The 144,179-nt window shown below is 50.4% G+C and overlaps 1 protein-coding gene across 1 annotated transcript; it reads right to left on the bottom strand.

Moving 5' to 3' along the window:
- Window positions 1-34,546: 34,546 nt before the first annotated feature.
- Window positions 34,547-136,146, bottom strand: EPHA10 (EPH receptor A10). The gene is made up of 17 exons (XM_074976546.1): window positions 135,981-136,146; window positions 120,499-120,563; window positions 117,780-118,449; window positions 82,272-82,427; window positions 80,519-80,860; window positions 63,986-64,110; window positions 59,217-59,379; window positions 56,256-56,364; window positions 53,746-53,801; window positions 49,078-49,203; window positions 46,483-46,668; window positions 41,325-41,386; window positions 40,977-41,180; window positions 37,826-37,975; window positions 36,599-36,792; window positions 35,425-35,589; window positions 34,547-34,661 (listed from the first exon to the last, which is right to left on the bottom strand). Exons 1-17 carry the CDS (start codon window positions 136,069-136,071, stop codon window positions 34,547-34,549), a joined length of 2,979 nt encoding a protein of 992 aa, XP_074832647.1. The 5' UTR covers window positions 136,072-136,146.
- Window positions 136,147-144,179: the final 8,033 nt, after the last annotated feature.

Raw genomic sequence — 144,179 nt, 5'->3', positions numbered from 1 at the left:
TGATGTCCTGGGTCCAACACAGCTACAGGAGCACAAGCAGCATGAAATAGGTTGGTGCCCAGAGGCACCTGCTGGAATGCTGAGCTCCTTGCACCGCACGGCACAAAAGCCTACTGTCCTGGGCATCTGAGCAGGCATGCTTTGTGTTAGCGCCAAGGCTCTGTCACTACAGGGATTGAGCCAGCCCATCCATAGGATGAATGGAGGCAGCCACCCCAGCCAGGCCCTATGCTTTTGGGGGGTCCTGCAGCAGCCTCCCCAGCCCCCTGTGTCTTGGAGAGGATCACCATTTTTCAAGGAGCAGTTGGAGTTTCCAGAAGGCTGGAAGTTGGACTAGAGGTTTCTGCATGCTAGTAAGGGACTAAGAGTAGCTGCTGTACTAGCACTTAAGTTAGCCTAGCTGAGCTGAAATGTGTCTGGCAGATGCCTGTCAGTGCCAGTGCACTCAGAACCCTGCTTCAAAGCCCTGCAGGCTCTTATCCCAGAGTCACTACTGGCCACGATTTCCATAAGTGGAGGGCAAGTTTCTGGAGACGGCAGCATGGAAAGAGTGAGAGTGACTGAATTATTTCTGTCCTCTTGTTTCTTAGCCTTGAGAGGTCACATTGTTAAGCTTTCCTTCCCCACCCGCAGAGCCTGCAAGCTGCTAATCTCACATAACGGCAGGACTCCAGGAGCTCACGCTTTACCAAACATACTAAATATCACACAATTTGTGATCAAATCTTAAAGCGTTGGCATGGCTGGACATTCAGGCTTTAATTCTTACTCTGTTGTAAGGTTGCTAACAAAAGCAATGTCTGTACTGGTAGCTGGTCAGTTAATAGATAAGGCACCTGTAAAAGCCACTCATGCATACATAGCATTGTTCATAGGTTTTCTAGGCCCAATGGGTAATTGATGTTCATTGTGAATGGCTTCCCGTGGCGCTCTTTAGAGTAAAACTTTCACGAATGGCCTCTGAGCTCAGGGCTGGTCGCTCTCCTTTGCATAGTAAATGGTATCTGGAGAGACAAAAGCCCTACACCTCAGAACAACACAGTTGAGCACCAGAATGCGAAGGTGTATTCACTTATACTTATTTGGAAGAGCATGAAACTCAGGGCATCCTTTTCTGAAATTAATTTCAGTCTACTAATCCAAAGTAGAGTCAGTTCCATGCACAGACTCTCTGGACCTACAATCCCTTACAACAGAGTCTAAAGAAATTTAAAAAAAAAAAAAAAAAAAAAGTGCACAGCCATCTATCTTCCTTAGAGTAGCTAGTCCAATCAAACCTTGGAATCTGTCCTGAGAGAGAACTTTTAAAATATAATCCCTGTTTGTTGTGCATTGTTGCAGTTCAGGGTTGTTACACAGCCTGTTGTCATCTTTATGTTCTGTGCCTGCATAATCCTATGGCAACCAGCTGAGAGCAGCTTTCAAGAGAAAAATCAATGTTTACTAGTTATGGGTCAGTCTTCCTTCTAAAGAACAAACCCTGCCAATTTTCTGCTGCTTGATGCCACAGTGAACAGGGAAGCCGATACAGCTCAGACATAATTTGAAATTAACTAGTTTTCTGCGAGGTCATAATTGGAAACATGACAGAGAGCTGAGTGGTATTTGTGACCCTTTTTTGGTCATAGGGTCAGAATTCAGCTATGTAAATAGCTGGGGCAGTGCCATGTCCAGAGCTATGAGACAGATGGAACAAGGAAAGCTACTTTGATCTTAAAATGAGCATGTGTGTCTGCATCTTGCTACTGACGCACAAAGCAGGTGGTTAAGTGGGAGGCAATTTATCATTGTCCAGCAGCACTCCTACAAAAGGTACCATGGGGTGACAGCTAATTACGGCCTTTCTCCAGCCATTGTCAGCTAGCACTGGAGATTATTGGCAGCATCTGCAGGTGTGGCTGTGGGTTTGTGGGGTCACGGCAACAAGTGCAACCGGACAGATTTGAGGAGGAGAGGCTTGGCTCACGGGGATGGCTGAATTCGCCTGGCAAGCAGTAAGGGAGATGGGATGTAACAAAGAAACAGTGAGGCAAACAAGTGCTGCTCTCCTACCTGGTGCCAAAGGAGAGACTGGGGAGCAGGACTGGGCTGTGTCTGGCATTTAAGGAGCCTAGGGAAAGGCCCAGGGAAGGAGAAGAGTACGTAAAGACTGGGAAGGCAGAGAGGACAGGAGCACCTGGGCAGGGACCGTGAGCTAGTTACATGCCCTGAGAAGGGGCTCTATACTGCCGTTCTCACTGGTGAGTGCAGGAGACCAAGTTTGGCAGGGACTCTGAAAAGTAAGCTAGGCACACCTCTATAGAGAGCCCTAGAGCCTGAGCATCCCCCCTAGGTCAGCCCACAGCTCAGGTTGGGCCCAGAGCTGTGACTTGGCCTCAGACCCCATGGGACCCCACACTGCCCTACAGCTCTCACTGGGGCTGGGGAATGTAGGCTAGCCCTGCAGCTCATGCTGGAGCTGCTGCTGCCCTGCCCCACGTTTCCCCTCCCCCAAGGTCTCAGGTTGGGGCCAGGAGCTGGGGGCTGACCTGGATACCCCCTCACACCTGCCCAGGATAGCTGGGAGGAAGCTGGAAGCCATGGCTCAAACTGGTACCTCATCTGAGGATTGGTGGGAGGGGCTAAGAGCTGCAGCCCAAAGCAGTTCCCCAACATGGGGACAGGCGAGGGGAGTGGGGAAACAGCCCAAACCACTACCACTCCCCAAGGACAGGCAGGGGAGCTGGGAGCCACAGCCAGACCCATCTCCCCAAAACAAGGACAGGTGTGGGGGCAGGAGCCATGGCCCAAACTGCCCCCCACCTCCAGGATGGGTATGGGTGGCCTAAATTGCCCCCACCAGCAGGATGGGACCAGGAGCTTAAACAAACCCTTCAGTTACGATAGGGTTAGTGTATAAAAAAAGAGCACACCCCCTGCGAGGGCGTGGATCTTTGTCAGTATCTACCAACTCCCCTTGTACTGACGTGCTACAGTACAGCTAGTACAGGGAACACTAAAACACCCTGCATGGGGAGAGACTGGTACAGATACGTTGTCTCACAGTGGTGCCCTCCACTTTGAAAGGTCAGATATGGTACTCTTAGTTAAGGAGCTGAGCAAAGCAGAGTACGTCTGCTAGTGTCCTCTATAAAATGTCTCACGTTTTCCTTCACCACGGGCCCTGCATTGGACCTCTGTGACCACCCAGCAGCGCTGCCAGAAGATGAACATCTCGCACAGCTAGCCTGTAAACCTCCCCCGCCACATCCTGCGGCACAGGGAAGCAATGGGGCAGGTGGGGAACTCTGCCTCAGATGGAAAGCTTCATTCCCACTGATTGTGACTGGCTGGCCCCAGAGCCTGGGAAGCTGAATTCTGACGGAGCCTGATTGATAGGATCGGCGGAGTCACTTGTCCTCAGTGTTAGTCAGCCGCCTGCTGCTGACTGCAAATGAAGGCACAAGAAATTGGACAGTAATCAATGCCAGATGGAAAATGCAATTGCAAATGCCTTCTGTCTGGAGCAGGCTGTTTGGGAGGAAATCTCGACTTTCAAGCCAGTGAATGCACACGCATGTTCACATCACGCAGTCTCTCTCTCACTGGTGATAACTTATTACAGACAATGCCTCTCTCTGCAGATGCTCACAAGCCAAGAAGCTATTTTCCACATGTCGCAGTGCTTGGCGGCATGCCTGCATGGGCCAGCCTCTGCAGAAATGGGACATCACTAGTCTGGTGAGAAGCTGGACATCTAAAAGGCAATGTTCCCACCTCTTACTTGGGAACTGATGGATCAAATCCTGCCCCAGCAGCTGGTGCAGCAATGCAGACATGTTACAGGCAGCTGCAAGGGAGCAGAATCATGTAACTCTTTATCTCAATGGCAAAGTGTCTTGCAGCAAATCTGGAAGGTTGTTAGCAAAGAGTCTGCACACCCATGTTTGCAGCATTGCTGTAGGTGGTCCAACCCGCAGCTGTGCAGGACCTCATCCGCATCAGCCAGGACAGCAGTAGGGACTGCACCTACCTCAATGATAAGTAGCACATCTCACCCCAATGGGTTCAGCTGTCCAAAGGGGAAATTCTTCCCAACCCCTCTATCTTAGAAGCTGGGTTATGCCCTGACTTGGGAGGGCTTCCTGCCTTTCTGAAACTCTCATCGCTAGCTCCAGCCATTCTTCTTTCTCTACAGCACTGTCCAATCCCTTTCAAAAGCTTGCTGAGCTCAGAGCCTCAGTTATATCTTGTGACAGCAAGTTCCATGGGCTGAGCATGAGTTGTGGCAAAGTGTTTGTTTTCAGGCACCTGAACAATGGGGCTCGTGCACTCTTCTGGGAAAGCCATTCCAGATGCCCACAGGATGGGACCATCATTTCGTCCTATTGGTTCCTGTTCCACATCCTGTCGCTGTCAGGGTTAAAAGCCATTTACAGGCTCTCCCTGGGTTATTTCACAGACGCTTGCTGAGCACATTCAAGGGCATTATAGAGCACACCAAGCGCAGCACAAGCTAGTAAGTACCTGCTCTGCCATCTGCAGCTAAATAGAAAGTGATGTTTGTTCTCTGCTGTTGTTTTCTGGTCTGTTACAGTTCAGAACTTAGCAGGCACCAGTGCAGAAGTCACAGCACGTGGCTACTGTGGAATCACAGAGACAGGGGCATGTATGAGTTTGCATGTGGGTGAACCACTGCCTGGGACATGTCGGAGCCTGCTCGTGCGGCTGAAGCTCTTCTCTTTGCAGAGCCAGTGAAGCTGCTGAAATTTCTGGTAGGTCCTTGGAGCCAGCTCTTTTGACTTTTAATCATAACACTCATGGCATTTGGAACTTTCCTTAAAGGTTCAGCTGCTGGCATCATGTGATCATTTGAGAAACTCAGAGTTCATTTAAACACAAAGCAGGTTCTGGTTGTGGAGAAAATCCTGCGATTGTGACCAATATTACCTCTAATTTTTTCCATATGCAGAATAAATTTTATGTGTGCTGGGGCACACACAGATGCGCACCACCTGTAGAAACCCTTGCTGACAGCTGTGAGTGGCTGTGGGTGTTCTGTTAATCAGCTGAGTGGTACATGAAGCTCTCCTAGGCATTGGCCCAAGCACTCAGTGTAAAGGGAACCTTGCGCCCAAGGGTTCAGACCTGAGCTCCAGCCCACGTGCCCTTGTGAGCAGAGGTTCCTCTCTTTTTTTCCATCTGTGTGTAGAATAAATTTCTGTGCACTGGGGCATGTGCAGATGTGCACCGCCCATAGAGGCGCCTGCTGCCGGCTGCGGGTGCCCTGCTAATCAGCTGGTTGGCACCTGAATCTCTCTGGGGGAGGGGGGGCCACCCAAATGCTCAGCTTACAGGGAACACTGGTTGTGACCCATAACGTCTCCCGTGTTGGAGCACAAATAAAAGCAGTTCACACTTTTTTTTTTTTAACCTCACCATTTTACAGCCACTCTCGTGCTATGGTAGGGGGTGGGGGAGCACCCTGACTTGGAGCTGGGAAGCGTTGGATCAGGCAATGATGAACGGTTTGATTGCTCTCCCATTCCTCTTTAAGTCACACATAACAAATACCTCTGAAATGCAACAGCAGCCTGCTGATCTGCAGCTGGAGCCCATCAGGTTACCCCAGTGTACATGCGACGAGACTGAGCTGCTGGCGTCTGGCTCCATTGGACTCCCATTGGTGTTTAGCTGCCAGCCTCACCCCAGTGTGACGTGCTGTGGCTGTCCTGAGTGTTAGGCGTATGTGCATCAGTGTTGTGCTGTCTCTGTGACAGAAGCAGCACACACCCAGCCTCTGTGTGGGTAGTTGGCTGGTTAAATCCGGCACAATTAGCAGATCTACTCAGCCTGCCCAGAGCAGGGAACATTTGGCAGCTACAGATGGTTCTAAAATCTCCCCAGGCAGCTGCAATATGATACCAAAAAGGCAAATCAAGACTATTAAACAACCTGTGGCACTAACAGACTTTTTAACGCCCACTGTTTATATCCTGTCTCCTTTCTCACCGCACACGGCCTGTCTTCGGTGCGGGGGGGCAGTTTCTTTAGGTCATAAGCACCTGGAGACAGGGAGTGCTTCTCATTCAGAGATCTGTGCTAGCTGAGTGTTTGGGCAGCCGCGCAGGACAGGTTCAGGAGCTGCCCAGGTGATTAGCAGAGCTCCCGCAGCCTGTGTTTCTATTGGTGGTGCATGTGCTGTGGTGCGCATAACAAAAAGTATTCTGCTCATGGGTGGAAAAATTAGAGTCAATGCTGTTCTCATTGTTTGTGTGCAAGGCTGGGTGCAAAGCGGGTGTTCATTGAGACCTTTAGGCCAAAGTATAGGTCAGAACTAATAACACTTGTTTTAGAGGCTTCCCTCAGTTGCGTACTTACAGAGCCACACGCGGCTCCGGAGCTGCAGGTTGCACACCCCTGAAATAGACCATGGAGAATCTGTCTTTCATTCCAGGTTAGAAGCTGCATATTTGAGTCAGAGCAACAGCTCTCTATATGCGGCTAATGTCTCTTGTTCTATTGTAAATCCTAAGTAACATAAGAGTCTGACTCCATACAGTCTTTGACCTCTGTATGTTCTCTCCATTTAGAAGCTTATAAGGGGTTCTGTTGGTTTGAATGGTAAATAACTGTTGCATTCTGAAAGCAATGGGAATTGTCTAGCACGTGGCAGAAGGAACGTCGAAAGTTACAAACCAGGGTGTAACTCTGGAATATTATGGGCCATTGCTTAAAAGTAGGGGAGGGGGCTCAAACTGATAGTCTGGGATAATAATGAAATAAGAACCTTCCCTTGTATCCCATGACAACTTATTTTACTTAAGAGCCTTTGATGAGGGACTGTATCAAAGGCTTTCTGGAAATCTAAGTACACTTTTTCCACTGAATCCCCCTTGTGCACATGCTTACTGACCACCTCAAAGAACTCTAGTACATTAGTAAGGCATGATTTCCCTTTAGAGAAACCATGTTGACTTTTCCCTAATAAGTTATGTTCTTCGAGTGTCCCTGTGGGTGCTCCACAATAGGTGTCGGGCTCGCCCAGCGCTGCAGATCGGAAATCTTCCAGCAGTTTCTCCTGGATCGCATATGCGCCAGTGCGCGCTGCTCCCCTGCTCGCCCACGGCCACGTGCGTGATCCGGTCCCTGCCAGTTCCTTCTCAGCCGCCATCGGCTGCAGACAGAATCCGCTCAGTCTAAGGCCAGAGTCAGATTAGGTAGTGTTTCTACGTGTAAATTGTTGGTTTTTTCGGTTAAAAAAAAAAAAAAAGAAGGCAAAGAGAAGATCAATTATATATACTATATATAAAAAATAAAAAGAGAGAGCGGAGCGGAGAAGAAGAGTGGACGTGAAGGCCAGTAGGCCGCTCGCTGCCCCGCAGGCCAGTGACCGCGATTTGGGTAAAAAGGCACGGATTAAGTGCTAAGTACCCTATTAACAGTAAAGGACTCACCGCAATGGCCTCTTCAGGTTTTAAAAAGTGGGAGTCCTGCCGTGAAGTTATGCCGGCCTCCAATGGGCATAGTGAATGCATCCGCTGCCTGGGGGAATCACATGTTACTCAGAAGTGTTCTCACTGTGCTAAGCTCACAGCCAGGGCCAGGAAAGACAGAGAAATGCATCTTAAAATGCTCTTGTTTGACAAGGCCCTCCAGCCAGACTTGCCGGAGAAGCCTCACCCAGAAGGGCCCTCTGGGTTGCATAAGAGGAAGGCAGCTTCTCTGACCCCCTCAGTGCAGAAACGGAGGAAACTCTCCCCAGCTCGATCCTTGCTGGCGGTTTCAGTGAGCAGGACGAGCGGAGCACACAGCCCCCAGCCGCATACTCAGGCAAGCGGCAGCGCACGTGGCAGAGGCTGAGCCTCCGGGTACACAACAGCCGGCACGCGCGGTGCCTAGAGTGTCGGTGAGGCAAGCGCCAGAACCGGCGGCACCGCCACAGGCGGCACCGGCCCCCGCGGCACCAACAGTGCAGGGCTGCCAGGCACGGAGCCTGCAGGCACCGGAGGAAGTTACCCGTGCGGCACCGCAGCTGAGCGTGCTGAGCGCGGCACCGACAGTGGGGCCGAGATCCCCGGCGTGGGAGGGGGCGGTGCCAGCCCCGCAGGAGAGGGGCAAGGCAAAATCAAAAGCCCGGCACCGCAGCCCATCTCCGGACAGGGCTGTGCTGCTACTAGCAACAAGCCCTCCCCCTGTGCTACACACGCCGCTCAGAAGGCCTGGGTCTCCACCAGCCTATCCAGAACCACCTCCTCCGTTCCTCCAACCAATGTCACCATGGCTTGGGCCACCTTCACCTCTTCTGGGACTGGATCCCCTGGAGTACTATCACAAACCAGTTTCACCTCTATCTGTGTCGTCGCGGAGGTCTCGCTCTCCCAGACGTCGGGGGTACACACCCTGCGAGTGGTCTAGGTCTCCATCCCCGTACCCTTGCCCGTGCTGCCATGGTAGTCCTTATCATGCTGGACACAGACACCCCAGGCCTACGCACAGGGGCAGGTCCCCACCGGCCGTTCAATACCCCCGTGGACACTCCCAATCGGGGACGGAAACACAGTTATCTCAAGGGGAGTTAATTTTAGAACCCCGAGATTTTCCTTCGCAACCCTCCAGCGAGCAAGTGTATCATCGACCGCAGGAGCCTGAGGGTTCGAGGGAGGTTTACCCTAGTGGTTCCTCCTCATCCTCCCCAGATGAGGCCATGGCCCCTGGGGATGTCTCTCCCCCGGATGATGTCAAACAGTTTCAGGAGCTGTTTAAAAGGGTGGCTTTCACACAAGGCATTCAAACGGCAGAGGTGCAGGAGAAACATCACAAACTCCTGAAAAATTTGAGACCCCCGGCTTCATCCAAGATTGCTATTCCGCTGGAGGAAGCCATTCTGGAGTCAGTCACCACCATATGGCAGACTCCGGCCTCCGTTCCGCCTACCAACAAGAGAGCGGATAAGAAGTACTTCATCCCGGCAAAGGGCATGGAGTTCCTCTTCAGTCACCCACAACCAAATTCGTTGGTGGTCGAATCGTCCCAGCAGAGGTCAAAGGTTTCTCTGTGCAAATCGGGGGGATTGGACAAAGATGCTAAGAAGCTAGAGCTGTTTGGCAGGAAAGTATATTCCTCTTCTACCCTGCTATTGAGAATGGCAAACTATGCAGCACACCTAGCGAACCATAATTTTGATAATTACTCCAGGCTTACTTCTCTCATGGATTCACTTCCGGAAGATAAGGAGCCGGTGTTAAAGGCAATTGTGCAAGAGGGCTATGCAGCTTCGAGAACGGGAGTCCAGATTGCCCTGGATGTGGCAGATATGGTGGCACGTTCAACGGCTACAGCAGTGGTCATGCGTAGAGAATCATGGCTCCAGACATCGGGTATCCCGAGGGACCGACAGACGAAGATCGTGGACCTTCCCTTTGACATGCAAAAGCTGTTTGCAGACTCAACCGACTCGGTCCTCCACTCCAGTAAGGACTCGAGAGCTACACTAAGAACCTTGGGTATTTATACTCCTCCATACAGGAAGAAAAAATATTATCTGCAGCAAAGACGCTACCTGTACCAACCACAGCGTGCTCAGTATCAATGGGGCTACGACCAAGGGCGCCATCAACAGCAGCAACAGTACAGAACTCCCAGCCAACGTTCTCAACAAAGCCGTACGCCCTCAGGACAGGCCCAAAGGCAACAAGTTTGACGGGCATGTCGGGGGCTGCACTATCACTACCATTGCTCACTGCCACTCTCATCTCATGTTCCATCACCGCCTCAGACTGTTCCACCCCCAATGGCAAAAGATCACCACAGACAAATGGGTGCTGGAGATCATAGCCACGGGTTACGCGATCCCTTTCCAGTTGCTCCTACCGACGAAGCCTCCCACCAGGCCTCACCTCTGGGACGCTGCCCACGAGGCGAGGCTCAAGCAGGAGGTGGACCACCTTATGTTCATAGGGGCGGTGGAAAGAGTGCCGGAACAATTCCAGGGGAAAGGTTTTTATTCACACTACTTCCTAACAGAGAAGAAAACAGGAGGCTGGAGGCCCATCCTAGATCTTCAGGTCTTCAACCGCTACTTGCACAAGCAACATTTTGGATGATCACAGTCACCTCCATACTCACGGCACTGGACAATGGAGATTGGTTTGCAGCCCTCGACTTACAAGATGCTTACTTTCATATAACGATCCACCCGGCACACAGGGGCTTCCTCCGCTTCATGGTCGGCAAGGAACACTTCCAGTACAGGGTTCTTCCGTTCGGCCTCTCCTCGGCCCCCAGAGTCTTCACCAAAACCCTGGCAGTGGTGTCAGCCTATCTGCACAGACAGGGGGTGTTTATTTTCCCATACCTGGACAACTGCCTACTGAAAGGGGCCTCGAAGGCAGAGGTCCTACGCATGGTACGCGTCACAGCAGACACGTTTTCTTCGCTGGGCCTAGTCATCAACCTTGCGCAGTCAAAGACCGAACCCACGCAAGACATAGAGTTCATAGGGGCACGCGTAAACTCTATCACAGCAAGGGTGTACCTACCCGACGCCCACTTCCGCACCATCAGTTCGCTGGTGCAAGTCATCACATACAGCCCCACGGTGCCGGTCTTAACGTGCTTACAGCTGCTGGGCCACATGGCGGCAGTGACGTTTGTGGTGCAAAATGCCAGATTGCACATGCGAAGCCTGCAGCATTGGCTGGCGAGCGTTTACAAACCGGCATCCCACACTGTCCACAGGGTGGTGTCGCCCACGACAGAGGTGTGCAGATCCCTGGCATGGTGGGAAAACCCCAAGAATCTGCTAGTAGGGGGTGCCCTTTCACCAACCACAAATTTCTATTTTTCTTACTACCGACGCCTCCCACATAGGATGGGGAGTGCACATCGGCGACAAGGTGGCGCAAGTGTTATGGTCCCCTGTGGAACAGACACTGCACATAAACATACTGGAGCTCAGAGCAGTGTTCAACACCTGCAAACACTTTTGAGACTACCTACATGGAAAAGTAGTCGGGATCAATACCGACAATACCTCCACTATGTTTTACATCAATCGACAAGGAGGAGCGCGATCCCGTGCCCTATGTGCGGAAGCAGTCCGACTGTGGAACTGGTGCATCGCCAACAACATAACGTTGAAAGCCTCGTACTTGCCGGGCGCTCACAATGTGAAAGCAGATCAGCTGAGCAGGCGCTTCGCACTCACGCACGAATGGCAGATCCACTCCGATCTGCTCCGGCGCATTTTTCATACATGGGGGTTTCCCCAGATCGATCTGTTTGCCACCCAGCACAACAAGAAGTGTCCCCAGTACTGCTCCAGGGCAGGAGTGGGGCGGGGGTACCTGGGGGATGCATTCATGATTTCATGGAGGGGCCCCCTGCTTTACGCGTTCCCCCCAACAGCGCTTATCCACAAGATCTTGTAGAAAGCCAGAAGGGAGAGAGCTCACATGATACTCATAGTCCCAACGTGGGATTGGCAGCAATGGTTTCCCTTGCTTCTGCGCATGTCGGACCGCCCACCACTCCCTCTACCGGTGGCGCCGGACCTACTCACGCAGGCTCGGGGTCCATAGTGCACCCGCACCCTCAGGGTCTGCGCCTACAAGCTTGACTAATCCATGGCTCAGCTCCCTAGAGAGCACATGTACGGAGGGAGTACAACAAGTCCTGGAATGTAGCCGAAGGACCTCCACCAGGAAGACTTACAAGCAGAAATGGACTTGATTCACAGCCTGGTGTTCCGCCAAGCAGTTAGCTCCCTTTGACGTTCCTATACCGATAATACTAGAATACTTATTGGACCTCAAGAGGGGCGGGCTTTCTTTATCCTCACTAAAAGTCCACCTCGCCGCTATATCAGCCTTTTGGCATACAGAGAAAGGGCCCACGGTATTCGCCCATCCTATTGTTACCAGGTTCTTGAAGGGGCTGGTAAACCTGTACCCCCCTCGGAAACCGCTTCCACCATCGTGGAACTTGGACTTGGTGCTCAGTACGCTAACGGGTCCACCTTTTGAACCATTAGCCACAGTTCCCCTACGTCTCCTTACGATAAAAACAACCTTCCTCCTTGCAATTACATTAGCTCGCAGGGTGAGTGAGCTCGCAGCAGTGATGGCAACGCCGCCCTGCACAGTATTCTCAAAGGAGGCGGTAACCTTACGGCTGCACCCAGCCTTTGTTCCAAAAGTTTCTTCAGAGTTCCATCTTAACGAACCAATAGTTTTACCCTCGTTTTACCCGAAGCCTCACAGCTCCAGCAAGGAGGCACGCCTGCATCTCCTGGATGCGAGGAGGGCGTTGGCCTTCTACATAGACAGAACTAAGTCCTTCCGGAAAACGGACAGGCTCCTCGTGTCTCTCACTCCCAGGTCAAAAGGGGAAGGCCTCTCTTCACAGAGAATTTCAAAGCACATTGTGTCCTGTATAAAAATGTGCTACGAGCTTCGAAAGACCCCTTTGCTGGCCCCGCTTAGGGCTCACTCCACCAGGGCGGTGGTAGCGTCAACAGCCTTCTTCAAGAGCATCGTGTTGAAAGACATCTGTAGAGCGGCGACCTGGTCATCCTACGACACCTTCGCCAAGCATTATGCCCTACATCGGGTATTCCAAGAGGATACCCGTCTGTCGACAGCAGTCCTCTCGGGGGCAAGCTGCACGTAAACCGATTACCCACCTCCTTTCTTGGGTTACTGCTGGCTAGTCACCTATTGTGGAGCACCCACAGGGACACTCGAAGAAGAAAGAGAAGTTACTCACCGTAGTAATGGTGGTTCTTCGAGATGTGTCCCCATGGGTGCTCCACCACCCGCCCATCCTCCCCACTTCGGATCTCTGTCTAGTGTTTTTCAGGAGCATTCGAGGTGGTTGGTCAAGGAACTGGCGGGGACCGGATCGCGCACATGGCCGGGGGCGCACAGGGGAGCGGCGCGCGCCGGCACATGCGCAATCCAGGAGAAACTGATGGAAGATTTCCGATCTGCGGCGCCGGGCGAGCCTGACACCTATTGTGGAGCACCCATGGGGACACATCTTGAAGAACCACCGTTACTACAGTGAGTAACTTCTCTTTCGTCTACGTGTCTGACAATTTTATCCTTAACTATAGTTAAGGCTCACCTCTAGAACTCTTTTTAAATATTGGATTCATGTTAGCTGTCTTCTAGTCAATAGGTACAATTGCATCACTGGAGGCAGTCGTCAAACACAGCATTAAACCTTTGCCAAAATTAAAGGCCTGCCTGAGTTTGCTGGGCTCCGCGTCATGGCAAAGCAGACACTGGCATTGGAAGGGGCTGAGGACAGGGCTTGCAATCTACACGTACGCCGTCTTGCACTCGTGCGGAAGCTTCCAGGTGGTTGTTGCAGGGGTGTGGGAACTACCAGGCCAAGGGGCTGAATCTGATTTGAACAAGCCGTGTACGTCAGGGTGGAGGCTGCAGGATGCGCTGCTGGTGCAGAGGAGAGGGGGTGGTCGGGCTGCGTTGGCTCTGATGGGAAGAGGGGCAGGGGGCGCTAGCAGAGACACCAGCCAGGTGAGAAATGAAGGCTCAGTTTGGTTGCCCAGATGAGGCACGTGCAGTGCTGGGGGCTGCCAGCCTCACTGTGGCGGGATTAATCGTCAGCGTCAGAATAGGGACTATGGGTTGCAGTTATCACAGCTGGTAAAGTTATCCAGGATTAGCTGGAATCCACTTTCCAACAGTTCATTGAGACAATGCCCTATGGGCCGTGCCCCCACAGAGCAGACAGGTTCCCTCAGCCACTTGGCACCATGCAGGAGGCAGGATGGGACAGCTGACAGTAGTAGCTGGGCATGCAAGAGGTCAGTGCTCCGTGCAAGTGGCCCAGCATGCCACAGAGCCTAGCACCTCCCAGCCCTAGGGCGTGAAAGTCGGAGCAGAGGGTGGGGCAATTGTTGACCTAGTAGTAAATGACAGAACAGACAGGCTCTGTTCAGTGTGCGCTAACCTTGGGGGGCGGGGGTCCCTGGGTGCAAGGCCAGGTGTCTCACTGCGAATGATTTACAGTATTGTTTTCTCTTTGATTAGCCAGCTTGCCTCAAAAATAAAGCAGCTCGGCTGCAAAGTGGGGAACGTCAGAGGCAAAGTTTGGTGCTAATAGCCTAAGTTAATTCCTGGTTGTTTGGAGTGGGGCTCATCAGAACTGATGGCTCGCTCTGTATGCCGGCGCGTTGCTCCGCAGACACTTTATCCATCTGGTGCCTGCCATCTGTTCCATGCAGCCTTTCCCTTCGCTTATGTGAGCATTGCAATAAAAGCCCTTCCCCATGCAGATTTGCTGAGGAGAAGAGCCCTGAGTCACCTGCTGTCCAGGTCAGGCTGGGCCCCACCTGAGAGGTAGGGGGACTTCAACAGCAGGCTGTAGTGACTGCTCAAGCTTGGCAGGTGTCCCGTGCTTGCAGTGGGCATGGTGGCGCTGTAATGCACCCACATGCTGTGAAGCCCACGTGGGCCATGGACACAGCACAGGGCCTGGGGCCAGCTCAACACTGTCACCCAGAGGTGTACTTGCATGACTGGGGGTGTTCCAGGAGCAGTGTGCCAGGGGCTCAAGCCCTCTGCATGTCTGCTTGAAAGCATGAGAGTTGTCAGCTCGGAGAAGTGGCAGGCTGGTGCAGTCAGCTCGGGGCACTGACCCAGGAAGGTAGATCATTGCATGTAGCACATTAGTCCAGTGGTTGTACATGGCCCTTTAAGAGCATAAGAACCGCCAGACTGGGTCACACCAAAGGTCCATGTAGCCCCGTATCTTGTCTGCTAATAAAGGCCAATACCAGGTGTCCCAGGAGTGAACAGAACAGGCAGTCATCAAGTGATCTCTCCCCATCACCCATGTCCACCTGCTGACAAATGGAGGTTAGGTCCCTCAATACCTATTAGCCAGGATAGGTAGGGATGGTGTCCCTAGGCTCTATGAATTTTTCTAGCTATTTTTTAGACCCTGTTGAAGTCCTGGTCTTCACAACATCCTCTGGCAAGGAGTTCCACAGGTTGTGCAGTGCATAAAGAAATACTTCCTCTTATCATCCTTCTTCACATGCTTGTTGACCCTCTCAAAGAATTCTAGTGGAGTGGTGAGGCATGATTTCCCTTTACAGAAACCATGTTGACTTTTCCCCAACAAATTATGATCATCTGTGTGTCTGAAAATTCTGTTCTTTACTATAGTTTCAACTAATATGCCTTGTACTGATGTTAGATGGTCTGTAATTGTGAGAATCACCTTTTTAAAGATTGGCATCACGTTAGTTGTCTTCCAGTCACTGGGTACAGAAGCTGATTTGAAGGTTAGGTTCCAAACCGTAGTTAATAGTCCTACAGTTTCACATCTGAGGTCCTTCAGAACTCTTAAGTGAATGCCCGCTGGTGCTGGTGACTTGTGACTGCTAAGTGTATCAGTTTGTTCCAATACCACCTCTAATGGCACCTTAATCTGGGAATGTTCCTCAGATTTGCCACCTAAAAAGAGCGGCTAAAGTTTGGGAATCTCCCTAATATGATCAACTGAAGACAGATACAAAGAATTCAATTACTTTCTCCACAATGACTATATCACCCTCCAGTGCTCCTTCAGCATCGCAGTCATCCAAGGGACCTTTTGGTTGTTTAGGAGGCTTCTTGCTTATGATGCACTTATAGTTTTTGTTTAGTTTAGTTTTTGTTTTGTTTGTTTTTTTACTATCACTCTTTGGCTGTGTCTGCACTACCACCTTCCTTCGAAGGCAGGATGGTAATTAGGGTGTTGGAAGTTTACTAATGAAGTGCTGCCATGCATAGGCAGCACTTCATTAAGCAAATTCCCCCTCGTGGCAACTCGAAAGTTTTAAACTTCAAAGTACCGGCACGTGTCCAGCTGTGGCGCACCCACTGGTACTTCGAAGTGCTGGGGCAACTTCCAAGTCCCCTTACTCTGCAAAATTTTGCAAAATTTTGCAAAATTCTGAGGAGTAAGGGGACTTGGAAGTTGCCCTGGCACTTCAAAGTACCAGCGGGTGCACACCGGCTAGACGCGTCCCAGTACTACAAAGTTTGAAACGTCAAAGTTGCCAAGGGGGGGAATTTGCTTAATGAAGTCCTGCCTATGCACAGCAGCACTTCATTAGTAAACTCCCAACACTCTAATTACCACCCTTCCTTCGAAGTAAGGTGGTAGCGTAGACAAGCCCTTTGAGTTTTTGGCTAGCTGTTCATCATTCTTTTCTGGCCTTCCTAATTCTATTTTTACACTTCATTTGACCAGAATTTATGCTGCTTTCTATTTTCTTCACTAGTAGCTGGCTCACATAAAGGGGTAAAAGCCTACTATAGCTGCATGCTCAAGGTTTCTCTCAAACACACTGCATTCTAGTCCAGCTGATGATCTGAACTCACTGTCTGCTCTCCCAAAAGGTTAGGTCCACGCCCCTGAGCAGGGAGGGTGTTGAGGCCTGGAACTTCAACTCTCAGAGAACAGGCTTCCACTGTGTGATTGCCGCCTTCCCTCCCGCGGCCATGACCTCTTCTTGGGACATGGCAGCAGCGACAGGATTCAGCTGAGCAGAGACTCCCCTAGGCCAGCGATAAGCTGGGAAAGCAAAGGAGAATGAGGAGGGGACCATCTGATACAGAATCCGTGGCCAGGAGCCCTTGGGACGAGAGGAGCTGGCTGCTTGGCCATGTGCCCAGCTCCTGCCCTGGCTCTGCTCTGGGGGCTGGGTGCAAGCAGCCATGGGGAGCTGAGAGCCACAGGCCCACGCCTGTTGGAGATGGAGTCATTAGCTGGGACACAGTCTTGGACACTCCTAGCTCACCGTGCCCCCCTCCCCCCCGGTCTGCTGCATCGCAGGTCTACGGGGGAGCTGTGTAATGCCTGGCAGTGGGCAGGGCTGAGCATACGGGATTAGCTAGAAGGCTGCAGCCCTGCTGCATACCTGGGGTTGCCCCTTGCACAGCCCTTTCTTCCTGTCAGCTTGCACGCCCCTGTGCTCACAGCAGGACTGGCTCCCCAGCGCCCAGGTGGGGCAAGATTGAGTGAGTGGAGTCTGCTGATGCATCGACAATGTCTCCTGTCTCCTGGGACTCTCCAGAGTAGCAGATGTTTTGGTACAACTAAATGTACATCATCAGCACACAAACAAGAGCAGGCGGAGGCGAGGCTGGGGATGGCAGCGGCTCTGTTTAATCAGGTGATTGACGGGGCTTGCAGCCGTTCTGCACCAAAGCTGGAAGGAAAGCGATCTTTGTGCCCTGGTGACATTCCAGCAGAGCAGACTGGAGCCTGGTGCCAGCCCTGGCAAGCGCTGAACTGACAGGGACTCAGGCCAAGGTGCCAGTGAGTGGGACAATGGAGCTGAGCTAAACCCAGCCCTGCAGAGGAAGCATCCGGCTGGGGGCAGGGAAACCTGCCTAGCCCCACACTCAGTAGCCTGCAGCCCCCGAGTGGGTCAGTGTGTCTGTGGCACTCCAGAGGGTGGCACCCCTCTCCATGGGATTGGCGCCCCCAGCCCCACCGTTCTCTCCATTGTGCTGCGGAGATCTTAGAGCTACAGAGCCTCAGCCCCAGCTTCTAATTCCCATGGATGGCAGTGGGCTTCCCTCTGTACCCACAAGGCACTGGGCCTAAGTGACTTGCCAGAGGCCACAAGGTGGGCCCTGCCCTGCAACACTCCTCTCACAGTGTCTGGAAGCCCCTAACTCCTAGCAAATGGGGGCTTAGGGCGGACTCTAGCAGCTGGACAGGATACAGCTGCGGTACTGCTTGGCCTGGCTGTGTTGGAACATGGCTGGTCACTGGGCACAGAACATGCCTGGGAAGGGAGACAGCTCCCAGCTGGGGGTGAGCCTGAGGCTGGCAGATGAGCCTGATGAGGTTTCTCAACTGCTGTTGGAGCCAGGAGCAAGCGCAGAAAGATCCATCCCAGGGCCACCAACCCTGGAAAAAGCCGCTTGAGCCAACTGCCAAGCAGCCTGGTGGCATCAGAATGATTGGGTCAGTGACTGGTCTGAATCCTCGGAAGCAGACAGCAGTGCAGGGGACAGGCTACCAGGTTCCTTCCTGGTGCCTCCTCAGACAAGCTTGTCCTGTGACTGGCCCAGACAGCTCAAGGAGACCTCTGGGAGAGGAGATGGGGCAGGGCAGACCCTGTCAGCCAGGCAGGCGAATTAGAGATGTCACAGACCCTGCCTGACCCCACCCAGGTGGAAAGGGCCAGCAGCGAGAGAGGGGCAGAGGCCAGGGCCTGTCTCTGTGCGGGAATCTGGAGTCAGAACCAAACTAGGGAATGACCTGGCCACCTTATCCTGCAAGCAGCAATGCCACCAGTATGGTGTTTGTCCTGGCTGCAGAGCCCAGCTGCATGAACACTACAGGTCAGCCACCGAAGTGCCACCCTCTACTTCCGATGCCCAAACCTATCCAGAACCTCCACGGCCATTTTCCAGTGTGACAGTTTAGGCTGGGACGTTTGCAGTGACCTGATTTAGCTCTGCACAGAAGAGAGCTGCATATCAGTGGGGCTGCATCTGACATCTGTTGAGAAACAAATCGCCTCATGGTCATGGCAGCTGCTGGACAATTAATTATACACAGACATCCAGGACACTTCTCATCCTGAAGACACTATTAAGGTCTCCACTGGAGATGCGGCCTCCTGCTACCAGACTCCTAGCCTTCAAATGCCCTAATAACAGCGACCTGCCCAAGCTGCGTGCTTTTGCTGCAGTCTGGGCTAGCACATTTTGACAGCATGTGATGTGACATTTGACACATCACATTTCCATGCAAGACAAGGCAGCAGTTTAATATATTACTCTGCTTTGTACAGCAGCATGATGTGTCACAACCGCTGAAAACAAATTAAATAGCCAAGATCCACCCTCGTCTAACCAGGCACCGGAATTAATACATCTTAAAGATGAAAATGTGACTGGTCTTTGGAAACCCTTTGGTCTTTGCAGACAGATGCAGCAGTTCTTCTGGTACTTTCAAAAATAAGACCTGGAAATAACCAGCTGAGACGTAACGCTGAGGGCCTGGCCCTAGGGCAGACATTAAATTCCCCTCACACATCTGAACAGAGATTGGAAACGCTGATGAAGCTGGAAAATGGCTCTGTATCAAGTAGTCCATCCTACTGCCCTGCTTCAGGCGCTCCAGCTAGGCTAGCAAATACACAGGGCCCAATTCTGACCTGCTGTAATGTGAAGAGGTGCACTTGCCCTGGCCTCCAGGCACCTACATCCCACAAGAAGCACTTGCATCGGCCCACCCATCTCACCTCTTTCTGAGGGTGAACAGAATAGCTCCTCCCCCGCGGCCTTCAGCCCCACCTGAATAGCAGAATAACCCCCACTCCAGTCCCGTCCTGCCTGGCAGTGCTAACTGCAAGCGCATTGCAACACTGGGTGGGCAGCACCGGCTGGCTTTGCATCTTCGGGCCCCAGCAGTCCAGGCTCCTCGAAGACATTACCCTGAGACAGGTGTGAGTCTCATTCATTACTGCTCAGCTGTCCTGGCAATACCAAGCCCCTGCCCTGCATCTCGTGCTCTGTGATTCCAACAACTTCCACCCCAACATCAACCTCAGCCTGGACCAGTCCACACCAGAGAGCCACTTCTGGGACCCTACAGTGCAAATAAGTGATGGTCACATAAACACCACCCTATACTGGAAACCCACGGACCACTATGCACCATGCCTCCAGCTTCCACCCAGGGCATGCCACATGATGCAGTGAGACAAATACCCACAGGAGCCTCACCAAGCTTTCCTAAAACTGCAATACCCACTTAAGGAAGTGAAGAAAGATTGACAGAGCCAGACATGTACCCAGAGGGCACCTGCTACAAGACAGGCCCAACAAGGAACACAAGCGAACACCACTGGCCATACCATACAACCCCCAGCTACAACTTCTTCTGTGCATCATCAGTGACCTACAACCCACCCTGGACAACGATCCCTCACTCTCACAGACCTTGGGAGGCAGGCCTGTCCTCATCTGCCCACAGCCTGCCAACCTGAAACAAATTCTCACCAGCAGCTATAGACCACACTACAGTACAGTAGGGTCTCAACATTTGCAAACCTATGGTTCGTGAATTCAAGTATTTGTGAGTGGCTGCAGCACCTGCTTCCCTAGGCTTTGGGGCATGGAGCGCTGGTGGTCACTGCTTCCCTAGGCTCTGGGGCATGGAGTGCTGGTGGTCACTGCTTCCCTAGGCTCTGGGGCATGGAGTGCTGGCAGCTGCCACTTCTCAGGGCTCCAGGCAGCTGCCGCTTTCCCCGGGGCCTCAGGCAGGAGCATCGGCAGCCAGGCTCCAGGCAGGAGCGGCATTTGCGAAATTCAGCATTTGCAAGGGTTCTCAACACAGAACCCTCATGAATGTTGAGACCCTACTGTAACTCTAAACCAGGAACCAATCCCTGCAACAAACTTCAGTGCCAACAATACCCACACATCTACACCAGTGACACCATCACAGGACCTAACCACGTCAACCACACCATCAGGGGCGCATTCACCTGCACAGCTATTAATGTAATACACGCCATCATGGGCCAGCAATGTCCCTCTGCCATATACATTGGCCAAACTGGACAGTCTCGATGTAAAAGAATAAATGGACACAAATCCAGTATCAGGAATGGTAACATACAAAACCTGTAGGAGAAGACTTCAGTCTCCCTGGGCACTCAGGAACAGATTTAAAAGTAGCCATCCTGCTACAAAACAACTTCAAAACCAGACTCCAAAGAGAAACTGCAGAGTTACAATTCATTTGCAAATTTGACACCATCAATCAAGGATTGAACACAGACCGGGAGTAGCTGGCCAAGTACGAAAGCAGTTTCCCTGCGCTTGGTGTTCACATCTCCACATTATCTGCTGGAAATGGGTCATACCCTCCCAGACTGAATTGACCTCATCAATGCTGGCCTTCCTCTTGATTGGGCCGCCTGCCTTTTCATGAGCCTGTATAATTAGACCTTCCTCTGGAATCTCGAATCATGCATCAGATGAAGTGGGTCTTTGCCCGTGAAAGCTTATGCTCCAAAATACCTGTTAGTCTCCAAGGTGCCACAGGCCTTCTCATTGTTTCTGCTCCAGCCGGGAATGCCAGAGCTGTGCACCTGTCAGGGCTCATCCTGCCCTGCATGATAACTTCTGACCCTGCTGTGTTTGCTCTGACCATCCCACTGCAAAGGGGAGGCTCCATGGCCAACCAGGGCATATCTGGAAGAGGATGAGCCTGATGCTGAAGGGACGGGCTGGCTCGTGGGTGCAGATGCTGGCTGCTGCTGAGCCCGCTGGAGCTGGAGAGCTGATAGGTCAGCAGCTGGTCCTCACAAGCACCTAGCATCATTCCCAGCCCAGGAAAAGCAGCCACTGTGCCTTTCCTACCTCCATGCTGAGCTCCAGCTTTCCCAGCTCAGACACACGGCTGGAGTGCAGAAACTGCATCTTGCACACCAGCCTGCAGCCTGGAACTGTGCTGGGGGGTGAGCCCCAATGGGTAGGGTGCACACATGATGCCAGGGGGTGAGCCCCTAAGGGGATATGCATGCCCTGTGCTGGGGGGTGATACTGTAGGGCACGTGCTGGAGGGCTGCCTCATTCACAGCCCTGAGAAGAGGGGACTCCTTGGGCCCCATTGCGCTCCTGAGCAGCTGCAGTTCAGGGAGGGGGTAGCCGAGGTCAGAGCCTGGATGAACCTTGCTGTCTGAGGTCCTGCCAAGCTATGCTGAGTGAAGCAGTTACCTGACAGTCCATGTCGGTCCTTCAGGTCCCCACCCAGCAGCCACCTGCTGTCCACACCCCATTAGCCCAGGCGCCCCATTGCCACAAAGGAAGCAGCAGCGAGACTGGACATCATCAAAGCAAACGACTATTCCAAGCAAAGCCCGGATGCCCAGCTGTAATGTCATGCTGGAAATATGCCAGCTTGTGCCATGGTGACACCATCCGGTCCTGTCCCTCTGCCATTGTAACACCGATACGAACTGCTGCTGGAGTGCAAGTCCGACAGGGAATTTTAATACTGCACAGCTTTGTGGAAATGAACAAGATTGTACACACAGCTGGGACCTGCTCTCCTGCGCTGCCCCAAGAGACCAAGGGTCACATTCGGCCGTGGGCGGCCTGGCCACAGCCCCACCAGACGAGGAGGGCTCTCAGTGCGTGCTGGGAAGGATGTCACCCAGCCAGCCCCATGCAGAGTGACAGCTGCATACCTCTCCACACAGTGCCTGCTCCCCTCCCACCGCACTCAGACGGGTCTCCACCCACACAGGCACTTGTGGCTGAACCAGCCTGGCACTGCTCACCAAGCTCTATCCGCACCGTACAACCCACTGAGGGAAGGGGCTGAAAAGCCAACCAGGGACAAGGCCCCCCCTGGAGAGCAGTGGGTGGTAGAGTCTGTAAGGCCCTGCAGGTTAAGGCAAGCTGCTGCATCCCTGACAAGCTTCAGCCAGCTCCTAGGGCCCGGGGCTCCCACTCCTCTGTGATGGGCTCAGGGAAGCCAGGCCCAGCTGCTTACATCTCTGGCAGTGGCTGTGCAGCTGCTGGCAGGATTGAGCCCTACAATTCTGGCCCTGTTAATAAATCAGGCGCTTGTAAAGGTCATTTGTAATTATGCCTTGTGAATTAGATGCTGCTTTTAAGAAGTTTGGTGCGAGGAGCTGTCTTATCTCTGCCTTTATTAGAGCCTATAAATAACCAGCTGCGCCTCCGCTGTGCTCCCCTTGTCATCAGAGATCTATGGCTGGCTTCTACACAGGCCGGGCTGTGTCACTGGGCATGTTATGCAACAGCCTGTGGTAATTCAACCAGCAGTAAGGCCTGGAACAAACAGATCCCCCAGCGGCCCATGCTGCCAACCTGCCAGCTGCAGGACCACCCTCCCTGCATGGTGCTGTGACACACTGTCTCCTTCCTGTTCTGCTGCTTGCTTTTGTCCCCTGCCGTGGGCTGCCCAGCTGCGCGGTGGTGATAAAGGCTGCCCTTTATTGGGCAGGGAAGGTGGTCGTCTGGGAGCTTGTTAGCCAGCCGTAAAGAGGGGAACCAACTATAGGCCCAGGCCAGCGCCCCAGAGTGCGTGGGGCGGGGCACTGGAAAGCTGCTAGCTGGGCTCCAGCCCTTGACGGCCTCCTTTCCCTTGGCCGGCATTGTGGGGACATTAGTACCAATAGGAAAGACGCAGCCGGTTCCGTGACACCCACATTGGTACATCGCTGATTGATTCCCGTGATGGATGCAACAGGCGTGTTGTGATACTTAACAATAGTTCACACTTACGTGTGACATCCCTCCAAACCTGGCTGCTCATTACTATGCCCCATTTTCGCTTCCCCTGCTGTCTCGTCCCATTACCAGGCTGCTCCCCAGGGGCCGACTCCAGTAACAGGGATGCAGAACTCGGCCTTGTCCCCCGGGGCTCATGGAACCAGGGCAACAGCTCATCCAGGGCCCCAGGGAGACCGGGAGGGGTGTGAGCTGACCAGCCCCCAGCTCTGCTGTGTGGGAGTCAGCACCAGGCTGGCCCCACACCCCACTGCCCGGTTCCCAGGGCTCAGCCTGCCTCAGGCCAGTAAGAGTTTGCAGGGAGCCAGGGAGCAGGAAGCCAATTTCCCACACTTCCTGGGCACTGTGGACCACATACTGTGAGGAACAGCAGCAGCTTTACCCCTCCTGCCACCTCAAAGCCCCATAGGACAGCTGGGCTTGGGCTTGGGCTTGGAGCCATCCATGGCTCTGACATGCTGGCAGGCCAGCACTGGGCCCTGCTCTTTAAGAGTGAACATTCCTGCAGCAGCGGTAGCGTCACCGCACAGCCCTGTAGAGCGCAGTGACAGCAGCTGGGAGCAGGCAGCCCAGCAGGCACATTACAGCCTAGGCCAAGCCTCTTGGGGACCTGTGCTGCAGCACCATGCAGGCACATCCCCAGGGTGTGCTGGAAACCCTGTGGTTTGCACATCTCCTGCTAGGCAGGCCCTTATCCTTGCTCCTGTGTTCTCAGGCTTCAAGCATTTGTATTTGCCTGGGAGTTATTTGGCTGACTGGGAATCTCAGAGGATGCAGCACCAGCCTCTCCCTCTCTGTTACTTTCCTGGGGACCTGTCTCCTGGCTCTTCAACCTTGTCAGGGAGCCGGCTTTTTGTCCTGGCTTGCAGTGAACTCCCGGCGTTGCCCGGGCACCCGTGCTGGGTGCTGCATCCAGGCAATAGAACTGCCACCGAAGGCAGAGGACACGTGCTTACAATGTACCATGTTCTTGGCAAGTCCCTTCTCCTCCCAGCCTTTACCTGGTGTGGGCCTCCCACCACTGTGGGGCCTGGAGCTCAGGAGGGGGCCTCTGGGCTCCCCCACCCCACGCAACACTTGAATTCCATCTGTGGGAACTGAAATCCCAAAGCCCAGCCTGTCCCCACAACCAACGTGCCCGTTCCTCCACCCCTGCAGACTGGTGCAGCTCCTCCAGTGTCAGTACAGCCCTGGCAGTTTCCCTAGCTGAGGCTCTGGCCCTCTGCTGGACACCAGGAATCAATTTAGTCAAGCTGATGTGTGTGGCCATGAATCCAGCACAGTCTGGCGACTGCCTCTGCACAAACCTGCAGCGTGCACTTGAGGAGCTGGTGCATCAGATTTAGCAGGGGAAACTGAGGCACAGAGCAATTAAGGGACTTGCCCGAGGTCAGACTATGTCTGTGGCACTGAGACTTGAACCACCTCACCAGAATCCCAGCCCAGGCCCCAATCGCTCTTCAGGCTGGAACTTATCCTTCCACCGCTGAGCCACTTGCTTGCAAGAAAGGATTTTCCAGCATTTGCTCCAAGTGTCTATTTCATTCGTACTCCTTACTGCCAGACCCCCGTTGCTGCGCCTGTGGCACAGCCCACTCCAAGCGAGAGAGACCTCCTCCTCCAGCCTCTTGGCATGGTCTAGAAAGCACATGGGCCATTCATTGAAGCTTGGTGCATCTGCCTGCGCGGTGCTAGCATTCCAGCCAATTACTCTTCTTCTTGAGCTGAGCAGACTCATGGTTTGCTGCTGGACATGGTGGGGGAAATACGCCTCACCTGTCTCCTTGCCCACAGCTCATTACAGGTGTTGTACTAACCCGGCACACAGGGGTCAGAAGCCGGTCGTGGGGCCAGGCTGAGCAAGTTCAGACACTGGCACCTGTCCCTGTCTGCTGTAACTGGCAATTAACAAGCTGGCCTGTGGCAGGCAGGGCAGCTGACCTCCAGCTCATGGGTTAAGAGAGTCTCTGTGTGAAACCTCATCACAGCACCAAGGCTTAGCCCCGAGGGAGGCCGTGAAGCCAGGGCTCGTGCTCCAGCCATCGCAGGTAGCTCCTTGACTGCTGCCTGGGAACTGGAGCCCACGGCTCCCCGGGAGGATGTTGTGAGCAGGGGGGGCCACAGTGCCTGACACACTCTGCTCCTGTCCAATCTGCTGCTTTGCTCATCTGCATTTCCAGTTTGTTTCACTGACGATGCCCCATTCTGCTGGGCATTCCTGCCTCAAACAATGGCAAACTTCACTCACTTGCCTTGCCCCAGCCAGCCATGAGGCACAGCAATTTTCAAAACAATCAACACACTGAGTGCATTTCAGCCCAATGCCAGCAGGGGGCCAGGCAGGCAGGGCACGGTTCCCGCTCCACTACATTGCAGCAGGAGGACCCAGAGCACTGGACAGGTGAGGCCTCTGGATCACAGGCCATGTTGTGCAGCATGGACACCTCCTGGAGTAACACATCCAGCCTTACCGCTCTCAGGACCAGTCCCCAGGGTTTGGTGCCGAGCGTGGACAAACACAATGATGAAGGGCTCCCACTTTCCGACAGTCATTGCACCATCTGGTGCAAGGTGGGACCATGAATCATTCACCTGCCCACCGCTGGGAGAGCAGACCCACTAGGCACACACAGCCCAGTGGATGTAAACTGCTGGTCCCAGGGCCACAGGGGACGCACAGGGCTTAGGCTGCTCCTTGGGAGGGCAAAGGGCAGGCACTGGTTTGCATTGCTCAGCAGAGGGCAGGTTGGGTCATCACCTGAACAATTTTCTCCCATTAGCCCCAGTGCTGCCCCTGCTAACCTCGCCTTTCAGGCTGACCTCTCCCTCCCACGCAAGAAGGCAGCCGCTAACGAGCTCCATTATCTCTGGCACCACTGCAGACCGCCAGCAGAGGCTGTTTCTCAGTATGACAAGAGCTCCGATACTAACAGCTTGATTGACAAAGGCAGCATCTGCAGCATGGCTGGCAACAGCCTTCGGAGAGACTGGGGGCAGCAAAAGCACATCCCCGCCCAGTGATTAGTGAGACCTAAAGGCATCCACTTGTGCAGGGCAGGCATGACTAAGTTCTTCAGTCCATGTTTGCAGGACCTCATGCCAGAGTGCTTGGCACCCAGGGTCAGCCCCACCGGTCCACCCTGCCCCCTCCTGAAGAGGGCAGCCCCTAGGACAGCAGTTCTCAATCTAGATATGGTGTGGGCTGCATATGCTGGTCCCTAGGTGTTACATAGGCTGCATCCACATGGGCCAGAGCTGAGCGCAAGCAGCCAGCAGAGTTACCACTGGCCTATGCAAAGATTCTAGATCTGCACACGGGCTTGCACTTTCTGCAGGAGTACAGCTTGAGTCGCTCGGCACAGAGGAGAGCAGACGGAGAGGCTGCATCTCACCCAGAGAGGTGCACAGGCCCCTACTCCTGTAAACAAGTATGCACGTGACTTTACTCTTCACCCCGGCAGAACTATGGGGGGATTAAGTGGAACTGTGGCCCTGTCCCCCAGCAGGAGAGGTAGGTGCAATGTCCCCTTGACTTGCCAAAGCCTCTGATGATTTGTGTGTGCTGTGCTGAGGCGGCTCCTGGTGGGGGCCGGCTCAATTAAATGGTAGACTGCAGGAGCACAGAGGCACTCACCCACTTTTGCTTCCCTTCAGCTTCCTTCCAGCCCCTGTTGTTCCTGTCAGGCTGCTGAAAGGGGCTTTTGTTTATGCAGATTGGCATTAATATTCAGGCACCTTAAGAGAGGCAATAGGGGCTGATGAAGAGTTCCTCTGAATTGGTTCTCTCTCAAGGCCTGGTTCTGTGCTGCACTTGCGTTTAACATGCTGGCAGTACATGGCTTTCACTGACTCAATAAAACAATTACCGGCTTTATGCACAGTACCTCTACCATGGTTTTCTCTCTCCCCCATGCTGTAGCAATGTGCATAGACAGACAGTTTGCATCTGTATTGGCAGTGAGGAACGACACAGCTGATAGCTCCAAGGTCACCTGCTCTGTGGAATAGCATTGCAGGATCTGCTGCTTAAGGCAGCCTTACACCAGAGCAAGTGCCCAGGGCTGGTTGCGGAGGCAAAGGCCTTACCTAGAGAGATGCTAGGGCAAAAGGTATCATCTGAGCTAGGCAGTGCCTTACCCAGCACCTCAGCAGGAGGCGCCCGGGGCTCCTTTCCAGGAGCACACTGTTCAGTAACCCACTGACACATTACTTCACACTTTGCCAGCCTTTACACTGCTAATTGGCTGATAATTGCCATGTGTGCTAAGTGGTGCCTTGCACAGGAACACCTGAACTCAACCCTCACAAACAAGGCATGGCACAGCTATCACGGGGTTTCACTTAGTATCTCTTTATTGCACCCTGCAAACATGAGTCAGTACATACAAAATTAACCAAAATGTCAATAGAGATTTATTAATTACATTATTGTTATTCCAAAACAATGGTGATCCCTGGAGACGCCTGACTAGAATTCAAACAGCAAAATGAACAGTGTCCCTGGTGTTCTTATATTACGTTCCTCTGAAACTTATAAAAATAGACTCTCTCAGTATGTATTTACACTATAGAACATGTGGTTAATGAATATCAAAAACCCTAATGAGCTGAACCAACGTGATTCCAGTTCTGGCTTTGGCGGATGGGGCTGGTATTTACTACCTGGCCAGTTTGAACACACAGCCTCCACATAAATCAAACAGCAGAGCTAATTTCCACCCAGTGCTTTTCCCCTCAGCACTGTGGAGCCTCCTCACTCCAAATTGTCCTCTCGGGTCTCTGGGGACCAACCCTTTCAAAAAGCAGGCTGGTTTTCCTACATTAAACCTCCTGCAATATCCGTTGGCGAGGAGACCCCAGCCTGCCTGCCCCGGTGCTCAGCCCCACTTTGGAAGTGTGGTCCTGTGCCCAGAGGCCCCAGTCAGATGAGGGCCAGCTTGTGCAGGGCACGTCCCACACGGGTACGTCCTTCAAGACAGGGCTGGCCTGCCTGGAAACCAGAGTCATAAGAGGATTTGGCAATTAGAGAGGAGAGGAGACCTGCTCCAACTGGCACAGCACTGAATGCGGGTGGCAGAGGGCAGCCTAGCCACGCGTAGGCTCCCAGCGCAGCTAACGCGGGGCTGAGCTGGACAACAGTGAATCTTTATAAAGACGCTCCACCACTGGGACAGCCAAAGAGCTGCAGGAAAGCTGCCTTGTGCCTGGCAGAACAGCTGAGTGCTAGGGATCACACGGAATGCTAGAAAAGCCCTTAAGTGCTGCTCTCTGGCTAGTGGCAGTTGTGCTACTGGAGCAAGGAGCAGAGCAAGGAGTCTGAGGAAGCCAGTAAAGTGCCCAGACAGCTGGCAGGAGCCAGGGATGCCAGGCTCTGGTCTGTGCCCCCCACTTCTGGAGAGATACCCCTTGTCCCTGCCCCTGGCAGCCAAGGAACACACAGAATCCTTGCCCAAAGAGCATCAGACTCGCTGACACAAAGAAAACCCAAAGTGTGAGAATGCCAGCCTCCTGGGGAGACCCCAGCCGGAGGCCTGAAGCCAGTTTATCCTTTGGAAGCTGACAGAATTAAGCACTGCTGATAGCAATCAATCACCCGCATCAGCAGCATGCTCGGAGCAGCTCTGCCTGCTGCATGCTTTTGTTCCAATCACAATCGTCCAAAGGGAGCCCTTCAGCACAGCGTTTTTAGCAGACTGACACACAGGCACCTGCAGGAGCTTGGTGGGAACCCTGGCAGAGGAACCACACCCTCCCACCACCTAAAAGAGAACTCATGGGGAGTTCAGGGACCAAGGAAGCAGCTGCTGCTAAGCCTCTTGGGGCAGGGGGAGGATGTTGGCTGCTCATAGCCAATTGTTCACATCAAAAACACGATTCCAGCGTCACTTCTAGTGACTCAGGTAACAGTGCCTTGTTGGGCACCTCTGCACGAGCAAACAGGCTCTGCAGGGAGGCTGGGTAAAGGAAACCCACCCCGGCAGCATGACCTGTTGGACATACCAGCAAGTGCTGACCCAGGGCTTGCTATAGTGAGGCTCCTTTGGTTAATGGGCCAACTTGGGAACTCCAGTTCGGGCTGACTGGCTTTTGCCGCTGGTGAAGCAAAGGAGAAGAAGGGAGAGAAGAGCACAGCCCTACCTGGGTGTGGATTCTACCACCCAGTGAATGCTCAGTGCCATTCACTCATGCGTCAGCTGCACTAACGTCTACAGTCTTATCCTGTTGTAACTGCATTTATTAGCAGCAGTAAAGCCTGCTGCTGATCATCATTCTTCAGTCTCTTCTAACCACGTCAGGTTATAACAACGCCTCCAAGGAAACAAGGTAGAATACGGTGTACAGAGCATGAAACCTTCATTACAGCCCAAGTGATCAGGGTCTACCTGGGACTAACAGAAGAGAGAAGCCAGTTTTCACTATGTCAAAGGTTGGAAGGGAAAGAAAATAAATTCCCTTGGTCAAGCAGCCGACAAATAGTGCTGCTAATTAATGTAATTATAAGGCATTGAACACATCCCTAAAGATTAGCTACTAATGGGATGAAGTCAATATTAAAAATAGCCCCTTCCAAGGACCAAGCCTGAGCCCCTCACAGGCATTAAGTCAGCAAAGTAATTAAACAGCCAGACTCCCTTTGGAAATAGGTAGAGCCAGACTAGCACAGGAGAGAATGGTGTTTTCAATTAGCACCAGAATTGCAAAGATAATTTGGAAGATTAATTCAATAAATGAAACACTAGAAGAAATTTTCAGATGGTCTCATCCTGAACTGGAGCATTTGGGCAAAGCGTGCAGTCTGCATGATCTGAAATGAACCAAACCAGCACAGAGGAGAAGGCTTCTATTAATCCTGAGCTGGTTCTCTCTACTGCACAGTTGTTGTGAGGTGACCAACTAATTTAGAATCTGAGCAACTACATTGCATGGAAATGTCCCAAAATATGCCCACTGGTCACACGAAACCACTAGTCACATCTGTACGCCCTGAATCCCTGAACACACCTTGGCCAGGATCGTCCCTGTTCAGGGGAATTTTTTGCAGTGACGTAACACTGTTTCAGAACACAAGAGCAGAGCTTTGGCTTCTCTAAATTATCCTCCCTCTGGTGCAGTCAATGGAGCTGTGACTTGCCCCTCCGGGCACAGCTGATGAGACAGGATGTCCTTTAAGGAGCTAGGGATAAGAGGGCAGCTACCCCACTGCCACACTAACAGCTTTACACGTGTGTACATGCACACAGTTTATGAGTTGTGACTATTACACTATTTCCTTCCTGCAGTGGCTGCCTCATTGCACGAGCTGCTAGGCCAGGCTGGTGTCTCCTCCTAGCCAGCTGCTGCTTCTGCCCATGTCACTCACTACAGTTGCAACACCCCTGCTGGGACCTCTGTCTCCTCCCTCCTTGTGCTTCCAGAGCATGTTTCAGCTGCAAGCACTTCACAAGAAACTAGGCCACACACATCACAACCACTGCCGTAGTGCCAGGTTAGGAAGGCTCTGACATAATTAGTTCCTCCTTAATCAGCTCAGCTTCACTACCTGGTGCCTTGTATTAGACTGTTCTCTGCTAGGCTAATGATGTTCTGCTCACCTAGTCCAGCCTTCTGTAGAACCCAGCTTGGAATCCAGAATCACTCAGCAATTCCTGGAAGCGATGAAGAATTCACCATGTCTGTTCTTCTGATTAGCGCCACAGCTAAACACACCTGCCATCCATTTCCATGTTGAACTCTGCGGATTTCAATTTCCAGCCTTTGTCAGTTAGAGTCCTCAGGTCCCTATTCCCTGGGCAGATACTCTTGGATCACGAACAAATCACCTGTTAACATCATTTTCTGTATGCTAAATAGGTGAAGCTCCTTCAGACTCTTGTTCAGAATTTACTTCCTTCTCGGAGCTGTACTCTGGGCCCTTTCCAATTGTTCAGCACCCACTCGAAGAGTGGGGCCCAGAACCGGACACAGTTACTCCTCAGCCTCTCTGCAGGCCACTCAGAGTGCAGGAGCAGAAGACCCTTAGAAACTGCCACAGCTAACAAGCTACTGACACGGGAAACTCAAGGGAGGGTTTCCCATGCAGTGGAATGATTAGGAGTCAAGTTGGTTCAGTTTCTTACCTAGAGGGCTAGAGTCCATTGTCTCTAGAGATAAAAATGTAAACAAAGAGCACACAAATTGCACTTGGCCCTTAGGGTCTGGCCTTTCTAGCAAATGGAAGTTTCAGTTCACAATTATTATTTGTCTGGATACGAAAGAACAGGGTGCTGACAAAGCGGGCGGGAGAGAGGTGAACCCTGAGAACACATTCATTCCATTAAAAATTAACCTGGTGCCACAGGGTTTTTTCCCCCAAGGGAAGAAGGGCAAGAGAAGAGCATTTGTTTACCTCCAGGAGAATTCCCCCAAGGACAGGTGTGCTGAAAGGCATGTGGATTTTGACATGCTCTGTGACGGGTCCAGTTCTCCGCAGGACAATATGGCTCATCTTCTGCTTTGCACACAATTCACACTCTGCTGCCCACACTCTCCCTCCCCATTATGATCAGGAATTGCTTAAACTTGTCTTAGAAACCTGCGAAGAAAGGAGGCAATTTCTCTATGGCCAGTTCATGCAGGCTGAGCTGCAGGATCCTTTGACAGGAGAGTTTGCGATGGTTTGCTGTGACATTGCCTGAAAGCTTCCATGTGGGCAGGAACATTGCAAAGTGCTTTAGCTGGGACCTCTGCTGTATTTAAAACACCCAGCTGCTTAGTGACACCTGGGGGCCTAAGGGTGTGACATGATGACCCTACCTGTACATCTTTCCCCTGTGCAATACAACCCTCTCCCTGTGGAGCTGAACAGCTGTGAATCCGGCCTGTTGCAGCAAGGGGGCTGTACAAAATAAAGAAGAAAAGCCAGCCACATCCCACATAACGTCAGCAGAGTCAGGAAATGTACACACGTCATTCTGCACCTCTCAGAAGGCGTGCACGAAGAGCCAAGGAAACGCCCCTCAGAAGTAGAATGTCCCATTTGCTCTGAGCAGGCAATAAACCCCATACAGGCCTGAATACAACAAAACCCTGCCAACAAGCCGTGGGCCTCTGATACTCCAGAGCACACCCCAGCACTGAGCCAGAACAGAATGTTAGTCAGGGTGGGCAATTCAGAAGCTCTCCTTTGCATTGAGTTAGAGCCCCAATGCCACCGCATCAGGGAGAGAAATGACAACAGCACAGCCTTGGTTTCACCAGCTCTACGACAGCAGGAAGGAGGGTGCCCATGCAGGGGGATGGGGGTTCGGGGGTTGTTTATGGTGGTGAATACTGTGGCATCAGTCTAAGGCCGTGCTTCTTAAACTACATTCCACGGAACACTGGAGTTCCCTGAACACCACAACATGCAGGTGTGCCACCAGTGTTTGGAAAAATACACGGATGGTCGATATTTTCTGTTACTAAAACCAGATTCAGTGTTACTTCTTCATTGCTATGATACCTGATTGAACTATTTCTTTTTGTTTTTGCTGTAGATATTGCCATTTGCTTGCTTGTTTGGCTTGATAACCTTTATTTTTTGGCCTGCAAAATTATTTTTGAAGAAAATTTTAATTGGTGTTCCACATAAAAATGGTTTGGTGTTCTGTGCTCTCAAAAAGTTTAAGAAACACTGATCAAGGGACCAGGAGGAGTTAAGGGCCTGGATTTAAATTCAATTGAGTCTTCTATCACTATGGTGCAGTTGAGTAGGCACACCTGAATCCCAACGCAAACAGATGATTTCTAACTGTGCACTGAACACTTTCCACTGCATTAATTCCCTCTGTAAATCTTTGTCTTTCATCATTAATAATTCACTTGTAATACTTACAGATGACAAGCAAAGGCCTACGAAACTCTGCAGTCAACTGAATCCAGGCTGCCAAACCCCATTTAATTATCTAACTAACTAAAGGAAACTTGCACAGTTCAGCACATGCCATTTGTGATGCAGGGGCTGATCCATGCCTGAGGACCATGGTCAGTCTTGGTGTGCAAGGAATACAGGACATGGCCTCTTATTTGCAACACAGCAAGGTGCTGATCCAGCCTGGTCAGGATGTCATGATCCCATTGGCTCACTGACTCAGTTCTGAGACCCGGTTCTACCATTTGTCCAGCATTTCCTTCCACCACTGAAACTACCTCCACTTGAGAACCGGACTGTGGCTAATCAAACCATATCCCAGGCAGCGCAGAGCATTCTCATTCCAAACAGCGCACGTAGCCCTACAGTGCTGTGCTTCTCATGCCCCAGCACAAGCTTTGGGAAGCACCTCCTTGGTCTGAGCTAGTGGTACCAAACCACGGCACGAAACATCAGTACGCTGCTATGAGTGAACAGATCAATTCTGGCAAACCACTTCTATTCCTGCTGCAAAGGATGGTCTTAGGAGGTTTGCTGGGCAAGCTAGTCCATGGGAAGAAATGGAGGCTATGCACCTGTAACTAGAGTTGTTCTTATGGTGGCCATGGGCATGCCCCAGGAACAGGTATGACAGAGTCCAGCTGAAGGAGGACAGCTGCCCCTCCTACTTCTCATCTCCAGACTGACTCTACTTTTATCGGTCCCGTTTCAGATGCCGTTTGGGGCCTTTTCCATGCCACATCAGTTTGACTTAGTTACTCTTCACACTTTGTGTGACAGAAGGAGATAACTCTTAAATGGAATAGCCTGCGGCAGGGAAAAGGGAATTCAGATCTCTAGAACGGATGGGCCAGCTTACCTTCCCCAGTGGGGCTATGGGAACACTCTGGGCTCTAGAAAGCAGAAGATACTCCTGGGGTCAGTAAAACACATCAGCTTGTATAAAAAAATAACCCTGGATTTACCAGAGCACTAAGTTCTAAACCACTGCCAAATCCAGTTTAAACCCAGTGCACAAGTGTTCAGTTCACCCTGTTAACCTAGGTACCATGTAACAGAGCAATGTTATAGTGAGACACCTCCTACACAACATGGCTGGGGAAACCCAGCACCACCCCCCCACCCAAGAACATTGCACTAAAGCTGCTGTTTGGAGAACTTCGGGAGAGGAAAGGCCACTCCTTGCTACTCTGGTGTGCCGTGCTTGCAACAGTCCCGCATGACCTGCCTCCACTCACACCGCTGCGCACGGGAAAGTCTCAGAGATTTGGTCCAGCTTAAGGCCAGCTCTTGGCCCTTCCACACCACTGTCCCGGGAGCGTTTCCATCTGTGCTCTGAATGTGGCCGTTTCTGGTGGGTTCAGACCTGCACACCTCGACCGTGCATCTGTATCACCTGGGCTCGCAGGGTCTGGATCCCGCTCAGGATGGTTTTCTGATGTTCCACTGAGGTGATTCCCAGACTCAGGACATCTCTGGAAAACAAGCCGCACGGCAGAGGTGAATGAGCAGCCTCCCAGCTCGGAAGCCCCCAGCAAGCAGTGGAGACAGATTTTGGACTACAAGGCAGCTATTAATTCAAGGTTGCAGCTCTTGTGGCCACAAAGCCCCTAGCAATTCTCCTTGGAGCAGTTCACACATGGCATCCCAGCCAAGAGACAGCAGCTCAGGGGTGGGCGGGGGCAGTGACCAGGGATGCCTGCAGACTCTGGAGGTGGTCCCACCATACTGCAACATCCCTGGAGGCAAGAGAAGGATGGATGCATGAGAGGAGTCGGGACATGAGACAGCAACCCCAAAGGGAGCAGAAGGGTCCCCTTGCAACCAGGAGCACACGTGGGGGCTGTGTTACCTGCCTTCTCTGGGAATGGGATCGTTGGTTATTTGCAGCTTTATAAGCTCCAGGTAAGGTTTCCTGAGCTGTGCTGGGGCAGGAGCTTACCAGCCACACTATAACTGCTCCCCTGTTTTCCAGCTTTAAAATCTAACCAGGTTAAACACAGGACACACACACACACACCCCCACCCACCCCTCCGCTCCAACTTCTCGTGGAGGCGCGCGCGCGCACACGCACACACCTCCAACCTCTCCTGGAGGGGTTCTCCTTGGGTTGGGGGTGGACATCTCCTGCATCCCTCTCGCTGCCTAACATGCAAGAGTGACTGCCTCATATTTCAGAGCCAGCTTCCCTAAGCTGCACCTAGTCTCTCAGTTTATTTCTAGGATACTTCACTTACTGGGCCGTCATCCTTGCCACAGATTCCAGGTAGCAGTACCCTGCAGCGGCGAAGTTATCTTTGTAGCGTCCCATCTCTATGGCTTGCAGCCACTCGCCCACGGAGTTGAAAGACGGGAAGGCTGAGAAAGTGCGTTCGGCCAGAGGGACGGCTGCTTTGTGAGGCCTGCCAACTCACACAGGATGCATGCATGCACTTAGACCACATCCAAGGGAGTTCCGACCAGACTGATTCTGGCAGCTCTCTCTCTAGCAGGCCTGAAACTGAGCTTGGCCCATGCAAATTTTTGGGGAACAATTTAGGTAACACACATGGAAATTTAATGCCAGACCCTACGCTGAGCACTGTGGAGAAGGGAAGAGCACTGGGCCAGTGCTATTTGGCTTGGGCTAAGAGGCTGTGTAACTGCCCTGCAGATGCATAGGTACACGAATTAGAGGCGTGGGGGATGCAGCAGCTTAGTGCCGAGGTCCCAACTGCTGCCCTGCATGCCATGGCTTTGGTGCCAGCCTCAGCTGGGGTGGGGGTGTGACAGGGATAAGAGGGCTGGATTTCAGCCCCCCACTCTTTAAAATGTTCCCGCATGACTGTGCAGCTGTTCAGGTTTGGGCTGGGCCTAGCTCTAGGACCCTGCAAGGTGGGAGCCATCCCAGAGCTTGGGCAGCAGCCTCACCCCCAAATGTCCACACCACAACTAAGCAGCCCGAGGCAATAGAGCCCCCAAACCCATGGACAGCCACAGACCTCCGCTTCCACAGATGTGGGTGTGGACAGCCCTGGCTCACTGCTGCAGATGTGGCTGCCACTTTGGTGTCCACGTGTGGCTCTATGAGTCATTGGCCCCAGCCAGTGGCAGGTGTCCCAGTGCAGCGTAGCCTTGGCAGGCTCATTTTCCTGGTGTCAGCCCACCAAGCTCCAGGCAGCGCTCTGTCAATTTGGAGGAGTCCAGCAGTCCCGATTCCCCACAGCACACTGGACTCAGAGGGTCTGACCCTGATCTCAGTCAGAGCATGGCACACCTGGGAATGACTACAACAATTTAGGTGCTGTGGCTCTGGCTTTGCTTTGGTGTAACTCAGTTGAGCCCCAGGCTCGTGGTCAAGGGTTCCTGAGGAAGGGGAATGCTTCTGCACTAGAGAGAGAGAGAGATTGGATATATGGGGCAGATTTTCACCTGGTGCAAATGGAGGGGGCACACATCAGCAGCTCCGGGCTTTGAAGCATCTTGCTTAAGATATCATGGATGTGTGAGAACGTGGGCCTCTCGTTCCGATCCTTCTGCCAGCAATCCAGCATGAGCTGGTGAAGTCGGGGCTGGCAGTTCATTGGGGGAGGCAGGCGGAACCCTTCCTCAATGGCCTTTATCACCTGAAATCCCACACAGGGCAAGCAGACAAAAGAGTGGTAAAAAGGAGGCAGAGGAAAGCAGCCCAGCAGTCCCTGTCTGCCACAGCCACTGGAGTGAAACATTCCTGTTGCTTTTAGAGAGCAGCGCAAAATTCTTCAGGAGAGACTTCTCTCACCAAAAACTAACAATTCAGGGCAATTGGATTACTTGGTGAATTTGTGCTGAAATTGCCAAAATGTTGGTTTTGGGAAAGAAAAAAAGACAAGAAAAAAATCAAAACATTTTGATTCAAAAATGTTAAAATGAATTGATAAAAAATGTTTCAAAATTTCTTTCAATATCATTAAAAATTGTTAAAGGGTTAAAGTCAAAAAAGTAAATGAAAATTTTGTTTTGGGCTGAAGAAAATGTCTTGTTTAACCCAAAACACAACTGCTTTTAAACATGTTGGCCATGTCTACACTAGCCAAATACTTCGAAATAGCCATGCAAATGGCCATTTCGAAGTTTACTAATGAAGTGCTGAAATACATATTCAGCACCTCATTAGAATGCCAGCGGCCACAGCACTTTGAAATTGACGTGGCTCGTCCAGACGGGGCTCCTTTTCTAAAGGACCCCGGCAACTTCAAAGTCCCCTTATTCCTATCTGCTCATAGGAATAAGGGGACTTTGAAATTGACGCAGCTTGTCCAGACGGGGCTCCTTTTCGAAAGGACCCCGGCAACTTCGAAGTGCCGTGGCTGCCGGCATTCTAATGAGGTGCTGAATATGTATTTCAGCACTTCATTAGTAAACTTTGAAATGGCCATTTGCATGGCTATTTTGAAGTTTTTGCCTAGTGTAGGCACGGCCGTTGCAGAACTCTGCTTTTTTATGCCCAAAACGTCCCCTCGCACCATGTTAACCCAAGATGTACTTACAGACCCACTTGAGTGACATACGTGGCTCGCAATTCCTGTGATCACCAAATGCCCTTCACTGAAACATGGTCAGGTATCGAGCACCACGCTCTGCTGGGGGTTAGCATGTGGGGACTACAGAGCAACTCACATCCTGGCTGGACATGTCCCAGTAGGGTCTCTCCCCATAAGACATCACTTCCCACATCACAATGCCGAAGCTCCACACGTCGCTGGCAGAACTAAAGCGATGACAGTGGATGGCTTCGGGGGCTGACCACAGCACCAGGCTCTTACCGCTCTAAAGGAAAACAGAAGGGTCTCAACAGCAGAAGGACCAGGGTCATATCCATACAAGCTCACTCACGACTCAGACCACCATGTGTTGCGAAGCAGTTAGTGACCTCAGACCTCAGCACTGTGTGCAGTTTTACCCCCAGGGGAAACTCTGCTCCCAAGTCTTTAGGACTGGAACCGGTGCCGGAGCTAGCTGACAGGACAGTACAAGTCCTGAAACGTTACGTGGGTGCCATTGTGTCCATTAGTATTGAACTAAAACTCCCTCAGTGCCATGCAAACACACCACTCCTCCCTGCCACCTCACCGTCGCCGTGTCTACATGAGCCCCAAACTTCGAAATGGCCACGCAAATGGCCATTTCGAAGTTTACTAATGAAGCGCTGAAATGCATATTCAGCGCTTCATTAGCATGCGGGCGGCCACGGCACTTCGAAATTGACACGGCTTGCCGCCACACGTCTCGTCCTGACGGGGCTCCTTTTCGAAAGGACCCTGCCTACTTCAAAGTCCCCTTATTCCCATCAGCTCGTGGGAATAAGGGGACTTTGAAGTAGGCGGGGTCCTTTCGAAAAGTGCCCCGTCGGGCCGCCACGTCAATTTCGAAGCGCCGCTGCTGCCTGCATGCTAATGAAGTGCTGAATATGCATTTCAGCGCTTCATTAGTAAACTTCGAAATGGCCATTTGCGTGGCCATTTCGAAGTTTGGGGCTCGTGTAGACGTAGCCCATGACTGTAATTAGCAGTGCTCTGGCTGCACCAGGAGCTCACAGGCAGTGAGCTCCTTTCAGTTCATGGTAATGAACTGCTAGGGACTGAGCTGGACTCTTGCACTCACAGGCCCTGCTCATTGGAGAGAGGGGACCTGGCGCTTCCGCAGGTCCCCTCACTAACTTTTCCTCAGCTGGGGCATCTTCAGCCCCTAGTCTCTCGTTAGCTCCAATGAGGTTTCCAGCCATGACATTTAGGACTCACTCCACGCAATACCCTTTCGCCTTCAATTCCACAGAGACTTTGAGGTGGGCTATCAGGTGTCCGGACATGCATTGGACACTCCACCAGCATGGGACACATGGCCTAGCCCCGGTCTTTGCAAATGCCAGGCTCAGCTAGAGCCGGTGAGCATCAACAGCTCCCCACACAGGCCAGCAAGGCAGGCTGGGGGGCTGTGCCCACTCACTGGGAAAGTCACACCCTGGGTCCCCAGGGCTGGTGGACTCCCCTGCACGCCAGCAGCAGCTGTGGGTTCCTTGTGCTATGAGCACACGGCTCTGACAATACATGCCCTTTGCAGAATCCATTCATTTTTAAATATTAATGCCATGGATAATGTGATTGTATAAGGGTTTTGGGGCATGAAATGAAACATTTTTATCGAAACAAAAAAGCAGTCAAGTAGCACTTTAAAGACTAACAAAATAATTTATTAGGTCTGTCCCATGAAAGCTCACCTAATAAATTATTTTGTTAGTCTTTAAAGTGCTACTTGACTGCTTTTTTGTTTTGATGGTAATTAGACTAGCACGGCTCCCTCTCTGTTACTATTCAACATATTTATTGCTTTTCAGTTAAAAATACTGTACATCGATTTCTTAACCGGCAGGAGATACACACTCCTTTGGGCCAAGAATGAACTCGTAAGCATCGCTAGACAACCACGATGAAGCTGTGCTCATGAGGTAGGGTGCATCCTCTCCCCACCCCGACAAGCTACAGTCTGACTCCAGAACTGATGGTGTTCAGAATGAGTCTGTGGCTGCAGGGGGACTTCCTTGGGAGCCCCAGCACTTTGCAGCTCCAAGGGGGTGTGTTCAGGAAGCAGACTGGCAGAGAAGGCTGCATAGGCACATGTGTGAATCAGACAGGTCTTAAATTCTTATTTGAAACCCATGAATTTCATTCCAAGTGATAAAACACACAAGTAACCCTCAGGCTGCGTGAGCTACCTACGGCTCCCAGCGCGCACCCACCCACTGGTGATAATCTGTGTTGCACACATTCAGATTCATACAGCGTTTCCTTAGCATTTCCATGCCATTGACTTTAATCTCCAACTGAAAAGAAAACTGTTATCATGCAAATACTGGATCATGCATCCGGGAGAGACCAGGCAACCAAAAAAACTCCAGCTTCCGTAGCAGGTTCCTCACTGCCTCTGGTATCAAGTCGAGCTATGGAACTCCGCTGGCTTCAGATTTTGATCCCTACTGCGCATTCAGATCAGGCCTGCCAACCTCTCGGGTGATGCTGGGCCTAGTTTGAGAGTACCCTTATTGTGGCTTTGCATTAAAACCAGGCGAGAGCCAGTTTTGCAAAGACAACCTATAAATGGGGCCGTTCTGCCCAGGGGTGGCTTTTTGCTTTGGCAGTCACTGAAAGCAGATACCAGAGCTAAAGGAAACCTTCTCACAAACCCCTTGACATGGAACCAGAGAGGTTCAGGGGGTACAGAAGTAGCCTCCCCTGCTGGGAGGAGACGGGATCCATCTCGCAGGGGCAGGGTAGTGCAAGAAAACGTTCCCTGCCAGGACAGAACTGGGCTCCCGTTCTGATGGCTGGTAGCTGCGCAAAGAGCCTCATACCCTGGGCTCCGTCGTGGCAGTGGCTTTCAGCACCTTGGTGTGACTGGGACATGTTCTTTTCTCTGTCTGTCAGTTTCTCCGGGAGTCTGGTTCTGTCCATAGAAAGGAGGCTTCTCCAGTCTCATCTTTCTTGCTTCTCAAATTCTCCAATGCACTAGCCTATCAGCCCGTCTCCACGCACAGGAGGTCATCAAATGACCACATTCCCCAGAGAGCTCATCTTCGTATTGCTCCGTGACAGTGACTGACATTCCATTTCATGCATCTTCAAACCAAAGCCTCTCCCCACCACCCCCTCCAACCACCCCACCAAGTTAGTGAGTATCCACAAGCTAAGCTAGAGACTCCCTGCTCCAGCTGTGTCACAGCCCAGGTACTGCAGTGACAGCAGCACTGGGTCCGTGCGAGACCCCTGCAGCTTACCATGGTGGTGAAGATGGTCTCCATTTTCTCTTCTTGAGACCGTCGGAAGCCGGATATTTTGCACACCAGGTTGCTATTCACAAGGACTTTGTGGGCAGCAAGGCTTTTATGCACATAACCCATCTCGGTCAGGTACGTCATGCCGGAGGCAATCCCATGTACCATACCTGTCAGCTGGGCAGCTGTGAACTGGCCCTCGTGTTTCTGCAAGACAGGAACAGGGGAGGCTGCACTTTAGGGGGGTCCAGCTTGGGCTCAGGTCACTGCAACTCTTCAGTGGTTAGTTAGGAAAACATCTGCACTGCTAGTCCAGGTTCCAGGGTGTGGGCAACACCCCTGCACACTCACCCTGAGAAATGAGTCCAGCACCCCGTTCCCCACGTATTCCATCACAGTCATCATGGTATTTCCTGGACGCACACACAGAAAAGGAGTCATTAGCTAATCTTGGTTTTTAGTCAAGCACAATTCTGCACAGAGATCAACACACACACCCAGCGAAGCCCCCAGAGCCAAAAATGCCCAGCTCACAACCCTTAGCTCCTTGAAAGGTTATTTTCCGTCTGCTTTTCTCATGAGCGATTTGTCTCTTGTCTGCTCTAACTCTCATGGGAATCTGTGTAACTGAGGAGTTTGCCAGACAGCCACATCCAAAGAACGGGACTCCTAGGCAAAGGAGGGGAAAGATATTTCTAGTCACCTTTTTGAACCAACTTTTAAAAATATTCAGATGCCTGATAAACAGTGTGGAGAAAATCTCTGACTCAAAAATTCAGCAATCCTACCTCCTGCAGTCGAAGTGGAGAGCTTCCGGAGGTGAGCTGCTGGCTGCACACTGGGCATGAAGCTGAAGGTTTGGTGGTGGCTTCTCCATCTCTTAGCTTCAAATCAGGCTGAGGTGCCTTTCTGGCAGTTATCCTGATCAGCACAGGGGCAACTGGGCAAAGTTTTCTGGCCTGTGATGTACAGGATGCCAGACTAGAGGATAGTAATGGTCTCTTTTGGCTATAAATATGAGGAATTTATGAAAGGTCCTGCATCAGGTCTCTAGGTCCTCCAGTGAGGTCTCCAAAAAACAAGACAGACATATCTGTACTCCTCATGTACAACACAGAAAAAGAAACCCAGCAAATTAATAAGAGTAACCCACGCCTCCTTCAGGTATCAAACAGTTAATAAGGCACAAACACCTCTTCTCTCCCGTTTAACAAACTCCTGGCCATCTTTCACATGTCACATCCATGGACTTCAATTTCCTGGTCCCAGAGCAGCCAAGCAGGGCTTTACAAAGTACAGCTCACTTCACGGTCCCTACCTAGTGAAATGTTTCAAGACTACCAAGTAGTTGTGACAGTCACAATGGAAACAAAGCTCGTGTGGCTTTGGAGGCTATCAGATCCCACAGTCAAAGCTAGAGGTTTCATTTACTTGGAAACAAGATCACATCTGCCAAACAGAAAAGAAGGGACATGACACAGAAAAAGGGCTGTTAACAGAGAGGAGGGTGAGTTTGCCAAGGGCAAGAAATCTGCGGTTCTCCATCATAAACATATAATGAAAGGAACTAATTGGAGTTTCCAATTACCTGACTGTCAATGGTATAGCTGTTCACTGAAATGGCATAATTTGCTCATGCACAAGCTAGCACACACCTTGTACTTTGAAGAAGACAGTAGTAAAAGGTGGAAAATAAAGTGGCTATAAATAGGAGTATTTAAGTGCTTTGATCATCAGAGGATAGATTTCTGGGCATCTGAATTGCACACAAGTGGCTTAAACACTAAGGCCTGATTTTCTTGTTCCTCCAACCCCAATCTTGCAATTCAATCTGCCTTCGTGGATCCAAGCAGAGGATGGGGACCTCAGAGGGAGACATGGATTTCACCCTGAACAGTGCACCATCAGCATGAGAGGCCCTGTCCCTGATCTGGGGTCTCCCAGGGCTGGTCTCACAGGAATACTAAATAATGAGTAGCCCCATTGGGGAGAAAGGCCTTAGTCAGCCTGAGTGAGGCTAGCTGGACTGGACCCTACATAAAACCAAAGCTGAAACCCTTTGCTATAAAGAACACAGGTAACACCACATGTGCTCATCTTTCTCCATACTCACGTGGCTCTCTGTATAACTACCTCTCCCTCAGAGCCACGAAGGACAGGGACAGACAGTGACCATGCAGCCGTCTTACTGATAAAAAGTCACTTTTGTGACAGTTCTGCCAGCCCCGTCTGACTCCCTGGCTTTATTAATCCAGCTGTAAAAACTCTGTTAAAAACAACAAAACCATAAAATAAAAAGAGACACGAGCAAATGTCTCTCAGCCGTGCCCGCCTCCACCCCCAGGTAATCACATTTCTAAACAACTGCTCAAGCAGATTACTAGATTAGTTCAGCCGCAAGACTCCTGCTTTAATGACCCAAACGCCAAGGTGGGTAATTAAGAAAACAATCAGCATTCTTCCTGCTTTTACACAGGACAATCGTTTTCTATTGCTTTTAAATCACCAAGTAAACGAGGCAGCACTGGTGCCACAAAAATCAGATCAGAGAGCGCATCGCTGCATTTTGTTGGGCCCTAATAACCATGGAACAATGCTGGAATCACTTTGTATCTATCGATCAGTGTAAGTGCCATGCAATTGCAGAGTGGCTGTCTGTGCACGTCTCCCATACCCTGCCCAACCTGTATCATTATCAGTGCATCTAGAGGCTCTGAGTTACACAGCCACTTGGAACCTCATCGGAGCCTGCAGCAAACATGTTGTTGCGGCGGTGCATGGATGGAATTGTTTCCATGTTCTTATGGCAGTCGCGTGTGCAGGTTGAGCAGCCAGTCACCAGAAACACACATCTCTCTAGCCCCAAATACTGCCACACCCATGAGTCTGCAGCCAGTGAGCAGGAGTCTTGGAGAGAGGGCTTTGGATTCTTCAGTCATGGAATGTAGTCCCAGGAAGAGCTGGGACCCACCTAACAGGGAGGGAAGATTATTTTCGCAAGCAGGCTTGCTACCCGGGTCTGGAGGGTTTAAACTAGGTTCTCCAGGGATAGTGACCTAAGCCCTGGGCTAAGTGAGGAAGTGAGATACCAGGAGGAAACACAAGGAAGAGGGTGCAAGAGTGTAACCTCAGGCAATGGGTAGTTATCGTAGGTGCCTGTACACAAACGCAAGAAACCTGGGAAACAAAGAGGAAGAAGTGGAAGTTCCAGCACATTTAAGGAACTATGTTGTGATTGGAAAAACAGAGACTTGGTGGAGTAATGTGCATGATTGGAGCACTGTAGAGATGGGTATAAACATTCAGGTAGGATGAGGGCAGGGAGAAAAGATAGAGGAGTCGCACTGTATGTCAGAGAGCAGCATGATTGCTCAGAGCTGCTGTATGTTGAGAGTGTTTGGGGTAAGATTAGCGGTGAGAACAAGTGTGGTGATGTGGTGGGTGTCTGCTATAGCCCACCAGACCAGTTTTCTTCAGATAAATACCAGAAATTTCCAGATCACAGGCCCTGGTTCCTACTGGGGCCTTCAATGACCCCGACATCTGCTGGAGGAGCAATACAGCAGTGCACAGACGATCTAGCAAGTTTTTGGAGAGTGTTGAGGACAACTTCCTGGTGCAAGGACTGGAGGACCCAAAGAGGGATTGTGTTGCCTCTAGATCTGCTGCTCATAGAGGGAGGAACTGGTAGGGGAAGTAGAAGCAGGTGTCAGCCTGAGCAGCAGTGACCATGAGATGGTCGAGTTCCTGACCAAAGGAAGGAGGGAGCACAGCAGAATATGGACCCTGGACTTCAGAAAAGCTGACTGACTTTCTTGGGTAACTGACAGGCAGCATTCCTGGGGATGCTACTGCGAGGGAGAGAGGGCACAGGAAACTCTTCCCAGATGCAGAAAAATGAGCAAGTGTGGCAGGCGAGAAGCTTGGCTTCACAGACAAATCTTCTGCGAACTTACACACGTACAGCAAGCTTACAAGAAATGGAAGGTTGGGCAGATGACTAGGGAGGAGCATAAAGCATAACTTGAGCATAAGGGGTGGAATCAGGATGGCCAAAGGGTAGCGTTACTCTATAAGGTGCCACAAGACTTCTTGTTGTTCACTAAGTTAGAGGGACAGGTAAATACGCTGGAGGGTAGGGAAAGGATCTAGAATGATCTAGACAAATTGGAGGACTGGACCAAAAGAAATCTGATGAGGTTCAACTGGGAAAAGTACAGAGTCTTGAACGTGGAATGGAGGAATCCCAAGCATTGTTACAGGCTGGGGACCGACTGGCTAAGTAGCAGTTCTTCAGAAAAGGGTCTGGGGATTACAGTGGATGAGAAGCAGGATATGAGCTCACAATGTATCCTTGTAGCCAAGAAGGCTAACAGCATATTGGGCTGCATTAGTAAGAGCACTGCCAACAAATCGAGGGAAGTGATTATTCCCCTTTATTCAGCACTGGTGAGGCCACAGCTGGGGTACTCCATCCAGTTCTGGGGACACCTCACTCCAGAAAGGATGTGGACTCACTGGAGAGTCCAGCAGAGCGCGATTCGGGGGCTGGGCACTTGACCTATGAGCAGAGGCTGAGGGATCTGGGCCTATCTAAATTTCAGAAGAGACAAGTGAGGGGTGATTTGATAGCAGCCTCAGGGTTCCAAAGAGGGTAGAGCCCAGCTATTCTCAGGGGTGGCAGATGACAGAACAGGGACTGATGGCTCCACCTTGCAGTGGAGCAGATCCAGCTGGGATATTAGGAGAAACGGTTTCACTAGACAGGTGGTGGAAGCATGGGAATGGGTAACCTCAGAAGGTGGTGAATCACCTGGTGCTAGTGAGTGTGAAAAACAGCCGGCAGAGAGGTCTAGCACAGGCACAGTCTTATCAACTCCTGGTGCCTCCCATGCCCCACTTTCCCCATCAGACAGGGCTTCCAGCATACCCCAGCCTTCTGTGGAGGGTTGCGGGTGCCCTGGGCAGAGTGACCGTTCAGTGCTCTGTTGCATTCACTCTGAGAATCGCGCTCTCTTACGACTTCCAGGGAGTGAGTGAAGCGAGCGATTCTCTCCCCACAGCGCAGCACAACACCACCAGTAATTGCCGGGCTTAGCACCTCGCCAGGTCCCTGAACGTGAGCGGAAGGAAGGTGGCAGGCAGGGATCAGTGAGCCTCGTGCCTCAGGCCTCCAGGCACAAGGACTGGAGATAAATCTGGCTCTTTAGGACCTAGGCAACGAGGGTGTGGCCCAGACGAATGGGCCCTGTCACAGACCCTCCACAGTTCGCACACAATTTGGAACAGAGAGGAGGTTGTGGGATTGTGCCACAGAGACCAGTTGGGGTCGAGGTGGCTGCAGAGCTACTGTGCGGAAGGGGAAACCTCACACACACACCTCATTTGAACCAAGCATGGGTCAAACCATCGCTTTCCACGCCAGGAGCACGGGACCTGGCACCAAGCAGGGAACACATGGGCCATTTGGAAAGCAGTGCACTGCGGCCATGGCGCTCTCGAGCCCTACCTCTGGTGAGGACGCCCTCCAGGCGGATGATGTTGGAGTGGTCAAACTGGCCCATGGTGCTGGCCTCACCCAGGAAGGCGCGCTTCTGCTTGTCTGAGCAGCCCGCTCGAAGGGTCTGGATGGCGACCGGCAGCTCTCGCTTGCTGGGCAGTTTCAAGCAGCCACGGCAGACTTCTCCAAACTCTCCTGCGCCGAGGGAGAGACAGGAGTTAGTGTCTCCTGCTGAAGGAGCTGGGACGTGTGGAGCCATGTGGTTAGTCACATCCCAAGAGAACGCCGCATGGGGCTGTTCCTCTGGGAGCCACGCTAGCTGCTCTCACAGCCATTCGCAGCCCATGCAGATAGGGGCTATTTCCACAGCTGATTTTATTTAGGGCTCTCTCAAATCTTTGGCTGTCACTGTGTGAAATCAGGCCATGCAGATCTGCTGCAGTGCAAAGGGAAGCAGGCCTAGAGCGCCTGACATGGACAAGAGCTGGCACTGCGCTCTTGAAAATCAGCCCCCCTTCCAGTCGTGCTTCCTCGCGTCCCACATTGCCAACAGCACTTCTGCCTCTGGACCACAGACACTGATCTGGGAGCGTGGAAGGCAGGAATGAGGTGCAGGTCCTGTGTGTGGGCAGCTGGTGTCTCAGGGCCTGGAGAATTGGGCAGGTGGGCTTCACCCTCCTGTAGCAGGGAGCTGTACGTGCAGAGTGCTGAGGGACAGCGGCCGGGGGCCGGGGCATTCACTATTTTGGGTTGTGGGAGGATTTAAAAATTCTCATCCTAGCCTGAGTTCACCATCTTCCCACACTTCGGAGGGACGTCCTGCCTTGCTGTGAACACGGCATCAGTGCCAACGCGCAGAGCAATTCCCTCTCTGGCTGCTCAGGCCATCCCCTAGTGCACCAGCCAGGCACACCTGCCCTTCCAAAGCCATTTCCATGCACAGAAGATTCTCTCCCAGAGATCAAGCCAGTCCCTTCCTGGGGGTCAACTCTGCCCACTCCCAACCCACCCCAGCTGCCTGTTCTCCAGTGCCTCCCTCCAGGCTGCATCAAGGAGTGCGCGGCAGGGGACACTGGAGACAGAATCTCCTTCCTGCTCCTCATATCAAATGCGGGAGCCAAGTGACAAGTTCTAAAGTGAAAAGGACAACTTTGGTTTTACAGGGAAAAAACAACAGACTTGAAGAGTTCCACTGACTTGTGAGACAGGTATCCACCAGGCCACAAATCGTTCCACATTCTTACAATCTCAAAAGCCTATTCTGCTTGGATTTCCTCTTCATTAAATACCGATTGTTAAAAAACAAATTCAGAATCACTGGACCTGTGTCTCTGCCCAGACGGCTGCTAAGATTCTTCTGCCCTCCACTGTCTGACAACCACATTTTTCTTTCAGGTTAACATTTAAGCTGCTGGCTAGGCCACCCACCTTGCAAATGTGTGGTTGGTTTGGGGTCCCCCCCCTCAAAGGAGCTTTCCTTGGGAAAATGCCACCCAGACTACCACATCCGCCACCAAGCTGGCTTGCATTAGCAATTAAAACCACAGGGACTGTAATTTGCTTTTGGCTGTAAAGTCGATGAAAATCAATAAATCGTTCAAAACTACATATTCATAAATAGTTTTTATGCCACTGCCAACTTGCTAAGCAGCAGATAATAGCTGACGTTGTCTGTGAGAAGCTGCTCACATCACTGTCCGTGCCGCCTCAGGAAAACAAAAGGACACTAAATTGAGCTCCTGAACAAACACACTGCTGCTCCCTACTACCAGCATACAAAATCAGCCAGTCACCAGAAAGACTGAACCCCCTAATGGAGCCAGTAGCAGGAAACATGTAAATGGCTTTAAAAGCCTTGACAAGGCTCCCAGTATCCTCCAGGTAACACTGGGCTGCAGAGATTCCTCCATACACTCTGCTAGCTGTGGCCCCTCTGTACATAGCACCACTTCCCTTGTCCTCCTGGGTTCAAGGGAGCTGGGCAAAGTCACAACCCTTTCAGGTGTTCCCCAGGTTCCCCCTCCTTTCCCATCACTGTGGTGTTAGGCGGCAGCCACAGGCTGGACACCACTCTGAGGGTGTCACTCCCCGTCTTACTCCCAGGCCTGTGACCCTCTACTCCAGCAGGATGAGCACAGTTGGACTCGCTCTGTGGCCACGCTGCAGAGCCCAAGCAGGATGCACCTCTCCCATTCCCTTGCACTCAGAGAGGGTCACACGAGACAAGGTGGTCAGGGCTAATGGGAGGCGTGAGGGGTTTACACAGGGTCGTGCCATGGCCACCACCTCCAGGTGTGGTACTGCCTCCCCAGTCAGCACCAGGTAGCTGTTTTCCAGCACAGGCACCAAGGGGCAGATGCTGAGGGCAGGCGGTGACACCTTCCACCTGAAGTCCTGCCTCAGCCCTAGGAACCCCACAGGGAATCGCCCCTTGGGAGGCCCGGGAAAGAACTAGAGTCCACCTGCCATGGGGCTGTAATCCGAACCCGGATGGGCCGAAGACACGGCCCTCTCCTCGGATGGCTCCTCAGGTCCCGGCTTGCTCAGCCCTTCTGCAGAGCCCTTCTGCGGGGGGCCACAGGTGCAGCGATGGAGAGCACTTGCCTGCTGCAATGATCTGCTCGATTTTGATACTCGAGTTGTCGAGCTCTTTGGCAAAGAGGTGCAGGGCCTGCAGGGGGTCCTCACAGGCGTCCGGGTCGACATACGTCCTCCGGGTTGGTACCTTAACTGCAGCGACAAAGGGGAACAGGCAGAGTGTGAGAAGGGAAGCCTGAGTCGCTGCGGCAAGTCACCTGACCAGCCAGACCCCACCAGTGGGGTGCAGGAGAGGAAGGGAGCGGAGTGCAATTGCAGGGCTCTGTCCCACTCTACTGGCCAGCCAGCAGCGTCCAACGAGTCCCCTCAGGCTGCATCCCCTCCCCATCTCCAGCTGGCCTCTGCAACCCGGCTTTTAGCTGTGCTTGGCCCCAGCACACGACGTGGGCCTGCGCTGAGGGACACTGCAGCAGCTAATCTGCCCACAGATCTCCTGTAGGACACCACGTCCCCCTCTGTGATCGGAGATGGCAGCTGGGAGAACGCGGGTGCCATTGGCGCCTGCATTCATGTTTCAGCTGAGCACTCATTAAATACAGAAACCAAGTATTTGGTGGCACCAGAGTGCCAGGCACTAACCTCAGCAGCACCAGGAGCAGCACTCTGCACCTAGCAGCCTCCCCCACCTCCATCTAATTCCACTACAGAACTTTGCCATTTAACACTACTTTCCACTTCAGCTGAACAAAGCCTAAGGCAACAGTAACACCCCGGGGCCCTGCAAACTCGCATCCTCTGGCTGTGCAGCTTGGGGCCCCTGTCAAGCCAGTCTCCTGTCTGAGGAACAAGGTGGTTCTGGAAACAAACCTGCAGCCTCTGCACAGTACCGGGTGCTCCATGCTCCCAGCCCTGCTGGCTCTGGGGAGGCCTTTGTAAGGCACTGCCCTTTACCTACCATCCAGATAGACTGCCCCCTCCTCTCTGCACACGGCCAATGCAATGAAATGGAGAGAGGCAAGCAGGCATTGCTGCTGTCTGTGGAAACCATCACTACAGCCAGGGGACCAGGCTTCCATTCCCCAGGACATGCTACCCACTTAAGCCACAGACAGATTGACACAGAACCTCTCTGAACCAGCAGCAGAATCGCAGCTCCGATACACAGAGCTCCTCTCTTCACCGCTTTCAGCTCACCCCACTCTGGAGGTGCAGCCAGCTGCAGCTGCTCTCAGAGTGGCTGTGTGTGGGGAGGAGGCTGGGCAGAAGGGCTGTTGAGACAAGCCTGGCTGGGATGCTCTCTCAGGAGCTGAGTGCTGAAGGAGCTTTGCTTCCAGGACTGATAGAGCAAACGTGCTGCCTCTGCCCTGATCTGCCTCGGCAGGAGCCTCCTGGCACAACACACAGCACTAGCTAAACCCTCCAAGAAATGCAGCCGGCTCAGTTTGCTACCCAGTTCCTGCAGTGAGACTGGGAACATTCCCTCTGCCCGTTCTTACAGCCCCACTCAGACAGGGATGACGGCCAGCACCTAGGCTCATCCTCGCCTCCCTGAGCTGTCTCTGTGTCCAGACCCTCCAGCAGGGAATATTATAGCTGGTCCAGGCCCAGACAGTCAGCAGCATGGATTGCAAAACCTCCCCCTCAGGCCTCTACTGTCTGCTAAATCCAGGGTCTCAAACCCAATATACCTTAGGGCCAGTGCCTGTCCTTGAACCCTCACAGCTGGCCAGCAGGCAGCCCCCACTGGCATGGCTCCAGGGGAAGGCAGGAGTCTCTGGGCATTTTCTGCTGTGCGTTTCCTGGCCCCTCCCACTGGCTCACAACCCCCACCCCCACCTGCCACTTCCAGGTGATTTAAAACCCTCCAAGTGCCACCAACGCCACCACCAGCAGCACGGGGGGCTGGAGTGGCTTCCAGTTCATCCCTGTGGCCTGCGGGAGGTGTGTGCAGAGCTGTCCTGTCCATAGGCGCAAGCTGGGAAACTATCGACTCCTTTTGTGAAACTAACTAGAGATCAGTGATGCCAACTCTCCAGCTCACAAGCCTGATAACTGGGGCTGTTTTCTGGAACACCCCAGCCATGTTCTTAGAATCATGCACCGCTACCAGCTGTGAGCTCTCTGACTGATAGACCATGCCTGTTTGTTGGTGCATGGTATGAAGAAAATCCAGCCTGCTTTTGCTTTTCAAAGGAAGATTTTAGGTCTCATGGTTTTCTGAGAAAAGCTAGAAAACGTGCCCTGCTTTCAGCCAAGGACCTCAAACCCATATGCCAAATAAAAAGATCCCACGTATTTTTATCTGTGATTTCAAGACGCCATTCTCTTTTTTGGGGTGGGGGCTGAATCATGAGTTTTGAACAATAAGTACATGAAAGTTAAGCATTGCAAGCAGTCCCGGAGCAGCTTAAAGGCTGACGCTGCCTGGGAGTGCATCCAGGAAAAGTAAGTGCAACAAGAGTGAGCCAGGTACAAAGAAAGTCAGACAGCTACTCACAGGGGTTCACTGGAGCCCTCCATTTGAAACATGCAGAACAGAGAACAATGACAGGCACGTGGTGGCTTTGCTGTTCCCAGCACAACAGCACTAGGTGGCCTGATCTCAGCTGTCTGCCTTGTTCAGACCAGTGGGGCGACGGTGGGTGGAGTTTCTGCACATTCCCAGTGGCAGGAGCTGCGCGTGCCGCACGCAGTGCTCCCCGGGGAACAGAACCCGCGGGCAGGAGCTGCGCGTGCCGCACGCAGTGCTCCCCGGGGAACAGAACCCGCGGGCAGGGGCTGCGCGTGCAGCACGCAGTGCTCCCCCGGGAACGGAACCCGCGGGCAGGGGCTGCGCGTGCAGCACGCGGTGCTCCCTGGGGAACAGAACCCGCGGGCAGGGGCTGCGCGTGCCGCACGCGGTGCTCCCCGGGGAACAGAACCCGCGGGCAGGGGCTGCGCGTGCCGCACGCAGTGCTCCCCCGGGAACGGAACCCGCAGGCAGGTGCTGCGCGTGCCACACACAGTGCTCCCCTGGGAAGAGAACCCGCGGGCAGGGGCTGCGCGTGCCACACACAGTGCTCCCCTGGGAAGAGAACCCGCGGGCAAGGGCTGCGCGTGCCGCACGCAGTGCTCCCCTGGGAAGAGAACCCGCGGGCAGGGGCTGCGCGTGCCACACGCAGTGCTCCCCTGGGAAGAGAACCCGCGGGCAGGGGCTGCGCGTGCTGCACGCAGTGCTCCCCTGGGAAGAGAACCCGCGGGCAGGAGCTGCACGTGCAGCACGCAGTGCTCCCCCGGGAACGGAACCCGCGGGCAGGAGCTGCGCGTGCCACACGCAGTGCTCCCCTGGGAAGAGAACCCACGGGCAGGAGCTGCGCGTGCCGCACGCAGTGCTCCCCCGGGAACGGAACCCGCGGGCAGGAGCTGCGCGTGCCGCACGCAGTGCTCCCCCGGGAACGGAACCCGCGGGCAGGGGCTGTGCGTGCCGCACGCAGTGCTCCCCCGGGAACGGAACCCGCGGGCAGGGGCTGCGCGTGCCGCACGCAGTGCTCCCCTGGGAAGAGAACCCGCGGGCAGGGGCTGCGCGTGCCGCACGCAGTGCTCCCCCGGGAACAGAACCCGCGGGCAGGGGCTGCGCGTGCCACACGCAGTGCTCCCCTGGCGAACGGAACCCGCGGGCAGGGGCTGCGCGTGCCACACGCAGTGCTCCCCTGGCGAACGGAACCCGCGGGCAGGGGCTGCGCGTGCCGCACGCAGTGCTCCCCTGGCGAACGGAACCCGCGGGCAGGGGCTGCGCGTGCCGCACGCAGTGCTCCCCCGGGAACGGAACCCGCGGGCAGGGGCTGCGCGTGCCGCACGCAGTGCTCCCCTGGGGAACGGAACCTGCGGGCAGGGGCTGCGCGTGCTGGATGTGTGGCTTGCTATAGGTTTGATTCCCAAAAGTAAACGCCAATCCCATGTCTACCAAACACACATTCCAATGAGTACATAGAATTCACGTGGTTTCTCTGGTGTCCTGCCTACGTGGGATTGCACCTGAGGTTTGGATCAGACCGCTGGGAGGAACCCCTTCTCTGCCCCCCATATCACTAACAGGTTGCCTAAGAACCCACAACTGCTGCTCTTCACATCCTACTCCCCAGCGTGTGGCAGGTTCTCTGCCCGCTTTGGCATGCAGTTCAGCAAGAACCAAAGCTCCTTACCCACGGACGAGCTACAAAGCCATGTGCGAAAAGCCTACGGGCTCTGCTGCTGCTCAGCTGCAGCAGGGAGCAGATGAGTAGGTGTGTGCATAATCGGCATATGCAAGGAATCAGATGAACCCTTCAGCTCTGATATTTGCATTGCCTTTGACAACTGTTGTCTGTGAATTTATTGCCGCTTGATAATCAAGAGATGCCCCAAAAAACAAACTCTGCTTTCCTGGAGCAGGATGTGAGGAGCTGACAGAATAATTCATGTGCCCGCAAGAGCGCTGAAAGCATCTCCGTTTCCTGTGGCCTGCTGGCGACCTCCCTGAGCAGCCAGTGCTCCGCGCGCAGGAAGGACAGTCCCTGGCTTATGAAGCTGTCAAGCCAGCTGTCTCCGGAGAGCCTGGCTGTGCTGAGCGGGCCTTCTCTGGGAGAACACAGGATGACAGCACTTCAAAAGGCAGAATTCTGGGCTGCTCTGCAGAGAGCAGGTTGTTAATAATGGTGAATGCAGAGACAGCTCCAGGCACATTCAGACACAGAGCAGTGGCTGGGCATCACTTACAATGGAAGTACAGTTCCTCGTCTCCATCCTGGCTGGCTTTGCTGTACCCACACTGTCTGCAATGAGAAGCAAATAGTCAAGTTATGCCAGGGGTGTGTGAATCTCCCACTGGATTAAAAGCCCCATGTGACAACACCCCAAAGTGCAGTCCAGTTCCCCAAAATCCACCAGCGCCAGGAGCTTGTCCACATAACCACAGTGCCCTCCCTAATCCCCGCCCCAGCAGGACAGACTTGCAGAAGCAGCGACTGAATGTGAAACTGCACCTCCAGCTGTGGGAGTGGAAGATTGTAGAGGTTACCCTGCAGCACAGCCCAGGAGCAAACCGTGCAGAATGGCCACCGCCTGATTCTGGGCTGGGGTGAAGGCCAGCGAAGGGCAGCTCAAACCTCAAGCAGCAACATCAAGGCAAGTCCCAAACTGCCATCCCACTTGAAGTGGTGCCTCGGAGTCATTTCCAGCCCGCACTAAGTGTGCCAGGGTCTCCTTAACCTGATGAGCACCAGGCACCAGTCTGTTACGTCTGGTATCCTGGCACACACAGCATTTGCTCGCAACTCAGATGTGCACATTCTGCAACAGGTGCAGATAAACCCTTGAGCAGGAAGTGCCTTTGCCCACCTGCCCACACACATGCAATGTCAGGCTCCACATGCATCTATGGCAAGGACGTTAATTAAGTGCTATGGATGGACGGATGGATGGACAGATGCTCCCCAACGCGGCCAGCAACTAAATCTCGAAGGACAAGCAGCACAAAAGTCAGATCCTGCTTGGACCTTCAGGGACTCCTGTTTGTACAGACAACTCCAGCTCTGCTGCACTCCTACAGGAACACCAGCCACTAGCCTGAGCCCTCTCTGCTGGCCACCTGGGGCTGATGCTGCCCTGGTGGAGTGTGACAGAGCAGGGCTCCAGCAAGGACTGAGCTGGAGTCTGAGGCTGCCCCAGATGCTGGGTAGAATCTGTCTCAGATGTCCATTGTTTACTGAACTGACAGCAAAGCCAAGACCACACCCTGCAGCTCCTCCAGCAACATCCCAGGTCAGCCCCTTCCCAAGCCCGTGAAAGCTGGAGGGAGGGGGCTTTACATCAGAGGGAATGCCCTTCAAAGCAGGGGTCCACAGTCGTGCAACCTGCGCTGCCTGCCCCTGTGAATCAACGAAATAAGTCTTCCCCCTCTTGGAGCTGCTCTGAGCTGAATGGCGGCTGTCTGGGTGAAGCCTGGCTCTTGACATTCACCTGTTCTGCACACTGGTGACCAGCCTGTAATTCTGGATCCCGCTTTGCTGCTTCAACATGGGGCCTATGGGCCCAGGATTCCCAGGGAATTGCACTTCTTGAAAGCAAGTGACAGGGCCTGCTCCCACCCTGGCCTGATGTCACACAAAACGCAAGTCTTCACTTGAGATGTTCTCTTATTTTATTTTCTTCAATTACTCACATTTGGGCTTCAATTTAATCTTTTAAGTTAAAAATTACAGCTCATTACACTGAACCATCTGCCAGATGAACAGAGAAGCCTCTCCGAACCCTGATCCTTGTGCCAGCAGCCTTGGCAGGAGGAAAGAAGTCGGTGCAAGTGGCTCTGAAGGTGGCACAATTATCTGCTTCATGATTTCCCGTGCAGTTTGGAACTGCAGCTGTGTGCGTTTCACCCACCCTTAAATTCCTGAGTGAGACTTGGGCAAACCCAATCCTCCCACCTTCGAAAAGCCTCCCACTAGGAAGATTAACATAAGGAGGGATTTTAAAAATGCTAAACTAACTTGAGGGAATTTCCATCCTTAGGACACAGCTGCACCTGCAGGGAGTCTTGCTGCTCCCTCTGAAGTTCCCAGTGCTGGGCAGCGTAGCAGCCATGCTGAACCCAATACAGCAGAGCCCAGGGATTTAGTTGTGATCAACTGGAGCTAACACATTTTCCCAGTCACATTATTAATTCACTGAGCACCACAATGGCTGCAGAAGCCCAGCTCAGGTCCAGCTTTCCCTGATGTCCAAACCCTCCAACCCCAAGAAACGACTCACTTCTGGGACAGCTGGCATTCCGAACAGCCGGGGCCATGTCAGACTCAGGACTGTCTTGGCCACTGGCAGCCCGCTTCTGGGCGAGCCCTGAATGCTGCCAGCTGGTCCTGGCCATGCGCACAGACCACACTGGAATGGCCAAAGCGCTTTTCAGCTCCCAGGTCCTGTAACCACACTGGACACCAGGCACAAGCACAGCTCTTCCACGCCTGGTCTAGGACAGTGAAGTTCACCCTGTGCAGAGGGGCCGCTCTAGGCCTTGTGCTGGCCTCCTACAAGCAGATTGGGCCCTGAGGCAGCCAAACTCACAGCCCACAGGACAGAGCTTGGCTGCTACAGAGACAGGTCTTTTCCCCTGGGTGCCCCAAGTGCCAGCTGCTTCATTCAGAGTAGGAGCTACACCAAGCCAGCAGGCTGCCCCCAGAAATCCTTGGGTCCACAGTCATATGCACAAGAGAAGAGGTGTGAAATCTGCTCACCTCCTCCAGATCATCACACCTATCACCATGGAAACCAGCACAATGAGCCCAGCGATTGCAACCACCACAATGATGATGACAGGGTTCTGTTCGCTTGACGCCACAGTCACTGCCAAGGAAGGAAGCAGAAGAGCGGTTAGGTCTGTATGCCCTCTTGCACACAGCCAGCACCATAGTTACTATCCTGAGCCAACTGCAGAGCCTTTGCTTGTGCTGAATTCCTTTGACAATGGCCTCAGGGATATCCAGCACCCAGGGCAGGGCCCAGGCAACCTGTGCCCACTCCAGTGGGCCGGAGAGACAGCCCAGGGCGTAGGCCAGGGTCTTCCAGTGGGTACATCAGCTCATTAGAGCTTTGCCTACCTTTGCAACAGACTTCCCACAAAGCCAGTGCAAATTAAAATTTCCTGCAGACAAAAGGAGAAAGTCAGGAATTGTTTGCTGACAGCGTGTTAAGTATCGGGGCAGGGGAGCCGTGTTAATCTGTAGCCACAAAAACAACGAGAAGCCCTGGGGCACCTTATAGACTAACAGATGTTTTTGGTCCAACATGGGCCTAGGAACCTGGGATTCACAAGGAATTGCACTTCCTTGAAGCAAGTGACAGGGCCTGCTCAGGTCCTTGCCCTCGAAAGCTTGTACTCCAAAAATCTGTTAGTCTATCAGATGCCCCAGGACTCCTTGCTGTTGCAACAATGTGCTGAGAGACTTCAGTATTTGGTGTCTGGTTTTGTAAGCAGGTAGGTTTTCAGGGAGTCATCTTGGTGGGATGCCCTGAACAGGGACAATAGCACGAAAAGGGAGAGTGCCCACTGCCCTACCCAGAGACAGCAGTCTGCAAATGTTACATGCTCTGAAAACTTCTCCTAAGCTACAGCCTTGCCCCAGTGGCTGGAGCAGAGAGGAGATTTCCACCAGGAGGTATTTGAAATGCCAGAAATGACATTCGTGCTGACCCCTTATTAGCAGCACTTGAACTGCCTGATGGCAGGCCAGACCTGGGAGCACTGAGTCACAGAAGCTGCTAGTGAAAAGGCAGTGAGGGGAACTCATCATGCTATTCTGGGGTCAGATTTTCACAAGGAGTGTGGCAGCTAGTTCCCAAAGCCCATGGAGCTGGACAAAGGCTGGGGGATTTGCCACCACCTGGCAAGGCTGTAAAAACACTTGGGTCTCAAATCCTGCTCCTTGTCTCCCTGGCCCAGAGCTCAGCCCCTCCTCCTTCTGACCAGCTCTGGCTCCTCGAGCAAAGACTCAGAGAAGCTCTCTCTGGGGGCGACAAGCTGCTGGGGATGGTACTCCACAGTTCACAGGCTGAGGCCATGCTGCAGCCTGAGCCAGCATGAGCAGCACGAAAGGCAGGCCAGTGTTGATGGGGAGCGCAGAGGGACAGTTAGTGCTCAGCCTTGGCAGGCTCACCCTCTATTAGCTGGCATTAAGGCAGCAGCCCTGTTATGGGGAGGCATGTTAAAACGTACCACCTACAAATGATCTCCCTCACTCGCTCAATGCTTCACTCTCCTGTGCTGGCACACAGAGCTCTGAGACAGCCACACTGGAGAGACGATTTTATTGGATTCTACTCCTTCGGAAAACCTCTCTGTGCGGTAAATGGATGCAATTTAAAGCCCTGTTAACCACAATCTGCAGAACTTCATACTGAGCCACAACCTACCACCCCTGCACCATACCGCCTTTAGACAGGGAAATAAGATGTTCTTGACAACACCTTTGTATGGAAGCTGTAAAAAGTAAAGGCCCCGACAAAACCCAATGAAGCTGAGTCAATAAGTCAGCCAAGTTGCAAACACAGACCAGGGTCCTACTGGGGTACAGTGACCATCGCCCATCTAGACACAGGCTCGGGACCAGCTCTGCTGCTGCATGAAATGATCTGCAGGACCTTGGATTTGTTCCACAGGACAACGGTGCAATCGAACCCTCCTTCTGCAGCGCTGCTTGAAACCACCTGGCTCAGCAGACAGAGACAGATAACGTGCCCTTCTCAGTTCAGCTGGCAGCCACCAACTGGCAGTCCCACCCGACAGCTGTTTGGTGACCCTGTGCAATGGAACTGGGGGGAAGGGAGGGAGTCTGTACAGATGTCAATGTCACACAAAAGGGTTTTACCACAAAATGACAGAGGGAGACATCTGAATGGGAATTCACTTGCAAGTTTGACACATTTAACCTGGGAGAGTCTCAATTACCCTACATTTTACACAGGCAATTTCCCCACTTTTGCTATTTGTAGGAATAGCAGCTACCCCACTTAATTCACTTCTTCCACTGGTCCATAATGACAAGTGACCCCCCCCCATTTTTGTCCTTTTTCTTCTCCTATTTCCTTCCCCTCCACTCCCCACTACATAAATTCTGGATTCTTATATATGCTCCAGAATCTGAAGAAGTGGGTCTTACCCACGAGAGCTCATGACCTAATAAATAACATTGTTAGTCTTTAAGGTGCTACAGGACTGCTTGGTTTTTGTGAAACTTCAGACTAACATGGCTCCCCCTCTGAGACACAAGCCACGTCACAACTGGCCTTACTGGGAACCCTCCTTGTCAGTCTCAGGAGAAGCCCCAGAGATACGTGGTTAATTTCTGCCCTCCTACTGCTGAGGGGCTCGCTCCAGGGCAGGGCAGAAGTGGGCAGGCAGGTGACCTTGTCAGTGTTGCACTTGGTCAGTGGACAATCCAAGGGCGTCAAGCAGCAGCCCTAATTAGTATCACATGGGTCTGGGACATCGGAAGGGAACAGGAACATAGGACGGAAGGGCTAAGCCCTTCCTTAACAGAAGGCTCTGCTCCCTCCTTAGGGCACAGGCCCATGTCCAGAGCAGACTCTGCTGCTTAAGTCAGCTGAGCCTCAGGCACACACCATGGGCCGCAGAATTGCTACACACCTAGCGTATGCTCTGTGCTCGAGGCACACACCACTGGCCTGCTAGCACTTACGCTCCCCCAAGGTTTCCACCTCGATGCCAGGACTGTAGTTTCCATAGCCCTGGGCTGAGGCAGTCCGGATTTGGAAGATGTAGAGCGTGCCAGGCCGGAGGTTACTGACTGTCACGGCTGTCGAGGCAGTTTTCACAGTTGAGTAACTTTGATCTCTTTGATCCTACGAAATAACGAAATGCGAGAGATTTAACTAGACTGACAGCTGTCTGCTGCTGAGTCCCAGCGGGGCTGACCAGCCAAGCACTCAACCACCAGCAAAAATAAAACATCTTCTCAATGCCTCATTGATAGAAATTACATTGAAAAGTGACAAGAAGGGCAAATAGAACAGAGCTAGGACTAGAGAGTGCTACAGGCCAGAGGCTGGGGAAAAGAGGGTTATAAAAGGGCTGACCCATCTCTCTCTCTCTCTCACTTCTTCACACCTTCCTTCACACCTCCTTCCCACTGGAAGAGTGCATGCCACATCCCTCCCCCGCGATCTCCAAGGAGGTTCTGAGCTCGGTATTGCAGATAGGATACGACTGACATTAATATTCACCAGTAGCTAAAAGTAGCTCCACCAGGTAGGCTGAAAACAGTCAGTCAAGCAGGCCTGGCATTCCAGCCAGCACATGCACACTGGCGAGCACACACCTGACTCCCCACCTCTCAGCCAGAGCTACCATCACCAAAGAACCCCAGTGAACAAACAGGCAGCCGGGTGGGTCATGGCTGTAACTTAGGCAGCCCTGGCTGGCTCCAGAAGCACATTCAGAGACTGTGTGAGGCATGTTCTGGGGTACGCGCTGAACACACAGTCGAGCCAGTTACAGGACCTAGGGCATGCAAGGACACAGCCTGAAAGCAGGCCTGGCAAATCGCTGGAATGGCTGGCCAAGGATGCCACAGCCAGGATGAGTCATCTTCAGGCCACGAATTGAATTGCCATGCCCAGCACTGGGCATACAGAGGAGGGGGTGCTGAGGACTCTGAGGCAGGGGCAGGCCAGCCATGCTGCTGCCAGGATGCACCATCTCTCTCACCTCCCTCTTTAATACAGGCTGGGCCTGGGGAGCTGATTTAAACTGACCTGGGACTGCTGCCTGCCCCTGGGGTTGCTACAGCCATTTCCATGTGGAGGAGAAGGAACATTCGGGCCGTGATGGCAGAGGGAGGAGCAGGGGTAGCAATGCACAGGTGCTCAGGGGAAGGCGCTGACCTGGGCTCTGAGAACTTGGGCTGCATCTGTAGCAGAGCCCAAGCAAAAGTAGCAACAAAGGGTCCTGTGGCACCTTATAGGCTAACAGAAAAGTTTAGAGCATGAGCTTTCGTGAGTTAACTCACGAAAGCTCATGCTCTAAACTTTTCTGTTAGCCTATAAGGTGCCACAGGACCCTTCGTTGCTGCTACAGATCCAGACTAACACAGCTACCCCTCTGATACTTGACAAGCAAAAGTAGTGAGCAGTGCGGAGCTGTGACGGACGGGGGAGACAGTCCCTAGCAAAATCAGCCCCAGTAGGGCCTGTGCTCACTCCACTGCTCAGGAAAAGAAGGCAACTTCCGCCAGCTGGAACCTGGTCATCTGCTACCACCAGGCCCCCCGGAGAGGCCCTTAGCAAACTAGAACAAGCGCTGAATGCTGGGCAGCCCACAAGGCTGGTGGACTAGGGAGAGCTGCATTATCCAGAACAACCAGGCCTCCAGGCACAGTTCACCATCCCAATGCCATGATCTCCTCGCACTCTGGCTGGGCGTGCAACTGGCAGCAAGTGGAGAACCACACGACAGCTAGGCCTAAGGCTTCCTGCCCATTGGCTCTCGGCCAGAGGGAAAGCAGTTGGGATAGTTAATTGTTGTCATTATGGCGAGCAAGAAGGCAGCTCGCTGGATGTTTGCAGTCAAACTTGATTTCTTTATTACTGAACAGTGACAGGAGAGGGAGATGGTATCAGACCCACTGGCACTTCCCCACTGGAGAGCTCTGGGACAGCCTGGCACAGAGAGGGCACAGTCCTTCCCGGATGAAAGCTGCTCTTGGCACCAGCAGGGGGCTGTCTCAAGCCTAAACAGATGCACTGGTGTAATCAAAGCCGGCAGGCACGCTGGCTAGTGATGCCAGCCCCACAAACTGATTCACCTGCCCAGCCAGTCCGGATTTCTGCCCCGCTGTGACGTCGAGATGCAGAGAGGGACAGAACCTTACGGGTGCTGTCCGAGTGGGAGGTGGAACTTGGGCTGCTGCACGGCAGCCCTGAACAGAACAGCTCTGATGCAGCACATCCTAAGGCAATAGGTCCCAGTGTGCCAGAATAGCAGGTGTGAAGGCATTGCTGGATTCTGTGCCCCAAAGGATCACACAGCACTGACAGACAAACTTCCCCTGGGCTCTAGCAATGCAGACCAGGCGCTCCTTGTGACAGGCAAGCTGAGGTTCTCCACTGGGAATCCCAGAATGCCAGGCCCCTGGCTGTATGCAAGCCATCTCCCAGGCAACGCTTCATGTTAGGAAAGCGCCTCCCAGCCTCCACCAGCGTTGCCTGTGAGCTGAGTGCTTGGGCGGCCGCCCAGGAGAGATTCAGGTGCCACCCAGCCAGTTAGCAAAGCGCCCACAGCCAGCAGCGTGTTCCTATGAAAGGTGCACATGCCTCAGTGTGCCTCACAAAAATTTACTCCACCCAAAGATGAAAAAAAAAAAAGTCATTCTCCCCAATCCAATCACTCACCAGAATCACCACAGAAGGCACACAGGCTGTCTTACCAGAAACGACAAACCATCCAGACACACACAGCATCCCGGAGGTGCTGGAAGTCAGGTCCTGGGGGCTGCTGCCCCCCCCGGCTGGACACAGTGGGTTTAGTTTGGTTCCCTGGCTCTTAGCACTCCTCCTACACAAACTGCTCTAACACCCCTGTGCAGAGCCTGTCTCCTCTTGCCCCTCCCCGTTAGGTATGTGCTGCACGCCATCAACAAGACTGCAGCACCCTGGAGTAGGGACTGAGCAGTCGGGTGTTGAGAAGAAAGTGACAGCAGCAGTAGGCAGCAAGGTGAAAGCAGAAGGCTTTTCGCTGCCGCCTTATTGGCTTTCCAAGGCAGGAGGGAGGTGTTCCCAGGCAGGCTACATGCAGGTGTGAGGGAGATGGGGGGAAACAAAGGTGTGAGGGAGATGGGGGGAAACAAAGTGGGGACGTTAGCTGATGACTGTTAATGAATTACTGCTGCTATGGGAGGTAACAGACATTCTGGAACAAACTGCTCAGCAAACAGATTAATCTCTTTTCACCCAAAGCTCATGCAGAAGTTATTTTAGGCCAGGTTGCACTGAGGTCTGTGCATTCCAGAATTCACACAGCTGTACTTTGCGTCAGAGGCTCAGCTGAGTTCAGCCCTGGGTTCCTCACACTAGTTATTCTGAATAACAAAGCTTAACAGATTTTTCAAATCTTACTTTCTTGCATTAGTGCCACAGCCAGGCTATAGGTCATTACATTTCTCTGAGTTCTGTACCTGTTATTGTGGAACGTGCTATTTACCTGAGACTGTAGTTTGGGTTTTTTTCTTAGAGCCCTGTGTGTGGACAGTCAGGAAAGAGTACGGAGTCCTTCAATACAAGGAATAGGTACCAATCCATTTTTCTGGAGTCAGCTCAAATATTGCTTTGTTTACACATGAGTAATTGCTAAACTATAACGCCAGCCTGACGTCTCAAGCTCACATATGAGCCAGATCTCCTGACTCTAGTTCTTTCGCTAAGAAATTTGTGTATTTCAGCACCTGACCTCACAACAAACACCTCCTGGAAACTATCAGAGAGTAACCATTAAATTAATATGAATCCATTTCAGACTTGCTTGTTTCAAGGGAAGGAATTTCAGCATGTCACTGCACATTTTGCCTGGCATGTAAGAAATTTCATAATAAGCACTGCGCTCACCAACAGAGTGATTTACAGCACCTTGTGATTAACTGCATTTAATTTCTCTTTGAACATATCCCCCGCTACTTTCTGCCCACTTGCTTTACATCGGTTAGTCTCAAACCTCTCTATGGCTGTCAAACAGCAGCCATTTCTTAGTTTAACAGACAACAACAAAAATGTTTGCTTCATTCCCTCCAGTGCGGAATTTCACTCACAAATCAATGCTCTAAAATTCAGGACTTGTAATAGTCAGTTCCGAACTCACTGGAGGTTTAAGGTCCAGTATTTTGTAATCCACCAGTGCTGAAAACAGAAGCCTTATTCTGCTGGGATTCTGAAAGTGTCCCCCTCATCCAAAGGAGCTAAACACACCTAAAGGAGCTGGACACAAACTCCCAAAGCTCAGATTTCTAATGGTCTGAAGGAAAAGCTGTTATAAAAATGGCCAGTTCTACTCTCTCTCCCAGGAGCTGCCTGTATTAAGTCTCACAGTTCTGATGCAACCTGGCATCGCAGGTGGAGATAGGAAAAAAGAAGATATGCTCTAAAAATATCTCAGACCATTTAAAGCGTGTGTAACCAGATTGCATAATGATGATTGGGGAACACAGAACCTGTGATTAGTAGGAGCACCCCCAACTCATGGCATTGAAGTCTTCTCTCTCTCTCTCACACACACGCTTTCCACTACTGACGAGTTAGAAAGCAAGCAGTTCACAGCAATCGTTACAGGGGAGACATGCCGACAGCACTGATAACAACTACTCTGGTATCACACACGTGGCTGGGGTGCAGGGGAACCGCTCATCTGGAGGCGTTAGCATGTCACCAGAAAGATGGGAAAAAAGTCTCCAAATGGATCTACCTTTTCATAGTACTTGATTTCATACTCCATGTTCCCGGCACTTGGGAAGCCTGGCTCCTGCCATGACAAGGAAACGCTCTTCTGTTCAATTTGATCTGTATGGATGTCAGCGACAAGAGCTGGTGCTGAAAAAGCAGAGAGAAGAAACAAGCAGATCACTAATACCATTGCCCCAAAGGCTGGGCTTCGCCAGCATTCACCCCAGAAAAATACCACCCCACTGTAGAGTCTGACCGTGCAGCCACACCAGGCAGAAACAAGCCACGGTGTCTTCCAGGCACAAATCTACAGGACGATCAGGCCCCTGTGGAAACATCAGCCCATTTCTATGCCTGGTGATGGTGGGAAAATGCCAACGAGCCACTGCTACAGTGCGCTTATCAACGTGCTCTGGAAATACCCTCCGTCTGCAGCATAAAGAGCATGCCAGCTCCTGGGCAGACACAGAGCTTCAAGAACAATCCCTTCGACACAAAAGGTTCACTCCGCCTTAGCCCAAGGAGCATCTGCAGGACACACACGGGGCACAGAAGCTCTGTGGTTCTCTCTGCTCAGACAAGAGGCTAGAAGGGCAGAGAAAGAATCTAACTCTTCTGCCATAAAACCAGGGTGTTGAGTGCAGCGAGACTAGGGGTGGGCAATAAGTGGCTCAGATGCCGTCCACCAGGGTTAGCCCCTGGCAGGCGACAGTCACTTCATTTACCTGCGTCCCTGCAGGTACAGCTGCTCACAACTCCTATTGGCCAAAGACAGCCATTCCCAGCCAATGGGAGCAGTGGGAAGTGGGGCCCTGGTCTAACCCACTTCCCACAGCTCCGATTGGCTGGGAACAGCAATCTGTGACCAATGGGAGGTGCAAGAGGCCATACCTGCAGACATGCAGGTAAATAAAGCACCAGTGTCCCTCCAGGGGCTAACCCTGGCAAAGTGCCACCAGCCGATGGGCCGCTTGCTGCCCATCCCCGCGCGCAGGACCCCACTGCCCAGCTCAGACAGGAGATGTAGTTCTGGGTTTTATTTGAGAGGTAAGACCCAAAGCACAAGACCTTCCCAGGACTACTGACCAGCCAGCAAGAATCAGATGGCCACAGCTACAGTCACAAGTCACCAGGCAGTCACAGCTGCACAGGTAATCCCACTGCTTTCTAATCCTGTGCTGTAAGAGGGGCCCTGAGCTCCTGCCTTGAGAATAGATTTCCACAGGGCACTTGAAAGCGTGAAGTAAACTCAACTTCATTACAGCTTTCCAGCTGTGCCCTGTCTGCAATTTGCTGTTTGAAGCAATGCTGGGGCTGTGTCCAGCACTCAGTGCAGTGGGACTCTCCAAATCCAGAGGCTAAACAGGGAGCAGAAGAAATCGGCTCTTCCTGAGGCATTACTTGGTCAGCTGGTCATGTCCCCTGGGGCTTGCTTAGATCCTGCCCTGGCTGCCTGTGTTTACAATCCGGTAGCTCAAGGACAGTGTTCCCTGTAAGCTGAGCGCTTGTGCAGCCACCCAGGAGAGATTCAGGTGCTACCCAGCAGATTTGCAGAGTGCCCACAGCTGGCAGCCTGTGTTTCTATTGGAGATGCACATCCACACAAGCCTTGGTGCACAGAACAAAATTTATTCTGCCCAAAGATGGAAAAAATTAGAGGGAACACTGGTCAAGGGTTGATGAAATTGGCAAAAATACACTGGGGGAAAGAGCGGAAACCTAGGGTTGAATTTGTAACGTTCACTGTTCGTGTTAATTTCATTTGCTCAGGGTATGTTAAAAGTTCTGAGCCAGTCAAGGACACCTGGCAAAATCAGGAACAGTGAGCCAAAGGCAAGTTCAAAGGGTAACATTTTTAAATGTTTAAACAACTTTGCTGTAGCTAAAATCTTTTGCATAAAACCAGAAGAAAACTGCTTCAGCTTTTAGGCAACTGGTTTTAAACATGAAGACAGCAAAAACAGCAGGGCTCTGTGACCCTCTTTGCTGCTGTATTTGTTGGTTTATATCTTAACGTACCAGCTCCAGTCCATTAGTCCAGGCAAGACAAACAGACTCTGCTTAAAAAAGGACCTTGTTACATGTGACGCTGAATCATCCTGAGCACTGTGGGGGCCTCCAGCCAGCCCAGCTCTGTGGACTTGCACTGAACTCCCACACTGGGAAGGGCTCTCCTCCCAGATCTGTCTCTTAGCTCCAGACTCCCTTCTTGCTACGTGCACTCCGCCCCTGCCCCCCATTGCTGTCACCAGGACTTCTGCAGGTGTATGGCGAGCAGGGCAGGGGAGCAGCACTCCACAGCGCAGAGCTGGGAGCGGGATTTGGCCTGAGCCCACTGGATTAGGCAAGCACCAGTTTTTGACAGCAGATAAATCAGTGACTAGTCAGTCATAGCTGGGCTGTTTAGTCACCACCAGTAGGGAAATTGAGTGGGGACAGGGTTTATAGCACGTAAAGTTCTGGGACTTTCCATTAGTCAGGGCTGGTCTACATTGCTCTGGAAGGTCGAATGGCAGCACACAATTCCAGCGACACGACTGCCATAGCAGGAGTCAGCGTTCCTTGATTCTGGCTCCCATGCTGTGTGCACTAAGGGTGGCGGACAGGAGCGTTTACTTGCACTGACGTCCCTTGTTAGTGGGAGGTGGGGAGGACTCCCACAGCTGACGTGGGCGCCCTGTTAGTTCAATTCAGCATGTCCCACTAGCAGGTGTGCTAAATTGAACTCTGGAAGTTCAACAGCAGCAGAGTCAATTCCCTGCTGCAAAGATGTGCCTGAGAGTTTGAGAACTCCCCCTACACTCACAAACAAGCAGCTGTCCTGTAGCACCTGAAGACTGATTCATCTATTAGGTCAGGAGCTTTCTTGGGTAAGACCCACTTCTCTCCTCTGAAGGCATGGTTCTTACCCACCAAAGCTCATGACCTAGTAAACTGGTTAGTCTCTAAGGTGTTAAAGGACTGCTTGTGATTTGCAAAGCTACAGGCTAACCCAGCTCCCCCTCTATGACTCACTACAGTCAGGCGGTGTTGTAAGTGTGTGTAGCCACAGATGACAATGAGTCTCCTCTGTTCCTAGAGGACACTAGTCTATCAGAAAAATCAGTCCAAAACTGGCAATTTCCAGAATTAAAACTGGAATATCCTGGGCTCCTGTGCAGCATTCCCCACCCCCAAAGGAGCGTACCCCGAGTTAACAGCCAGATTCGCACATTCCAAATAGACATCTATGTACACAAAGGTCCATTTGCACAAATCCCACAAATTGTTTTGTTTCCCTAGATACTTGTACTGCAGCTTGGCCCCACAGGGTCACAGCACCTGGTTTCCGTGGCCATCCATGAGCTAACGTGATGGGGTCAAATCTAGATACGACAGACCAGGAAAGGGATCTTGGAGTTATAGTGGATAGTTCTCTGAAGACATCCACGCAGTGTGCAGCGGCAGTTAGTAAAGCAAATAGGATGTTAGGAATTATTAAAAAAGGGATAGATAATAAGATAAAAGATATCATACTTCCCCTATATAAAACTATGGTACGCCCACATCTTGAGTACTGCATACAGATGTGGTCTCCTCACCTCAAAAGGATATATTGGCATTAGAAAAGGTTCAGAAAGGGGCGACTAAGATGATTAGGGGTTTGGAACAGGTCCCATATGGGGAGAGGCTAGAGAGACTGGGACTTTTCAGTCTGGAAAAAAGGCGATTGAGGGGCGATATGATAGAGGTATATAAAATCATGAATGGTGTGGAGAAAGTGAATATAGAAAAATTATTTACCTTTTCCCATAATACAAGAACTAGGGGACACCAAATGAAATTGATGGGTAGTAGGTTCAAAACTAATAAAGGAAATTTTTCTTCACACAGCGCACAGTCAACCTGTGGAACTCCTTGCCGGAGGAGGCTGTGAAGGCCAGGACTCTATTAGGGTTTAAAAAAGAGCTCGATAAATTTTTGCAGGTTAGGTCCATAAATGGCTATTAGTCAGGGGTAAAGTATGGTGCCCTAGCCTTCATAACAAGGGCAGGAGATAAATCACTTGATCATTGACTTCTGTTCTCCTTCTCTGGGGCACCTGGCATTGGCCACTGTCGGCAGACGGGATACTGGGCGGGATGGACGTTTGGTCTGACCCAGTATGGCCATGCTTATGTTCTTATTTTACACCTTTTCACTTTTCCTTTGAACATCTGGTCCACAACAGACAGTGTAAATTCCCCCATTGGTCTGTTTCCTTGATGGGACTTTACGGCCAGAAGGTGGGGGTTAGCCAGGCTGAGATCTGAGCACAAAGCGACTCAGCTGGGACCACTGGAACACCTGGGGCTCTTTTCAAAAGGGACAGGCCTTGCACTCACTCAGGCATCGAAGGGAACATGGCTGCTACATCTGTGTTAGCAGTGTTCACTGCAGAGTGCGCCCAGTCCTTTGGGGCGACAGACAGGACTATGTTACTGCCGGGGGACAGAGACAAGTGCAAGCGTTTTGCCATTTACCATGATGAACAACTAAGCTGGATTTTCACTGCTTATGAAGAACGCTCCAGTCATTTGGGAAATAAGCACAAACCTCCTCAGTGCACAGACCATTAGCAGCGACAGGTTGCTGCTAACTTTAGAACACACACTCTGGCAAGCTGCCAGCTACAGCCCATTGGCACCTCCTCTCTGCAAGCCTTTCACTTGGGCTGCTTTGTGAATGTAGAGTAGATGAAGGAGACCAGAGCTGGCTGTTTACTGCCCCATTAGCCTCCTGTTGTGCTGTTAATGGGCAGTAACCAGGCCCCCTGGGCAGACAATTGGGCTCCTTCAGACTTTATGAGAAGTACAACTAAATACCAAGGCTCCCATTCGTCAGCTTCACGCTAGAAGGAGAAGACGGAGGTCAAGTCCTTTCAGTTTGTCACATCATAAAGAGAAATTCAATCTCTTCCCGGCCGTGACGTGGCCATTCAGACACAGGGAAACGTCCGATACCCCGACAGCGTCTCTCCAGTCATCACCCAGGAGCACAGACCTGCTCCGCAAATGACAGGCAAAGCAGGCCAGCTAGAGTCACTGTCCCATAGGACTAAGTGAAAATAAAGATAATCTCATGAAATTTGTGGCCGCTTGATGACTGCACGGGCTCAGAGGAAAGCCCAGACCCAGTGCAGTGACTGAGCATCGCTCCGAAGTGAAGAGTATTAATTCACATGAGAAAAGAAGCCAGCAGCAGCAGCGATTACCAGCCTGGCACGCGCCTATCTGGATCTCGCAGAAAGCAAGTCATTCAAAAAACACTGGCAGGGCAAAAAAGAGACTTTCCTGTCACCAAGGACAGAGGAGGGGGAAGGCAGCACACAGCACTTGCTGGAACTAGCTCAGCCCCTGGGAGCACAGAGCCAGCCAGAACCCACCTAACCTTGCACATCAAATTCACTTCTAAAAGGAACAAAACCAAGCAAGAAATAAACCTGTTGATCTGTTTCAAACTGAGTGCCAGCGAAGTGACAAGAAACCCCCAGCTCAGGGTTCCAGAACAAAGCACCCTGTCTGCTCCCTGCATGGCTGCTAGCTCTCCCACTTGTGTTGCCCTAGCCGGGAAGGAAGCCAAAGCAAACTGACCTGTGCAGCACTAGGAACAGCTGGTAGATAGCTGTGAGTAGCCAACCTGTGCTGTCCCTGGGCCCTCCCCGGGCACTCAGTCTTTGCCACCAGCGCCGGAGTCAGGAAGAAGAGAACAACTTACCCGCTTCCCTCTGCCACACCCAATGCTTCTCTCTTCTATGTCAGTGCCAGCTGGCCCCTACTCACCCACCACAAGCTACAACCAACCCTCCACGCCCACACGGCAGCCTGGCTCTTGTACTCAGTGGGTGTCATGCTAGAGTGCTAGCTGTCCTGCACTCTTCTGCTGTACAGGAGATACCAGACAGCAGCTTCCCAGCTGCCAGGGGGACACAGGCTGAGCTGTCAGTGTGACAGGTTCAGGGAAGGGACCCCACCACGCACACACCTCCTACTCAAAGCCTCACCTCTGCACGGACACCTGTTGTACTGATTTACCTGGAATAGGGGACAGGGCTGATTGGGCTGGAGAAGCCCAAGGGATGACAATCACTTTGCTAGTTGAGAAGTGAAAATCTGTCTATAGCACACTGGATACAAGTGTTGACTGAAGCCCCTTTTCCATCCCAGCTAAAGGACAAAGCCCAACTCCCCCGCAGGTGACCCTGCTGGTTAAGGCCTGTTCCATCTCTTGAGGCAGCACACCAACTGCTTGGACATGAGGCAAAATGTTTCCTGCTCTTAGCATGTTCCTCCTGCTAAGAAGTCCCTTTCACAGTTTGGTGCAGCTGGTTGTGCTGCCAGGATCGCCGGCCTTCCCCCGGCCACTGGCAGTGGGTTCTACAATCTGAGTGCAGATGGCTGAGGGCCACAGCATCACATTTCACCCCTTGGAACTGCAAAGGCGTGAGCAGAGGAGAGAGTTTACAAAGACTGACTTATGGTCTGCAAGGAGCAAGGTGTTGGTGGCTGTTCCCAAAACATTCCCCACTGGGGACGTTGCTTCCCCGTCCCCTTTTCCGCTGCTGGAGTAAAGAGGAGGCTGAAACAGAATCAGGGACACAGACTCTGACGTTCCCTCTTCCCAGCCATCAGTGTCTCCCCTGAAGCTCACTGACAGGGCGGCGGGGGGCTGGGGCAGGTCGGAGAGAGGTGTGAAAGATGCCCTGTTTTCAAGAGCTCTGTCTTCCTAGGTCAGTTTGCAGGGTCAGTCTGGGCTCTCTCACTTGTAGCCTCACAAGTCCCTACTCGTGAAAGCCCCAGGCAGATTTGATTTTTTTCTACATCAGAGCAAGTGTGACTCAAACTCCCTGCATCAGCTAGCCCAAGGGGCAGAGTGCTGAATGGACAGCCTGGAAGGAAGTTCACTGAGGAAATGCCACATGGGAAACCAGCTAGTTCTACATTGTCTTCTTTCTAACCCAGATTTTGGAAGCTGCCTAGAGCCTGACAAACCTCCAGGGAATCTGGGGGAGAGGAACAAGTCCCTGGAAACAGCAACAAAGGGTCCTGTGGCACCTTATAGACTAACAGAAAAGTTTTGAGCATGAGCTTTTGTGAGCACAGACTCACTTCAGGACCCTTTGTTGCTGTTACAGATCCAGACTAACACAGCTACCCTTCCGATACTTAAGTCCCTGGAAAGTAAATGGAAGTAGCTTTAAAATGTTGTGATTCTTACAAGCTCATTAATCTCTGCTGAGAAAAGTCCTGCTGTTGAATTATTCATGTTAGCTGGCTCCTGGTCCTTTCCCCCTCTATTCAAACAGCTGTCACAGGCCAGAGCAGGCCCAGCATGTACCACCAGCAACAGCAAGCCTGGCAGAGGCTGCACAGGTCATTGGCCATGTACTTCCAATCAGACTCAATGTTATTTGACATTTTAAGAATTAATTCCCCCAGTAAATACACTAGTGCTGGGCACTGACCTTTTGAGGTTATTGAATTACCCATATGTAAAGAGGGTTGTGCAAATTCCTCCTGGCAATGGAGAAAGAGGCTAACGAGGGTTATGAATGTTTCAGGACATATTGACAGACCATGCAGATCAGGACCAATTCCCCAGGTGAACGCAGGCAGAGGTTGGAAGCCTTCACAAGGCAGAGAATTAAAAGGCATGGGGTGAGACTTTCACAGACATCATGGTCAGCTTCATCATTCCCACAGCTCAGCTGAGATCTGAGACACAAGGGAACCTAAGAAACCAAACACGTGGGACAGCTGAAGCTCTCAAGTTGTGGCAACTCCTTTCCCGACAGGCTAGCCTCTGTGCGGTGCCAGGGGATTCTGCTGTGCTTGGAATTAAAGATCCACATCAAGCCAAAGAAGTTCTGCTCCTGGGTCTCTCCTTCCCAATGAATTGGGCAGTCATGGGGTCCTTACTACCAACCACAGCCACCTCAACACTTCCACCTTTGCATTGCTCCCAATCACTGCTGCTGCTACTAAATCCCCTTCATTGCTAGTCAGAGGTTTTTCCTTGCAATTTGGTTATCTGCGGCAGACTATTGTGAGGCGCTCTTTGGCTCATGCCAGATGCTCCGTACCAGCTAAAAAGTAATGCCACAGATGTGTTAAAAGGGAATTAAAAATCACACAGCTACAAAGTAATTCATGGTGTGAATAAAGCATTTCTTATTAATATTTTAAACTCCTGAAGACTGCCTCTATTTTGAAAAGCAAACACTAAATTATTCACCATTCTGCCGGATTTTATAAACTCCATCTCATGGTGTGTGGCTTTGCTCCTCTTAATTAACAAACAAGCAGAAAAGGCATAAACATAGGTGTGCTCACTGCAGCCATCTGCAGAGGAAACCACCACATCTGAACTATGGTGGCTAGCAGATGTCCAGAGGTGTCCCTGCCTTCTGTCTGCTGGGGGCAAATCCAGTCCCAAGGGGCATTGGGAGGGAGGCCGAAAAGGTATTCAGAAGTGATTCACCAAGGAACTAACACAGCTAGTCCTGGGGCTTGGTCTGCTCTCCCCGCTATATGCACAGCTCTTGTGGTGCTCCTGGGTGTTCACTGTGGAATGGAAGCAAAGGCTCAGAAAGAAGAGAACAGGGCAGGGGTGAGTATAAGCAGCCCACGGGCTGGATGTGATTCACCAGTCCCAATGACTGGAAGCTAGGGGAAGGACACAGATCGGGACAAGGCTTCCTGCAGCGCTTATCAGCTGGGAACAGCAATCTGCAGCCAGTGACTGTGCTGGTGGACGGACGGGTAAATAAAACACATCTAGTGTGCAACTGAACACACTCCAAAGTAGTTAGTGTGAGGGTCCCTCAGCAGAAGCAGGCTGGGAAGAGGGCTACTGAGTGCTACAAGCAGGGCCAGAGGTAGCAGCACTGTGGAAAGGCAGCTGCTCTCTCAACTTGGACTGAGCCCAGCAGCCACAGGGAGGTGCCAGAGAAAAGGTGGCTCGGGGACCTGTGATGGCGGGAGCTGTTCACTCCTGTCTCAGGAACTGCTTTACAAAATCAGCACTCTGGCATTGTGCTCACTGGACCTGGGCTCCAATTCTATTCAGCAGCCGTAAGGGAGCCCCAGGGATGCACAGCAGACGTTTGAGCCAGGAACACTAATTCACACCTGTTAATGGTGTGTGAATTGGCTGCAGAGAACTCCAGGTTGTGACATTCAATGGACTCTGAGCCACAGCTCTAGCGCGGAGTATCCCTGAAAGGCTCTGCACTGATCCCTTGCCCTGGTAACTTGCCCAGGGATTGCGTCACGGAAGTAGCCCCACTTTTCCCTCCAGAAGGTATTTGAAAAGAGATACTTAGAACCTGGCAGCAGGGTACACTGATCCCTGGGAGAACGTGAGTGCTCAGCAAATGAGGGCCTGGCAGGCACTGGCACCTGGGGAGATGGGGACACTCATGCTGCCCAATTTCACAGATGGAGACACTGAGGCACGGAGAGGGGAAGAGACTCACCCATGGAAGTCTGTGGCAGAGACAGAAGCCCTGGCTCCCTTCCACTCCTCGCAGACCTGTTCAGGAGACTGCACTCTTTCCAGGAGGCCCAGCACTCGGGGCCAGGCTTGGCTTAGTAAAAACAAAGCTCTAGCATTTGTTCTAATTTATTTACAAAAGCTGCTCGTTAAATGCAGCAGGGACAGAAACCCCTTACCTAGCAGCAATTACCAGTGCAGGCATGTGGAGGCACTCCTGGGAGCCGGGACTCCCATGTGGCTTCTGGCCGGACACCTCAGCTGCATCAGCTGGCTAGAAGCCAGGGCCTGCTGAGACTTCAGCAGGTAACAGCTGCTCCCTTTTACTTGCTGACCTGGCGCTGTAATGTGCATCTCACTCAGTACTTCTCTCTGTACTGGTAATAACGAGGACATTTGAATTTCCTCGTTTATAACTGTCACTCTGAATCGTTATTTGCTGGTGAAGATAGAGTTGTGTAATCATAGTTCAAACCTCAGATTTACTCAATCCAGGAGGGCGTTCCCCTCATTAACATGGCCCAGCTGCCTCTCCTGCCACTGTTGGCACATCCAAATGGACCCTGGCAAAGGGGATCGTGTGGCCAGCCCTGCAGGCAGGTTCCAGGGGGCACGCTCTAGCACTGGAGTGAGGGCTTTGCAATGCCAGCACTTTCCTGCTGGAGGCTGGAGATGAGTGGGGAGAACGTCAGGGAGGCCAGCAAAAGAATTCACACATTCTAAGGAACCATCTGCCTGGGGCAATGAACCTCGGCACAGCACAGCGCATGCCCCTAGGAACTCGCCATCTCAGCAGGAAATGAGGCTCCCAGCATTTCACAGTGAGGCTCTTTCAGAAGGGAGGCTAAAAGCCATGGTCCCCTTCTCCTCCACACAGATAGGAGAAAGCGCCAGGGATGTTTCTGCAGGACACTGCCCCGGTGTGTCCTAGCCCTCTTGCTTGTGCAACAGGCCACCAGACATCTGCTTATCAGATTTCCCCCATCTCCAGGCACAGTGGTCAGGAGCACACCAGCGATGTGGGGCCATATAAAGTCTTCCCTGCCAAGTTCAAACTGGGCACTAATCACATCCCACAGACACAGAAATCAGAGGCATTCCACCAATGGCCATGCTATTCATTTGCAACCAATCTGAAAGGCAGGACCCAGCTCCTGCAGGGAACGTAAGGCCCTTGCCCTGAAGCGTACATTTGCATGGTTAATGCACTGCCCCCCCGCAGGTATACAGCTCCATTCTCTCCTCACTCATTTTTACTTAGCCCCATGCTGGGCCATATTAGAAAAAAAAAAAACCACAGTATTAATTTTATCTCCTGTGGACTAAATTACATCCCTCCTCCCTGCTCCCACCAACACAATGGAGAAGTTAATGAAACCTCTTGTGAGCAGGGAATGGGCAGGAAGTGGTTAGAGCCAAGAGCTTCAGTCAAAGCTATATTTAAAGACACTGGGACCTGGCAGCTAAATACGTCCTTGTTTGGTTTTTGAGTTTTCCTCTGACTGTGTATCTGCAGCCAGAGCTTTGCTGCTTCAGAACGGGTCCCCTGAACTAGCCACATCCCAGCTACACATAAAGTCTTCCCTGCTTCTGCATCTTCCAGTCTGTCCTGAGGTCCCTTCCCACCTGTCCCCGCTCCCCCAGAGCACGTCTCCACTAGGCTATCAAGAGAAGGGAACCAGAGCAGCTCCAGCAGCCAAGAACACAGCGGACAATTGCCCATTCTGATGAGTCCCACTAAACCCTGATGCACAGGGCAAATGTCAAAACAAGAACAGCCCTGCTGTAGCTCTGCAAGCCTCCTAGACATGCAGCTGTACTCAGCAGGCAGGCGAAACCATGCACAATGCATGGGGTCCTCTGCTTCTTTCCATGTTCCTAGCCTGGCTGCTCTTCCCCTGTGAAGCAGGCTGGCTGAAACCTAAACTGGTCTGAAAGCTCAGGGTTTGCAGCCTCTTGACAGTCCCCTCATCCCCAGGGAAGCTAGTGGCATCGACTGCTGAACTGGATGGCCAGGGAGCCAGGGACCATGGGGAGACAGTATCTGAAGGGTCCACCCGATTGGCTCAGCCCATCTCCAGCAGCTTGCCAACAAACATCAGGCAAAACCTCCTCCGAGCAAGTGACCCCAGAGGAGCAATGCTCCCCCGCCACACCGAGGGCAAGGAACCCAGCAACCTCTATGCCTGTCCCATCCATCTCAGAGAAGCTGGAGTCAGCTTCCTGTCCAGATGTTCCAGGAGACAGATCAGGCCTAAGCTGGGGTCTAAGGAGTTTGGCTGGAGCTGATTTCCCATCCCCCACGGCCCAGCACCTGCTGACAGCTGAGCATTCGGCCTCTGTCCCTTTCAGCCAGCTTTCCAATGTTCTAGGCCTCACTACCCATCCCCATGTGCTGGTGCGATCTACCAGGGCCTGTTCCAGTGGGGAAGGGCAGGACAAGGGGCCAGGGGATACTCAGCTTCCCACAGGTACTCCAGGAACTGAGAAGGGTCTCACACCCCCACAGCAACGGAGACTCAGGAAAGCTTTGCACCACTGCCTCCCCCAGCAGCGCTGCACCCCAGCACTGCCGCTGCTGCTTTTGTATCCGAGGCTCCCCAGCCATAAGGGTCAGCTCCTCACCTTGCAAAGCCTCCTGCTTCTAGAGCTCCCAAGTAGCCCAGCTGAGGGCAGAACTCCCAGAGAGAAGCAGGGGGAGGCCAGAGGGAAAGCTGAATTTAAAGGCACCAGCTTATTCCCTCCCTTACCCACACCAGCCTCCCGTCCACAGCTCAGCCCCCACACTTCTCCAATGTCTCCACTGCTCTGAAATCAGCAGTTCAGCAATTCTTAGGAACAGCTCAGAGCAATGAGCTGTAGTCCCAAAGCCCCAGTTACTGCTCTTTTCTACTGCACCGTGACCAAGTCCACCACACAGGTAGGATCCCTCAGTAACTGAAAAGCCCTTGAGCAAGAAACGCTTCTCCCCTGGCAGGGGCAGGAGCCTCAGCCATTCAACAGAGAACAAGCCACATGGAGCTGTCCCTCTGGTCACTTTCTTTCCCACCCCTAAGGGCAGTTCCACTGGCCAGGAAGGAATCATGGATGTACATCCCTGCCCACAAAGGGAGCTGCCGGGAAGATGCATGTTTGCAGAGAACTCCAGCTGCGAAAGGCAGCCCTACCCACATCACCAGCACTGAGTTCAGAGAATGGGCTTGTGCTCTGTAGTGCATTAGCTGGGGAGCACAGAACAGCTCTCCTGCAGGAACATGGAAGCTTATAGAAAATGGCAAGTGACAGCTTGTTAAACAAAGCTGAAGCCCGGGGCAGGGTGGCTGCAGTGGCCAGGTTTTGGACTGCACATTCAAAATGAGTTTTGCTGCCCTTCCCATCTGATCCTCCCAAAGCAGGGGGCGTGCGTGCGTGCGTGCACGTGCACACACACACACACACACACACACACACACAGCTTTCTCTAAGGAAGGCTGGGCTTTTTTGTCTTGCAAGAATATTGCAGGCAAATCAGACTTGTAAGCCCCTTTGGCAGGGGGAGGTCAGTGCCCTTCTTTCCTTCTTGGCTAATAGGCACAAGTTAATTATCACCATCAGTTTTACACAGCATATCACAACAGTGGGACTGGGTCTCCTGAAACCCAGCACAAATCCCAAAAGATCAAATACAAAAAGAAGAACCCAGTGAGTCTACCAGTTCTCACCACCTAGGCAGCAGCCACTTTCAGCAGCAAAAATTAACGCATTTCAGGAAACTTCCTTGCATGGTGCAGGAATCGCAGCTGGTTAGCTAATTCTGTATTGCCATCTGCACCCGGAATCTCAGCGGGCTTGACGAGAGACATTGATTTGGAATCGTTTACAAGATTATTTATGCCACATTCTTTGCCTGCATTTTACTTTTTTGGGGAGAATTTGTTCAGCGGTTTGCAAAAACCACCCAGGATTCCCACTTACCAAGGAGAAGGGACATGTTAAATACGCACATCTGGGGAGCGTGAGCATCTCTTGTGCTGCCCTTTGTTTCTCTCTCACCGGAGGAGGAGGGATAGCTACTGTGCTAGCATTGTCCTATTCTCACCAGACGTGACATTACTATTAACAGCTCTCTAGTTCAGGATACACATACTGAGAGCACCCGTCTTCCCACAGCCCAGTGGTGGGAGACCTACATGGGAACTCCTCCAGAGCAGTGACAGGCAAACTCCTGGAGGCATGCAGAGGTCTTTCAGGGGCTCCATCAGCTTGGCTAGATATCTTGCTAGTTTTACAACCGGCTCTATAAAAATCACCGGTGAAGTCAGCACAAACTAAAATTTTCGACTGATAATAAATTATAAATTCTACTGCTCCATATACTATACACTGAGTGGAAGTCAGTATCTATGCTGCAACTGATGTATTTTATCATTCTGTAGCAAAAATGAGAAAATACACAAATGTATCAGTCACAGTGCACTGGGACACTTTTGTATTTTAGGTCTGATTTTGTAAGCAAGTCGTTTTCGATGAGGTGACAAATCAGACTCCTGAAAGGGGAACATGTGTCTGGAAGGTTGAGAGCCAACGGCAGCAAGACGCTGTCACGCAGCGACCTGTGGGCGGCTCCAACACACCTTCCCTTCCTCCCACCCTCGCCTGGCAGAGCTCTCCCAGCAAGCTCCCATGCGGCCATACAATCTCCACTTCCAAATTGCGCCATGAGATGGCCTGACACAGACCAACAGGGTCAATGTGATCAAGAGCTAAAAGCTTTCCACCAAGCTAGGACTCTCCACTGACCAGAGGACTCTCTGGGGAAGGCCGTGTACGGTGGGTCCATGGCGTTGCACCTTGACAGAACAATCACAGGAATGACCGAAAAGCAGCAATGTGAGCAAAACCACTTGCTCAAGTGGTGGGGAAATTGTTCATAACAAGATCAACGTTCAAATCTCTCAAGATTAAATTGTTGGCACATTCGTATGGACAGAGACATGGAGATCATCCATCTCCATTAGCTATGGCTAGGGAAGGCTTTGCCGTGCAAACAACCCCACCAGCAGGGGAGACAAGGGCTTGTCAAGCCACGGCAGGCTTGTGGTGGGGTGGTCTAAATCACAGCAAGGGACTTGCAGAGTTTGCAGCAATGGGAACAAGCGGCTCTGCACCAGGGAAGGGCCCCAGCATGCAGACAGAAAGGCTCCTCAATTCTGCTCCAGTCAGGAAATTAAAGGTGGGAGCCCCTAAGGAGGAGGAGGACATTTACAACCTAGCCAGCAATTCTAATGCTGTCCTATTCCCAGGGGACAGGCAGCCGCTAAATCGCTCTGTTCAGCAGTTTCACTGGCTGGGCTGCAGGAACTTGTTTCCCTGAGAACGCTTTCATGATGCTCAATCCCACAATGGATTGACAGGCTCCTGGGATCTCGGAATCTCCCTGTCTGTGTCGTGTGGTTCTGAAACAGCTCAGCACGAGAGCTGGGGGCTCACGCTATAGGGGAATGACTGGCCATATTCCCTGCTAAAGATTGGGCTTTTCTCAACACAGGAAGCTTGTGTATTCTGCGTTCCAGCCATCACAGTCCACCCAAGCAGTACAGATGTGCCTTCGTCTCTTCCCATCCCTCAGCTTATCCCAGCCCTTATCGCTGCTGTGGTACCCACCTGACGCAGCCGGTGGGCTGGAGGAGAAAGGCCTGGGCACACAGCCACATGGGGAAAGCCCACAGGCTGAGCATATGCTGTACATGAGTGTCACCTGGGGCTCACATCTCTGAGCAGCTAAAGCTACCACAGGACGAGCTGAAGCACGAGGTCCCTACGGCTCGCTCAGCCACTTTTACAGGTTCCTACCAGTGCATGACAGCAGATCAGCGCCCAAGAGGAGCTCTGGCTTCCTGGTAACAGGGCAGGAGATGCACTAAGCCAGGAGCAGGACAGTATGAGGGGTACGCAGGGAACCGTGAGGTGAGTACTGAGCCCTGCACTCTGTACCCCCAGTGCCCGCAGCGAGTGCTCACTGTGCAGCAGTTCTTTCAGAAAGTATAGGAACTGCTGTTCTCCCAGCGAGCAGCAGCCCAGACCCCGAGGCTCTGCAAGGACTACAACAGCCACAGCTCTAGACAGGGCAGTGCCAGGGGCAGATGGTCTCATGTCTGAGAAGTCCTCCAACCAGGCGCTCCTAGGAACTCATGCCCTAGCACTGTGTCCAGAAAAAGCAGCTGTGGGTCACTCACTTGCATACCAGGCCCACAGGCTCCTGCGTTTGTCACTTGCTTCAAGAGGAGCACGTGGGCCTAGCAGTGAACACAATCGTGCCCCTTCGGTAAAGGCTGGGAAGGTCACAGCCACTGCACAGTGCTCACCGGCCTGTTCCACGCCAAGGCTCCCGGGGCCCCGCACTGCTCAGAAAGCCTTGGGCTCCCAAGGAGAGCACAAAGGTAACTCCAGGGCAACGACCTGCATTCCACTGCCCTGCTCTAGAATACTGCACAGGCCAAAGTCAGCTGCAAGCCCTGCCGGCCCGACAGCAGCTCTGCACGCAGCCATGCAGCTCCCATCAGGGGGTCGCTGGAGCCCATGGGAGGCAGCCTGGCATGTGCTAGTGCTGTCTCACAGGGTCGACCTTCCCTTTCCTGTAACCCCAAGGAGGGCTCTGCTTTGCTTAGCCCTTCAAGTGGCATGGCAGGGCTGGCTTCCCTTCTTCCTATAGAACCCTGCCCCTCTTTGCGGTATGTTTCCTGGCTCTGTGTGCCCAGCCATCCTGCCAGCAGTCCAGTGGCTCTCATGGAAAGTGTGGGTGGAGAACTAAAGCCAGCAGCTGTCAGCTTTGCACCTAGGGGCTTAGACTGGAACCTTATGCACAGTGCAAGCAGGCTGGCAGCTTGCTGAGGGGCAAGGCTCAGAGGCTGCTCCCTGCAGGGGTCACTCAGTGCAGGAGGGCAGGAGATGCTCTCTACACCAATCCCCGACTACCTGCTCTGGATTCTTGGGCCAGTCCAGAAGCTAACGGGGCAGAACAAAAGGAGAGCAAAGCTACAAGTGTAGCCGGGGTGGCCTGTACCTGGGAGACTCGTGGAGACGTTCACTTCTGCATACTGCGGCTTGGACAAGGAACTGAACTCGGAGACCCCATTGACAGCCTCCACGCGAAGGGTGTAGTTAATGTGGGGCAGCAAGTTCACCAAGGTTACGGTCCTGTCCACCAGTCCTGTCTGCTGGGGCACAAAGCCAACGCTGCTGCCGCATTGCTCACACTGTCGCCATGGAGCCACAGAGCAGCGGACACAAAGGAGGTTGTAGGTGACGTCATTCCGGCCGCCCAAGTCTGCGGGTGCGCTCCACTCCAGAACCAGCGTGGACTGCTTCAGGCTATAGACGAGACTCCTGGGAGCAGACGGCGGACCTGCGAGCAGAAGAGTTAGCATTTCACTGTGCGTGCCCTGGGTACGAGACCAGTGGGGGCTGTCACATGTATAAACACAAGGCCCTGGGAATTCGGGGGGCGCTGCAGAAAGCGCGAGTACGAGCTGGAACAGAGAGAGCCTGTTTCTAGGACAATCTTCAAGGCCACCCAGTAGCACAAGCAGTCCTGCACCCTCAGCCACATGCAATACGTGCTGCAGATACCACCGGGACAGGGCCCACACTGTGTTCCCTGTGAGCTGAGCACTTACGCGGCGGCTCGGGAGCAATTCAGGTGCTGCCCAGCTGATTAGTGGAGCACACAGCTAGGTTGTGTGTGCCTCGTGGTGGTGCACATTCGCACACGCCTTGGACCACACAAAATATGTTCCGCACGTAGATGGGCGAGATTAGCAGGAACCAACCGGAAGCAGCATTGTAAAGGAAGTGGTGAGCAATGCAGAATGGGATTCATGCTCAGCCTCCCTGCAGCCTGCGTGCACCTCAGCACCGCACAGGAAGGTGCGTTCTTAACGCGGCTTAGCTCATATGCAGCAGCACGTTCAGGCCAAGGGAGCCGTGAAGAGGCAGCAGCTTGTCTTGGAACTTGCACTAGCAGCTCATATGGCAGCCTGCAGGGGACTCGTGAGCTTGAGCACATGCTGCGACCTTGAGTTCAAGGCAGAGATGAAGTGCCTTCACCAGTTTAACCCGGATTAAGGGCACACCATTTATTGCAGTGCAGACCTACCCTTAGTGCCTGATACCTGACAACACTTTACACATGACAGCTACTCACACTGCTCCAAGCTTGAAATCTGGCTTTGCTTGTTTCACACAGTGAAATAGCTTAGAGCCAAGCCATCTGGCTCTGCAGAGAGGTCAAGAAAAAGACACATCTCACTCATGAAAGCTGTCAGTCAAACCAAAAGTTGCTTATTATAGAAGCGATTCTACAGTGCCCTGCACCAGACTATTGATAAATCAAATTTAATTAACTAGATGCCATTTCATTAAAAGGTGTGCTCAGCTGGACCATGCTAGTAACATGCCTGCGCTAGTTTTCCTGGGGTAATGCCCAGTCTGCACTGGCATTTTTACAGCCTCAGATTTCAGGCCTTGCCCCACCAGACTGTGAGCTCCCTGCAACGGGGCCTGGCTTTCCCTGTCTGTTTGGAAAACTGCTAGCCTTTGCAGGTGCTACTGAATACATGTAATAACTCCACTGACGCTAACGCCCTGGTGTACAGCTACCGAGGGCAAGCAGGGCTGCTTGGGTGCAGGCGGCCTAGCCACCTGGGGTGGGAGGGGCAGGCATGCAGTGGCAGCACATGCACATCTAGCAGCCCTGGCTGGCTCCTCCCTTTCCCTTCCCTTCACTGAATCCAGGAGGTGGCTTGAGAGAGACGTACGGGTGCAGGAGGCGGACGGCGGATCCGACGGGGACCGAGAGTAGTCCTTCTGGCACGTGCACAACGTGGAGGCTTCTTGATGCGCAAAGCTGTGCTCGGGGCAAGGAGAGCAGAGCGGGAGTCGGGGCAAAAGCTTATAAAAGCCAGCTGGGCAAGCTGTGAAGAGACAGACAGAGTTATGGCAGCACAAGCAAACGAAGCAGAGGTTAGTGAGCAGCCACCTCCAGTTCCTGAGGGCCCTTTGCTTGGGGTCACCGTGGGTTCCAGGAGAGGGCTGGGGGCAACTGCCAGTTTCCGGCAGGTTGGAAAGGCATGAGGAGAGCAATGGCAGAGGGGGGCCACACAGGGAAGGAGAAGGAAGAGGTCACAGCAGACACTGAATAATGCACAGCTCAGGAGTCAGGAGGGCCAGGGAACATTGCAGAGATGACACAGATGCAGCAGTTGGATTTAGCAACAGTTTGAAAGGGAGAGAGATACTAAGAACGAACCAGCAATGTCACAGCGAGCATTTACACACTGCCAGCGTGGTGGAAGGGGACTTTGGGTGAAGGAGAATCAGGCCACAGAGCTGCAAGCCTGGGCAAATAGGAGGAGTTGAGTGTGGCTTTGGCAGCTTAGGAGATGGATGGTGGGCGGTGAGGTACAGTCATTGATACAGCATGATAAGAACCCAAATATATAACCTAATGACCATAAAGTGCCTGTGAGGTTCAAACAAGCAAGCAATGTACACCAGTGCGGCCCAGCTTGCTTCTGTACCAAAAGCAGTAAAGGGCTGAGTGAGAATATCATCAGCACACGCCAGGAGCCAGCTCTGCAGACCAGATCACAGCAGCATTTGAAGACAGTGGAAAAGGGCGCTGATGCTCCAGAAACAAGAAGTCCTGTGGCACCTTATAGACTAAGAGATATTTTGGAGCATGAGCTTTACACCCCTTTCAATGTGACCTGTGCCTTTGGGAAGAAAGATCCTGAAAACAAATGCATGAGACATAGAGCAGTCAGCCAGAGAGATGTGAACAGTCCTGCTTCCTGGCACAGCTGTGGAGCAGGGCATCCAACCAGGGCCCTTTGCTCTGCTGCGTAGCTCCTCTGTCTATTGCAGGAGCTACCTCCCACTGAGCCAGTCCCGGCTGCAATGAGGTTGGCTCAGCTGGAATTCAAGTGAACACATTAGCAGCACACAATTTCAGGCACCGTGCTTTGCTTGGCTTCTCCTTCCGCTCATTTACGAAGCACTGCTGTCTGCTATGCTCACATCAGCCCTTCATCAGATGCTAGAGTATTTAAACTTAATCACTTTCTAACCTCCTGGCTGAACAGTTCCCCAAACACCCATATCTTATCATTGATAAGGAGTTCACAGCTGAACCCATTCCTTTATTCCAGGTCACTCCAGTTCATTAATTTTTACCATGATCCAATACTGGCAGCTACAGTTGTGATCTTTGGACAAAATACCAGCGACATAGTGTAATCGCCAACAGGCGGACTCAGTCCTGAGACCTCTGGAGCTTAGTGCAGGAGCCTCCAGAGTCTGTGCTAACAGCCAACTGGCTCTCAGTTAAGGCTGTAGAGGAGCATCATTTGTTTCTCTGTAAGTGCACTAAGCACCACCACATGGGACAGTGACCCACACCCAGCAGGCGCGTGGTTGCATTCGCATAGCTGCGGATGACATTTATGCATAGGACCCTGGAATGGAATTTACTCATAGGACAAGGGAATGCTCAGACAACACAAAACGAAAGGCAGACGTTCATCTCCTGCAAAGTCTTCCTGGAACTTATACGGTCCTGCAAGTCAAGTCAAATCAAATCAAAATGGGCATGAAACATCTTACTAATCCTCCCTCTTCCTGAAAAGCAAAGTTCTGCAGACCACTCTGTTCTGCCTGGAGTCTGGCACATGTCTGGCTTGCTGGCTGGCAGGGCTGAGATCTACCATGTTAGTGGAGCAGGGAAATTGTGGGTTCGTTGATTTGTTTTTTCACTAGTACATAAATAGCCTTTTAGGAATTGCCCCAACCCCACACTTGTTTTAAAGTCCTGTTCCTCGCAACGTCCATCTCAGTTCTAGGTACCACAGGAAGAGGAGAAACATGACCATTAGCCAGAGACTTCCAGTATTTAGACAAAGCACATGTTCATGAGACCTCCCGTAAGTGAGCTTTACCCAATACCAGCAAAGTGAACCAGAAGCATCAAGGGGAAGAATGGAGCAGACTTTGCCAGCAAGTTTCTCCAAGTGCATCCAGTAAGAATAACAAAATGCTGTCACAGCTTAGACTGCCTGCCCTGTTCCACTCAGGAGAGAACTCCAGCTCAACTCTTTTCCAAGGACAATGTGCCATGTTCCCAACGGTCTATAACTCGGGCAGAGCGATCCACTGTTCTTCGTCAGGCAGTACGAACCATCCGCTCTCAAACTGCTGGTAGCAACTGAAGCATTGCCTAATGTCAGCACTGAAGGCGCTGCACTGAGTTGCTGCCAGTTCTCTGCAGAGGAGCTTTGCACAAGATGGTATTGAGGCCCAATGCAGCAGATTTCAACATTAAAACAAGGGTTGCTTCCCTATTTGTAAAAGGACAGTGAATATGCTCGTCTCTGAAAGCCCACATTGACTCGGATTCTTGCACAATGTGATGTTACAGTCATGCAAAAAAAATATCTAAGAGTGCCCAGGCTGCTGCCAACTCTACTTCTGTATGGTACACAAGCCAAGTCTCCTGCACCCAGCCAGGTCCACTCAGAATTCTTGGAAGCAAAAACAGAGCAATCAGGAGAAATGTGGTCACTCAATCAGGCTGTCCTCTCCTTTTTTGTCACCCTTTCAGTCTGGCTAGCACCAGAATGCCAGGGAGCTGCCGGATGATGCCAAACCAGGGGCTGCAGCTGCCAACCAAACTAAGATTCTGAATAGGAATATGAATGGCCTTGAATCCTGCTCTTATTTTCTTAGATGGAGTCAGTTTAGGAGAGTCCAATACCATATGCTTTTGGCAGTCTTGGTTTCAAGCAAATCTTGCAAAAAACTCAAACCGAGGCATTTCCCCACTACAGGATTTGATCCTGAAAAAACGGGTGCTTGACTTGCAAGGAGGCCATGTTTCTCTGGGCTTTGCCATCATGATGATGAATTTCCTCGACTGTCTCCTTGTTGCATTAGGGAAAATAAAACCTCCTAATCTCCTCTAGCCCACTCACTTATGCCAGATGTTTATCCTGTTCAATCTTGTCTCCTTTCTAAGGAAAACTACTGCAAACTTTTCGATGTCTCTTTCTAGAAGAATTTTTCCAGGCCTCCTGATCATTTTTGGAACCCTTCTCTGATCTCCACCTGAATTCTGCACTATCCTTCCTGAGAGGGGATAACCAAAGAGGCACAAAGGATTTCACATGAGGCCATATCATTGATTTGCATAATGGAGTTAGTTTTTATTGTTGTTTGCACCCCACTCCTTGGCCTCCAGGCGCTTCCACAATATGAAGAATGGAAATGAGTCAATAACATAGCATTCTATGACCAAACTAGTGGTGCCAAGTGTAACAAACAGCCTCCCCCACATACCTCTGCAAGTGACCACTCACTTACCATGCAGTCTTTATTCATTGCACTGATAGCGAGAGTACTTGCGCTCCCATCTTGCTCAAAACAGTAGCAAAAGCAGCAGCACTGATTTGTGCAGTAGGCTGGCAGGTGGATAACCTGGCACAATGCACCCATGGGAAGGGTCACTTTTACATACACAGCGGCTGCATTTCTGCACATGGTGGAGAGGAGGTGGTTCTATCACAGGAAGAAAGCAACGTTACCATTCATGCTGGATCTATTTATCAGGCGAGCCAGTGCTTGCAGGGACGATGCAGTCAGATGCACCAGGCAAGACTGCTCAGATTATGGTGGGGCATCTGAGTCTTCATCTTCCCCTGCCCAACAGAACTGTCACATCCTCACTATTTCACAGCATGCTATAGGAACTAAGAGCCTCAAACAATTAATTTACCCTCTCTTTCCTGGTAAGGTAGGAAAGTATTAACCATGTTATAAAGTTAGGGGAATAGGAGGACAGCTTATAGAACTGACTGAAGGGCACACAGGAAGAGCAGCAGAACCAGGATTGGAACCCAGCTCTCAGGAGTACCACTCTGGTTCCTGCACAGCAAGACCAGGCCCACAGAGCAAAGACTGACCTAGCCCCACAAGGCCTACAGATGGGATTTCAGCTCATCCCTGCAATACGGTAGCAGGAAGCAGTGACTGGAATGCAAGCAACATGAAGCCATTGCCAGTGTACACAAAGCTACACCAGATAATCCTTTGGCTGGGCAAGTGAAAACTGCTTTGCAGTGGCATTTGTGGCATGCATAACTGGGGCTTCCAGACCTGCAGTATGAACGCCACCCTCCCCCCATGCACTCGAACATCAAGGCTCTGCACCTGTCTCCTCAAGACCTGGGGCTAAGTGGTGTTAAATAACCAGGTGCAGGCGCAGGACTTCATGTAGATGCCCACACAGCTTAGTGGTTAACAGTACAGCACACCGCACAGTGGTAAGCTACTGTTAGCAGCCAGCCTGCTCTCCTGCCCACAGTCCAGACTTTGCCTCACAGTCCTGTTGAGCAGACACCAGCGTAGAGCCACACACCATAGCAGGTAATTGTATTGGCTCTAAGGCAGCTTCTAGGGGAAGGACTATTCCCTAAGAGAATGGAAGGACTGGCTGGGGGGTACTAGTGGCACCTAGTATCGGGGAGGTAGCCGAGGCAGTCTGTATCTTCAAAAACAAGTAGTCCTGTGGCACCCAGTAACTCAGCCAGAAGTTTCAAGAACTCCCCACCACCCTTCACTCAGGGGAAAATCTACAGCCAGTTTTGCTGTTGCTGTCCTGCTGTTCTAAGTGGAGACATTGCTAGCTCGAAATCACGAGAAGTCCACCACGTGTAAGTAATGATAGGGGCCATGATTCTGATGCTGGATCCAGAGTGAACAACTTGTACATAAAAGGTCTGTTATGGAAGTAGATTCTATTTCCATGGGGTGGGGGGGAACCTGATCAGAAACCCTCCCATCCTGCCTGCATTCCACAGCCTTTGCTTGTCGCAGCTGTTGTATTTCATTGTTTATCAGCAGTGCGATAAAGCTACAACCTTAGAACCCTTCTCTGGTGGGGCTTGGCTAGCTGGAGCAGAGCAACGCACCTCCCCACTCCCAGGGTCATGCAGAGCCCCTCTCTGGTGCTGTGTAATGCAGAAGCAGCAGCTGCAAAGCGCTTTTTAAATTATGCAAAGGTATTTAATCACACAAAGTGAGCACATGAACCGCCAGTAAAAGGGAGCTGCAACGCCGGGGAGTCCAGTGAAAATCAATAATCCATTCTCTGCAGCATTAGCATTTGCCTGACTGACCGAAACAAGCTTCTCATTTTGCAAAGGAAGGGGCCAGACCCCTGAGTGAACACAGCAGCTTAGTATCAAATAAAGAGGATGAGCACAGATGGGAGATTGAAAACAAGCTCAGGGATTCAGCCTAATGCTGATACTAAAACAAGGACACACTCCTGTCTACAGGCTTCTGCTCCATCTTGACAGCAGCAGTACAGGTCTGCTCATCAACACGTCCCTCTGCAAGGGAGAGGCTGACGCCGCAGAGCAGTGGCCAGCAACCTTTCCAAGGCCGAGTGCTGAAATTTGACCTTTTGACCTCTGTGTACCTTCTCAGCGCTGCTGTTACTTTTTAAAGTCACTAACAGTCCTATTTACAACAGCTTCATTCACAAATACATTACAGTTCAGAGCTTCACCCTGGAGGTGGTGGTTGGTAGCATCCGCTGGTCTGTTAATCTGCAGGCAGTCTGGCTTTGAGCAAGTCCCAGCTGTATGGGAGAGAAGGGGTAGGGCTGAGCTCCTGCCTCAGGTCCCGATTTAAATCATCTCGCATGCCACTCTTGGCACCTGCGCCCTGCTGTAGAGAAAAGATGGACCTACCCTTGAAGGGAACTCAGCAATTGCTCTGGCAGGCAGCAGGGCTGGGAGAGGGCTCCCCTTCCTGGTGAGTTTCAAGACAAGCACTCTGAAGACCACAACTCACTACTGCCCCAGCAGCTGAATTTCCTTGCCCCACCTGCATGATGGCTCTGCTTGTAAAAGCCAAGACCTTCTTCAGCACCTTGTGCTGCAGGTTATACTGCCCTAGTCCAGCACCATTGGGACTGGACTGGTCCCAAATGGGGAGGTCAGTGCTGACCCTTCTGCTGTGGCTGGGGGGCTCCGCTCTGGCAGCACCAGAGGGGCCAGAATTGGCAGAGTCGGGCCGGGTTGGCGGGGCAGGGTGCTTGGGGGAAGAGGCAGAGCAGTGGCGGTGGAGTGTAGCTCCCTGGCTGTGGGACAGTGCTCCTAGAGCCCCCCATCTTCTGGGGCTGCAGGGCTGTGTAGCCACCCTGTATCTTCCCTCAACTACACCCCAACATCCCTGCTCCTCCCTCTCCCTCCCTGTGCTTCAATGCCACAAGCAAGCTCTTTGCAGGGCTTTGGAAGGGCAGGGGAGGAGTTACTGCATGCAGGGGCTCTTGTCTTCCCCCCCACATAGTGCTCTAGCCCTGGAGAACCCATGGATGCCAGAGCAGGGAAGTTCGGTTTATAAAGCTCCAACCTGCAGTAGCTCTTCCCTTGAAACTGGGAGCAGTGCCTCTCACCACCCTCCTCCCAGGGCACTGTGCTGCTCTGCGTGCCCTCCAGCCAGAATCTGGGACTCCCCATGCCGAATGCAACCTGTATCTTTCCAAGCCACGGGCTAAACGAGGATGTTCTGGACATTTTCTCCACACAGCTGTTTTCAGATACAGCCACCCTGTGGTGCCCTTTGTAAGGGGAGCTCCATTTCTTTGCAAGGCCCACGCTCAGCGTTTCTTAAAATTATTGAGACCACAGTGCGTCATACAATAGTATATGTTTACGTGGAACACCTATGAAGATAAATCACATGCCAAACACACGTTGGCTGACATCAAGCAGCTGACGGACAGCGTAGCCGCCATGCTGGCGCAGCGCGTGCGCCATACTTTGTTGCTAGTTGTTGTGCTACTGTAGAGATAGGAGAAGAAGGTTAGAGGAGGGGGAGGCTAGTACAATGTTAGTCACCCTTGCCTCATCACCAGACTACCACCGCTCTCGCGAGATGTAGAAATAAAGTTATGCTTCCGTATTTTCCATTACTGTTATCATTGTAAAATGGTTATTTATTGTAACACTGAATTTTTTTCCAAACGCCCGAGGCACACTTGCGAGGTGTTCACTGAACACCAGCATTCCACAAAACACAGTTTAGGAAACACTGCGCTGGCAACACATTAAACCATTTGTAAAAGGCTAACTGTTTGTGGAGACCACATGCAGGGCTCAGAACCTCCTGCATGCAAATAGCCAATCCAGCACTCGAACAGTAGAGACGGTCTCTGTGGAAACGGAGAGCACCGATTTCATGGCAAGGTCAAACCAGAACAAAAAGTGAAGAACAGAGAAATGGAGTCAGGTGTTTGTCACACCCTCCCATCAGCAAAAATGCTGAACCCTATGTTCTGCCCTCATCAAACAATGAGGGATTGTGCTGCGCAAACTCTCAGCACACCCCCCAGCCTGGAGTGTGCCCACTCAACTCTCCTTGCAGCCCCTGCTGCATGACGTACATTTTACAGAACCGCTAAGGAGACCACCATTGGAGGGAGAGCAACATGGGGAAGGCAGGAAGGATCTGCCCAAAAGAAGTTAAGCAGTTTTCAACTTATTTGTGACATCCCAAATCTCCATGCAGCTGCCACAGCTTCCTCAGCTGACAATTAGAGGGAGCATCAGTCACATCTCCTTCTAGAAACTTGCAAATGCTCCCTGAAGAAATCAGATCTGGAATTTTGCTTTGACTGGCCCCACACAAATACCATTGTTGTGGCTTTGTGGCTGGGAATCCCACTCAAGTTCATTGGATTTCCATTTGCAGGTCACTCAATGGGCAGGTGGTATCACTATACCCTGAGCCTGGCCTGAAAGAGGCCAGGGCCTGCTTTCTGGCTTCCTTCGTAAAGGAGGACATTGCTGTGAAGCTATGGTAAGTGGGTGGGGAGAAAGTTATGGCTAGACCTAGTCTGCTTGGCCTCTTAGTGTCTGCAACAGAAAAACCCTCCAATTCAGCTAACTTTTTCTAACCAAAGCCCAGGGTGTCTGTTGCACCACATGGCAGTGGAAAAAGCTGCCCACAGATGCACACTGGTTCTGATCCAAGGGTTAAAGCTTTACGGCCAGCAGAGCTGAGTTTTCATTGAACACGTTTTCTTCTATTCCTCCTTCTCACCCCTTTTTGCTCTTGTGTGTATTTAATCAAGAGGGTTTAATAGCATAGAGGGAAACACATTGCTTTTCCCCTAATATTTCCAGACCAGCTAGGGCCCTGTTCCAATCCTCCGACCAGCAAAACAACAGCTAGAGCAATTGCCACACTGGCTTTTCACCTTCCACTTGAGCTCCTATGATAAATCCACTCGAGTTTGTTTTTCTAGAGAGCTGCCTTTGCAAGACCAGAGTTCCCCCCCTCTGGAATTCGTCATTTCCCTTAACAATGGCTCTTCTGCTGTTCCAAAGGATTTTTACCTTTGTTTTGTATCTCTCTCTCTCAAGCATTGAGCTTTTGAATGGTTCTGATAGGTCTGCACTTTTCTCATTGTTTCAACTTAAGTTTGCTTGAGAGATGTCTGGAGGGGTTGTGGGTGAACAGAGAGGCAAAAACCCTGAAGGACACAGTGTGCATTAGCTCTATTGAACTTTTTCCATGTTGTTTAATTCATAGCTCTAGTGGAAGCGCTGTATGCCTGCCAGCATGAATCAATAATCCCTGCAGTTTCTCCCCCCAAACGCCTATACGATCATTTATAATTAACACTACAGCTCAGTAGTCTTCTCAAATCAATTACTTCCTGGGTTTTTTTGGTCAGAAATCGTATTTGACAAAGTTGCACGCTTTTAGTGTGTGTTAATTTTTTGTGCGGAGATGTTTAATGGCACACACTCCTACACAGGCCATAAAGGAGAGATGACGGTACAGTACCTGGATACAAACATGCCAACAAGTTAAACAAACAAGTTAAACCTGAAACCGTCAATCCCCCTCACATCCTCCAGCCACAGGGCCACCAGCCCAACCTCCTTTGTCTGGAGAGGGAATGCAAGCCAGTCTGCACTAGCCTGCTTGACCCATTCCAGATCCCCCCCGCCCCCCTCCCCCCCCCCACACACACACACAGAGAGAGCAAGAGGGGAGGTTTGCAGGCTCATTCTGAGGCCTGTTGATAATCTGCAGTCAGCAGAACACAGCTGACCCTTGGGCGGGGGGGGTCCCTTGCACAGAAAACACTGAAGGTACTTGGTCTAGACTCCCCTTAAATGCTGCTCAGAAACTAGACCCTTCTACTTTCTGCTCACGTACCAGGGCTCTCCCAAAGCTCTAGGTATCACACACAAATTAGCACTCCACCGGGTAGGCTGATAGAGGCTGTAGACAGACCTTTTCTCCTCAACTGCTCGATCTCCTTTGAAGCACAATGGTAGCAAACAGCCACACACCACCCTGCAAGAGAAAGTTCCTCATTTCCGCAGGCGAGGGACAGGGCAGATCTTCGCATGAACACATTTTCTCCTGAGAACCCTTCAGTTGCCTAGGTTGGGGGGTTTGGAAGGGAAGGAAACTGCTTTCACAGAGGATAACTGTGATGCTGCGTCGTGGCCTCGTGATGAATCACACGCGCTGAGCACCTTCAAAGTCCTGATGCCAAATCCAGCTCCTGTCACACGGCAGTCAAACAGTTAGATCATTTCCCCTAAGGCAAGAGCACTCGCTGCAAATGTCAGCTCTGCCATCTAGATGAAGTGATGTTTCAAGCGTACATCTCTTCCTACGAAGCGCAATAGCACCACTGTCCCTGCTGGAGGAGCGCTGCCTCCTATTAATCCAACAGCCACAAACAACGTGAGCTGGAATTCGTTTGCTCTTTACCAAGGAGTAGAACTAAAATCAACATTTAGCTGTGCGCGGCTCCCTACATCAAAGCCTGTAAAGTTCCGTAGTCATCAGAACTCCAGTCTGCCCTGCAGCATCGGGTGCCAGGGAGCCAGGCTGAACGTAGGGCTCTGGCCCTCACCCTCCGCCCAATTAACACTCGCCTGACGTCACTATGCAGAGGTAACTGAGGGGTGGGCATAGTTAGGGCAGCACACAGATTCAAGTGGGATGAACCCTCATTCACAACACCCCTGGGAAGCAAGTCTAGACGGCACATTCTGGCCTGCACAATCCACCTGCACTTCCTAGAGACAGCCTCCTCTCTCAATCAGCAGTCACTGGCCACACCTGGGTAGGAGGCCAAGGAACTAGATGGCTTAGACATCTCCTCTGCTGGTGAGGCAAGACTGTGAGAGTGAAGGGGCAATAGAAATCCAGGGCAACTGCCACCTGGACCAGCTCTGCAGACAGAGGAGAACAGGAGCCCCCTCCCCACGTTCGGAGAATTCCCGAGGGGAGCTGGCCCCTCTGCTCTTCTCACCTCCTCTTTTGAGCCAAGTGAACTTGTCTCCCTGCTGACAAGTTGTACCTGTCAGACACGTACGTGAGCATTAATCAAGACAGCGCGGTGGCACTCAGCGCATGCTGGACTTTGGGCAGACACCAGATGTCAAAACCGCTTCCCTCCAGCGCTTCCAAAGGGCCAGAGAAAACAGGGGCCAGGGCAGTGGGCCCCACTTCAATTCTGCACATACCCTTTAGCAACCGCTGCTCCACTACCAAGCCACAAACACCAAACAGATCTTACCCAGTGCTCCAGAGGACCCTACTTGGTGCCTCACTCCCCTCTCGTTTGTATCATGCCATAGCTGCGGCCCCATATTGTGTTAAGGGAAGGGTTCCCACAGCTGCTGCAGGAAATAAATGCAGTGGGGGGTAATTAAGGTTATGAACATCTCCAGTGAAGTATCTCCTCCTGGGGAGGTCTGCCTAGACTGGGTCAAATAGGGTTTTCAGTGACCATCACAGACAAAGATCATTCACGTAAGCAGCCCTTCATCTTCCCAGCACCAGAGAAACCATTGCCATACTAATGGGCTTCCACCCTGGTGCTCCACTAAGGAGATGAGGGGGTCCCATAAGAGCTCACTCGCATCTCTCAGCTGACAAGCCAGGAACGGAAAAAGAGCACTGGGTTTGTTCTAAGATGTGGGGAGACAGGACAGGGAGGGGTGCGAGCAGCAAGCCACCAGAGCAAGCCAATGATTAACTGCATCATCTCTTCCACTGCCAAGGTCAATGACAAGAGAGAAGTCACAAAAATGGGGGCAGCCATTTCACCAGTCCCTTTCCCCAGAAGAGAGCCTGGCTGCACCTGTCTTAGTGTGACCCAATTCTATCCCATGTCTCCCAGCAGCACTTTGGGCCCAGAGGGGTCTCACCTTCTGAGCAAGCCAGGCCACCACAGGAGTGTTTTCAAAAATTCCCTTTCAGTCTGTGGCTAGCAGGTACTTTATCGCCTGAGCTGGGCAAATGACACCTTCCCTCTGAACAACAGCACAGTCACGACATACACTGTTAGTGGCTTCTCAGTACAAAGGACCAAACAGCTCTTCATGGATTGTCTGTCTTACTTCACACATACCAAAATCCTTCATCCAACACTGAAACATGCAGCCACCTCTGGTGTGTAAGGCAGCAGCTGCTTAACAGAGCACAGCAACACCACAGTGCAGCGTAGGGCAGAGGGTGAAAAATAATCTTGTACCCCTTTGCAACAGCAGGTCCCTGTATAAAGCCCTGGGTGTGGTCTACTCATGAGCTACTTCCATGTGTCCTGTTGGGTGATTAAAGTAACATGAAAGCCTAGTTACAGCTGCACGCCAGCCCCTTTCCTACTATCAGAGAAGAAAAGGTTCCCTAAGTACACAGGTCTGTAACAAACTGGCCATTCTCTCTTAACATGGGTTTCAGATACCACTGACAACTCCCTGTACCAGGCTGATTCCTGGCCTCCCAGTCTCATCCATCTACAGCCATTACTAAACTTAGCTCACGGTTAAGTTTCAAACAACATATCAAACTACCAGGGAGGATGTGTGTTTCTTAACACACCAGGACAAAAAGACAACATTCGCCCAGGAAGAGCTACAAGCGTTCAGCGTAGGCATGTCAAAAACCCCCAAACCTCATGGCGGGGTGTGTGCGTACACACATGGATCAGAATATTACAGTATTAAAACATGAGTGAAATACTCCAGAATGCTGTGGCAGGTGTATCAGACCATTGCCACTGCTCAAAAATGCACAGATCACCCGGGGCAGGGAGAAGCCTCCCATTTTTGGCACTCCATCATCCCACAGGAGTCTTGGGTTCCCCACCCGAGACATGAAAAATCTGATCTTTAGGGAGTGGTCAATGCTCTGCACCCATGGGAAGCTGCCCTCTTCTAGCTCACATTCAATGAATACCAGCCCAAGATCTTCAAGGAACTAATGCCTGAACAAAGCACTACGGTTCCTCCTCTGCCCTGGGAGCACAGCAGAGGCTTTATTATGCTCCTCCAGCACTGGGGCGACATGGTGCCGCACAAAACAAACCAGCGACAATGTGACATTTTAAAGACTAACACAATGCTTCATTAGGTGATGAGCTTTCGTGGGGCAGACCCACCTCTTCAGATCCAGGAATAGTGCACCAAGGTGCTGCCGATTTTGTGTAATTAAGTCTCGCATCCATAGGTTACATTTAAAGCTCATTCCAGAAGTGGGGGTGAGAAGCATGGTGGCTATGCACCAGGCAGCAAACCTGGCTCTGCTGCAGGAAACAGGACAACTAATTCCCAGCCACAGCTACTCTGCAGTCCAAAGCGAGGTGTTCCCAAGGGGCCAGAGTCAGTGTCCCAAAGGAGCATTGTGCCCTACCTGCACCAACCCAAAGAGGGGCAGAGTGACCCTGACAACCCCAGAGAGAGACGTGGGGGAAGCAGGCCATGTACCTCGTTCCTTCCCGTAGCTACCGGAGGGGGCAGTGGTGCTCATTTCCCTCTTTCCAACAGGGGAGGGAACATGTGTGTGTCCATCTCACACACATCTACTGGCACCAGAGAGCCAAGGTGACCCCTGAAACTGGCAAAGCTCAGCCAGGCTGAATAGCTGGACAGCCTGGACTGCTGAACCAACCAGAGGCCCTGAAACTGTCCGATTCACAGCCTGGAAGCAGAGTGCAGTCTGTGCCCTGGTGAGTGCCAGGTCATTCCCCGAAGCTGCACACCATTCCGGGTTCTCTCCCCTACCACGCGCTGCACTAGTGCCTGACAAAGGCAGTCCATGCCAGCAAGCTGCCACATCCCACTCATCCAGGGAAGTTTTGACAGCTGACCTGTAAAATGCTGTTGCCGTTTGCCTGCTGGCTTCTCTCACAAGTTCCGGCACCTTTCATCTGAAGCACTCATCTCTAGCACATCGAGCCTCCCCGCTAATACAGACTGTTGGACTCCTTTCACACCAGGTGTTGAGCAATTCACTGCAGGACAGAGGAGATCAAGGAAAAGAGGGAGGCAAAGAGCAGCCCAGGCTAATGAACTGGAATAGTGGGAGCAGAATTTTTCGCCAGCGTTATCAGCGATTGTGCAGGCCAGTCTATGGTTCTGGGTGTTAGTGTCTTCATTTTGTAAGGTCTGTGACACAGACTCCCATCCCCACTGAGCCTGCATTGGCTCATCCCAGCCACACCAATCTGATTTCAATGGCCACACCACTTCCTACCCCACTCCCAGCACTTCCAGACAAGCTGAGAGCTATTGAAGCAGAATGTGGTTTTGCCCCTGCTCTGAAAGGACTGCAAAGCATGCAGCCAGGAGCACAAGTCACCCCTCTGGAGAGCCCTGCTCAGACCCTTGGATGCAGCAGAAAGCAGAAGAGTCTGAAGAGGTTTCTTTCATTGCCCACAAGGAAGAAAATTCCTGCGGACCCTCCTTCCATGAGGCCCTGGACTTGTTTCCGAACACTTAAGTCAGCCTGGCCTCACACTGTGGGCAGCAACCTCCAGAGGGAGGCTTAACCAGCACACAGCCTGTGGTTGTGTGTGGCTTGGAATGAACAAATTTGTGATCAGGGTGGAAAGATGAGGGTCCCGACAGAGTCCTGACGGCACCCTGCTGGCCTCACCAGGCAGCTCCAAATCAGCAGCAGTTAGCACAGGCTCCACTCCTACGGTGAGTAAGGAGAGCAACCAAAATAAGCAGCACACGCCTGGAGAGAGAGACAGCTGCTCTGATGCCAAGACAGCCATCAGGTTAATCTGGCAGCACTGACAGTCATGTGAAGAAATCCTGAGGGCAATTGCAGCAAACCTGCCTCTCCCAAACAGCACACACAGGCAGATTCTATGGAGCTTTGTACTCCACTAGGCAGCATGCAAAGGGCCATTCCCTCACCTACACCCCTGCAAATGTACAGATTTGGGTCCTTGCACACAGACAGTAATTAACAATCCCATACAGCAGAGGTAGCTGCCCCAGGTAGGGCAAGAGATGGGGCAAATTTGTGCACAGCAGACCGATCGTTCCTTGCAAGTCTTTTATTTTCTGGTTTACTGCAAGAAAAAGCTTAAATACAGCAAAACACAACCCTGCTGCTTAGCATACCAGCCCGTGGCACAAAACACAAATCACCCGAGTTCTTGATCACATGAGAACAAAACTGTTGAACTCTCTACTCCTCGCCTAGGAAGAGGAAAAAACGGTATTCTTCAGCTAGACGCAATTTCAGATGAGAGATTGCTCAAGTGCTTTTTATTCGGGCTGTGTTCTCTTGTGTTTTACTCCTGGGCTACACACGTCAATTACACCAGGATGAGAGATGCCAGCAGAGAATGCAGGATGCAGAAACTATGAAGACTCAGATGATACAAATGTGTCACATCTGCAATCATTACTGGAAATTTACTTGGAGGGAAACTGGAACAGAAGCCTTCATGTCATTATCTCTGTGCAGACTCATTCCGAAGTCTGACAGATCTCACTAGCTTCCCAGTTCCTAATCCCAGACCTGGGCTAAGCTAAGGAATAGCTCTTGTTTAGAAATTGATGAGCTGCACCACCTTGGAACCACCTGCCCAGGGTTCACCCATGAGTGCAGCTTGCACTGAGGCAGCTAAATAGATTTTACCCAACTTGAAGTTGCCCCTCTCCAATATCTCTGAAAAAAGTCATTGGGTATTTGTTCCTTAAAACTATTGCCGTTGAATAATGACTTAATGCAGCAGGTCTGACTTTAAAATGAGGTTCAAACCTTTGAAGACGAGTGCCTTTAGAACCGAACAGCTGCCACGCTGCCTGTTCAAGAGGAAAGCTCAGGTCCCCTTGGAAAAATGATCTTCCCATTTCCTGTCCAGACTTTGCCCAGGTCCACAGACCAAAGCTCAGCTGCTGTTTGTTAACCCGAGCACCTCTCGTGGAGCACCACCAGTCCTCTTATAACCTAATAATCAACACCTGGCATCTGCAAGACAGACGAGAGACAGGCAGCAGCAAGGGTGTCCAGTTATTGAAGGACATACCGATCTCTACAGAGCAATTTCAGATAGGCATGTTATTTAATGTGTTTTAAGTGCTGCTGCAGCACCTACTGTGGGAATGCTCTCGTGGAGGGGGAGCAGGGATAGGGAAATTCTACAGGCTCCTCTCCCCTGCCTCCATACAGGAGGTTGGACTAGATGGCCAAAATAATCCCTTCTGGACTTAGAATCAATGGTAAAGTGCAAGTGGCACAGCTCCTGAGCTAAGGAAAATGCCTAGTCGACACCTGTCTTTGTCTAACAGAGGAGCTCTGCTGCCTTCTCCATACATGCTGGGTTTGCAATCTTGCCTTGTTGCAAAACCAGTGATCAATATTTTGCAGACGGTGAGCCCCACCGGTACGGAGCCCCACTGCGAGGAAGAACAGGAAATCTTGTACAATCTCTGTGCCTGCAGAAGAGGGACAAAAAGTCAGTGCGAAAGAGAGATCAATCAATACTGACAACAAACTCTGGATCAGTTCTTCAAGGAAAAGTCATGCACTTCCCTTTGAAACTCCGCTTATCTTGGTACCTTGCTGCTAAAATGGATCTTTCAGATTGTGTTACTTTGGAGTAGGAAGGAAATCAAAGGAGGATTTTTCTTTGCTAATACCTGTAAAAGAGAACTGTTTTTCAACAATACTTTTCAACGTCTAAGGTCTTCTCAGTATCTTTGAAATAAGGACAACACTACAGTATATTTTTGCCCTTATTAAATGATGGTAAGAACACAAGTGAAATAAACTATGTCCAGATGCCAGAATTTTGTGAATCTCTTGAAATATCAAACGTACTCGGTCAGGATGTTGCTGAATCCCCATCAATCAGCATTGACAACTATACATTAGAGGTCGTCCACGAGTTCGTTTACCTCGGGTCTAGCATCACTGACACCCTGTCGTTGGACGCTGAGCTCAATAGGAGGATTGGAAAAGCAGCCACAACTCTGTCCAGACTCAGCAAGAGGAGTGTGAAATAACAACAAGCTGTACACTCACACCAAAATGCAAGTCTACAGAGCCTGCATCCTCAGCATCCTCCTTTATGGCAGCGAGACTTGGACCCTGTATGCCCGCCAGGAAAAGAGGCTGAACGTCTTCCACTTGCGCTGCATCAGGCGCATCCTTGGAATATCATGGAAGGACAGAGTGACCAACACCGCCGTCCTCGAGCAAGCTGGAATCCCAACCATGCACACCCTCCTCAGGCAGCGTCAGCTCCGCTGGCTTGGCCACGTCCACAGGATGAATGATGGAAGGATTCCAAAAGACATCCTGTATGGTGACCTAGCCTCTGGCAAAAGACCTCCCGGACGCCCCCAGTTGCGCTACAAAGATGTCTGCATGAGAGACCTCAGAGAGGTAGACATCAAGCTGGACAACTGGGAAGAACTAGCAGATGACCGCAGCAGATGGAGGCAGGGGTTACACAAGGGCCTTCAGAAGGGCAAGATGAAGATCAGACAGCTAGCAGAGGAGAAGCGAGCGCACAGAAAGCACAATAAGGACTTGCCAGACACCCACTACATCTGCAAGAGATGCAGCAAGGACTGTCACTCTCGTGTGGGTCTTCATAATCACAATAGACGCTGTAAATGAAGTCCTCAGTTGAAACTTTAAAGGGCGCAATCCATAGTCTATGCAGACTGAAGGATGCCTACTACTACTTGAAATATTAATAAGCCCTTACTAGGAAAAATAAAATTTATTGATTTTATCTAAAATAAAATTAAATGTGACATGGCATTCTATATGCTTTATGAAAAAATGTTTGTGACATGAATGTTACAACTGAAATGTTTCTGCAAGATGGCTCATGTAAGTTATCACTGAAGAGGTTATGATGCACTGAATACGAAATGTCCTTTTTCTATGTACGTATCATTTTTAGACGAAGTAAGGAATATTGACCTGCGTGTCTGTCTGATACTTTCCACTTTGGGTCACTCCCACTGCAGACACTTTGGGGACTACAACTGAAAAGCCAGACAGGGCTGGATGGCTCATCAGCGAGGCTAATCAATTGTAAACAGTCGGAACCTTCCTGCAGTCATAAATATACTGCTACTGGCTCATTGTGCTACAACCATGGTAGCCAATCAGTTCGGAAGCAGTAGCCACTACAATAGCTACTGTTATAGTGAACTAGTCACATTACTCTGAAAATACATTTATTGTTTAAGCCAACTAGCCACATGCAACTGGCCAAAGAGCCACATGTGGCTAGTGGCTAACATTTTGGACACTATGGTGCTACAATGTGAGGTGATGTGGTCACCTGATACTCACTCCTGGGTCTGCTGAATTGTTCCACAGAGGGGCAGTGGAAATATAACAAAAAGTTTTCCACCTTATGAAATTTCAATTTAAGGTGGGGGAAGAAAATGGTGATGGTTGTCAGGTGGCTTTACCGCTGCCCCCCACCCCAAAGAGATACTTAAAAACAAAAGGACTGTAACTGAAAGGAGGACAAGGGACAGCTGGCCTGTGAAAGACTTTACTTGAAATATCGTCTAGGGTGAGACATTATTTGTAAGCAGTTCACAGTGAATCTAGTTTAGGTTGGGTGCTTTATATTATTTTCTTAGTAATGTGCTTTGTTCTGTTTGCTGCATCTTCAATCATTTAAAATACACCTTCTCCTAATTAATAAACTAATTTCTGGATATAATGTAACCCTGTTTATGTAATTTCTCAGGGGAAGGCATGAGAGGCTGTTTATAGCTTCCTTCACATCAAGGAAGGCAGCAAACATCACAACTTTTGGGGAAGAGGGTGAGTACATGTGGGTGCTGGAGTAAATCCCTTAAGTGCAGTCCTGGAGCTGATAGGGAAGGGTGGCTTAGTGGTGTTTAAGCCACTCAGGGGATATCCCAGTCATCCCAACCATCATAGAATACCTGAGTGTATTCAGTAAGGCAGCAGTGAAATAGTCCACAATGTGAAGTCCACAAAAATACTCAGTTGAATTCTGCACAAAAAGACCCTTGCAAACATGACTCTTTATGCAGAGCTTTCCTCCAGGCCACATAAAACCAGAGACATCAACAGAAGCAGCTGTAGTTTATTGTTGTCTGTTTCAATTTCAGACCATAATTCACCAAGTTATAGGTCAGTCTGTACGTTGCATAGGAATATCCCCAGCCTATCACAGATAACCTCAGACCTACCTGCCTTCCAGAGCTTCAAGGCTGAGTGTACATTTATCACCTGCCTTGCCTTTCAACAGAACAGTCAATATGTCCAGCTAGGAACCAAACATTAATAACCTTAAGCTTGACAGGGATTTTGCTAACAAGGTGTGATTCTTGTAATGTTCTGAGTAGCTTACTTTAAAATTAAGTGGCATTGGGTAATTTGTGTCAAGCTCTGCTATGATTGCCCTGGACCTAATTATTTCAGACACACTAACAGCAACAGAATATGCAGGACGATAAAATATCCAAGCTCCGTAAGTACTCCAAAAAGGAATTTACAGCAGAAACATCTCTCATAGGAAAACACACAGAAGAATGTGTGAGAAAGAGAACCATCCACTACAGGGCGGGGGAGATAAACTAAGTTATTACACAGATGAGAGAAGGCTATACAAAACCCCATAAGAGCAGAATTTCTCCATGCAGTATGATGGATTGTTTTGCTTGGGTTTCAGAAGTACTGCCGCCACATTGTGCGACTATGTGAAACCTGAATAGAGAAAGTGACCGGTCCAGTTTTACTGTCCAAGCTGCTAGAGATGCCAAAAGAAAGCCATGAAAGCAAGTCAGAATCAATATAAAACTCTCAGGTTATGTGGATTCAGGTGGCTTTATTTTTAAGCCAAAACAAAAAAATCCTTTACTAGTGTTACTAAATCAATGTCTACATAAATAATGTTCCTTTAACTGCACAGAATGCTATCCTGCCAAGGAAACTCAGCAAGGCTGTATATTGTGAGAGGAACACTGGATAAATCATGAAAGCAAAGCCCAAGAGTCTAGTGCAAATCAGTAGAAGCCTAAGAGAAAAACAAATGCTTAAAGTGGAGACCGTTGATTATGCATAATACCCAGGCATCAGACAAAAGGCAAAAGAAACTCAGGAACCTTATGCATGTTTATAAGATAACATTTAAAAAAATTAATTCAACAGAAACAAAAAGTGTTACACATACGGGATCCCTTCTTTGATTTAAATGGAAAAGCACATTTGATGCTTCCACAGACTTTTTGCACCAAAGCTCACTTTAAATCAAAAAGTTCTCTAATTTTCAACTAAAATTATTTCCTCTCCTGCCTTATTGCATCACTACAGCCTCTTGCAATGGAAACAAAACATTTCCACTGAAACTTAGGGGATTTTCAAATTTAAAAATGTGACCCTAAAATATACAGCCTCCAAAAATGCCAAGGCATGCACCCTGTGCTCTGACACACCAGGGTAAGATCCCAGCTTGTGAGAACCCCTGTGTGTTTCTAGTCAGACATGTAATGAAGATCTTTGCTGGATCAGGTCCATGGAAGCCATGGCCATCGGGGATGAGGCTGTATCAGACACGTTTGTGGGTTACTTCAGGCTTGCATGGACCCACGCCACCCAGTGACCTTGCTCAGGCTGTGGCAATCACACGAACTCTACCAGAAGGAAAGTCATGTGCACTTAGTGCACAGCCCCACTGGACTATGGAGCCTACTGCTCTCTGGTTTCCATTGAAAGAGGACTACAGACATCATGGCCTCCCCAGGCAGGTTTATCCTAGGCTGGGAGCTAAGGGCCAAACCCATTCCCATTTCACTCTCACTCAGAGTCACAGGAGGGCTTCTAGATTGCCAGCTAGCCCTGGACATCAGCTGGTCACTCCATAAAGCGGCTTCCCCTCCCTTGGTGTTCACACCTCCAGATCAACTGCTGGTAGTAAGCCTCACCCTTGCTGACTGAGCTAACCTTGTTATCCCCACCCTTGCTCTGGCTTATTTATACCTGGCCCTGCAGATTTCCAAGACCAGCATCTGATGAAGTGAGTCTGTGCTCACGCTCAAAACTTTTCTGTTAGTCTATAAGGTGCCACAGGACCCTTTGTTGCTGTTACTCTCTCCATAGAGAGATGTCACTGCTTCTGTTGTCCTTTTACATGTGTAACACCAACAGACCCAGGTTGCTGGCCCCAGGGATAAAACCTGCAATCACAGGGTCTAAAGCCCTGCACCCTACCACAAGCTAAAGGCCAGCTGGCTATCAGCTGAGGCCGTAAGGCAGAGACTCCACTCACCCCAGATGAGGTCTCAGCGCCCCTGGGTGCTACACATGGAAAAAGCGTGTCTTTTTCTGCTGCTGGGGGTTAGATTGCGGTTTCTATTCTGATGACTATTATACCAGCTGGCATTTATTAGAAGAGTCCCCCAGACTTCCTAGACTGTTTAGAGTGGGGGTGGAGCTGGGGGGAAAATGTGACCTGCACTGGGCTCCCATTAAATCTACGGGTACATCTGCACTGCCTAGGAGACTGACCTGCTCTGGGCCAGGCTTCCGGGGTTCAATTTCATGCGCCCCACGGGGGTGTGCAAAATTGCACTACTGGGGTTGACAGTCAACCTCACTACTCCTCCATCTCATGAAGAGTCAGGGAGGTCAACGGGGGCGTCTCTGCCATGGACATCCCGCAGTGAGGGCTGCTGGACAAGGTGACCCTGAATACGCCAACTCTAACTATGCAATTGCCATGCTGGAACTGCGCATCTACAATCAACTCTAGGACCTAGTGTCAACCTGCCCTGAGACTCAGTCGTCTGTCTTTTCAAACTCTGCCCTTACCTGAGTAGCAGAAGTGCTGTTCCCAGCACAGCACGTAGCACTCCCCGAATCAGGTGTCACTACTGACAGGTATGTCCACAGTCACAGAGCCAGGGAACCTGACCACACACCAGGACCCCACTGCACTGGGTGCTGCACAGCTGTTGCATCAGACTTCCCATCTAAGTGAAGTACCGTACAGCCATGCTCCCCCGTCACACGGAAAGATGCCCCAAGCACTTTCCCCGCTTAGAAAAGATGGAGTCTTTCAGGACACCTGTGTTCAAGACTTACCCATTTATATATTGTATTTCTGCTGCTCCTGGATGCCCACATCTGCCTCTCTCACCTTGGCTCTTGTGCAGTCTTACTTGTTCCACATTCCAATAATTCTGACTTTCAAGTCCAGGAAGAATACCGAGGACAGTGAGGTCTTAACAGCAGAGAACTGTTGTTGTGCAATGCAAACGAATAACCCTTAGGATTTACAAGGACACACGTGCAGTATGCATTTTAGTGCCCGTACAGGAGAGCCATTGCCAATAACTCACTCAGTGCCAGCAACTACCTTTTATAAAGCTGATGTTTGCATTTCCTTTGTGTGAAGAAACTTAACCTCCAACTTCTGGCAGAAGAAACTGAATCAAGCCTGGGTTTGAGATGCTAGAGGGGACAGCATTCCGATTTACTTGCCGCTACTTCATCTCATGCTGCCTATTCGCCTGACCTCTGGGAGTGAACAATTACAGCACCCACTAACCTTTTCCAATTCACCTCTGTGGGTCAAGATTTGCACCTCATGCAAGGATTGGTACTCAGTGCAGTTCCTGCAGCTGTGCCAACTTCCTCCATTTTTGTTGAGTCCCCGCCTTAGGCTCAGTGGCAGGAAAACACTGTGGTTTTACTTGCTTTTCTATGTTACCAAGGCCTGAAAGATTTAATCTCCACCTCTCAGACAAAGTGGGGACATTGCTGCCTTTTTAAGAGTAACAGGCACTCAGGTGTTGTTGAACCTGCCTTAGACATCTCCATGGGTGACTCAAAAACTAGCAAAGTTACGGTACTGGACAACTCTTGCATGGAGAGCTAGCTGAAAACACAGTCTCTCTCCTCTTTCCCATCAAAAGATTTTAAAATGAAAAGTGTCACTCAAAAATTGACTTTTTTGTGGAAAAAAATTGTTTTGATTTAAAATCATCTCCACTGTTCAAATCAGCTTTCAAAAACAGGAAAAGAAATCAAAGTTTTGCACTCTCAATCTTTCTGGCGTAGAGTATCACTGAATGAACGAGACAGGCTGGGGTATCACCTCCTCTCTTCCCGCCCCCACCCTTTCCAATTAACATTCTGTATCTTTTAAAAGCTGCCCCTGCTTTGGGCAAGTTAGAGAAAAACAAAAAGGAAAAAAATGAAATTCTACCTTTGCCACTCTGCAAGTCTTCCCAAACTGGGTAAGTTTTGACAAGTTAGAAAATGGGAAGCTAAAATCCCACCGCTGACAGGGCATGACACATTTTATTTTGCTCAGTGGCAAAAGGCGGGTGGGGCAGCAAAGAGGGAAGAAAGATGAAAAACTAATGAAAGATTTGAAATTTCATTTAAAAATTATTCTTCCAAAAAAGTCCAAAACTGTAATTCAAAGTGAGATTTCCTTGTTAGACCTTGACAAATCCTCTCTTTTTGGTGTGAAAATTAAATACTGTGAATACAATGTTTTTCTTTATTTAGTTACTACTCTTTTCTTGTTGGGGAATAACTCATTCTGCATCTAAACAAACACACTTTGATGGATAACGTGTGTTGAAAGGCTAGATCTGCAATAAGTTATGTGGCCTTTTAATACAAAGATTCGAGTTGACCCACAGCCAGTTTGAAATGTAGGAAAATCCTTCAGGAGGTAGCTTTTTTGCTAAGGGTTCTGCACACAAGCCCCTTCAGCTAACAAGCTCAGGAAGCCAAAATGCAGGGACAAAAAAATTCTTTGCTAAGATTTCTGTAGTAGGAAAACAAACCAGATAATTCAGGCATCTTTGTATATCTCATTGAAAGAAAGACCCTAGCCATTTCATTTTCCTTTGCAGACTACCTTGCCAAGTCAGCTCTGCGGCAGTATCTTAGCTGGCTGAATTACGATGGGGAAAAGGTGGGGAGGTGTTCACAGAGCCGTCTGTGTCAAACAAAGGGATGATTACTGGACAGAGATGGTAGCTGCACAACTCAGCAACAAAAGGTATTTCACCAAAGGTTGAGGGAGAACAGCAGCATCTGCGAAACTGCTGGAACGTCAATGCTGCCAAAGGAAGAGAAGACACACACAGAGCCCAGGCAGGCTGAGGACGCCTGGTGTTTGCACTCTCAGGCGATAGCCTAGATGCACAGGGCAGTGATGTAGGCCTGCTGGTGCCCGTTTACCAGAGCAGGGATGGGAAATAATTTTTGCTAGGGGGTCACTCCAAGATTTGGTACGTTGTCCACAGAACAGTGTGTACCCTGACAAGGTGTGGGATCTGGAATGGAGGCTGGGTGCAGAGAGAGCTCAGGGTAGGAGATTTGGGTGCAGGAGTGGGTATGGAGCCGAGAGGGAGTTTAGGTGAAGGAGGGGCTGTGACCTGGGGCACTGGGTTGGGGTGCAGGGTCTAGAAAGAGGGACGGGTCCAGGAGAGGATTCCAGACTAGGGAAGGGGTGCAGGAAGGGGTGCAGGGTGTGGGAGGAAGTTGTGAGCTAGGGCAAGGGGCTACAGAGGCTTTTGGTGGTGACCTGGGGCAGGAAGCTGGGGGAGAGGGTGAGGTGCCAAAGGCAGACTCTGGCCGGGAGGTGTGTATGCAGACAGCTCCCAGCCAGCATCCCAGAGGGACCTTAGGCCTGATGCAGCCCCAGTCTTGTGGAGGGAGCAGGTGGCTGCTCTGAGCCTGGCGCTGTGGCAGGCAAGGAGCTTGCTAAAGGCCCCAGTAGGCTGGATCTAAAGGCTTGGCAGGCTGGCTCCAGCCTGCAGGCTGTATGGTGCCCACCCCTGCTAATAGAGAGACAAGGCAGGGGACTCAATAGCTCTTACTTGACCTGGTGAGAGTAAAAATATTGAGCTTCCTACAGAGCTCATTGTCAGATCCTGAAGGCAGCTCTGTGTAGCTCACAAGTGCGTCTCCCCCACCAGCAGAGGCCGGCCCAGTAAGAGGCCTTACTGCTCCCACTTGTGTGTCTGGATGTTCAGTGTTAGGAGTGTGTGAAGAATGGATGTGGAGCTCCAACACCCGGCCCAGCTTTGCCCTTATACATCTTGTCTCATCGTTACCGACAACAAGTGCATGCTGCCAGAGAACAGTTCTACTGCGCACACAGTTTGCATCAACTCCAAGTCCAGCTATTAATAATACGCCCTGGCCTAATCGCACATCAGAAGTACAGTGCCATTTCCTCTGCCTCCAGCCCCCTGCTGCTCAACGCACTGCACAACTGAGCAAGGAAGCCGTTTGTCCCCATTGCACAGCTCTGGGCAAGTGCCAGTGGCACCTCCCATCCCCTGTGACTGTCTGCTTAGCAGCAGAATGACGATTGACTCGTGCCTTCTCTCTCACCAGGACATGCTGACACCAGCAGCGGAGCCCTGGGAACCCTTCAGGGGAAAGGCGCTGGAAGGTCAGGTGGACGTTGCAAAGCACAGGGCCCATTTCAGCAAGTGGGGAAGCCTTCCGAAGGCATGCCCCACGGCCGCTAGTTGCTAATTACCTTTTCCCCAGAGCCATGCAGCTGGCACCCTCTCTGCTGGAGAAGCAGCTGCCTGACTCCTGAACATCTAAGAGCTTTCCCTTCAGCTCCATAGAGCCCAGCAAAGACCCCCTTACCCCCCGACACACAAACATGCCAAACTGCTCCAAACTGACCGGAAAGCAAACAAGTGACCCATCAGGATGTTCACCCACTACCAGGCCCGGCTTTCACTTCCCACTGGCAGAATTTAGGGGAAACTGGAGGCGGCGGTAGAAATCTACAGGGCAAAATAGTGACTGTCCCACATCAGCAGCCCACTACCTCCATCGCATCCCTTTCCCCACTACCCAGCCCCCTGCTTCCGCTTGCTCAGGCTCCTTTAAACTGGCCAGAATGCTTCCGTGACGAGACAGGCAGGAGAAGCGTCACTTCACTATTGGATTGGGGCTCATAAGAGCAGCTGACCCATATGTTTGGTGGAGAACAGGGAAGAGTTTGGGGCTAGATGACCAGGCTGTGGGGACTCAAACCTAGGGAGCAGCATGACATTTGCAGCAGTTTGGGCTTTATGCAGCAGTCCCAGGCATGGCAACAACCATTTGGCTCTGCACGAAGTTTTGCTTAGTTGTCAACCTCATTTTGTACATTAAGTTCTTCCCACATCAGCTCTCTCTTTCTATTCTCATCTCATATCTGAAGCTGCTGGGCTAGACCAGGAGGAGTAACACTGTGTCGGGAAACACCTGACGAAGAAACCATGGAGTCCTTAAGGACATCTTGGCTTCCTGCAGCTGAAGCACAGTTTGCTCACAGAGGGATAGCACTCAGGACAGGAGATGTAGCCTAGCACACAGCCCCGTCTTCCTCCCCCTCCCATTTGCCAAATGTTTAAACACAGCCAGGAAGAGCTGAACTCCACAGAAATTCAGCATGCTGAGATGCAGTGTAAGGCTACTGGTCACAGACCCTGGTCGTATCGCCAACTGCAGGGTCAGTGAAAAAAGCCTTTTCTAGGATTCTCATTCACACACTTCATTTTTGTACCAAAGCTTCAGAATGGACGTTTCTGATGTCAGCTTGACTGCCCTCTTGGCTGAGCTCACACCTGAGCTGAGGCCTTTGCCATTGACACAGCAAGCCAGAAGACACATGCAAACAGATTGCCATCCAGAAGTAATTGCAGCACAAGGCAGAGCTCCCCCAGAGCTGGTGGATTTGGGGAGATGCTCTGGTTCTTCTGGTTTCCTTCTGTTTCTAAAGGTGCTACTACATTAGACAGGAACAAGTTAGAAGTTCCTGCATGTCATTTCTGCCTGTTCACGTGATAGTCTTGGAACTGGTATCTCAGAATGGTGAAAGAGAATAATTTCATGAACGTTGAATGAGACATGCTGATCAAGGGGGCATTAGCATTTACTGAGTTATTAGAATTTCCGGAAGGACTGTACATCACTACATCTGTACGCGTACTAATGTGATACATCCCACCATGTGCCAGCAGTGCCCCTCTGCCATATATGTTGGGCAAACCAAACGAAGAGTCTCTGCGCCAAAGGATAAATAGATACAAATCAAACATCAAGAAAGGCAACACACAAACCAACAGCAGAACACCTTAACCTCCCTGGACACCGACGCCAGGGCTACACTATCAGGTAAAAATCAATTTTAGATGAGCAAATCCAGCAATGAGAACTGCGTAACTGGAGTCAACATCTCTAAAATAGATTTTTGCCACCAGCCACACAGCAGGAGGTCAATGAGAGAAACTCTCCCATTGACTTCTCTTACTCCTCACAAGTGCGAGGAGCACCAGGGTCCATGGTGGCACCAAGACAGTTTGATTTAGCATGTTCCCATTAGGCATGCTAAATCGACTGCCAGCACATAGATCTTCCCATAGGTGTAGCAGTCCCCTCAGTAATGGATTCAGAAGCAGCCATTCTTCCACAAAACAATTCAACAACAGACTGCAAAAAGACAGAACAGAGCTTCAATTCATTTGCAAATTTAGCACAATTGTGTTAGGACTGAATAATATTTAGAATGGCGCTCTCATTACAAAGGCAATTTTCCTCTGGGTGTTCACTTCCCCACATCTGCTACTGGGAGTAAATCCACATCCACCCTGACTGAATTGGCCTTGTTAACACTGGTCCTACACTTGATAGGTATCGCCCTTCTTTTGATATATTAATGTGTCTATAATAAATCTAGATCTATACGTTTACAGCTGTATATATCCCTGCCTCTGCATTTCTACTCCAATACCTCTGATTAAGTGGGTTTTACCCACCAAAGCTCATGCCAAAATAAATGTTAGTCTTTAAGGTGTCACACGGCTCCTCATTGTTTCTGCAGGACTGTAGTAATCTGATTTAACAGGGTGCTGTCAGCTGTGGGAGGACCACACAGGAAAGCCACACACTGGGCACAAACACTCCAGCAGACACTTGACAAACAACGGGGCACACCATTAGCTTCAGAGACCAAGAGGACCCTCCAACACTGCACAGCCTTTGTCGGGGCAGGAGTGCACTTGCAAAGCTAACATCAGAGAGACAAGGCGTTCACTCTTCTAAAGGAGAAGGGTGCCCAAGGGGAGGCTGGCTGCAGCCACTCTACAGAGATTGGCAATAGGAACACACCCCCCCTCACACTCTGCTGGATGGCTGATTTTGCAGAGTTACAGCCCAGCAAAGGTGCCTGTTGACACACTCATTACACAACCTGAGCAGAGTGCAACATTAAAGAAAACTAAGGATCTCAGCTCCTGGCCAGTCATTGCATGGCCTGAACCATAAGGGTACCTTTCAGCAGGGATTAGCTTAATTACCACTGCATTGCTCCCTGAGACAAGCCTGCATAGTTATGCTCCACCCCTGCATTCTACACTAGTGAAAGGGTGAGACCTAGTGTGTAGCTAAGCACACTTACCTTCCCACTGATTCTGCAACTCATGGGAACCAATGTGGGTGGGGAGTGTCAAACAGCCAATAGATATCAGGGGCAACCACAAGACTCCCCACCCCATAATAATGTGAACAAGTCCAAGCGGAGAAGTGAAAAAAGAAAAAATCCGTATGTAAGAGAGTTTTGTCCCAGTCCGAGTTTGTGGCTAAGCAGATGCGTGGGCCATTATTTGCTGCAGATTTAGTGTGAGTAAGCAGCATCTGCAATTACTTGCACAGGGAATTAACTCCTCCAATGCCCTGTGCTGCATCAAGTCTGCCTTGCTGCTCCAAAATCCAGTCAGCGACCTGGGAAGAGAATGTGTTTCACAGTTACCCAACCACCTTTCGGATAATGAGCTGATGCAGCCAGGAAGTTGCCAATATCACTTGTGGGACAAGCGTGCCCATCAGCACCAAAGCAGGCACATGCAGTACTTTGTGTTACCATCACCTGACCCGTTAGGAGAGCATTTATGTACATTTTCCTCCTCTGGATTAATGACTATAAGCCCAGGACAGAATTCATGACCATCAAATGTTTGATGGAATATGTCTCTAGAGCCTGCTCCTTTGTAGCAAGTGTGGCAGCAATTACCAGAGTAATTCGTTAAATATGTTAAACAAACAAAGAAAAAAAAAAAAAGAAAAATCAGAGGAACTTCTCACAAGATCAGATTAGTAGATCACTAGCTGAGCCCCAAACCCCTAAAATCCTTTGCAAGCACAAGGAGCTCAAAGCACAGGACCTACAGAAGTGCATTTTCAAAGGTATAAATGATACAGTGCAAATTCCCTTGTGTGAGTATACTACTAATCCATCACCCTCAGGGTCAGCACCACTATTTTCTTAAGTGTCACATCCATTTCTAATTGGCATCCTCTTCATGGGGTTCCTGAGCACTGAGCAAATCCCAGGCTATGTTCCACCAATGGAAATCAGTTAGAAAGTTTAATTAACATTTTAGCAGTTTCAGGCAACCATCCCCAAACCCACATTTCCACCTCGGTGTGCAGGGGTCAAATTATAACTCAACCAGTGGCTTTAACCAGTAGCTTTAACATGCATACCTTTAACAAAGTCATTTCCATACTTGTGTCAGGGTGTTTCGCTCTTCCCATCATTAACAGACATGGATCTGTGTTGGGGCCATGCTTTATAAAGGTAGGCTTGGTCTTAGCGTCAAGAATGTCTAATTAATGTCACTTAAGTATTTGAGCTGAGTTCTTGTCAGCACCTCTTAAGGAAAAGGCCTAGTAACTTGGCTCCAGGAATGACTAAATGCAAGCCCAGTCATTCAAAGGGAGGGGACAGTCACAGGTGCAGCAAGGCACAGTACAAGCAGGGGACTGGTCTGGTCTGCCAAGGCCACAGGCAGTCTCGGCTTTGTTTTCCATGCCAAGAGAAGGGGCAGAGGATCGGTGAGGCAGCCACTTGGAGCAGGAGGTATTGCTGCATTTACTGACGTGATTCACATCCTGGCACATTCTAGTCCACCTCCTCCCACAAAAAACTTTCCTGACCGGTCCACTTCTCACAGGAAGTTCCTTTATGGCGGTGGCTTGTGATGTGGACTTCTTCTTTGCCACTGAGCTGGCTCCAACAGCAGGTACAAGACAAGGCTGAACTCCAGTGACTTGCAGAAAAAGAGGCAGATCAAGGGATGAGGAGCAGGAAGTGCCACTGCCATGGCTGTAGCTATTTGGCACAGACCAGAGCCCAAAGAGCCCAGTATCCTGCTTTCTAGCAGTGAACAGTGGCAGGCGCTTCAGGGAGAATGAAAAGATCAGGCAACCGTCAAGTGATCCAGCCCCTGGTGCCCATTCACAGCTTCTGGCAAACAGAGGCTGGGAACATTTCAGAGCATGATTTTTGCAATAAGACTGTCAGCCTCCTGAGCTGTCAAGCAGACCCTTTACACCAGCACCTAAAGGCTCTCCTTTAACAGGATTTTTAAAATCCCAGCAAAGCTGTGGAGATTCCACATCCCTCCAGCAATTGGTTTTGGCACCATTAGCCCCACAAGGAGGTGCCTGAAGCCTGTGGAATTGCCTGCTAATTAGATCATCGCTCCCTAAGGGGAAAAAAAAAAAGATGCTGACTGGCAAGCAAAAGAGGTAGAGGAGGAACTACACACAGAGGCTATTTCTCTAGTGCCTGCTGCAAGCCCAGCAGAATACTAACATGCAGCCAGCTCCCCCTATGGCTGTCAAACCTGAGTGGAAATAAATGGAAAAGAAAACTTAGCTACAGCACAAATTTACGTTTCTGTCAAAGAAAAGTGGCTGACAGCTATTTTTGGAAACTGGTCTCCATCATATTAATTTACCTGCTGGTTGAAGTTGTCTCATTTGCAACAAATCTGGCTGGTAAATATTAACCGTGGGCTTTGTTGCAATTCCCCTTGCACATACTAAGAGGAGGAGAAGGATGTGGAAGATGAAGCAGAAAGAGAACTTTACAACCAACATCAGACAGCGTCTGTGCATTAGAGCTTCAGTTACATGAAAGATATTGCATACTCTGGAAAGTGAATTATATATCGAGTCAAAGACCATGTCTCATGATATTAAGGGTAAAAGGACACAGCTGCTGAGGAGCCTGTCAGGCAAAAGGGAGCAGTGGACAAGTCTTATCAGCTGCAATGTAATAAGACCATTAATCCACTCACTATGCCATCACTGGAGCTAGATTTCAAAACCAAAATAAGCACAGAGCAGCATCTGGCTGAAAACATATGTTAAACACGCAGAGTATTTTCAATGTATTTACTGTGACAAAACCTCATCTTCTTTGAGAAGGCAGCTAACGGGTACTTCATTCCACCCTAGAGGTGGTCACATTTCAGTGATAGGTGAAGGGAATTATGAAATATGAGAACAAGCCATGAACTTCATCACACGTTAGGATCCTTTTGGATGAAAGGAGCTGTGCAGAAAGATGAACGGCAAAAATATTTCGATTTATTGCAGCAGTGAGCAGTGTGTGCTATCAATCCTATTAGTCCTTTTTTAATCTCTGCTGACTATTGTTCTAGATCATGAATGTTGCATCTGTACTATGACGACTTCATCACTTTAATCACTAGAATACTAGAGTTATAATCTAGTTAGAACCCAGCCTTGCAAATTCAAGGTGACACAGAAATCCATTTCTTTCCCACTGAGAAAAGCACATCTTAAAGAGCTCCCTTCACCACCACATCCAGTTAAACTCTTCACCCTCCCAAACCAAAGTTCATGATTTTGCCCCACTTGTTTTACCCAACTCTCATTGTGTCAATCCCCACCCCCACCATCCCCAGAGCTGCCAGTTTTACTACCCAATTTTATAGCACCCAAATCCAGGTTAGAGAGCTTTCCCTGGCCTCCTGCCAGGTCCCCTGATCCTGGCCACCAACACCAGTGGTTTTACCTACCAGTGAGAGAGAAGCAAGTCCAGCCCATCGGATGGCTGGTCAGCCCAAGCCAAGCACGCATGCTCTGGGAGAACAGTGACTGACTCGGTATAGTGGGACCTGCTTTTGGACCCATACCAGAAGAACTTTCCCAGTGTATCATGATACTTACAAGCCGCAGGGCTGATGCGTGGCCTGTGGGTAAAGGCCAGTGCCTAGGGAAGTGTGTGCAATGTTGTGTCTCTCACACTAAGTTCATCTGTCACAGTATTTGCTGGTCTTCCTTCTCGCTCAAGGAGAGGGCATTATGCAACCTTGCTGGGCTATCATGCTGCTCCGTCAATTAACACTTCTCCTCCTTCTCCCCCTGTGGGGCCATGTCTGTGGCTTGTGACGAATTGTTCTGACACTCTGTTCGTGGATGTGTCTGCTTGATCTGGTGCCATGTCTGTGAGCTGGGTCCTTACTCCATGAGGTGACAGGTGGAGAATCCTAATCCTAAGGAGCTGCTTTGGTTTGCTCGCTGTTGGCAGCCAGATGTACCCATTCCTTTATTTGAGGACAGTTCCCAGTTAAAACTGGGATAAGTCCAGGGACAGAACATGTGTCTGATATAATGGAGTGTGTCGCATTTAGGAGGCGCTGCTCTTTGGCAGGCCTTTCCTCATGTTATACTTCATATCTTGGGAGCAGAGCACTGGAGTCAGATTTGCTGGTGTCAGTCCATTTTAAAATCCCCAAAAAGCCACTGATGTTTGTTTGCCTTCAAGTGAAGTTGATTTTTTTTTGGTCCTTGCTAAAGAATTCCTGCAGCCCTAGATGCTTTCATCATAAATCTTGCAGCATTATTCACTTAGCATTATGCTAATGCAAGGCTTAAAGGAATTTCAACTTTTAAAAAATTATTTTCTGATATTTGACCAGACATCAGACACTGCTCCACAGAGAATGACTAATGACTGCTTTCTGCGAACAGGGAAAAAAAAAAAAAACAATTATGTCCATTAAATTACTTCAAATATTTTTCCTACGAGAAAATGAATTATTTAAACTCAACACGGAAAAACCTGAAACATTAGCAAGAGCCTTCTGGGATTTGCTATGTAAATTCCCTACTCCAAACAGATGGGAAGAGCATGGCAAGCTGCCACACGAGCACTGAACAATACCAAGATTTCAATTCAATAGTTTTATTATGGTCTTCTTAAAGAGGGCATTAAGTGAATAACTACTACCAAGAGCACCATTAAATGCCTTCCTGCCTTCCTGAGGTGGAGGGAGCAAAATTAGATGGTCTGCACACTGGTTCCTGTAAGGGAATTTAAGGTTTGCATGGTGCCAAGTATTCATTTGACAACTTAACTGTTATCCTTAGGCAGAGCTCACTAATACACAGGCGCATTTCTACTACAGAGAAATACTAGCACTTCAGGACATATTTACATCCTCTTTCTTACTCTCGTCCCTCGGTTGAGCGAGATTTCTGCAGCACTGCACAGCCTTCCAGAAGCAGGGTTTAACCCAATCTGCACTTTGGCAATAGCTACAGAGCCAATGCTGCTTTCATTAGAATAGGGCCCCCTGACAGGGCGGCATGATATGCTCAGTTTTAGGATCATAGAATCACAGGGTCAGGACAGACCATGAGGGCCACGTAGTCCAACCGCTTGCCAAGATGCAGCATTCGTTGTAGCTAATCCAGCCAAGACAGATGGCTACCAAGCCTCCTTTTGAAAGGCTCCAGTGAAGGAGCTTCATTGCTTCCCTAGGCATCTGTTCCATTGGCCTTCTGGTCTTACAGATAGAAAGATTTTCCTGAGGTGTAATCTAAATCTGTTATGATGTAGTTTGAACTGGTCACCTCATGTCCTGGCCTCTGGAGAAAGAGAACAATTTTTCTCCAGCACTTTCTATGGCAACCTTTCAAGCATCTAGGTTCTGCTGTCATAGCCCACCTTAATCGTCTCTTTTCCCAAACTAAACATACCCAGGTCCTTCAGTCTTTGCTCATGTGACTTCCTTGTCCCATCCGTAGGTTAGCTGTGGGACAAACCAAAAATCAGAGCAAGCTGATCTGGACATATAGGGGCTCCATGGTGGGAAAGAACCGCACGCTGAAGACAAATCCTGGAGGCCGCCAGGGAAGATTGACTCCAGGTCAGAGAATGCTCTGAAGCCGTGAAGAAACTAAGCCCGGCAAATGAATGAAGAGTTTATTATTTTTGTTGAGATCTGTGTATTTCTTGCACAATTAAGTAAAGACCAATCCTCCTAGATTCCTGTGCCCACGCTGTGTGCGCACTGTGCTTCAACCATCTCGGGCACTTGAAATGTTAACCTTTGGACCACGCACGCTTGTACAGATGGCGTTCTGGTACAGGGCGGGTTTACAATAAGGGGGAATATGGGTGAAGGGGGAGGCAGCTTTGATAACAAGGGCTGAACTCTAGGATGTGGAGGCCTCAGCTCTCAAGTGGGCAGAGGAGCTGCACACTGGGACTAAGACAGACTAAGGGCAGTGCACAGACTTGTTAGGCGTCAAGCACTCAGGATCCAACAGGCAGCTCCTCTCCCAGCAATCTGAGGAGCGCCTAAAAGGGAGCATGTTAGTCTATAAGGTGCCACAGGACCCTTCGTTGCTGTTACAGATCCAGACTAACATGGCTACCCCTCCGATACTTAAAAGGGAGCATGTGATGCAACACCCCATTTTCTTCATAAAATATTATATGAATATGGCATAACTAAGATGTATATCAGGCAAGATGGCCATGTGAAATCACTGGAAAGGTTCTGATTTACTGAACATGATCACTTTACTTGTATGCACGTATCATTCTGCACCTAAGATGACAATTACGCTGTGTTTTCAGCTTGGGAACACCCACCAGACAATAGGCAATCAGTCTGCATGGGCCAGGAGGAAGGACAGGGGGACTTTGAAGATGCTAATCTCCCATCTCCCTGAGGTGGGAGGCAGAGCTGTGCATATCTTCCTCCACAGTGAGGGAGGAAGTGAATGTCATGAGCTTATGCTGTGCAGATCTCTATACAGCACAAGCTCGTTTGAGTTTACACACCAGAGGGTGAGTGCAATCAATGCTAGCCAATCCCCAGTCCGAGTGCTCCCACACAGAGCTGCTTGCAGGCTCTGCATGAGCCTACATGTGGGTGTGTGCTAGAGAAGGCACAGTAAAGGGCAGGGTGAGGGAGACAGCCAGGTTGAACAGGAGGGCTCGGTGACTCCCCAGAGGGTGGGGAGAGACCCACCACAACAGGATTAGCTCTGTGACAGAGATAACAAGAATTTCCTAGTTCTTGTACAGCTAAAGCTACTCAAAGCATCCTGCAGAGATGCATCTTAGTTCCCTTGATGTTTTTGCTTGATTTACAAAAGTATGTGCTATAATGGCCACAGAGATTAGCTATTGAAGAAGTGCTAAGAAAAAGGCATTAACAAAATAATTCTCCTTCATTCCAAAAGTATTTCCAAACACTGATTCCAAGGAGAGTACCAGCCCCATGGCTCATTCAGCCCCTTGGGAATGCCAAGTTCCTCTCTCACCATCACTTTAAAAGAGAAAGACGGAAGTGAATTTCAGCCTCAGACTCATTAAAGTGACACTAGTTAAGTAGGGGTTATATCCATTTTTACAGCTGTCATTAAATGTAACCTTCCAAGCTGTAAAGCCACTGAATTATTGAGTGTAAAGCCTGACAATGGAGATATTAATGTTCTAGAGTCATTTTATGGCAATACCACATTATGGAAATTATATGAAACCATTGTGAGCCCTTGGCACAGCTGTTCAGCCAAAGATGCTCCTAAATCAGTTGGTACAGTACAACCATCACTACATAAACAATACACCCTCCTCGCCAGTCCCCAAATTAAGCTCTGCTTATTGGACTAAAGTTGTAATGAGCTACATAAATAATGACCACAACTCAAGACTGAGAAAATACAGTTCCATTTCTTTGCATTATTCGCTGAGAGTACAGTGATGAGCACAGTATACCCATGCGACGGACAGATCGGGGCCTGAAAAAAGAGCATGAATGGCCATTTTTTACCTTCACAGCCACTGTCTCTCTCTTCAAAGCCAGCACTACAGGTACATTTCCCAATGGGGACCAGCCACTCCCCCTCTGCACTACAGTGCATCCTGGGAGGATTATCCAGATCTACTTCAGAATGATTGACGCAGGTGCCCTTAACTTCCACCAGGGTTGCAAATGCTGCTTCTGCCACAGTGTCCGGAAATATTGCCAAGTTCTGCACTGTGGAGAGGCACTTTTTGTAATAAACCCGCACAGAAACCAGAGCCACGCACGCACCCACATCCTGGAAGCCCAGGTGGAAGCCTCTTTTGCTCAGGTGCCCAATCTCCCGCAGTTCTGTGTTCAGCTTCATTTTGCGCTCGCCCAAGTCCCCCTGGGTGAAGCTCTCATCGGCAGCAATGGTGTCAATTTTTGTATGCTTGTTCTCACGGATGCTGTGGCCCAGATCAGAATCTGACTCAATGTAGTAGAGATTGAAAGTCTCCTTGCATGTGCCTACCACCCCAGGGATGCTATTGCAGTCCCTCAGGGTGAATTTCAGCTCAATGAATATTCTTTGGCCATTGCGCCTGGCAATCCAGCCTGTCTGCAGCCAGTTGTTTTGATTTGACTCCATGACATTGCAGACCTGGTATGTACGAATTGGCTTGTAGTTCTCATCCACTCCACTGATTTCTTCCCACTATAAAAAGAACACACACATCTTGATACCTGCAACTGAGGAGAACCAGCCTTCCAAGTAAAACCCCCTTCATACCGAGATCATTCTAAATACAACCACTAACCCCCCCATATCCCACACATCATTATAAAACAGGCATTAAAAAGCCTGCTGCCCACAAAATACACAAACCCCAACATTGACACTCTGCAGTGCTTTCCAGTGTCTAAATATTTAGGAGGCAGAAACACAGACAGCAACAGATGATGGACATGAGATTTAGTGTCTAAAAAAAGACCTCATTTCTCACAGCCAGAGAAGTCTTGTCTGCAAAACTAGAGGCAAGGCCCACAATCCCCCAGTTCACTCCCAAGGGGCCAGTGATGGCTTTCCCTTTATTGGAGGCTAATGTCATAGTTAAGTGTATTACCAGGGCCCATTTCCAACCCCATTTGACTGACCCCTCTCTCCAAGCACCTACTTAACTGTTCTCAAGGTGCTGACTGCCAATCTCTCTGCAACTCCAGTAGCTTTAGGTCACAGGATGCATTTCAGTACAGAAGAGCAGCAATTACAGCCTCCCAGTGGGGAAGCACCCACCTCCTAATTATAAGATCACCAGGGATGTGGGGGAGGGAGAGAATAAGGAGCAAGGAAATGTAAGACCCTCCTTGCCAGTCATTTGGTGGGCAGGAGAAGGAAAGATTCCACTCTCCCTTCCAAGAAGGGCTGGCAGTGCTGAGAAATTCAGGTCAGAGTGAGGGGCAAAGTCCCCAAGGCCAACTGTCTCTCTGGCTTTACCTTCCCAGGTAGGTAGAATTTGCGCTGTCACACAAAAGCAGCTCACGCTACCAAATATACTCACACCATCAAAAGAACTTAGAGATGGCAGGGTACGAAGAAGCCATGTGACAGACCAACCAGGGACCACCTCCAGCCTGAAAGCAAGCTGAGGACACTGAGGCTCTCAAGGAACAAACTCACCCAAGTTTAAGTGAAGTGGCATGTCCCTGAAGCAGCAGGGGAAGTGTTGATTGAGGAGTGGCAATCAGACCACTGTAGCCCTGAGGAGTGCTCACAGCAAGTCCTGGCAGAGTTTGTAGTGAGATTACCAAGAAAACCCCATAATGGAGTTTCTTCCCAGCCATGGACAGACTCCAGTGCAGCTGAGCCCTGAGCACACTCCAAACAGTGTCGCTTCAGAAGCTAAGAGCAGCTGGAAACATCTGATATCACCAATTTGCCCATTCAGGTAGACAGAGACAACAGCCCAGCCACTTGCTTAGCAAACCACAAAGTTATGGAGGAGTCACATATACCTATTGGGTCAAGTACCCCAAGATTTCCAGAGATCCCACCCTTTTTACTCATCAGGGAACAAAATGAATCCTTAAGAAAACTGGCCTGGAAAGTGAACTACGGATAAAAGCTTTAATTGACTGGAGTTCATTCTCTCAGCACAAGAATGCAAGCCGCATTTTCATGCAAGGTGTTCGGTTTGTGGTGCTCCTCTGACATAATCAATACACTCACTCACTCCATTCTCCTGCTGTCTGGGACTGACAAACATCACTGTTCATGTCAAGGCAGCATTGTGTCAGCTTGTCAAGCCTGCTGTTTACATCACAGAGACATGTCGCTGCTTCGCAGCTCACCTCTGGGATCTGGATTTAAAGCAGAGTTTTTTCTGCCCATCACTCTACTGCTCGGCTGAAGCAGATACCTACTGAGACAAGCAACAGCTAAAAGTAAAGGCCCTCTGAATACACAGAGCATGGCACTCCTGAGGAAATTGTGGGATCAATGGTTCAGGTGCCACCAATGAATCCACTTCCGCAGGTGGCATCACTCAACTACTGCAGCCAGTCAGTTCTAGCCACCAAGCCAGTCCCATCAGTATGGGCAGCCCAGAACCACCGTGCAGAGCCAACAGAGGTTCATGGCATGCATATGCGGCAAGTACCAGTAGAAACACAATAGGGCTCTACGTCAGAGTTAACCAGACTGGCTGTGGGCAGGATGGGTGCTGTATTACAGGGAGAGCACATGCTTGCTTACATTTTCACTTACCCCATTCGATGGGTACGATGTCCAGCCCAGCTCAGCCTGCGACTCCTTAGAATCCAGCAGAACAACTGCATGGGAGAGAGAAATGTTAAGAAAAGGCAACTGATAAAACTCACTCCTACGTAAGTCACCCAGACAAACCACAGCGAACAGCCAGCCTCTGAAATGACCAACTGGCTCAGCTTCTTGGAAACTGTATTCATACTGCTTCTCACTTCTAAGAGGGCACATTCTGCCTTCTAACTATGCCCCGCTTCGCAGTCCCACAAGAGTGATACTCTGCCCTTCTCAGGAGATCCTGCAACTGTTTCCACTCCCACTTTGTCACCAGCTGACACTATCCGTGCAATGGCAACAGTCACATGTAAACCATTTCAAAGACCTGTAGCCTTCCCTGACCTGCTGAGAACCAAATTTTGTATTTGCCGACTTCTCCTGTGCCAACAACAGCGGCAAAACTGCCAGAGGCCACGCTGCCTTGAGGGTCTGGAATTGCAGGGTAACAATTTGAGGGAACAAGTGCAGGGTAACTCAGAGTCCTACACGTGGGGCAGGTGAGGAGGGAAGGTGGAGGAACAGGATGCCCAATATTTTGTTACACACACAAGTGAGTCAAGAACTTACTGCTGCTAAGGTGGAGTCTTTATTCTAAGATCTTTCCTGGGGACCTCTGACCAACCAGCTGTGGTGGAGCTGCCTACCCAGCCACACAGTGATCACATCTAAGCGGATGGGCTATTTTGCAGGGGCAGGAGCAGAACGTAGGATACACATTATACCACACAACTACATCTCAGTGGTCCACCGACGATGCCACTGAAGTCATGGCAAATGTCCCACTAACTTCAACGCACCATAGATTTCATCCCAGAGACTGAAAATGCTCAGGTAACACGGTGATGGGTATTAGCAGACAAATCTTTATACAGCTAAAGACAGCTCAGCACTGGGCTGTGTGAACTGTCTTGCAGCACAGCTCATTATACTACAAGCAAAATATCAGCAAAGGGACATGACTCACATGTGCGCGCCTGGTTGAGAAATACCAAGACATTACAACAAATTTATTTTAGTACTAATCCCATGACAACCACATTAAAATTGACTTTAATGCTTTAGATTAGGACAGGTTAGTCCACCGTGCTCCTCAAAGCAAAAACACAGCATGTTCCACTTTACAAACATCAAAACCTTTACAACAGCCAAATTGCTGGAAATTTCCCCATTTTCTGATCCAAGTTACTCAGAAGGGATTGTGTGAGATTGGTTTCCAGCACACAGGGAAATGGTGCTGACTTTTCCAAATGCATTGTCACCACCAGACCTGACATACTAGGTACCATTTTACACTGAACACCCACTTCCAGGCCTATATGCAATGGCAAAACATCACAGCTCAGCAGCAGGGATGGATCCTGGCACAGTTGAGATGACCCAACAAGTCTTTTCTCCTCTCAGTAGCTGTAATCTCCAGGCCGGGATTATACCAAGCCATTCATTTATTCCAAGGTAAAAACAAATCAAGTATGTTGGCAGAATCAAACTGACTCATCCCTCTGAAAAATCATAAAGACACCACTCCTGGGTATTGTGGTTCTCTCTAAAACCAACAGGATATAAAGGCTAATCTCTACAGACTCCTGCCAGAAAAAATAGGCGGGAAACCGCTGCATTTTTATCACAGTGATAAACATTTCACGAGTGTAAGTGTTGCACATGGGCCATTTACTAGAAGAGACTATAACCAATAATAATAAAAATGTTCTCACGTAATGCCCACTTTGGAATAGAAAAACTGTCAAACATTTGAACAGAAACAATGAAGATATTAAGGATAACTGTGAGTTCTCAGGAATTTGTGGCTATAGCTTCAGTCACGAAGTCACTTGTTTATTCAGTTAACAGACAATACAGCAGACCCTTGCTTTGTGCCAGAGTTACATTCCTGGAAAACCAGGTGTACCTCGAAGTTTGCACAAGCTGAGGGGGTGAGGGGCCAAGGCCACCAGCTCAGTACCAGCAGCTGCTGCCACAGCCTGGAGCAAGGGACCCCTCTGTTAAGGGTGAAGACAGCTGGCAGCACACTTTGCTCAGCTAGCTCTGCCCTGGGGTGCCACCGCTGGGGAGGGTCAGGGAATTCCCCTGGTTAACAGGGGTCCCCATGTTAAAAGGCTGCTGGCTGAGCCAGCTCAATGCCCCCATGAAGGGGAATCGCACCTGGCCTGGGGTTCCCTCAGTGCCTTCTTGGGAGGCCTCTTGTTAACAGGGAACCCCCCCCCCACCGCATTAAAAGGCTCCAGGAGCAAAGTTCCCCCAGCTCAGCCAGAAGGGGCAGCTGCCACCACACAGGCAAGATGGGAGGAGATCCCCCATCAAAGGGAAACCAGGCTGACACAGCCTGCTCTTCCCCCGAGTTCTGTCGCTTGGAGGGGGGGGCAGGGGGGTTGGGCTCCCACAACTCCTCTGACCCCTCCCCCAGCAACAGCACACAGGAGAAGAGCTGGCTGTGCCAGCCCAGTTCCCCTTTGACTGGGGTCTCTCCTCCCCTGTGCACCAGCCGCTGCCTCTGGCAGGAGCTTCCCAGGTCCCCCTCTAATCCCACTAATGTCGAATGCACATATCTCAAGGGCTTACTGTCATTGAAGTGTTTCTCCATTTCCAGTTTCCTCATGTTGAGTAGTAACAGAGATGGCCATGCTAGTCTATATACTATCAAAACAAAAAAGTAGTCCAGTAGCACTTTAAAGACTAACAAAATAATTTATCGGGTGATGAGCTTTTGTGGGACAGACCCAGTTCTTCAGAAGTGCTATTTGACTGCTTTTTTGTTTTGACAGTTCCCTCATGAGCTTGATATAAAGTTTCACCCCCAGGGAAAAAGGGATTCCCAATCCACCCTAACAGTGGGGTGGGGGAGGAGAAGAGGCAGGACCAGGAGATTCAGAGAGAGAGCATCATGCATGACCTGCTTGCCTCTCAATAGCAGAGAATAACTAGTCTCATCTCTACTGTTAGTTTCCATAAAATCACAGAAGTTTTAATTCACACGCAGAATTCTCCCCCCACCCCCAAAGTTAAGCTATCTGTTAACCATAAATTGCCAGCCTCTGCTGTGCATTCCTAGCAGATGCTAGTTTTTCCATCAAATGATATTACTGCTGATTTGGCCATTTGCTATGCCCCCTGCCAGACCCACCATATTGTACTACTTCATAAATTCTGCTGATCCCCACCAATGGTGTTTAGCAACATTAGGCTTCTCAGTATCTGAGCAGCAAACTGAGACAGGGCTGCTTCTGGCAAACACAATGAGCAATGCTTATAAGTAGTACTGTCTGCATTGAAGTTCAGAGTGTACGGAAAGCAAACCTCAGCTCCCTTGAGTCAGTTGTTTGCAGAAGGTGTTGGTTTCAATGCAGACCATACATTTTACTCCAAAGTCCATGCAAACTGGCCACAATCCACTGGCCACAGTTCAGCTAACAGAGTGGATTACAGCTGTGCTCAAATTATTTACAGCAACAAATTCTGACAAAGCCAGTCCTTCTGGCAAATCACCTCCCTCCCTGTATTTCATGGTCTGCAACTTCATTTCCAGCTGTGCGGGCTCAAATGAAGCACGTGTATTTCCAGATCACAACTGAGTTTAGAGGAATTATTATTATTCACCACACTCATGGGAATATTTACATAATCACCAAATAGACCAGGGATAGGGAATTCATTATTTTAAGATCCAGAGTGATGAATAAAACTCCTCAACAAATGAACGTCAACTTAAACAACAGACCACAAGAGCAAATCACTGGCAGCCAGATTCTTTCTCTGGACTCAAAGATTTCTCATTTGGGAAGATGGGGGGAGGGGAGACCCAGTTTTCACATAAGTTTTGTGAACACTTGTCCTGTCACCAGACAGGGCACTTCGGGATTAAAGAAGCCAGCAGGCCACACTTTCTCACCTGACGCACAATTCCACAGGATTATTAGGTGAAAAAATCTAGGGGTCATCTGCACATAACCTATATTAACACAGTTTGGCTCTGTGGCCCCCTTTCTTAGCTAAAAGGGCTAGATTGACTCTCATAGGGGCCCAGGGCTACTAGATTTTGTGCAGCCCCCTAAGATCTGGGTTGGGGCCAAAAAATAGGAGATCAATATGTGGGAAGGGGCTGCAGGTTTAGGCAGTGCTGGGGGCAGGGGTGAGGGCTCTGACCGAGGGCCTGGGCTGTGGGGTGGAGCTGAGGGAGAGACGTTTGGATTGCGGGGGGCTCCAGGCTACAGCCAATGGATTTGGAGTGTGGGAGGGAGCTCAGGGCGGAAGGTTGGGGTGGCGTGAAGGGTCTGGGGGGAGTTAAAGCATGGGAGGGGGCTCAGAGCTGGGACCAAGGGTTGGGATGCAGGGCGCTTACCTGGGCGGCTCCCTTTTGGTGCATAAGGGAGGAGAGAACAGGTGGCTTCATAGAAGCCTGCACTCACTTGCAGTTACTGCCAATGTTCCCTCTAACCTTGTCTGTCCACATGAAGATGCCTTCCCTCCATAGGCGGAATACTTTTTTGTGCACACCAAGGTATGTGCATGACCAGCAGGAAAAAACCCCTAGTTGTGAGCACTCTGCCAATCAGCTGGGCGACACATGAATCTCTACCAAATCTGCTACACAAGCGTATCACTAACCCGCAACATTGGGCACCACCCCCCACAGCTCCCGTTGGCCAGGGATTGTGGAGCTGCGAGGTGGGGAGGGGGAAGGAGAACACATGACACCCTACAGGCAAGGGCAGTGCTGGGACACAGCTTCCTGGTGTGGTGCTCATCATGGTGACAACTCGGGGGCTGGGTCCCCCAGCTGGGGGGCTGTGGAGGGGAACAAGAGCATGCAGCAGCCTCCCCCTGCCAAGCAGAGCTGGCCCAGGACACAGGGGCTTCAGTCCTGGACCCCAGGTTGTCACCCTAAAGCCCCTTTCTTAATCCAGCACTGAGGGTTGCACACATGTTGGTACAAGGCTGCTGTCACCTCCAGCTAACAGCCACAGACCTGGAGCTCAGGCCGCATCTACTCACTCTTTTATATCCATAGGTCTTGGGGTCACCCCCCCCAGACAACCTACCCAGCAGTATCATGACATGCCCAGAACAGGAGACTTACCATGTTAGAAGTAAAATGAGCATGGGAAGAGATGTGTGGAAAATGGAGAGGAAGCTGCACCAGGTCTCCTTCCCTCCTACTCTGGGCTGCTTTGGATTCAATTGCAACTAAGTTTGACAAACAAAGGCTAACAAGGAAAACAGTCAATGACATGGAATATTACACTTAACTATCCTCTACTGCCTCCCTCCTCAAGACCTCAAAAGTACCATATAAGCAGTGATGAATGAAGGCACACGTCACCCCTGGGAGGAGCATGCCATCCTCACCTTACAGATGAGAAAGAGCGGCCCAGGGGGCAGTCAGAATTGCTAAGTCGTGTCAGATGACAAAGTTTGGCCAGACCGTGGTGATAGTCACACTGACTGGCTGCCTTCAGCCTTGTTTAACACCAGTGTATTCTTAGTGAGCTTTTACTACAGAAAAACTTGCTTACAGATGAGGCTGCATTGGACAAAGGGCCTATACTGAGCACTGATATTACATAAGGTGAGGGGAGTAACTACAACATCAGATACACAAAATGTACTGCCAAGAGGCAATTAGAGAAAAATAGGCAAAACCTCCCAATACAAAGAGAAAGTGACCTGGTCAAATGTGCACTGTCAGTGCATAATCAGTGGTAACAAAGCAATCAGACAAGAGCAAGAAGAATGTGAAAATAACAAAGCCCAACCAAAGTTACACCAATTAAAGTTCACAGATGTGATTTGCATAAGATATTCATTAGTTCTCTACCCATCACTACTGCATATGCAATTTGAATGTGTACAAAACAGGTCAGGTTCTGAATCAGAACTTTGCAGGAGAAACCCACTGACCTGCAGATGCTCTGGGGTGGGGGTGGGGGGAGTGATCACTGGCCACAGTCTTTTCCTGTAGAACTTCAATAGTAACTGCAATCCCAAGGCGTGCTTCTGGTTCAAACCAAACGTTTGAATTAACAAACATGAGTATTTTGGACCCAGCTGGGTGGCACTGTCATACAGCAACAGGAACAGAATTCGCTGAGGCACTTTGTGTTTGTTCTAGAGCCAGGAATAGAACCTAGAACCTCTTCTTCCTGCGCTACTTGCTTCAACCAATAGGCAATGCTGCTGAGTGCCACATATACAACACACCACTGTACCTGGTGGACAAGTTTGCATGCAGTCCATTTGGCTGTATTGTAACTTATTTAATGGAACGTGTAATCCCCACTCCAGGCAACCTGCTGATTGATCAGATCTGATATCAGGTAACAGAATGCCATGACTGCATTAGGGAGCTCTCAAAGGAAAAACTGATATTTTAATAAAATGAATTGCTTGCTCTTTTTAATTATATTTATAAAATCCACTTGTGCTACCCTTTTGGAGACATCCCTTGGGAAAGACCATCTCCAAAGATCAAAGGGGGAGATGTTTCTGCTACTCAAGCTTAGCGAAACTAAGCAGATAGCTATACATCTGGATAAGAGAACAAACACACATAGAAGAGTAGCCTTAAAAGCTAATGAGATGTTCAAATATTGTTTCCTGGTGGAGTGACAATAAAATGTATTTCTCAAGGCACAAAATCCCAAACACACGCCTGTTCCTAATTCCATCCCATGGGCATTGAGACACTGGTGCTAAAGTGTGCCAAGCAAAGAGACCAGCTCAGAGAGCCAGAAGCCAGCATCCATGTCCCATCCAGCCCAGGCCTTCCCTTGCACAAGACTGCAGCTCACTTCCCATTCACCCACGAGCTACGGAACACCCCAACGTTCAGAAAAATCTCTGGCTGGTTTTGGAGAACATTTAGCTTGTTACAGAACAAAAGCCTAGCAAGACAGAGACGGACAGTATTGTAATATTTTGGAGAAGACTAAAGGAGATTTTGGAAAAAGTGACGATGAATTATTTGACACTGAACTCTTGGATTTCCCATTTTCAGGAGAGGTGATTAGCATCCATCAGCATACATGGATTCCAGTGAAACACAAATGTCTGTCGCACTACCAAGATTACCTGCCCTTGTAGGTGAGCCCCCCGCCCCAACCCCCTCAGCCATGGAGGGCACTTACTGCAGGTGTTGGCAGAGTTGAAGGATAAAAACCACACATTCCTTCTTGCTGGTATCCCCGCAGGGCAATGGTGTCTGCAGAAGACTGAATGTTCTTAGGGGGTCAGCTGATGGCAGCGTCATTCAGCACTCTGCTCGCTAATTTAAGTACCATAGGGTGCATCACATCAACTCAACTAGGGAACCTCAAAGGGGACTCCAATGGCAGCTTCAATCTGATCATTCGAGAGACTGTGCACCCAGGTTCCCCGATAGCTCCAGGTCTTTCTGGCCTAGTTTGCCAGGTAAAAAGCACACACCATGCCAAAACTCCAGGTCTAAATTCCATCCCACATTGGCTGCATTATGTAGAACCTACACCCAAGCACTTAGTGTGACAGACACCACCCCTAATGCTTTATGAAAAATGGGTTATGAATATAAATATGCATAACTCAGAGACGCTTTGGACAAGATGTGTCTTGTAACCTATCGTTTTCAATGGTATAACCTGCAGGATCTGGCTTGGCAGCCCACAATCCCTGGGACAACAGTTCAGGAAGCAGAACAGAGCCTCCTCTCAAGCTGCAGCTTATGTCACCAAGTGCATTCAGAGACACTGAAAAGTGGAGGAGAAAAACAAGACAGAAGACTGGGGTGTCAGTCTCCATATGACACTCAAGAATTTTAAGGAACATGTAAAGCAAGACATCAGTCATCAGATCCCTAAGGACTGCCAGGGATTTCATCCCTCCACAACTCCTATAACCATACAATAGTATCACTCCAGTCAGCTCAGGCAGAGCCCAGGGGTGCTATGCACACCCAGAACACTACTCTCCTCACACCCTATAGGGCTCCACCTCCCCAGGTTGCCAGGAAGTTGGCTCTAGTGGGAACTGCAGGCATTCTGCTTGGGGAGAGTTAGATGCAGGAGCTCAAACTATCTAAACGACAAGTAACGGAGAGGGAGCCGTGCTAGTCTATACACTATCAAAACACAAAGCAGTCAAGTAGCACTTTAAAGACTAGCAAAATAGTTTATTAGGTGAGCTTTTGTGGGACAGACAGGGTCTGAAGAAGTGGGTCTGTCCCACAAAAGCTCACCTAATAAACTATTTTGCTAGTCTTTAAAGTGCTACTTTATCTAAACAACAATCCACTTCAAGGTAAATGCGCTGGGATATTCCTACTGAAAGTCCAATAAAGTGGCTTGCACTGACAAGCTGTTGTCCCAACTACTTGAGTTTCTAGTTAGCTTCCTGGGAGCACAGTCAATTGTGTGGGTGGCTCATTCATGGAGTGGGTTGCAGTAGGGGGTTTCACCTTTCTTGTGCTTTGCTTGGGGGTTGAGAGCACTGATTCTCCTCCACTCCTGCTTTGGGCTGTTCCATGCTAACTCTCTCCTGCCAAGTGGGAACTTGAGTTGAGCTATGAGCTGTATTAGGTGGAATAAAAATAACCCTGCTCCCTGATGCAGCACCCAGGACGGTGACTTTCTTTAATTTGTTAAAGCCAAATAGCCAGATTCCTACTCTGCAAAAATCGAAGTGTGTGAAAACGTACATATTGGTTCAATAAACTACTTGTATGACGGTCTATTACTTTAAATCACAAGTCTGGCTGTAACTGGGTCTGTTCCCACTAACTTACCCCAAGACCAGTCACAGAGAGGTGGCCGTGTTAGTTTGTTTTCTAACAAACCAAACCAACAGTCCTGTAGCACCTTAAAAGACTAACAAAATAATGTGTGAGGTGATGAGCTTTTGTGGGGCAGACCCACTCCTGCAGTTCTGGAGATATGCAGTACCCGGGAAGGAGGACATCACTTTGTCACAGGGTAAAAGCAATGGCTGAGATGTCTGAACAGAATAATGAAACCTCCTTTATTAGATTGCCCCCTGGGTCTCTGGTGCCATGCAGTTGTCACAGCTCAGGATTCGTACATAAAATCCCTATCTTGGCTGTGATGGAGCTATTGGTCAAGGAACAGTACAGCTGTGCTTGAAGGTGGACTTGTGACAGAGCATGAAGGACTAACACGGACCATTTCAGAGCTGCCAGGTTGTTTTACACATAGGACAAGATGCACCTATCTGCTCAAACGCTGCTAAAAACAGGCAAAATATGTAGTAACGGTTGACTCAACTCTGACCATACTTAGGAAAGCTGCATGCAGCACTATATATAGCACACCTGACCACTGCTGGGGCAGACCAAACTGATGATAGTGTACAGTTACAGGCACTGGCAGGGATGAGAACTTCTGACAGTCCTCAGGAAGCCGATAACTGCGGTACCCCATGCGTTCCATAAAATTCCTACATGTTATCATTAGACTCTTGAACATCACTCTTCTTGTCACATTTTTCTCTTCTGTTTCTCTGTGTCTCAGACATCTGCCTGTAGTTTCCTTAGATATCTGGGTAATGAGGAGTGTCTTGTTGACACATACATCTTGAAGACACAGGCATATAAACTATCTCCATAATCATCATCCACAGACAATCAGTTTATTCTGTTGAATTGCACTCATCCAACACTAACGTCATTCAAGCTCTTTTCCTCTCAAGAGAAGGGCTTCTGTTTCCTGGACTCCTAAGGAGCGTGGCAAAAAGACAGGGCACCCCAAAAAGTAAATACTGACTCCTGCCAAGTACATACCATCCTAGGAATGCCACAGCAGACACCCAGAAAGACAGGCACATGGCTTGGAAATTGAATAAGCACATTGGGAAAACCCTTTACTCTTCTGGTTCCTGGAGGATTCATTGTGAAGGCCAGGTAGTTATCCAACAATGGGTTGATGTACGGGGATATCACTGTGTAACATAGTCGGTCCCATGCACACCACAGCACACTAGTTTGAAATCAAGCAGCAAGCCTCCCTAGACCCAGTGGCACTGTGGTGCCAAGTTCGGCAGAGGAGTTAAACGTGCTACATGTTGCACTAAATACAAAAGCAATCCCACAGTGCACTTGGCAAGGATTCCTTGTTTAAAGACTTTAAAGCCAGAAAGAAGCATTATGATCAGTTAATTAGTGAGTTCCCCAGACCGGAGAAAAAGAGCTCTGTGTAAGCTGGCTAGTCTGTCTCTCTACCCAGCAGAGGTTGGCCCAATAACAGCTATTCCCTCACCCATTTAAAGTCTCCCTACTATACTGAGGGACACAGCTACACCACTGCACTTCAAACAGTCACTCTTTGGCCTCCCTACCTATAAAGCTGAGAAGGATAAACGTGAGTCCTCACAGAAAATTCCAGATTCCTCAGGATCCTAGAGGAAAAGCAAAAGGTTGGAGGCATGGTTAATGCAACCCATGTCAGGAAATGAATGGGTGCAATCAGTGGGATTACTTGGAATGAAAAAGCTGCAGCAGCCAGAGGGCATCACTAGAGTGAAGCAGAGCCAAAAACATGAAAGACTGGTGGACAGTAAACTGCCTTACTCCAAAGGACTGCATCTGCCCTACTTATCAAGAGGGGAAGACAGCAGAGCAGCGTTTGCAAATGAGCCAGACTGTTCAATCAAATGATTGCAACTGCAAACCAGTGCTGCAGCTTGATGGTGGGAGCCCTTTTAACTACAGATTGATGCTTAAATCAGGCTTTGTTAATATGAACATTGCAACCGGACTACCACTAGAACCTGCTGGGCTTTCAGCATATTTACAAACATGCACTGCGAGCTTGCTTGGGGGAGTATTTTCAGTCTGATACCTTTACCACAATCCCAGAGGTATATGACAGCAAGGAGAGTTTTCTAAGATTAGGAGGTGCAAATCCAGTATTTTAGGCATTGAAGGGAATGGAGCAGTCACAGGAGCTTGTAAATGCAGGAGGAACATGAGATGGAATAGTTAGATCAACAAGTGATAAGTCACACTACTATCCATCAGTATAACAGTGCAAGTGGAAAGCAGTGGGCAACACAAGGAGATCACTGTGTTAGGGGAAACAGCAGAGCCCAACAGAATCAGACAGCAAGAGGCAAAATGGGGAAAGCAACCAAGCGTGCAATGCCATTCCTTAGCCCACATTACACCAAGTACATCATTCGGCACCTCTAGGGCTTGAGCCACTTCCCACCACAGTGCAACACTGAGCACCAGATTCATGGTGTGAATGGGAATTTCAGCAACACCAGTGACCCTGATGTATTTTAACTACAGCACTTCAGAAATTCAAAAGCAATTGAATGGAGCTTCACTGGGCTCCTTTAGAAAAAGCATAGAAACGCCTAGCCATTGACTCACCTGCTTTGTTTGAGAAGACACACGTTGCACAAAGCAGATACATACACTATAGACAAATGGAATGGAATAGTTTGAGTGTGATAGCAAAGCCAGAAGGTGGTGGAGGGAGAGAAACTTGAGTCTAGAACAAAGTCAACCCATCTGAGTTTACCTCACAAGACATGTTCAAACATCCCCAGAGGGCAAGTTCAGATAGCAGCTATATAATCACTAAGTGCAAAGAAAGGGAACTTGCCAGCTAGCATTTCCATTTGATCACAGCATTTACAGCAGCACACTCTTCCATATGGCTTCCACATGCACCCTCTTATTTGTATTAACCATCAAAGCAGGATCAGAGCAATGCACAACTGTTTCCAGGAACTGCAGGAGAAGGTCACTACCCTAAGGAACTCCCTTTCTAAAGGGAATAGGCACGGAACACAGAGGGAGCAGGTAAGAAGCTTAAAATATAAGCCAGTTATTAGTATTACAACAGCAGTGAGAGGCCCTGCTGTGCAAGGCACTGCACAAGCACCGGGTGGACCAGCCCTGCCCTGAACAGTTTACCATCAAAGGACGGATTATCATCACTGTTTACAGAGGTGGAACTGAGGAAAGCAAATCCGATCTGTTACGATGCTTCCAAGCAGACACCAAGCTAGGAGAAGCAGACAGCCAGGAGGGGAGGTCAGTGAGGAAGAGCACAGATGGGGAGGGGGTGAGTCTCTCCAGGTGGAGAGCATCATGACCTAAAAGTCTAAAGAAGGGGGCAAAGGGAGCAATAAAGGAACAAGAGCAGAGTGCAGCATCTGGGGTGGGCAAGGACATGGAAGAGGTGAAGGCAAAGAGATGGGAGGATTAAGAGAAAGCTGAAGCCTAAATTTGGTGCAAAAAGCCCAGTTCTAAGGTTTACCTTCCTTCCCCCTTTGCCAGTCCCTGAGTTGTGTATTTTTAACCAGATACTGTCCCATACCAGAGGTGGACACACTCTGGCTCTCACTGGAACTCAGCTGAGACACACTGTAATGCTGCCATTGATAAGCTATCAATACCTACAGGAGGCGGTCAGTATTGAGAAACGTAGGTGTCTGTCTATGGTAAATTAACAGCTGGTTAAGTGACCAGACAGGGAACCACACACAATATCCATGGGGCATTTTTTGCAAGGCAAAAGTCAGGTAGTTTCCAGGGAAACGATATCAAAGTTTGTTCTGAAGTGTACAATTCCAGACAACTCAAACTGCATTGGCAATGGAAACCAAAGCAGCACTTCACACTTTGTCACATAAAACAAAGCAGTCTCACGAAGTTTAATGCAACAGCAGTCATGTGGCACTTAGACATACAGAAAATTGGCAGCAATACACTATGCTTGCCCAGACTTTATTACCAGGGTCTCCTCTGAATTAATTCAAGAAACGAAAAGGAATTCAATCCAGAGTTTCCATTTTAGAGAACGTTATAGTCATGAAACCAGGAGAATTTCGGGACCATGAATTCCGGCTGTATACCACAACAAGGCAGAACTCTTCTCCAACTACACATGTGCATAGCAAAGAGAAAACATCTCCAGTCAAGAAATAGTATATTGGAGAACATGCGTTAGCTACCTGAATTATGAACTTTTATCATAAGAACATAAGAATGGCCATCACTGAGTTAGACCAAAGGTCCATCTAGCCCAGCATCCCTTCTGCCAACAGTGGCCAGTGCCAGGTGCCCCAGCAGCCGTGGACCAAAACCAATGATTAAGCGACTTGTGTCCTGCCATCCCTCTCCAGCGTCTGAAAAAACAGAGGCCAGTGACACCATTCCTACTCCCAGGCTAATAGCCTTTTATGGCCCTAACCTCCATGAATTTCTCTAGCTCTTCTTTGAACTCTCTTATAGTCCTAGCCTCCATAGGCAAGGAGTTCCATAGGTTGACTGAGCTGTGTGAAAAAGAACTTTCTTTTATTAGTTTTAAACCTGCTACCCATTAATTTCATTTGGTGTACTCTAGCTCTTATATTATGGGAGCAAGTAAAGACCTTTTCTTTATTTACCCTCTCCACACCGCTCATGATTTTATATACCTCAGAGAGTCTAGGTCATGAATCATGTTCTCAGTGTGTTATTTACCAATAATACAGGAACACACTGGTTACAGCACTAATTACAGACTCTATACCAGTACCTCATGTTAGTTCACCTGGATGATAATTGGGCCTAAGGTACACAATCTACAATGGTTTAGTTTACCAGATTATCCACACTGTCAGTCTGCCTTAGAATTCAGAATTAGTAGTGACTCTTCTGTTCACATCAGCAGATGTCCGTCTTCTACACTCTCCTTAAGTGATAGGATTACAACTCAGTAAACATAGTAAGAATTAATCAGACCAGGATGGACAGCTTTGATTCTTTGTTCTTGGAAATGAAAAAACTGCTGCCCAAACCTTTATGCCACACAATTCGCTCAGCTAAATTAGACATTTGTAGGTCCAGGGAGACAAAGGAACTGAAAATCCATTGATATGACCAAACTACACTGTAACCTTTTTCAATCCCTGGCTGTAGGGAATATCTAAACTACATCTGTTACTATCTTCTTCAGACCAGAACAGAGGAAAAGCTCTATGTAAGCCCAAAACCTTGCCTCTGTCACCAGTAGAAGCTGGTCCAATAAAAGGTATTACCTCATCTACCTTGTCTCTCAATGTTATTTTGTCAACTAAGAACAGAATTATAACCCCACAGCTTAATGAAACTCAGCTACCTTGATATACTCTATTGTTTCCATAATAACAAAAGTACTATACCAAAAATTCATATCCTGACAACCACAAATTGACATACCTCATATGATTTTGCATTATATATTTTTTTCTCTAGGTATTGATCTATTCTCCCATAAATTATGAATCGCGGGAGCTCTCACAACCAAAATAACAGGCTGAAAAGGTTTTGGATCTCAAAGGTAGGTTAGGAAATGTGCAGCCTCCCAACTGTTGACCTTTTGTGGAATCTACTTATTTTCCCCATTCTGCCTTTTTTCTTCACTTTGTAGCACACAAACCTAGCACGAAGAAAAAGCATGAAGTGCCCAAAGAGAATAACCTGCACAAGAGATCTCCATGTACAAGACAAAAAGAGGAGGCGGCACTGAGACAAGAGAGTTGGAATGAGCAACTTGAGTCCAAGAGAGATGCCCCACAGAAGGTTCCCTGCAGACTCCACTACCATAATCCCAGCCTCCAGCTACCCTCCTCTTTGCTCGGGGTAGGGAAAGGAGACTGAGGACTAGCTACTGTTTACAGAGACACTTGGGAAACGCAATTTAAAATGACAACTATTTATACACATGCAGAAAACACTATTTATATGCAACTGCATCGCCCACATCCCAGCTCCTCATCCCCTGCCTGTTTCCCACTCTTCAATAGGATGTGGAACCATATGGAGCACAGACAGCTAGAAGACACTCATGTCAGTGCCCAGCTCACGTCTCAATGACAATCAAAACCCCCCTACCAATCCCCGTGCCCATACATTCACTGTGGCATCCCTCCCTCACCAAGCCTGCTGCCTGCCCCAATCACCCTCTCCCTCATACAACCCCATGTAGCTCACACATTGCCCCTGCTCAGCCCCACGCGGCCGCATCCATCCTGTGCATTGCCCCTGCTCAGCCCCACGCGGCCGCATCCTGGCCTTCCCAAGACTGCCCCAACACACCACACACAACCATGGTGCAGCCATGTGCCCCTGCACCCCAGACCAGCTCACCCCCTGCCCCACACCCCGTTGCCTCATCCCACAACCCCTCCACCTCATCCCACCCTACTCAGCACTGCGACAGCCCCGCCCACCATGCCCCCTGCCCCGACACCCCTCAACACGGACCCCACCCAGCGCCCCCAGGCCCCGACTGCCCCAAACCTTGTCCCGACCCCCTCACCTGCCCCTACCCAGATCCCCCCACACCCCTCACCGGCCCCTCCGACTTTCCCACCGCGCCCCCGCCCCCCAGGTCCCCAACGACCCCCAAGCCCCGCCCCGGACACCCCCACCTGCCCCCCGCTGGACTCACCCTGCTCGGCGGCGGCCCCGGGCAGCAGCGGCGGGAGCAGCAGCAGCAGCCGCAGCAGCCGCACGAGGAAGCCGCCTCCGCCCGCCTCCATGGTGCTGCCGACTCCGCGCGGCTCCGGCTGCCGCTGCCGCCTGCCTCATGCCGGCAGCTCCCCCGCCCGCCCCGCGGCGGCCGCTGAGCCCGCTCCCTCGGAGCCCGACCCGCCCCCCCGGCCGCCGGACCAATCCGGGCCGAGGGCGGGGGCAGGAGCGACCACTCGGCGCGAGGGGAGGGCGCAAGGAGGGGCACGAGGGAGGGGGCGTGGCGACGATGGGCACAGACCAATCATAGCGGCGAAAGCTATGGTGGGGCGGGGCGAGGACAGAGAGTAGCCACTCACTACCGGGAGAAGCGGCAGGGACGAAGCGATTGGGGGTGCGGCCGCTCACAAGAGTGGGGCGGGGCGGAAAGGGGCGCGAAGCTCAGTAGCCACTCAGGAGAGAGGGGCGTGGCCAAGTGAGCACAGCCGCCTTTCGGAGACGGAGGCATGAAGTGGGCGGGGAAAGGATCTGCCGCTCAGCATGCGAGAACGAATCAGGTGCTAGGGAGGTGTCCCTCTGCTAGCCAATAACAATTGAGGGGCGGGGCTCAGGGTGGGGCACGTGTGCTATGTGTTAGAGTTGAGGTTTGTTAATGGATTGGGTCCGTTCCTCCAGGTGAATGTGCCTCGGGTTGGGCTGTGGGAGGGGCATGGTGTGGGCGTTGTGGGGCTCTGGGGGTAGGAGACCTGAGTGCTGGGGGGGCTCTAGGATTGAGGGGCTCTGGGGTTAGGAGATCTGAGTGCTGGGGGCTCTGGGGGTAGGAGATCTGAGTGCTGGGGGGCTCTGGGATTGAGGGGCTCTGGGGTTAGGAGATCTGAGTGCTGGGGGGCTCTGGGATTGAGGGGCTCTGGGGTTAGGAGATCTGAGTGCTGGGGGGCTCTGGAGTTAGGAGATCTGAGTGCTGGGGGCTCTGGGGGTAGGAGATCTGAGTGCTGGGGGGCTCTGGGATTGAGGGGCTCTGGGGTTAGGAGATCTGAGTGCTGGGGGGCTCTGGGATTGAGGGGCTCTGGGGTTAGGAGATCTGAGTGCTGGGGGGCTCTGGGATTGAGGGGCTCTGGAATTAGGAGATTGAGTTCTGGGGGGCTCTGGGGGTAGGAGATCTGAGTTCTGGGGGGCTCTGGGGGTAGGAGATCTGAGTGCTGGGGGCTCTGGGGTTAGGAGATCTGAGTGCTGGGGGCTCTGGGGGTAGGAGATCTGAGTGCTGGGGGGCTCTGGGATTGAGGGGCTCTGGGGTTAGGAGATCTGAGTGCTGGGGGGCTCTGGGATTGAGGGGCTCTGGAATTAGGAGATCTGAGTGCTGGGGGGCTCTGGGATTGAGGGGCTCTGGAGTTAGGAGATCTGAGTGCTGGGGGGCTCTGGGGGTAGGAGATCTGAGTGCTGGGGGGCTCTGGGATTGAGGGGCTCTGGGGTTAGGAGATGTGAGTGCTGGGAGGTTAGGAGATGTGAGTGCTGGGGGGGCCTGGGATTGAGCGGCTCTGGGATTAGGAGATGTGAGTGCTGGGGGGGCCTGGGATTGAGGGGCTCTGGGGTTAGGAGATCTGAGTGCTGAGGGGCTCTGGGATTAGGAGATCTGAGTGCTGGGGGGGGCTTTGGGATTGAGGGGCTCTGGGATTAGGAGATCTGAGTGCTGGGGTGGTTTTAGGATTAGGAGAGCTGAGTACTGGGGGCTCTGGAACTGGAGGCTCTGGGATTAGCAGAGTTGAGGGTTGTGGGGTGCTCTAAGATTGGGGTGAGGAGAATGGCGGGGAGCTCAAGGATCTGAAGTGGAATGTGGAGGCCTATATCTTAGAGTTGCTGGCACAAGGGTGTGCAATGCAGCCCCTCTATAGGATTAGGAATTCAGGGGGCTTTAAGATGCTTTGCACCAGTCAGGGGAAATGACTCAGAACAAAGTCGAAAGCCCTCAGTGTAGACTGTGAGGATGAGATGTTGATGGGCTGTTCAGAGTCATGCAAGGGAGCAACTCACAAAGCTAGGAGTTCCTCCTATTCATGCTGATGAGTTTTTGATTCTGAATGGCTAGAGCTGGACAGTCATGCACGCAGAAGGGACTTGAAGCAGCCTGCCTCATTCATATGCACAGTCACTTCAGTCACGCACATAAGTGGCCACTTAACAATGGGCAGAAATATCAGTGGTCCTAAAAATCTAATTACTACATCAGGGTCATAGTTTGCCCTCAATATCATTGGGAAATCTACTATGTGTCCTAGTAGTCACAGTGCATCGACCCTAATTAAAAATGTAATTTGGCCTTCTCCATTGAATGAGCTCAGATCCCTGGTGCAGTTAATGAAAAATTAGTAAATGCATAATCTGCAGAAAGTGCTGAGTGAGGGTGTATTTTGCAGAATCAAACCTAGTAGCAGAAGAGAGTTGAATCTTTTCTCCAATTCATTCAAAATCCAGAGCAGCTCCTGTTTTTGTCTTTCTCTGCTTTAGAACAGTAAACAGGAACGGGTCTAGAAAATCAAATTAACCATAAGAAGTTAGGAAATATTTGTTAATAAACAGTAAGTTTCTTAGGTTTCTGATGGTAAGACATAAAGACTGTTCTTGTATCGCCCTATAGTCAGATTTACTAAAATCCTCAGATATCAGACTGAATTTTGATTGGCTTCTGAGCCTGTTACCAGTCAGACTCAGTTCTGCATATCATAATAAATTGGATTCATTTGGTACGGTTATTGCAATCATATTAAAATATGCCTCGAGCTCTAGTTACAGAACACTGTATTCCTAATATAATTAATAAATATGCCTAACGAAAGTTAGGGTGTTAGTACTAGTGTATAAATGCGGAGCTGCTCTTTATGTAGCCCTGCTAATAAGCAGTGTGAGTGTGTGAATATTTATTTTAAGTCAATAGGGCTTCATGCAATTTCTGGGTTCTGACTGTATACAGTTCATTGCAGGATCAGCACCTAAATGTGCAATATCTTACGACAGATTCTCATGTTATACTTTCTGTAGTTGAAACCAGTCCTCTTTCAACCCAAAAAGCGCTTTTTGAAAATGTATGTATAGATTAATAGGGCCCAGCACAGAGAGATGAATTTCGAACAAGTGTTCTGTGCTGTGGACAATTTACAGTCTCATCAACACGACAAGTAGAAAAGCTGGCTGTACCGTCTGTGTATGCTGAACCAGTGTGGTGCATGTCAGTGGTCTTGGGGCACTAAGGGTTAGCCAGAAGGATGTAGTACAATAGTAGAGCTAGTTTCCCACTTGCTGCCCTCCTAACATGGTGAATTTAAAGAAGGCTGGGACCAGGGTTGTCTGGAAGAGGGGACTCAGGTCCCAGAACTTGGGAACAATCAGTTTCACCCATCCCCCACAAAGACAAAAACATTCAAGGCTATTTTTCATTGTATTTTTCTCCAAAAATAAGGAAAATCTCTTCACTGCCCCCTGATTCCAAAAGAAAATGTACACGTTTTCTGAGAGCACATGGCAAATTCACTTGCTGACTCTGCAGGAAGCAGCAGTTTCTGATGACTGGAGTGAGCGAGTGACCTCTCCTGGCTCACTAGTACTGAAGCACACAATCTCAGAGGCCTGGTAGAAACTGTGACCATATCGCATTGATTCTCATTAATTTCTTTGCTGTATAATTTGAAATATTTCTCCTGGAGGACATTTTAGACTAAATTACAACCTTGAATTGAAGCTGTGATGTAAAAGCAGGAAAAGGCATGTAGATTGGAGTGTAAAGTTTGCTTCCCTGCTGAAAGGTCACTTCTAACAGCAAGAGCGACCTTTCTAGTGGGTACTGCCGATGGAAATTTGAAAAGCAACACAAGTATTACATGAGCCCACTGTGGAGCTGCAGAGAGAAAGTCCTAGACCACCAAGAGAAGGGTTACTGCTCTGCGTGCACAGAGCAGTGACTGGGAGGGTAGCAGGCAGTTTTCCCTCTGATTTTTCCATCCTTGTGCGGAATATATTTTGTTATATGCACCATGGCTTGTGTGGATGTGCGCCACTAGTAGGAACACACGCTCTGCTGATCAGCCGGGCTGCACCTGAATCTCTCCTGGGTGGTGGCCCAAGCGCTCAGTTTACAGGGGATGCTGGTCGCAGGGCGAGACCAGCAGTGGTGAAGGAGAGTGTTCCCCAGGACATGTAATTGGGCCGTGAGGCACTAGCTCTGGATCTTCCTAGCTTCTCAGGAGAGACAGGGAGAGGGGAGTGCAAACTGCAAGTGTGGACTTGTGGGGCTGCTGGCTTGTTTCTGGGGATAGAATGCTTGGTGCAGCTCACACAGACCAAGGGTTACAAGCTGTTTGCTTGGTCATGTTGTGATTTATGTTAGATTGATTTAAATCTACCCAAGCATAGTCACCTTTAATCTGAGACCTGTATCACACCAAGGCTAAGGTGTTTATGTCCCTAATTACTCAGCAACATTTACTCCCTTCCTCATGAATTTGCACAGTCAAATGTAATCCCCTGGCAGCTATTTTGTGGTGCAAATATTGTGCCCATGAGTGAGGCAGTGTGTCTGGGAGATGCCGCTCCTGAGCAGGCTTTCACCGAGAGATGTGTAACTGGAGAGCATGCTGATCTCCGTGGCTCTGACTCCCTGCTGCTTGCAGGTAGGAAGCCCATCAACCTTCATTTTCTCTGATTAGATCGCTCCTTTGGAAGGGAGGATTTAGACAGCAACTAGGAAGTGAGGGACCCAAGTGCAACTTGGCTGGTGCCAGGGGAAGCACAAGCACACCAACCAGCCGCTACCTCTGGACACCACAGGCTGAAATCCAGTGCATGATTCACTCCATCCTACCTCCCTTTCTATGGCAGAGACCCAGCCCAGCTGATGCCCAGATGTGAGGCAGGTGGTGAAGCAGTAGCAGAATTTTACCTAATTCAGAAAACAAAACAGAAAAAAAGCCCGCTCAAAAGCTGATGGGGAAAGAGGTACAGTGCGGGGGGGGGAAGTATTTTGTGCCAACAACTCAGTGCAGATATTTCTGGTGAGTGTTGTGAGCTAGACATGAGAAGTAATTCTTCTACTCTATTTTGCATTAATTAGGCCTCAGCTGGATTACTGTGGACACTTCTGGGCCCCACATTTTAGGAAAGATACAGAAAAATCAGGGAGGGTCCCGAGAAGAGCAACCAAATGATTAAAGGTCTAGTAAATATGACCTATGAGAGAAGATTGAAAGAATTGGGTCTCTGGTGCCTGGCCCCGCCATGAGAGCAGGGGACTAGACGTGATGACCTCTGGAGGTCCCTCCCAGTTCTATTATTTTATGATTCTAACATATCGGGCACTAAGGCTTAGACCCTGCTGTGACTCTCCCCTGGAAGCCTGCTGCTGGCCAGACTCAAAAGAACGCACCCTACAGTACTATCAACTGGCTGCAGTCACTGCAGCTACATGCCTCGTGGTCCCCTTTTTGATACCCACCCCCTTGTTCCTGAAGTGAATGGGATGGGTCGTGTGTGGAGCCTGAATCCTGACCGGAGCCTCTCTTCAGGGTTCGCCCAGCCATGCCAGTCCTTCTGGAACATACTCCATCAGACCCTCAGATGCCAAAACCAATTAAAAACTAAAGCACGGTTGCTCGTGAAGGGTGCCAGATGCATTGCACCCAGTTTAAATCTGCCAGCAGCTGGCAGCTCCTGGTCAGCTAAGAACAAGAGTCCATCGCGCGCATGACCATGCGAATGAAATGAAGGAACATTTCAAGAACAAAGCAGATTAGCCGTTAGATTATAGGAGTATAAATCTCTCTAATGTTCCATTTGATTTCCACACCTGCCAGCTCTCCCCTCCAGCTCCAAAGCACCACAGTCCCTCACCTATCCCTCCACCCAGCCTTAAACATCTCTCTTTGGACGTGGAGCAGAAGGTGAGTTTGGCAGATCCAAAGAGCGGGGAGTTCTGTAATGTAAGTCACAAATGGCCCTGTAGGCTATTTCAGGCCCAAATAGGCAGGTATGCTATCTCCCATCTTCCCTCTGCAACTGTTGCTACTTTTGTTCTATGCTGAGGTTAAACCACAAGAAAATCATTGCTTTCTTGTTGCTTTTCTTTCGGCAGTTTGAGCAGGGTTCTGATGATGCTTGCGATTTACCCCACTTCAGGAGCATGCCTAGGACTTGCACTGAAAAGCATGAAGCAAAATGTCCCTGGTGTGTCTGAAGGTGTGAGACTTCCACCAGGTGACGAAGGGCAGGGAGTTCATATCCCTAGAGTTTCCCGTCCTGCTGCTGTTCAGGAAAACAAAAGACAGTGTTTATTTATAGCCTTCCCGCAGTGAAAACCACCAAAAGGGATCCAAGGCGACAGGAGACTTTTCAAGCCACCCAGGAATAAAGTGATTTTTAGTTGTCGTTAGAGACTCATAACTGCATAACAATTTCATGCCATGTTAACTCCTGGGTTTTCTTTCGCATATCAATTTTTAAGGAGTAAAATAGAAAAACCCAGGCACTTGACCTTTGATCGGAGTTATTTGTGTGATCAGTCAAGTGTGGGGAAAAGCTCATTTGTGCTTGAAAGATGTCCTTTAAAACTAGATGCTCTAATACAACACATGACTCAGATGGCGTAATATATAGGATCTCACTTAGCAGCCTCTGGGGCGCAACAGCCTGCCACTTAATATTCATGCACAGGCTCGTGCTTGTGGTACAATGAAAGGTATTAATGTCATGTACCAAATCAATACAGACCACTGTGATAGTTTCATTCACAACAAGAAGACCCAGGGGAGCCATATACATTTATTTCACTTCACAGCCTAACCAGTGGAATGTATTTCAGAAGTGTAGGGAGGGTTTGCCGTTCAGGGCATTATTTTTTTCCAGTGACGCATGCTTTGTGCTAATCGAATAAAAACTTTTCCATTTGGCTGCAAGATTATTCCTGGCAGACTTAAAGACTTAATGTTAGAACAACCAGAGGTGTTTTAATTATGTTTCTGGAGCATTGTGGTGTGCTGGGGAATTGAGCTCATGAGTTTTTCTCTGCCAGATGGAGGGAATAAAGGTACTGCTGGGGTGGGGGGGCATGGAGATGCATTTATAAACAGAGGCTCTTAGGTCTAAGCAGAAAAGAAAAGAACCCCTAGGTTGTGTAGTCCTCCTGTCACACTCACAGCTCTGCCTGATTTCTGATTCCCACTGCCCAGCACTGGGACAGCCCCAGAAGACAGCTATGAAAGAGTTTTGAGTTGTCATTGCTGATCCCTGCTTCACACTCCAGAACAGCAAATGACTACCCTGACACTCAGCAGACATGGGCTGAGCAGCATCCAGGCCATTGGATTTCCCAAGCTGCTGTAGCTGGAGACAGAAAGAAAATTTTGAAACCCCAAAGCAAATAACCCTCATGACAATAAGATGGATAGAAATACGAGGGACAAAGGGCCAGATTCTGTGCTCCTCAACACCGGAGATAAAGAGCTGAAAGTCTTGGTGAAGAATAGCCACCACTGGACTGAAAACACACAACTTTTTCCTTCCGTTGACAAGTGAGTTTCTGCGATAAAGAGACAGGGAACTGGGAGGACACAGGCTCTAATGTGGTGGCAGCAGATGCCCGTGAAGAAGGAGAGATCACAGAGAAACTGAGGTCCTGATAGGTTTGCACCTGCCCTTTTCCATCCAATGTCCAAAGGTTTTGTTCACAAGTGTAAATGAATTATTCACCTGTCTTCTTAGTGCTCTTTTGTGTATGTTGCATAACCAACAGACTCCAGCATGGATTCCCCTGTCTCTGCTCCAAACAGCTGGAGAGGGTGCTGCACACAGGTCGGTTGCCTTCACCAAGCTGGTAGGTGCTTGTGCACTGCAGGTCCAGATTCAGGAGCACTGTGGACATAGCCCAGGCCAGGAGCAGCCAGAGGTGAAGCAGATTTAGACTGAAGGGCATCAGCAAAGCTGCCAGGAGACAGGAATAACTTACTCATTTTTTGACACAAAGTAAATATGTCAACTTGGAATGCTGAAGAAAAAGGAAGGTTTAAACAACCAGCCAACATACACTGTGCCACCTGCAACTCTCCCACACCCACAGCCACCAGGTGGTTCCCAGGACACGAGGGAGAGGACTCCCCAGAGTGCTAGTGGCAATGCCAGCTAATTACTGGAATTCTGCTCT

This window comes from Carettochelys insculpta, chromosome 24, assembly GCF_033958435.1.
Source record: "Carettochelys insculpta isolate YL-2023 chromosome 24, ASM3395843v1, whole genome shotgun sequence".
Taxonomy (NCBI): domain Eukaryota; kingdom Metazoa; phylum Chordata; order Testudines; family Carettochelyidae; genus Carettochelys; species Carettochelys insculpta.
This window is presented reverse-complemented; position numbering and strand designations above follow the sequence as displayed.

What these genes read in the sequence shown, in the direction of transcription:
- EPHA10 (XM_074976546.1), bottom strand. Translation starts at nt 136,071, where the DNA reads ATGGAGGCGGGCGGAGGCGGCTTCCTCGTGCGGCTGCTGCGGCTGCTG. An exon ending in CGGGGCCGCCGCCGAGCAGG is followed by an intron (nt 120,564 to 135,980) that starts GTGAGTCCAGCG and finishes TCTCCCATGCAG; the next exon opens with TTGTTCTGCTGGATTCTAAG. An exon ending in GGTGTGATGATCTGGAGGAG is followed by an intron (nt 53,802 to 56,255) that starts GTGAGCAGATTT and finishes TTCTCATTGCAG; the next exon opens with ACAGTGTGGGTACAGCAAAG.